This window comes from Limanda limanda, chromosome 4 (genome assembly GCF_963576545.1).
Source record: "Limanda limanda chromosome 4, fLimLim1.1, whole genome shotgun sequence".
NCBI classification, from domain to species: Eukaryota; Metazoa; Chordata; class Actinopteri; order Pleuronectiformes; family Pleuronectidae; genus Limanda; species Limanda limanda.
Genome location: NC_083639.1, coordinates 1470782 through 1583936, shown reverse-complemented (window position 1 = coordinate 1583936; position 113155 = coordinate 1470782). Strand labels below are relative to the sequence as shown.

At 40.3% G+C, this 113155-nt stretch overlaps 6 protein-coding genes across 6 annotated transcripts; 1 reads left to right on the top strand and 5 right to left on the bottom strand.

Annotated features, from left to right (window-relative positions):
- The first annotated feature begins 19405 nt into the window (after nucleotides 1–19405).
- Nucleotides 19406–26706, top strand: LOC133000430 (synaptotagmin-2-like). Its single transcript, XM_061070368.1, has 8 exons — nucleotides 19406–19610; nucleotides 19737–19897; nucleotides 21949–22080; nucleotides 22807–22974; nucleotides 23715–23882; nucleotides 24326–24443; nucleotides 26195–26328; nucleotides 26491–26706. The coding sequence occupies exons 1-8, from the start codon at nucleotides 19406–19408 to the stop codon at nucleotides 26704–26706; spliced, it is 1302 nt and encodes a 433-aa protein (XP_060926351.1).
- A 5241-nt stretch (nucleotides 26707–31947) lies between these two features.
- On the bottom strand, nucleotides 31948–38770 carry LOC133000363 (protein phosphatase 1 regulatory subunit 12B-like). The gene is made up of 7 exons (XM_061070282.1): nucleotides 38442–38770; nucleotides 35002–35018; nucleotides 34769–34907; nucleotides 34013–34114; nucleotides 33553–33603; nucleotides 33413–33463; nucleotides 31948–32238 (listed from the first exon to the last, which is right to left on the bottom strand). The coding sequence occupies exons 1-7, from the start codon at nucleotides 38541–38543 to the stop codon at nucleotides 32152–32154; spliced, it is 549 nt and encodes a 182-aa protein (XP_060926265.1). The 5' UTR covers nucleotides 38544–38770; the 3' UTR covers nucleotides 31948–32151.
- Nucleotides 38771–41376: 2606 nt separating this feature from the next.
- Nucleotides 41377–50022, bottom strand: LOC132999450 (immunoglobulin-like and fibronectin type III domain-containing protein 1). Its single transcript, XM_061069133.1, has 22 exons — nucleotides 49860–50022; nucleotides 49652–49791; nucleotides 49356–49455; nucleotides 49220–49246; nucleotides 48844–48889; nucleotides 48555–48750; nucleotides 48047–48160; nucleotides 47791–47953; nucleotides 47436–47708; nucleotides 47042–47350; nucleotides 46633–46781; nucleotides 46327–46468; nucleotides 45930–46223; nucleotides 45545–45844; nucleotides 45063–45239; nucleotides 44590–44718; nucleotides 44136–44444; nucleotides 43438–43523; nucleotides 43119–43311; nucleotides 42329–42625; nucleotides 41496–41815; nucleotides 41377–41409 (listed from the first exon to the last, which is right to left on the bottom strand). Exons 1-22 carry the CDS (start codon nucleotides 50020–50022, stop codon nucleotides 41377–41379), a joined length of 3960 nt encoding a protein of 1319 aa, XP_060925116.1.
- A 9319-nt stretch (nucleotides 50023–59341) lies between these two features.
- igfn1.4 (immunoglobulin like and fibronectin type III domain containing 1, tandem duplicate 4) lies at nucleotides 59342–69592 on the bottom strand. Its single transcript, XM_061069131.1, has 22 exons — nucleotides 69547–69592; nucleotides 67901–68023; nucleotides 67384–67523; nucleotides 66948–67047; nucleotides 66674–66755; nucleotides 66398–66590; nucleotides 66151–66264; nucleotides 65828–65996; nucleotides 65433–65705; nucleotides 65061–65294; nucleotides 64622–64669; nucleotides 62963–63078; nucleotides 62565–62706; nucleotides 62182–62475; nucleotides 61785–62087; nucleotides 61322–61501; nucleotides 61098–61226; nucleotides 60907–60986; nucleotides 60513–60705; nucleotides 59860–60156; nucleotides 59436–59762; nucleotides 59342–59346 (listed from the first exon to the last, which is right to left on the bottom strand). Exons 1-22 carry the CDS (start codon nucleotides 69590–69592, stop codon nucleotides 59342–59344), a joined length of 3588 nt encoding a protein of 1195 aa, XP_060925114.1.
- Nucleotides 69593–74941: 5349 nt separating this feature from the next.
- On the bottom strand, nucleotides 74942–82297 carry igfn1.3 (immunoglobulin like and fibronectin type III domain containing 1, tandem duplicate 3). The gene is made up of 24 exons (XM_061069130.1): nucleotides 82246–82297; nucleotides 81962–82084; nucleotides 81729–81862; nucleotides 81535–81634; nucleotides 81391–81432; nucleotides 81262–81307; nucleotides 80978–81161; nucleotides 80770–80871; nucleotides 80495–80651; nucleotides 80128–80400; nucleotides 79555–80012; nucleotides 79458–79506; nucleotides 79252–79376; nucleotides 79016–79157; nucleotides 78627–78920; nucleotides 78241–78537; nucleotides 77989–78168; nucleotides 77716–77844; nucleotides 77329–77637; nucleotides 77130–77215; nucleotides 76809–77001; nucleotides 75895–76191; nucleotides 75037–75363; nucleotides 74942–74946 (listed from the first exon to the last, which is right to left on the bottom strand). The coding sequence occupies exons 1-24, from the start codon at nucleotides 82295–82297 to the stop codon at nucleotides 74942–74944; spliced, it is 4104 nt and encodes a 1367-aa protein (XP_060925113.1).
- Nucleotides 82298–85915: 3618 nt separating this feature from the next.
- LOC132999446 (immunoglobulin-like and fibronectin type III domain-containing protein 1) lies at nucleotides 85916–102828 on the bottom strand. Its single transcript, XM_061069129.1, has 22 exons — nucleotides 102780–102828; nucleotides 98692–98811; nucleotides 97639–97781; nucleotides 97434–97533; nucleotides 96407–96440; nucleotides 95713–95896; nucleotides 95489–95602; nucleotides 95236–95404; nucleotides 94820–95092; nucleotides 94224–94661; nucleotides 90317–90441; nucleotides 90027–90168; nucleotides 89573–89866; nucleotides 89139–89435; nucleotides 88627–88806; nucleotides 88416–88544; nucleotides 88007–88315; nucleotides 87502–87587; nucleotides 87202–87394; nucleotides 86804–87100; nucleotides 86017–86343; nucleotides 85916–85920 (listed from the first exon to the last, which is right to left on the bottom strand). The coding sequence occupies exons 1-22, from the start codon at nucleotides 102826–102828 to the stop codon at nucleotides 85916–85918; spliced, it is 4008 nt and encodes a 1335-aa protein (XP_060925112.1).
- Between the last annotated feature and the right edge of the window lie 10327 nt (nucleotides 102829–113155).

Genomic DNA, 113155 nt, shown 5'->3' with positions numbered 1-113155 from the left:
GACTTTGGATGTTGCACAGTTTAATGGTGTTTGACTGAATTTAAGTGGGATGGGCACATGTATATGCTATTTCAAGTTTTCCTACCAACACCCTGAACTCAGATGGTGACCACACCTGCTCAGAGTCCTGGTTCTTCTTCACGTTCAGCCTCACAGAGCTGCTGCGGCCTTCAGCTGTGTTCCCGTGGTTTGTCTCCTCCGTCTTCATTTTGTGTTCGAGGCTCATTAGACTCCGAGTTTCCCCTTTATGGAACCATACAGCTGCTTCAGGCTCATACTCCGCCTCTCATCCCCATGAATGAATCACCTCGGCGTCTCTGTCCCGTCTATTATGATTTATTGCTGCGAAGTCCACAACAGGGTGATCATCACAAAATATCCTCCGGCTGAATAATTAGATCCTATCAAAAGTTGTTCTCTCTGTTGCACCCTCCTCCTGCAGATGGAACAGAACCGGATGGAAAGTTCATTTATAGAAAAACCTCAACGTGCTGTGGTGATGCAGCATCTCTGCCTCGTGGTGCTGGTGTTGCTTTAATCGTTGGTAATGCACTGAGTGTAATGTGGTGGCTGCTCCGTCAAGGGTAACGCCAAAGGTAATGAAATGGTGCGTCCTTCTCGAAGGGAGCTGTGCACTGCAGAGTCTTTGGCAACGTTCCCTGAAGGTTTAATAAGTGTAATGGTGGAACTGGCACTGTTGTGGCTTTTCATTAATGCAAATGTTGCACTGCTGAATCAGCTGGGTGGAAGCTCTGAAGGCACTTTTTCATTCACTGAAAGTTACGATGGAGATTGGGGCGTTTTTCTCGTGTTTTGTAACCATTCAGATGCTTTAGATATTTGTTTAATCCCACATATTTCATGCACTCACCTTCAAACTATGGCTCTGTGTGTTCCATGCTGCCTCACAGTGGCTGTATGTGATTCTCACAGACCAGCACAACCTGTGTGTGGATTTCCCCGGAGGAGCCTGCAGCAGCAGCAGTGTGATGCAGCTCTGCTCAGCTGTCCACTGGACTGGAGGAAGTCAGCTCCTCCATTGATTCCACAATGAGATGCTGTGAAGTCTATTTAATTAAAATTGAGGTACAGGATTGATGTGATGGTGGAAAAAAAACATGTGTGTTTTAAACTCTGCTGAGATTACATCCTTATTCTTCTTATGCATCATCGCACATGAAGAATCCTTGAAAGAAACATGAAGTATATCAACTCGCTGAACTGAATCCTTTCTCCGCTACATTAAACACATTGCACATCTTACTACCGCACACGGTGACTCTTTGACTTTTACACCTCACGGTTAATTAGGTGACTTTATAATCTGCGCGTCCCCTGATGATGCAGGAGCAGTGATCCGTGTCGCTCCTGCAGCTCCTCTTTTAAATCATTCACCACTCACACGTTCATGCACATTAACAGGAAAAAGAGGAACGGGTGGTAGTTTCTTTTTTGTGTGTAACTTGACATTTTACTGCTGCTGGAGAAAAGCACTGACAACTTCCCATCTGCTTTCTGCCTGCTCCTGTACTGCAGCAAAACCAGCCCGAGCAGTAACAACCCTGCTCTGCTCTCTTCTCCTCTCCTCCTCTGCTCTCTTCTCCTCTCCTCCTCTCCTCTCCTCCTCTCCTCTTATCCTCCTATCTTCTCTGGTCCTTACACCTCATTGCACTCAGGTCCCTGCAGCAGACGAGAGGCACAGGGACCTCAAATCTAAAAAAATCTGTGAGAGCTGCTGCAGCCTGCTTGTTGCCATCTGTACCTCTCCTCTCACCACTCATCGATTCCCCCTCCCTCCCCTCCCCTTGCACTTCTCTCCATCCCCTCACTCCCTCTCTCTTTTTCCTCCCTTTCCTTTCCTCCTGCGTCTCTTTCTCAAAGCTCAGCACTCCCTGCATGTGTGCCGGTGCTGGGGGTGAAAAACTGATAGAGCAAAGAAGAGGAGAGGAGGAGCAGCGTTGTTAGTGCGCCACAGAAAACCTAGCCCCCCCTCCTCCTTTGCCCAATTGATGACAAGGAGGGTTTTTATTGAGCTGCTCCTCAGCCAATAAGGGAACAGTGCCGGGAAATACAGCAGTGGAAGTGCACTGGCTCTGATGCTTGTGCTGATTTCAGAGTCAGAACAATGTTAATCTGTGTGAGTGTGTCTTGATTTCTGGTCCGTGCCCGGTGTGAATGCACCTCAGCCGCAGCCTGAGCCCAGAGAAGTCCTGTGTGTGAGTGTCAGAGGAGGGGAGGGGGGCTCGCGGACAGGAACAGACCCCACAGGAGGGAGTTCTGCTATGTCTTTTGAGAGTGGGATCAACCAAAGTGCAGCTTGTTGAGATTCTCCTCTGCTCGTTCCTCCTGTCAAGAATCTCTCCAGCTCCTTTTCTCTGTTTCCAGGGGAGGCAGCACATCTCTGTTCAAGGTAAGATGCATCCTTTTTGTTTCTCCTCCTCTCTCCTCCTCCTCTTCTTTTCCAGAACAGCTCCATCAGTAACTCAGGCGTTGCTGTGTGCCAGGTTGTCACAGAGGCACCTAGCCTCATTACACACATGCTGCTCTGCAGAAAGCTCTGCAGAGAGAGAGAGAGGGAAAGAGAGAGAGAGAGAATAAATGGCTCAGGGGTTAATTAGAGCAGACGGTGTGTGAGCGTTCTGCCAGTCGCCTTCTCATTTTTGTGCAGAGAGTGGAACTTTTACAGCATGCCGGTAAGTCCACATGCTGCGTAGCATCATGTAGTGCTGCAGTATCATGTTACATAATAAAACAAATGTGTGTGTGTGTGTGTGCGTGTGTGCGGGTAGAACTTAGGATGGCAATTTATTAGTATAACTATTTTCATTGGTTTATTATAGGTGATTACACATTCCGATCGTTTTTTTTTTTATTCATACATAGAACTAAATGTGTTAATGAACAAAAAAGAGATATATATGGAAGATAAGCTCCCTCATGTTGGCATGTTATCATTTTTCTTCCAGTCTTTCTTTACTGTTCTCTCTCCAGTGTGTCAGTGTGCAGATGGATGATGAGAGTGGGCTCACTGCTCCACAGTAACAGCTCTGAGGGAGTGTGTTGCAAAGTATAAATGTGCTGAGCCAGCAGGAGTGAAGGGCCCACGTTAAAGAGCCTGCAGAGCTCGCTGTGCTCTCATTGGTCTGTGTTGTCTCATCAGCAGTAAACCGCTCGATTAATGTAGGTTCCTTATCTCTAAATGCTTTGTGAGCAAATATTCCTATAGTTCACCGCCATGGAAGATGTTTGCAGAAGGCTTTTAATAATGTGCATGGAAATATGGCGCATTACGGCCTGTGATGGACACTGATTACCTACTTTGTCTTGTCGTGTTTGAAAAGCACGTCGTCCTCGTCTCTTTCTGTTTTTCCTGTTGATGAAGAAATGTTACCACAGAAACAGATGTGCATGTTGGTACTGGAGGTTACCCGGCTGATTATGATGCAGTGGTGAGACGAGATCAGGTGATGCAGTGGTTTCCTGTCCCTGGGGACGTAATGAGTACATGGCTGGGATACTCCTAAGTGTGTGCGTGCTTGTGTGCGTGCGTGAGAGTGTGTGTGTGTGCGTGTGCATGCACCAAATGAGGACTTCCTTTTAGCTTCAGCAGAGGTGAAACAAGGCATGTGTGTGTGTGTTGCTGCATTATGTCTCACACACTCCTCTGTACTGTAATGTGTGCACTTGCCTTGGTGCATTTTTTATGCTGCAGTATGTTTTTTTTTTCAGGTTAAAAGTGAGACACCTTCAAATAGCAGATAGTACAGTGAATATGAAGTGCACGTGTGACCTAGTAATGTAATACGAGTGCAGGGTAAGGTGCATTAATCAATATGCTCTATAAATGTCAATTATTTAATCACTTACCTCTTTTATTAAGTGGTAAGTAAGTCTGCTACTGATATGGCCAATCAAAAAAGACATAAGGCAAGATATTAATTGCAAAGGTTCGAAGCAAAATCCCAAAGTGCAAAGGATAAAGTATTTTAAAATTGTCTTGGTTACAATATACATCAACAAAGAGGGTAAATGTCATTTTAAATAAGTCTTTGTTTTTTTCTGCTGAATTTGTTCAATGAGACAGGATCTCAGTTTTACCGCCTGCGCCTCTGGAGTCATAAAAATATGCGAGCACACGTCTTTTAATCCTCGCTGACTCTTTGTCTGTGGAGATGTTGGTTTATTACCAGAGGCTGATATTCCCATTGGCCTCGGTCTCACTTACTGATCAGCAAAATGGTGGCCAGCTCATCAGCAGAAATCAAGGTTCCAGGAAACATTACAGGAAAGTCACGAGTCTCACCGCTCTCCCTTTCTTTCAAACCCTTTTCTTTTATTGTTGAACTGGGTGAATGTTAGCCTAATTGCTAACATCAGCATGTACGTATTTCCATTGTAGGCTAAGGATGTTGACGTCAGCATTTAGCTTAATGCACCACTGTAGTTTACCGTAGACTGTAAATAAAGATGGATGACGTCACTGGCGTCTTGCTCCAGTGACGTCATTCAGAGTTCGTTCCTGCCAATACACCCACTCGACCAATCGTGAGTCAGTCTCAGCGGTCATCATGACGTTTCACCCATGTCATAAATACCAACTAAAACCGAATTTACCAGAAAAACTTGAACATGCATCATTGTGATAGGAACTACCTGAAAATACAAGATCATCCCAGAGAGGATTTTATTTGACGTCTTCTGCTTTGACATTTTAATTTGGCCTGTGTCTCATTCGTTACATAGAGGAGCCTGGGTTTATAACCTGAACCGTAGCCAGCCACCAGGGGGCAATTGAGATGCTTTCGCTTCCCAGTTAGGGAGATGTCATGTTGTGCATCTTTACATACAATCTATAGAACTTTATTATGATATTGATTATGTTTTTGATTCAATTTTAGATTGATAAAATCTTTCTATTTCGTACTTTTTGCCCACTAATCCACTCTCAATAACCAGTAGTGACAAAGTGAAAACATGTTTATAGATTCTTTATTTTTGTTCCTTATTTATTGAAACGAATATGTTCAGACCCTCTTTATACCGCAAAACGAGATCAGGTGCATTTTTATCCTTTTACAAATAAATCTATAACATGATAAAATGGAAAAGCAAAGGTCTGAACACTTTCTGAAGCCAGTTTGGTCTCTCGTGTGAAATTATTATATTTGTCATTCATTGAAATGTATTAGTTTCTGTATATCACCACACAACATCTCCATGTTGAATAAAATATATGTTCGCTTGGTAACATCCTGCTAAACCCTCCAGGGGTCCACATCTGTCCATATACTGTACATTCTGTATCCCTAATCATCCCAGTCCGTTCACCGAGTCTGCAGCAGCAATAATGTTTTCCTTGCTGTTGTCGGTTGTTGCAGTCGTCAGGACGCCTCGCTTCAGCCCCTTTGAGTTTCCACATTACAGCAGAAGAGAGGTGTGCCCCCCCCCCCCAACTCTTCTGATGCTCGATGGCTCATGAAATGGGATTCTGCTACTGCAGCCTATAATCCTGTCCTGACTAAACTGAGATCCTCATTCACGGGCTGTCAGGTGCATCATCATACACGAAGCACGCTGAAGATGTTTTTCATTCAGACTGTACACACGACGTCCGCATCATCACTAGTAGTACTACAGTGGGATGGATGGGATTTAATGAGGTTTTTGTGATGGGAGACATTGTTGATAGCTGTGATGTTATAGGAGAGTACCTGTGGACTTTGATGGGCCCTGCAAATTGCTGAACCAATATATTGTGCTAGTGCTGCAGTGCATTTTCTATCCGTGGAACGCCATTAGCACAGCACCTCTCCGCCCGAGGGTACGGTGGAGTAGAGGCGATTTGATGCCCGACCCTCCGTGAAAAGAGAAGCGTATCCACTTCTGTCCCTCTCGGTCTAAAGTGCATTCAGACGAAGAAGAACAAGGGGAACAAATCTTCAACCGTTGGCAGGACTGAGATTTTTGTGGTGAGCCAGTGTCTCAATAAAATTATGAATGAGTGGAGAAGATGCAGCAGGACACATCCAACAACAGAGAGAGAGAGGGTCGTAACAACTGGGACAAAATATGTTTGACTTTATAAACTGTCGAGGTAAAATATATGAGCGGTCCAGGATGAAGAGAGAAAGACTGGAGACATGCAGGGACATGGAGAAAAGCTTATTGAATTGAAGCTGCACTTTAACAATATTTTGGATCATGTGACTGTTTCATAAAGGGCTGGTCCTCTCGTTTAAGCATCGTTCAGCTCATTGTTTTGTTCTTACAGCTCACATATTTAAGTTTTTACACACTGTATTTAAAGATGGGCGAGCTGATGGCTCCCCTACAGTGAAGCCAAAGCATCTCAACGCCACCTGGTGGCTGCTCACTTCATTAACCCTGCCTCTGCAAAATTAGTGGATTGGACGTGGACTAAAAAGTCAAAATAAATGTAGGATAGATTCTTAGTAATTGTATATATGTTCAAGTTTTCAGGTTAGTTTGGTATTAATTAATAGAATTGTGTTGAAACGTCAAGATTGACAGCTGAGACTGCCTTGTGATTGGTGGAGCATGTGTATTGCTACCTCGGCTCCACCCCCGGACCACGACTGTACAGGCTCAAGATGGCAGTTTCTGTAGCTAGAATATTTAAGCTTAATTTATGGATTGTTGGAGGAGGTGGAGACACATCGCTCATCTTTAGATAAACGTATTGTTAACAATCTAAAAGTTTGCAACTAGCTGGTGAAGAATTTAACTTTCTTTCATATTGAGAGAAAGATAAATGATTAATAAAATTTCCATAATTACAAAATCCAATATTATATGACATAGTACCTTTTTACATTGATTTGTCTTGTGCTTTATTTACTTAATATGTTTCCAGTTGCCTCGGTGGAGACGATGCTCGTGTCTCTTGTGCCTGTTTCAGTCCGACCACTGCAGAGATTGATCATTACTCCTCGGCAGATCAATGCTGAGTGCTTCAGGAGTAAATTAATATTTTTAAGTACTATTTCCACCAGAGGGTGAGTCTGTAAGGTTTAAGCTTAGGAAACAGTGTTTTAAGAAAAATATCAATATTATAACAATGTCAGAGTACTTAATACTTATGGAGTGATACAAGTACATTGTTATTGCCAACAAATCTACTTAAATTATCAAAAGTAATATTACTACAAGTAATTTTGCACATCTCTATTTCTGTGTCTCTGTAAATTAAAGGCATTATGAACAGTGCTCCCTACTGATCAGTACTAGTCCTGCAACTGAGCTGGCTGAATTCAGAGGCTTGTTGACCAGGAATTATATTAACATTAAAGGAACATTATCTCCATGTACTTGTGAAATAAACAAAATTCAAAATGAAATTTCTTATCATTTACAACAACAGCAAAAAAAGCGACACAGCCAGCTCTTGTATTCACACAAAGTAATGAGAAAATGAAGATAACCAATTAATTAACAAAAGTCTGTAATAAACCTGATTGGAAATCTGTCCAATTTCCGAAAAAAGAAGAGGAAATGTAGAAAGTTGGGACAGAAGGATCAGATAATTACTGACTGAACTTATGGCCCCTCTGGCTTCTCTTCACCCAGACCTACTCTGTCATGTTGCCCTAGATCTGTGCCACTGGGCAACGCATCCTCCATTAGTGGGGAGATGTATCCGCTCCCTCTTCTTTACCTCCTTCTCCCTATCTGATTGTCTCTCTCTCTCCCTCTCTCTCTCTCTCACTCCCTTCTGCTCCTCCGCCTAAATGCACCAAATATCTAGCGCTAGTGAGTCTGGCTATTTTCAGCACCAGCAGGAGGAAAAATGTGTGTGTAGACAAACACATCTTGTGTACTTTGTTTATTTGTCTTTATACTATTACTCTCTCGTGTATTTAAAGATAGTTCAAGCGTCTCCTCCCACAATTAGGCCAAAATATCTTGTACTTTAAAAAAACGCCATCTTGTGCATGTGGGGCTAGGATCTGCGTAGTGTCATCCGGGGATGGAAAACCCTCCGATGCACGTCCTTGACCAATCGCAAGTCAGTTTCATCTGACAATTATGAGGTTTCACCCTGTTTTTATGCATCAAATACATAATTAAAACCAAACTTATAAAAACATAAATACCTGAACATACATTAGTGTGATAAGAACTCCTTAAAGTGACAGATACCATCGTTGGGGGGGGGAACATTTTTTATTAGTGTTCATTTTTCTTTTTTATCTTTGCCCATGTCCCAACCACTAACATTGTGGAGGTGGGGTTTGTACTGCAGCCAGCCACCAGGTGGAACTGTCATGTTGTCCATCTTTATATAAAGTCTATTGAATGGCGGCTTACAACTGTTTATTTATGTTGCGCAACAAGGAACGATCATTGTGGGTTTTTGTAACATGACGAGCACAAAGACACTTTGTCGGATTGTGTAGTGAACTGTCCAACTCTCTGTCCAAGGAAACTCTTTGATGTGATTGTCTCAGTGATAGTTTTCGCCTTGCACCAAAGGGAAAATAGCTGTGGGCGTCATATTTTGCTTTTTAGCAAACGGGTGTTGATGAACTCGCAGGGGAAATTAAGAGAAAAGACATTATGCAGTTAATTACAGTTGTTAGTTTTACTCCTGTGATCAGAACTGTTTTCCTCTTCCTTCATCATGCAAACTAGCGGTAATAAACCTAAATGGAAACGTCCTGCTGAGGGACCCAGGAGAGTGTTCGGATTGAACGTTCAACTTTTGAACACTTTTAGTTTTTGTTTCTGGTCATATTCTCACAGCCAGTTTGAAAAGCTGACATTAGGGTGACACATCTCCTGCTGTGCTACACCTCGTCACCATGGTGAAGTTCAGATCACATGTCTGACTCAGGCGACTCGTCCGCTGAGGCAGCACCTGGTCAGCCTCCACCCTGAGGATGGACCTTCAGCTCACACAGCATCTTCTCCCACACAGGTCTGGTTCTTCCGATGCTGAAGCTGCTTATTCACACATTGAGTTGTTGAGCTGTGTTTAAAGATAAATGTGTGTGTGTGCGTTTGACTCAGTCCCTCATTAGCGAGTCCTGATCCTGTCGGTGGCATTCAGACACAAACCAATTCGCTTTCACAAAAAGTGTCAATTATATTGATTAATTATTAAAAAATTCTACATTTGTTGGAGACTATTTTCAGTCATGTATTTTTTACATATTTTGTGATCCAGTGTGTGTGGTTGCACCAGGATGAGTCAGAGCCGGGGTGTGGATCATTCATGTTTTGTTAATCCTGGTTGGAGAAACAGTGGAGCTCCACATCACAAAGGGATAAACTCTGGATCACAAATCATAAGCTGATTCTGAGAGAGAAGAATTTGTTGTAGGTTTTGGCCTTTAATTAGATTTTTTTTTTATAATTTCATCAGCCTCATCCTTCAAGTTCAGTTTGAATAAATCAACACGGTGGCTTTGAAGGACCTTATCTACGGCAGACAGCAGGTGCAATCGATTCCATCAATGAAGGCTGCATTTCAATGGATTTGTGGGATTTTAGGGACCTGGGAGAGTGTATGATTTCATTAGATTTATCCTATATTTAACCAGGAAGTCCCCAGAGTTAAACCTGGCCACAATTCAAGTTTACAAAATTAAGGATTAGGAGTTTAGGTAAGGTTTAGGAGTAGCAACTGCAAAATCTTTATTTTGAGAGATGAAATCCCGGATAAACTTATCCAATGACCATTTTTTGAAGGTTTCTACATTACCAGGGCAAAAAAAAGTTCCAAGCAGTGGAGAGACATCGAGTGGAGCAAATATGATATGAACAAAGTTTGCTGCCTAATATGGTTTTATTAATAAAAGTACAGGATGCTGTCTCATTAGGTTTTAATGGAGGACAGGAAACCAGATCACGAAGTGGACAGTGATATAATGGGACAATGAGATGGACGATGGTTCAGTTGATAACTTCTTGATTCTATTTCCCCGTCCTTCACTGAGGAGACTGACACTGTGGTATCGTCATGGCCGTAACTCGGTTACAGGGAAAAGCTGCTGTCGAAGCACAACAGTTAGATCAGACAGCCATCTATCCACTCATACACGCACACACACACACGCACAAACACACACAAACACACGCTTACTTCCTTAACACCCAGTCACTGCTGCAACAGAGCCAATTCTGACCATATGCTGCTCTCTGTTTACCACTGTTTATGCTGCAGTAATATCTGGCCTGTGTGTGTGTCTCTCTCTGTGTGAGTGTGTGTATGTGTGTGTGTCTCTGTGTGTGTGTGTATTTTTGCAGATATCTTTGTGGAGCCTTTTGAGCCTACAACATACAAAGTGAGGACATTTGGGGAAAGTAGGGACATTTTAGCTCTGACCTGTTTTTAATGGCTGTTTCAGGGTTATGACTTGGTTTAAGCGTTAGAATTAGGTATGGTTAAGGGTTAGGCAGTTAGTTTTGATGGTTTAGGTTAGGGTAAGGGGATAAGACATGCATTATGCCAATGAATGACCTCATGTACGGGTGTGTGTGCGTGTGTTTGGATAGAGGAACGGCATCAGATTCCAGAGAGATATATATAGAATAATAAAGAATAATAGAAGAAACAGAAAAGATGAAAGCATGACAGCAGAGGAAGGAGTGAGGCATGGCAGGAGATGGAGGAAGAGTGCGAGCGGCTGACTGTTGGACAAACTGCCTTCCAGCTTTGCATTTCTCCGTGACACCCCTGCATTGCAGCACTCCCTGCAGGAGCTCGCAGGGTGCAGTCTTTTCCACATCCTCCGTGCTGCCTCACAGGAGACAAATCACTCTGACCAAGTCGTCCCGGCACAACTCGGCAGCGGCGCACGTCGGGACCAGCTGTCGTCTTTGTGCGTGTTGGTAATCAGGCTCTTTGATAGTTGTGCTGTTGCTCTGATCGACGTCCCAGTGCAGCACTGTCCTGACTCATCCTCTCCGTGAAGAGAATGACTATTTGAGCGGAGGGGAGAGGTTCAGTCATTCAAATGCACTGGAGTATCTCACAATGCACTGGGTGTCTAAGAGTTAGTGCTTTGGTTGATGCTGAAACTGCGTTGTGACCTTGCACTAAACTATTAAAGCTGCTGAGTCAGGAAGTCAGGTGGTGAATTATCAAACCAGGTCAGGGACATAAACTGATCCACTGAGCACATACAGGAGAATGAAATACCATTCCTCTAACAAACTTAGTATCTGCCTGCTATTAAATATTGTTTCCATTTATAATGATCCTTTCATCCTCATCTTGTTCATGACCAGTTTGTAACCTGTGTGGAGTTTGCATTTTCTCCCTGTGTGGGTTTTCCTCAGGTACTCCAGCTTGAGTGTAGGTGTGAATGGTTGTTTGTCTCTATATGTTGGGCCTGTGCTACACTGGCCATCGGTCCAGGGTGTATCCCAGCTCTCGCCCAACACTAGCTGGAGATTTGCTCCAGCCCTGTAATGACCCTCAGAGGAAAAGCAGTATGGATAATGTGAATGGATATTGACGTCATCACCAAACTAAATTGTGAACTCATCAACAAATGGGAGCTTATCCACTCATTCAATAGTTCCTAAGCAACATTGTCAGGTTCAGTTTACCACCAGGTCAATGAACCTCCACTTACAGTTTTTTAGCTCACTATTAACTCCTGAGGTGAATGTCTGGCTCTGGGTCTGTTGGCATCTGGTTTGGATCAGGTCCAGCACAGGGGCTTTTCTTATTGACAACAGTTCATTTCTTTGGATGATAACACCTCTGTGACAGCAATGAGTGAACTAAAACAAGTTAAGGTGCGGGCAGATGGTTGAATACTGTATTTGTCTTTCTTTCTTTTTCTTTTGCTGTCATTTGCCATGTTAAAGAAATATAAATTATAGCAGATTTAAAGGGATGAAAATAGTTGTTTTAAAGATACTAAGGTTTCACAGATTCAGCCGAGTTTTATGTATCTTTATATTTTTAGGTGTGAAACCATAAATTTCCCTCTAGTGTGAAAAATTGCATCATTGCACCAGCTAATAACACAGATCAGTAGAATATAAAATATAATACACTGATGTTAAGGTTCTGTGAAGAAAAACAACTGACTGTTATTTCATTGGAGCATTAAACACAGCAATATTTCAGGGTTTTTTACACATGTTTATATCCTGTAGTTTTTCTATTTGGTGAAGGTTTAGATTAATAAAGTAATTAGTTTAGATTAATTGAACTGAAATCTCAGAATTTAGATTATGTATATCTTATATTTAGATTTATTTTGGACCAAAAAACAAATATTCATTGTAAACCAGTAATTATGCAGCCTTGGTAAAATTTTATTTCACTTAGAATGACGTGGTTATTTGCCTCCTCTCTGATATGTATTGGATTTCTGTTGCCATTGAAGAATGGGCTGCTTGGTTTGGCCGTCCGCCATCTACATTTTATTCATTTTCCCTGTTTGCAATTTATTTCACAATCCACCTTTGAGGGAATTAAGTTATTGCTGTTGCCAAGTAGATTTCTCTGACAATGCAGATTTAAAGTGAGTGCTGCTGTATACATTAGAATTAAATACCACTTTATAATTACCGACTGTAAGTTTCCATGGAGGCAGCACAATGAATGGTGAGCACTGCACGAGTTCCAACCACTTCATCTCTTCTTGTGTTTTACTGTCTCTCTCTCTGTTAAATAATGTAGAACCAATTAAAAGAAAGTCAGACGGAAAGTAAAAGTAAAATTCTACAAATTCATTGGGGAAATGGAGTTTCTTTTTGAAGCTGCTGTCAGACATGCCCTGAACTCCGTGGATCCTGCAGGGTGGGTGAACATGTGTGAATGCAAAAAGTCAGAGTGAGAGGCTTCGGGTTCATCTGCAGTCTTTATCCACCTGGCTAACTCGTAATAGAAATCTTTGAGAGAACACAGGGGATCATAGATTCATAGATGGATTCATAGGGAGTGGGGGGGCATTGATGCACAAGATGTTCTAACATGCTTAGGATTTTTGCAGAGTTTGTTGTGATAAGAGCTTACTGACAGAGAGCTACAGAATGAATGTATCACTTTATGCCTCCACCTCTCGCCTGAATAACGTGGAGGATTTGTTGCTGTTGATAGATTTTGTAGTTGTTGGTCAAACCAGGCATTTGTTTACCCCTGTCTGAAGTCTGTATATTAAGCAATGGTGACTGCTTTAAGCCTCATTTTCTAAAATATATAGACTGGATATGAGGGTGGATGAAATGACAATTCCCAAGAGTGAAGGCAAATCATATTGATCAACCCCTGGTGGCTGGCTGCAGAATAGGTCATAAACCCCGCCCCCTGCATGTTAGCAGACGAACTTGGACCAAATTTAAAAAGTCAAAATACATTTTCCGTAGATGGTTTCTACCTTTTTAGGTGTTTGTGTTTCTGATAAATGTCGGCAACCATATCCAGGATATTTTTGCTTACTTTTTTCTTCAATGGGAGGAAGTGGTGATCTGTCATAAATCTTTGATACAAACAAATATAAGTGGGGCATACATTTTCACCTCTAACTCACTATTTCATAAAACGTCAAACTGTTTTAAATTAAGTTTTCAATTCACTTTAACTGATATAAAAAAATCCTAATTCCATCTCACGTTCATCTTTAACTTCAGGTATCTCTCTCCTGGGGCCATAAATTCTACTCACCTCGCTACTGCAGTTCTTTCACACGAAATACTTTTCATTTTTATATGTTGTCTCCTCACTCCTACCTCAGCCCACGAATCCACTTTAAACTTCTCACTTGTGCAATTTCGTTCTCACATAGATGGCAAGGTCATTTCATTTCGGTCTCAGAAAAGAGAATATGACAAATTGAAGAATCACATAAGACGAAAAATAAAGAGAAGGAGGTGAAAAGATCCAGTTCAATTAAAGCAAAAGACCTTGGTGATTCTTTCTGTCAAATGCATGAGTCACTTTTATTGTTGAAAAATCATTTTCAATATATGAAGCCAGGTTTGGTGAAATCATTAAATACAAATATCTCTGGGCAAACCTTTGCAGTACACTAGTGGAAAGAGAGCGAGAGAAAGAGGGAGAGAGGGGGTAAGGATGCTGCCCTGTGATGCAGCAGTTTTGTATGAGATTCCTGCCCCCCTCTGGCCGGAGCAGCTCATTGCAGGGTAGAGTGGAGGGAGAGGAGCTACCTCTCACAGCGGCTCCTGACAGCTGCTGGATGAAAATGAGCACACAGAAAGGTATTTCCCCAAGGAGAGTGCAGAGGAAAGGAGGGTTTCAGGAGAAAACCAGGGGAAAAGACTGAACGCTGGGATTGAAAACCGGTTTAAATATTACAGAAGTAACAACCTGAGGGGCATTTTAAGGCATTTGTAGATTTTAGAGCAGTGTGTCATGCAGAGGTAAAGCAAGGCCGGGCTGCAAGGTCTTCCATTCAAATACCCGGAGTTTCATTTCAAAGCTTTCACACACACTGTGTTTGCATTGAGTCTTTGTCCACACATCAGTTGTTTCCATGATGTAATGGTTTTAAACTCAATGTTGTGGGGTGGCATTTGTTGCTTTGCAATCTGCTCAATTCCAATCATGCCTGACGAGCCTCCTGGGAGATTGGTGAAAGGCAGACAAGTTGACCTAATCATCCTCGGGTTCACTTGTTCGTTTTCTGATAAGGCTTTAACCAGTGAGGATCCCTCCGGAGCGTTACACCGCACTTCTGAGATCAATTGTTGCAATCCAATTAATTGCACGAGCTCGGCGAGATGGCATCTGTGGAGCCAGCACCCCCCGAAGAGTTGCTCTGCTGTCCTACTATATCTCTCCTACATAATGCATCTCTGATCTGGGGTAACTACGATTTTATTCAAATGCAACCCCCACCCCCACCCCCCCACCCCCACACACAAACACACCCCGACCCCGAGGATTGTGCATATTGATCTTTCACAACTGCCCTCCGATGCACGACCAAAGAGTGCCATGCTGCAATCAGTTGTGTGAGCAGCATCATAAATGAGGTTTGGGGGGGGGGGGGGGGGGTGCTTAGGGAGAAATGGGTTGAGAGGCTGCACGCATTGCATTGAGGGAGAGACAGAGGGGGAGTAGGGAGGTGTGTGACAGGGGAGAGTGGGTGGGGGGGAGATGGTGTGCGTTGGAGGAGGAGGAGGCGGAGGAGGAGGAGGGGTGTAGTGCTGCAGTGGAGAGAAGTGAGAGGAGACTGCAGTCTCTGTTTATGGGAGAGATCAGACTATGTTGCCACAGCTCTGAGGAGCCGGAGCCCGAGCAGTGACTGAGATTGGAGGGGCCGCCTGGTGAAGGGGAACACCTCATCGGACCGGTGAGCTTCTGCTTTTGGGGGGATATTTTTAACATTAGATATTTGACATGCAGGGATTCAAAACCGCCCAGCAGGTGCAGAACATGGCTGTGAGAGATGATCGGCTCTGCACGTTCAAAACTAAGTCAGTGGTGATAAACTGTAGCATTGTGACCGCACAGCTCTGAATCTGAACATTGTGTCTGAGCCTCGTTTTGATGCTACAGGGATGAGCTGCAGAAATCAAAGACAGATAGGGACAGAGCGCTAATGGCACATAGCTAAACACTCAGGCTCAAACATATGACTGTGTTTCAGTGTCTTTGCATTCAGCGTCTGTTCTCGTCACAAGGAGAACATGCTGAGCCATGGAAGTTAGGGACTCTAGTTATTTCTCCCTGTGTTTCTCATGGCTCCTGACATGTTTCATCAGGGCTGATTGTAGTTGATGATTCTCCGAGTGATGATACAGACACTAAACCACGTCGCATATCTAGGAGGGACCCCTGCTGCAGCTCAAACTTTAATCATAATCATCACACATCACAGCAGGGCGGCGTTCACATCGTGAGCGTGTACCCACTGCTCAGGCAATGAATTGACACTGGCCTTGAGCCAATTGGTTATTTGATTGGCTGGTCACCTCGGCTATAGGCAGGTTTATGCGGGCAGTTCTGTGTGTAGCTGATAGACACTATCAAGATTGCTTAGCAACAAAGATGTGCTGGCCCGCAGCACACAGGCCTCTACTGTGCCGAGAGTGAACAGCAGGCTTCTGACCACAAAACCCAACCTGTTAGAATGAGAGAATCAGTAGAATCCACATGTTTGAATCAAATATTTATTGATCTGTGGCCTGTGAGTCGATGGAGACGATGTTAAATTAAGACTGTTAGGCCACAAAGTCAGAACGCTGCTGGCTCACTGACATGTTATGATACAGACATCCTCACACACACACTGTAAGCGTATAAGGACACATGTTTTCTCTATTGCTAAAGATTCACTGTATTATTTTAATTTGAAACGTAAACTTTTGTGTTTGGATCTGAGAATTATTTATTGTCCTTGTTTGTACATCTATCTTAGTGAGGACACTCATCGACAAAATACCTTCCCGAGCCCCCCACCCTAACCTTAACCATCACAACTAAATGCCTAACCCTTACGTATATCTTATTATAACCCTAAACCCAAGTCTTAATTCTCAAACAGCCCATTGAATGTGGTTCAAAACGTGAGGACAAAAATGTCCTCAATAGGTTGTGGGTTTAACATGGTCCCCACATAGATATCTGTACAAGAACACACACTCACACAGCCCTCTCTTAGTGAGGCCGCTCTTAATGCATTCCCTTATCCCTTATCTTAATCTTAACCATGACTACTTAATGCCTAACCCTAACCCTTACCCTAACCTTAACCTAATTGTAACACTAAAACCAAATCTTGACCCTCAAACAAGCCTTTGACGTTGTGGGGACCAACATAAATGTCCTCACAATGTCAAAATGTCCTCACAATGATGGTATTGAACCAAAAATTGGAAGTCATAACTATTGATAGACATGTGCGCACACACCCACAAAAAATGTTATCTACACTTTCAAGTTGTCTTTTACTTTCTCTTTTTGTGTCCATCTACCTCCACATTGTACTTGAACTAGTCATGGTGATGATTTATACAAGTGAGACTGAATCACTCACTTTTCTCTAGTTGCAATAAATAAAAAAGAAAGCCTAACCTTTTCCACTAAAACACTTTTCTCCTTTGGGCTTTTCACTCTGACGCAAACGTAAATTAACTCAGAAACGGGGGAGCATGACACCATCACAATGTTCAGTCAGACTAGAATTTCCCGGAAATGCATCACACTACAATAAAAAATACTCTTTCTCATAGACTTTAAACAGATGAACTGTGCTTTAAATATCCCCATTACTGTCTATTTTCAGTAATCAAATAACTGAGCACTCGAAGAAAATAATTCTCTCTCTTTGCACCAACACATAACGATTCCAATTTAATCCAAAGTAAATTGATTTAAAGTTGTCAAGTGCTTCTAGTTATCAGAAGCATATGATTTTCTTTATGTTTCGAGGGTTAAGAAAAAAGAGGCGCAGGCCTTATTTGGACCAGTGTAATGACACCTTGGCGCTCGGCAGTAAATGCTAATAGTGTGTTGGTGTCACTCGTCTTAATGCAAAAGAGCAGACAGAGAATAAATTGTAATGCTCACTCGAGGCTGAGGGGTAAATTGATTTTGTCGGCTGTTTGCGGTGGATTAAATTTCCGGAGGCTAAAAAATAAATAAATATACAAAGAGTTGTGAGGAAACACTTGTTGTATTAGTCTCTGATTTGTGGTGAGAAGAATTCACGCTGCAGCTTTAATTGCTGCATGGATTTGAGTTTATTCCACCTCTTCTACCTCAACTAATGAGTATTTCTATTATTGATTGACCTGCCATTTGTTTTCTCCACTAATGACTTCACCATCTGGGCTATAAAATGATAACATATTACAGAGGTCGATGAGCATCCAAGTTTCCTTTGTATTACACGGTAAAAACCTCAAAATGCTTACAACTGCTAAGACAGAAAAAAACGCATAAAAGACAAATTGATTTTTCAGTTTCAGGGAGTCAAATATTTTTTGGGTAAAATGATTTATTTATTTTCCAAATAACTCTAAAATATGTGTTGTATAACCAAGTTACCCACAAGGGAGAACATGTTATCTCCACAATGTCAGGAATCCAAGGAAAGGTTTGACAGTTGTTCCTTGTCGCTGAGAGTTTGAAAAAAAAAATCGTACCTCCGTCATGTCACTATGAGTTATGGCTAGGTGCCATTAACTTTACCTTGAAGTATCATCTGCCAACCAGAACCTCTAAAGCTCGATAATAAACAGGTGAAATATGTTTGTGCATTTTCTTATCCTTTGGTCAGGCTAACTAACTAGCTAGCTAAGCTAACAGTCTGCAAGAGAGGAGATTAGCATATATCCAAAGATGTCAAACTTTACCTTTAGAATTACAATCAGTTTCTTTCAAGATGAACATCCTTAACTCTCTCCGGGCCTCCACCAGTAAATCATCACGTCATCTGCATTGTGGATGTGTTTAGTCTCGTGGGCTTTTATTTCCTGTAATATTTTCTCATTTGAGTTGATGTGTGTTCATTCACATGACTCGTGACTTTGCTTGTGGCTGATGTGACGGCGGAATGATTTAAAATCCATTCCTGTGTTTCACAGTAGCCTTATTTGCTGCTGTTGATCTCAACATCGCTCAAGAAAATGGGATCATTGTTATCCATTAGTGTCTTAGTGGAGGAGCTATGATGTATTAAGACTGAACGTGAAGAGCTGAGACAACAATATCACCAAAAGAACCAGTTAGTATCTGTTCTGGAGCTTCACACGATCGTCATTGTCAGTTTGAGTTTGCAGAGTTGTGGGTATTCAAATTTTCCCTGTTTCTCTGCAAGGTTTTTTATTCATTCAGTGGTTAAAAATCTGCAGGTTCATATGTAAAGCATTTATGTTGGACTGAAACTGGAGTTTACATCGTTCCTCTCCTTATATCAGTTGATAAATTAGAGATTTAGTTTATATATCCTGAAAAACTGCTGAAAATATGAATGATCTTAAAGTATCAAATTGCATCTAATCTTATATTATCTTACATAATTGTTTTGTGTCTTCTCAAAATGTATCGTAACATATCGTAATGTATCGTTTTATATTGCATCATATCTACTCGAATTGTATCGTATTGTATCGTAATTGACTCAAAACCTACAGATATATTAAAGTTATAATGACACAAATCGGAAAACATCAAACAAATCAAGATTATGGTCCAGTTTTCTTTACGTCCACAAACATTGAGTCTTCCAAATGAATGATTGTTTCTGTGCTACACCATCCTTGAATTAATTTATTCTTCTAGATTCTAGCAAAATGTAACAATAATCTTTCTCTAAGACTTCATTCCAGTCTTCACTTCTGTTCTTATAAACTGAACCAAATCAAACTGTTTTTGAGATTGTGCGCTGACTTTCATTCTCCCTCTCTGTCTGATCTCTGTGTGTCTCAGGGACGCTGCACCTAGTCTTTGACAATGAAGTTTAACTTGTTCAGAACACAGGCCGTGGCGGCCGAGGAGCCCACCGGTTCCACCACCACCGTGACCATGGCCCCCAGCCCAGCCGTTATCTCCACCACCGCCCTGGACATGTCTGGCTCCAACAACACAGAGATCAGCAAGAATGACATGTTTGAGGAAATCAAGAGTAAATTCTTGAATGAAATTGATAAAATCCCATGTAAGCAATCTCACCTTGATTTCACAATTCCTTCTCAGGTGCAAAAGTTACAGTTTTTTTTGGAAGCGAAAACACCATAGCTACCATTCAATTTAAACTGTCCCTCTGCTGTTCTGACACCGGCAGTGCCTCCCTGGGCCCTGATTGCCATCGCTGTGGTGGCCGCGTTGCTCCTCCTCACCTGCTGCTTCTGCATAATCAAAAAATGCTGCTGCAAGAAGAAGAAGAACAAGAAAGGGAAGAAGGGCAAGGACGGCTTCAACATGAAGAACATGCAGGATGGCGAGGTATGTCCCCTCGTGCTGAAATGTCCGCGTAACAGGAAAATGATTGGATGATGCTTTACCTCTTCTCTTCCACTGTGCTACATTCAATTATTGACTCACATGTTTTTCATCATTTATGACAGTTATTGATGAGTTTTTATATTCATTAACCAAATTTGATCTTTCACCAGCAGCTGTTTTAGGCCAGGCTGTAGAGGACACAAGGAGAGCTCCCTTCCCCTACTTTCATTTGATGTTGTTGTTGTTGTTTAATTGTGTGATGTATTCCATTGTGGCCCGTGGTGAAAAATGACACGCTTTGTTACCAGGTGGCAAAGAATAATGAGAACCGTGAGGCTGGAAAGTTTCATTTGACCAGTCGCCAAGCACAAAATGCTGCATTTCACGGCGGATGAAAGCACGAGACCTGCAGGAAGACATTTTTTTTATTCAAACTGCCGAAAATGTTGGGAAATTAAGAAAAAATAGTAAATCCAATTATTAATTTAGGGTCAAAGCGGCTGACATCACCACAGATTGCCTCGTGCTCCGGTGACAGTTAATTAAGACAAACATCAACTTGTGTCCACCATGTTAAAACAAGAAAAAAAAAACTCGGGTGTCATTTCTCATCATAGCTGTGTTGGTGGTGTTGTTGACTGCCTCTCTTTTTGTAATGTGTTTGGTGTCTGGTGAGTTGAATCTCTTCCTTTCTCTGCCCTCCTCCTTTCTTTTTTCCGCTTTGTGTCCGTCTTGTGTGTGCCTCGTGTTTCTTGACTGTGGTGGACTCCCGCTCTACGGTAGGTGGATAGCTCACGTTGATGCTCTGTGGCCCCTCCCCCAGGGCGGAGGCGGGTTTCATGGAATGAAAGTCGTAGCTTCCTTTTGCATTTTTAATTTTGTTTTGAGTCTTATTTTCACTTTTTTGAATTGAGACAGCTTGAGAATGTAACAATGGAAAGCTATGATGTGCTCCATAAACCCCAAAGAGGAGAGTCTAACACATTGTTCCTGGGACAATGTAACTGTAACTCATGCCAATATGAAAGTATTGGACTAAGAGATGATATGCAAGACACTTTTAACACTATTAATCTGTGCATGCGGTAAAGGGCATGGTTGGTTGTTTGGGAGACATGGAAACGATGATAAAACTGCATGAAGAGCCCCAAAAAAAACTTTGATTGTAAAACTCAATGAGGGGGCCGAACGTGGAGACACTGGATGGCCTGAATAAAAATGAGGAAAAACACTGTAAAGTCAAGGTCACCTCAGCAGTGACGCTTTTACTTAACTGCAGGAATAAGGGACGAAACAACAATAAGACGCTACATTATTCAAATAGCTGTCTGTGCCCTCTGATCCTGATGGAACATTTATTGTAATGATGTTGAGCTGAGAAGACATTTCTTCCTCATACATTTAGAGGTGAAACAAGGAATGCAGATGAAAAAAGTGCAGGAACTATGAAAGTAGTGAGGTTTAATAAAACAGCAAATTTCAATCCAGCTAAAAGATAAGGTTACTCCAAAGTCATCTCCTTTCACGGAATAATATATTTACCATTTAATATGCATTGGCATTTGCTGTAGAGAGCTAGTTCCTTAGGGGTTTTCAGCCTAACATTCATCGCCTTGTTCATCGCCTAACCCTAAAATTAGCAGTTTGAAAAACAAGCAAGCGTTGCTAATATCTGATATCACGGAAAAAACCCTCCTAGTGGAACTAGCATGCAATGCCTCCACTGACTGGCTGTCACCGAACTGCACAAGCATGTCAAAAGAAATACCCAGTGATCCCAAAAGTTCTGAAGACAGAGGTGTGCACAGTTATCCCCAAGTATGAACATGTATATATGTGTTACCAGCAGGGATTTCTCCCCTTGTAAATGTTATTATCATCAGGTGCTGTGCAGGTAAGCAGTGACCAAAACATGTATCTCCCATGTAAATAATTAAAACTGCTGGACTTCCAGTGTCTGTGGCATGCTGGCTGCTATAGGAAGCCCTCTATCGAATCCTGAGTCCCTGACCTTTAACATTGGGTCTTGTTTTGCTACCTTCAAACCACAGATACACCAGGACGATGACGATGACGAGGGAGAGACCGGATTGACGGAGGAAGACAAAGAGGAAGAGGAGAAAGAACCAGAGAAACTGGGGAAGCTGCAGTACTCAATAGATTATGACTTTGAGAACACAAAGGTCTGTGGTTGTCACATGTAAACGCTTTAGAAAAACTTTAGACATTTAAAGAGGCGTAGTTGTTTGTTTTGTGAGTAAAAAATCTGGTATAACTACATATGTTATAGTATTGCATATATGTTATTGTATAGATTGTATTAATTTTGTTCCATCAGCCTGAGATTCTCCTACATTATCAGCAATAGTTTGACATTCAAGACTTACTATAACTTTACAAGGTGAACAGATTGTGTTTTCTTCGGACAGAGTTCAGGCTCGGTGTTTCCCCCTTTTTCCGGTCTGTATGCTAAGCTAAGCTAACCGGCTGCTGTCTCTAGCTTTATATTGACCAGACAGACATTAGAGAAGTATTGATCCTCCCGTCTAACTCACAGCAAAAAAAACGCAAATCGGTGTGTTTCCCAAAATGTCGCCCTATTCCTGTAAGAGCTGATCCTGGCAACAGTTTCTTTGTAAAACCTCAGCAGAGCAAGACAATGATCCTTTTTCACAGCGAGACTGAATTATACTAAGAGGATTAGATATGCAACAATTCCAGGTACGGAAAAAACAGAAAATACAGCTGTAATGGTCTCAGCAGTGTTTAGGCTATGAATACATTCCTAAATGCTTTGAAAACAGAGCAGAGACTAGAGGTGAAGTTAAAGGATTTTATTTTTGTCTGGTAAAATGTATGCCTTGAATGATTCCCTACTACTCCACGCCCACTCTCTTCTCCGCATGCAGGTCACGGTTGGCATCCTACAAGCTGCAGACCTCTTGTCCATGGACTCGGGAGGAACCTCAGATCCTTACGTTCGAGTCCTGCTCTTCCCCGACAAGACCAAGGTGCACAAGACCAAAGTGCACAAGAAGACGCTGAACCCCGTCTTCAATGAGACGTTTGTATTCAAGGCGAGTTTTCTTCCCGACACATTAAAACTACAAGACACAAGGAGAAACATTGATGAAACATTTATGTGATTGTGAGCAAACATCTTAACCCCCTGACTCCTTGTCCCTAATGCTGTGTCAGTGTAATAGCTGTGACACTGCGTCCTGTCAGCTTTATGTGGATGTGAGTGTGTTGTCAGTGGCCTGTGCAGCCGACACGCTGCTCTCTCCTGTCCTGGCTAATAAGGTCCGCAGAGACCTCACTTGAGGCTCTGAGCCGCGCTGGAAGCTCTGCCTGTCTGCAGAAAAACAAATCCTCTCCCTCCCCTCAGGCTCAGACACGTTCACAGTCACGGTTATTGTTTCACTGTGAGATTTATTTCCCTCAGCTTTATTTGGGAGAGTTTTAGTCAGCTGGAGCATAACTTAAATATCTTTTTCAAAATGATTGAATCAGAGTGATTTGATTTATATTGTAAGAAATACTACTTGACTCTAAAAAGGAGTTGGTTATAAACACCACAAACATATATTAACATTATGGTTAATTAATCTTCTGTTTTTAACCAATTTTTAAAAAAGAAAACTGGTTCAACGAGAACAAAATCATGTGGAAATGTGGTGAATATATAAAATGCATTTCAAATGGTCAGTTTTTTGACATTGTGACTTTTAGCTTTTAGTCAAACTGTATTATCGCTAATTGAGAAAATAAGGCATCAAGTTCTAAAACAGTCTGTAAATCTGTATTTGTGGATCAGGTGCCCTACGAGGAACTCGGCGGGAAGACACTGACACTGTCGGTTTTCGACTACGACCGATTCTCCAAACATGACGTTATTGGGGAGGTGAAGATTCCCATGAACACCATCGACCTTGGACGGCCGATCGAGGAGTGGAAGGATCTGGAGAGCGCCGACCAGGAGGAGGTGCAGCGAAGAGCCACACTGACTGAAAATGAGTGTTGAGTCTGTTGATGTCCTTCATGCTTTTCTCTGTCAACAAATCCTAAGAAAAGATTGATGTGAACAGAGCAAACACACTTACACATTGTTGGATTCAGTCTTTTCATGGGATTTGTTGCCAAGAAAAATATATGGAGCAACTCCATCTTTAATAGGGATAATTTGGTCAATTAATCAATTAACAGAGAATTTTGTTTTACAGTAGTAAAATAAGTGTTTTAATAACCGAAATGTTCTCTTATCATATCGATATAATATAAAGTATAGTTTAGTTTCTCCCAATATCTTTGTTAACTTCATCACACTCATCTAAGTGAATAATGGGATTTTCAGAACTATCCTACAAGTGCAATTTAAGATTTTACTTCAGCATGTACTTGTCATTTCTGTCTCTTCTCTCGGCTCAGCCTGAAAAACTCGGAGACATCTGCATCTCCCTTCGTTACGTCCCCACGGCTGGAAAACTCACCGTCTGCATCCTGGAGGCAAAGAACCTGAAGAAGATGGATGCCTGCGGATTATCTGGTAGAGAAATATAACATTCACTGCAGATGCTGTGAACAGAATTTATATTATGCTAGTGAGAAGAGTTTAGTCTTTAGTTTTTGTTTATTTAAAACAATTGTGTTGAACTAAATATTTATAATCACAAAACAAAGCTGAAAAATCCAGTTTTGCAAGCTTAGCTTCAAATCAAGCATCAAATAAAATATGGCTTTCCTTTGTCACAGTCACAATCGCATCTCCCCTGCCCAAACATACAGCAAACTAATTAATATAGAAAGCTTCAAATTATGTAAATACATGTGGCATGAAACTGTTTGGACACATGTGGTCAAAACATGTGTTACTGTGAATCTTAACATGAGTATAAGATATACCGATCTGCAGAAGATCTGAAATTACAGATGAAACATATCCCTCAGCATTTTAAGGAAAATTAGTGTACAGGGTCGGGTTTTAAGATTTCTTCCTCTACATGTCTCGGGGCTTATTTGGCTTCTTAGGGCTACAACTTGTTCACGATCAATATTACAAAAGGTCGAGAGATGCATATTTTAAACATTTATAAACTCCTTACAACTTAAAACAATGAGCAGCCATGAGCTCTCATGAGCAGCTGCCAAACACAGAAACTGTATTAAAATAATCTCAATAATCTCAATAATGACAGTTATTGATTCCCAGAAAGCAGGAGGATGTTTTCTGGAGATAGCAGAGTGTTTTCAGGTGTCTTACCAGGCATCATAATAAAGAAGGTCAAGTTGAAGAGAGAACTATTCATGACGGCTCAGATTCAGCGGAAGATTCCCTGTTCCACGGTGCAGTGACACCTCCACAAACAAAATGACCTTCACGGAGGAAAAAGCTTTCCCGCAACCTCTCCACAAAATTCATCGTCGGAGGTTTTAATCTCTAAGCCTGATCGATTTTAGAAATAAGTCCAACAGTCTGATTCAGTTAAAATTGAACTGCTCAGCTGCAATGAGCAAAGGCGTGTGGGTAAAAAAAAAAAAAAGGTGTAGAATTACAATTGCTGAGGAGGATCGATCAAGCTTTGGGTTTCTGTTCCAGCCAGTGGCCACAAGCAACACTGTTAGGGTTTGTCTGTAAAAAACAGGAAAACTGGAAGACTTGTTCAGCTGGATAATGATCTGAGACACAACTCAAGATCCACAACGGACGACCTACAGAGACAAGAGCTGAAGGTTTTGCTTTGGCCCTCACGGCCCATCGACCTTAGCATCATGGAGAATCTGTTGAGCCAAGACAGCCCAAGAATCTCACAGAATTTGAGACTTTTTACAAAAAGGAATGAAAAAAAATATCCCTCAAACCAGAATTAGGACTCTTTGTTGATAGATTTAACTTAAACTTTAAACTTAAATGAATGAATTAATACTTGAAATATTAAATGAATGGGTGATCTTTAACTTTATTTATTTTTGATAAAGTCAGGTAATCTTTTACTCTGTTGGACATTCCAGCACCAATCTTGCCCTGGGAAGCCCAAACAGTTTCTTGTTGCTTTGCATATCATTTATATCTCAGGAACCATCCATACTGGTGCAATTTGGAAATGAAGTATTGTAAATCTTGATAAAATTATGATATACAGGCGTTTAGCAATCTGTAGCGGAGGGGACTGGGACTCATCAACGTAAGTGACGTTGTTGATTTTAGAACTGACACTGCACTAGTAAATAATAAAGTCAAAGCAAATATGAAAATCTTCCCTTGATGGTCTCTGTTGATCATTTCGATGCCCTTTGCAGATCCTTATGTGAAGATCCAGCTGCTGCAGGGGGGTAAGCGTCTGAAGAAGAAGAAGACCACGGTGAAGAAGAACACCTTGAACCCATATTACAATGAATCCTTCAGCTTTGAAATCCCTCTAGAACAGATGCAGGTACAGTATAAGTCAAATCTCATCTTTTGGACTCCACTGATATGTAACAGAATACAGTCTGTCTCCTTCAGAAATATCTTTACAATCATCCATGCTCATATTTTAATAATGTGACGACTCAGTAACAGAGAAATCACAGAGTCTGTCTCATGTCCTACTCAGAAAATCTTGGTGGCGGTCACGGTGTTTGATTATGACAAGATCGGTAAGAACGACGCCATCGGGAAGGTCTTCATGGGCAGCAAGGCGACCAGCTTGGGCCTGAAGCACTGGTCCGACATGCTGACCAACCCCCGTCGTCCCATTGCCCAGTGGCATCCATTGCAACCCGAGGAGGATATCGACGGTCAGCTGGCATCTCTGGCGGCCAAGAAGTAACATGCTCCACCAACCAGCTCATGCACTAACTCAGTAATCCAACCGCCCCCCCCCCCACACCCAGATTTTGCATGAAACCCATGACTTTAACACACGGTCATGAAATCTGCTCAGCAAAAAAGAGACGTCGTAGAATACCCCCCCCCCCCCTCCAACCCTGCTCATTTATGGTTAAGTCGGAAAAATTAAACAGTTTTTAAAAATGAATCATCCCATCTCACACACGCTGAGAAGAGTTGCCGTTGAGTGACCGGCGCCTGAACGATCGAAGAAACATAGAAACTGATTCTTAGGGTGCTGTTCACTGATCGAGAGTCTCGGTGGAGACAATACTGGAAATAAAGCTTTAGTTTAGTTGAGCATGCTTTACCTACCCCCCTGCCCACTGCTCTGCATACACCACACCCAGTATTGTATCCTGCTAATAAGTGTGCTATAACTTGCAATAGAGAGTACTGTAGTATTGGGCTATTTTCCGCAGAGTGTGTTTGAGTAATGCAAAAAAAAAGAGTTAATTGAGAATGGAGGAGGTCATTTACTGTGAATTCGATCCAAACGGTGAATGAGTGCTCAGTGTGGCACCGGGGACGCCACAGCTATCTGATCCCTGTCGCTCGGTGTCGCTATGGAGGCCTCGTCTTTGCATTTAGGTTCGACACGCGTCTCTGCGTCTTCAGACAGATGTAATGTAGGACGGGAGTACACGGGTGCCTTTCCCTGACATGTGATACTTTGAGAAACGCGGCGTTTAGTGGAGAAGTGGGTGAGGGGGGGGGGACTTTTATTGTTCAAAAGTCGCCAGGGACACAGTGAATGTGCCATCGGAAATGTGTCTTGAGCTGCGTCGACCGCTTGGATGTAAAAACCCGCACTTACCCGCAGGGGAGGGTCAGGACACCGTGGGAGGATTACCAATGACGTTCAAAACAGTTGTGACTTTGCTTCTGCATTCTGCCGACGCTTCTGAAACACACCTCTCGCTTTTTATTTTCACATCCATTCAGCGCTCTGTGACGGACGTCGTAGTTTACACACAAACACAAATAACCGGTGATGAAACAAAGGGAGCATTTCTAGATGTTTTTATAGCAAACTGAGTGTGAAACGTAAGATGTGACTGCACTTTTTAAGAGAACGGGAATTCAACTACACAGCGAATGTCAACGCGGCTCAAAGTGCTGCATCGAACACATTAGACAATAAACATGTCCAGGAGCATTCGTTTGAACCAAATAGAGCCGAACTATCGTGCACGTGTCTCACACACCTCACAGTAGTTATTTAAATCCCATTGATCCGACACAAGCTTTTTAATCCTGAAGCCAAAGTGCTACACTCACTTCATCATAGATTTACTATGTTAGTGTGATGTGCATATGCAGGGAAGCAAAAAGGCTTTAGAGCAACTGAACACCGGGTTTGAATAGAAAAAGAGAAAATACAAATGTCACCAATTCATAACAAATTTAAATGATCTTATTTGGAGCCATGTGTCTAAACTTATGTGGAAAATTTCCAATTGACAATTTCCAATTCCACATTTCACACACACATTTAAAAAGTTGAATTTAAGTATTATCACTTCTGGATAAAACAATAATGCTAATTTCGTTTAGAAACCAAAAGAACTACAAATACCTCCCTGCAGTTGTATGCCCCCACTAACCAGTGCAGTCATATTATGTCACTGCAACCTTTGAACTTTGAACCACTAAAAGCCAAGGACTTTATCTTTGAATCCAAGTGACAACTGATCAAAATGTGAAGAAATCCCCTAAAGGCGGACTTGAGACAACACGTTCAAAGAATCTAAAACTTATTTGTGAGACCACAGTGACAACTGTAGGTGACAAAACCTACAGAAAAAATGTATCGAAAATATTTCATGCCATTTCAAATTTTATATATTGAAGAGTGTTTTAAATTATAAACAAGCCATTTGACAATGAGATCAAAACATTGAGATCCTCCGTCCAATACATGATGTGTTCTATCATCATATGATGCACGTGAGAGAAGATGTGAGATTAGAAGCTCAGCAAACAACACAAAGTCTGTAAATGAAAATAAGAAGAAGGTGTTCAGCTGCATTTTGCCTCCGTATTACCACCAGAAATGAAAGTCAGTGTAAAGGAAAGAAAACAGCAGCACACTGACCGGTCCACCCACAGTACTTATGCTATATTACTATCAGCCCCATGCATCGCTGCAGATTTGTGAATAGGCTTCAGCATGAATTTACAAGATGATGTAAATAGCAGCATGTTTTAAAGAGGAACCATTATTATATTGTGTACGTGTGTTTGTGTTCTATGTCATTTTTGATAATAAAACAGAGTAAAAAAAACCTGTATGCACTGACTGCAAAGTGTATGTATTTTTGCTAAATGGGACTGAATGTACATGTCTGGATAATTCATGTTATGTGTGGTTCACGGGCTCCTTTAAAGCCTGGAGTTATAGCAGGGTTGCTTTATGTGTCATATGTGAAGATCTGTTTCATTTTGCCATAAAACTGCACGAGTGTCTAACTTCCTGTCATTGCTTGTATGTGTCCTCTGTGCTAAACCCAGTGTATCCGTGTGCTCGGGCTACAGGTCGTGTGATTACTGTTCATTCCTGCTTGCACTTGTTGTTCAGTCTGTCTCGGTCGCTGACCAGCAAACTGTACAGATTTCAAAAAGAACAAAAAAAAAGAGGAGAATATTTGCTGGCTCTTTGATTTTCTATCTCAGTGTACCGTAAGTGTTTCCTTCGTTTACTCCTGCCAGATGAGTGTCAAGTCCCAGTTAATCCAATGTAGATACACAGTCGCATCTTAACTGACTTGTGGCCCGTTCTTTTTCCTTTTATCATTCGTTATTAAATTGTACCTTTTCATCATGTCGCCACTCGAATAAACCTGCTCCCAGATGTCGGGTCACACATTAGTAGTGAGTGAAATGAGTAATTTCCATCTAAAATTAACCAAATCTTACTTTTCTTTTTTTATTTGTGTGAAATATTATTACTGGATATTAATGATGTCCCTATCTGACATAGCTCCAGTCTGATAATTAAGCAATCAACAATCTTTTTCATTACAAATGCCACTGTATGAGTGAACACACAGTCTAAACGTGCATGCTCTGTGAGATATGGATGCTGTATCAATCATGACATCTCTGATGTTGGGATCTGAAGATGAATAATCACAGTGACAGTCCATCTCTTAGAGAAGAAGGTATTATGTGTCTTCGGGGTTTGGAGGAGGAATAAACCACGCAGACACATTTACATTTTTAGTATCGATAAGATTAATTTAAGTTCATGACATTACTTTTCTATAGTGTGTGTACTGTCTTAAATCCTTTTCTCGGGATCATCCAATATACTCACTTTCATCCTGTCTATCTACCCATGATCTATAATCTCCATTTTGTGTATTTTGTGTATTTGCAATAAGAACTCACTTGACCTTGTGTTTGTTGGTTGGGTGTAATTGTTTGGGATTTAGTGAATGGACTGTATGAGTTTATCCATTTTCTGCAGTGCAGGCAACAAAATCCCAGTCTTCCCGGTCTCACGCGTTCTCTCCTGAGCGCCGAGCCGACCCATTCAGTGCAGAACCACATTCGCAATGCAATACTGCCGACCTGCTGCTTCCTCTCTAGTCCCTCTCCTTAGTAGCCATGATGCAGAACATCCAAAGAGACGACTGTCATCACTCACTTACTGAGCAACACAGACTGCTTGAACTCGACTCCCCCTTTTTGTCTTGTTGTAGACGTGTGTCAGTAGTTGTACCCTTTTTGTGAACTGCATGATTTATTTCCTTATAAAATCCATGTTTTCCAGCAAAGGAGGGAAACAAAAAAAGACGACAAAAAAAAATATTACTGTACTCATATATCACTCTGTAGAGCTGAAGGGAACCAAAACATGGGAAGTGGTCAGGGCTTATCTGTGTTGTAAAAAATGTAATCATAGGAAATAAAGGCATTTTAAGTAGCCTTGTCCTGTGTGGTGTGTAAATGGATATCAGAGGCTGCTTTTCCACTTATGGCCAGTTGGTGGCATCATACACAGCAAATGTGATCACGAAAGGAGGAAGACAAAGTAAAACACAGGGCGTCTACAGGAGCTCAGATGTTTAACTGAAGGGTGTTTAATTGTGAGTTCAGATGAAGAATATTTATCTAAATAGATGTTCCCTATCTCTAAAAATGTCAGAATGTTTGAGGGAGTTGAGGAAAATTATTCTCGTTATATATACAATATTTTGCAATCTATAAATAATACAAATTAAATAGAAACAGAAAAGTATGTATCTGGCAAACATCCAATTATCAAGTTCACACATACATTTAATGAACAAAAATCCACCTGCAAGTTTCTCATTTAAATTACATCGGTCTATTTTTGACTATTATTCTTAGATCCCTCTCAGCTGGTGTTTGCCCAGTTGTCATGGAAATATGGATCTGCAGATTCACTCTAGTTACATTTGAATTGATGTTGGTTTAACCTTAGAAGTTGAGCTTCGAACTCTTAAACTTTGAAATCAGCAGAACAATCACACATCCTCCCTCTACAGCGGTTATATGTTTAAAAGCTCCAATTGCCCTTAAAGGGATAATTCACACCAAACATTTAATTCACTCATTATCTACTCACCACAATGTCTTAGATAATGAGAGAATTTTCATTTTTGGGTGAACTATCCCATTTGAGGTAAGTTCTTTTCATCAATTATTATCTTTTTGTTTCAAAAAGTACAAAAAAACAACGACCATGACTTCATAACAGATTGATATTTAACACCTGAGTCTGATTCTGTCTTAGTGCTCACAGTATATCAAACACAAGGCTTTTTTTCCTTTTCTACCTTTCTATAATTTGTTCAACTGATTGTTTTCACGTTGCAGGTTGGGGAGAGAGAAAGTCTGAATCAGAAACGACGCTCCCACGTTTCGGAGAACCACAGCTCATCCATCACTTGCTGCACCTGATAGCACTGAGACGGGGTTCAGGGTCTGCATATGGTAGCGGAGGGGAATATTGCAGTTTCCATGGCAATACCTACGTGGCCATACCTGCAGTACTTTGTCTTTTTAAACAGGAATATTCTTGATAGGACTGTGGAGATTTACCACTTTTCCTGTGGGTCATTTATTCCTCAACACACACAGAGAAATAAAAAACAAAAGACGTGGTCATGCTACATTTATCTTTATGTAGAAATATTTAAAGAATATACAGTATAAAATGCAATTTAATGTATTTTCCTTCAGGCAGTCTAACTTATTTAAATACAGTACATTTGGATGTAGGTGAAGAATGGGCTAACATTTACAAAATGACTCATAAATATAGACAATCATTCTTCCGGGGGATACTCCTTATTGATACACATTTAAATATAGCTTCTGGTGTCGTGTTCTCCTCTTCCATCTTCTCCGTGTCTCACTTGGACAGTTTAGTGATGACACGGATTAAAGCTCCATTTTCATCTTTCAGCCTCTGGTTCTCCATCTTAAGTTCTGCTTTAACCTGAAGAGAGATAAAATGATTACAACAATAAATGAAGCAAAAATATCTCCTATACTGGTACAGCCAACTTGTGCCGGTGACATCATTTGGAGTCGGCAGAGTAGCGATCGGCTACTAATTAAAACCAAACTTACTGGAAAAATAAACTGTTCAATATACATCAGTGTGATAAGAACTACTGCAAATGACACAAACCATATTTCAAAATCATGTTTTTGACGTGAACTTTGACTTTTTTAATTTGGCCAATGTCCCATCAGATTACTTAGAGGAGGCAATGTTAATGACCTGTTCTACAGATAGCCAGCAGGTGGCGATCAGGATGTTTTGGCTTCACTTTGGGGGAGCTGTCATGTCATTTTGAGTGAATTCTTATTTTAGGTTTGATCAAGTTATGAAGGGTTGATGGTAAAACATGTTGCAACCTATCTAACATCTCAATATCAGGTTCATGATGTGTTAAATTCCTGCTGTAATACGATGCTTTCTCTTGCATTCACTATGAAGTAGATACATTCAAATTTCTGCTTTGAATTGATAAAAGATTTTGTTCAGTTCAACTTTAATGTTACAGGGAAAGATTATTAAAGGAATTACATTTGGTTAACAGTACACTTTTTAAGGGTTTTGAGGCCTCGTCCAAATCATCTACAGCAGCTTCATGTGAGCGTTTTATTATAATAAAAGAAATAAACAACACACACACACACGCACATGCTCGCCTTCCCTGACGCACAGACCCAATTGGACCACGGTCGCTCATTTGAATACACATCACAGTGCTGCTCTGTTGTGAACGTCAATTTCCAGACCATGTTTGTTTAAAGCTCTCATTCACAGATAACAAGCGGGTTTTTGTTTGCGTCCTCTTGGGCATGACACAGCAGACATTTGTGAACGTTAGACTGCAGATGAATAGTGATGGCTCGACTGCAGCCGTGTCAAAGTGCTCAAAAATTCCACAGCCAACGGGGCATAATGTTGACGAAAGAAACCGCTGTAGACAGAGCCGCTAACACCCAGCTGGCACCGAGTCCCACAGACACTGATTTGATTGTTTGTTGTTTCTCTCATTACAAACGAGCTTCGATTTCTCCCCGGGTGAAAGAATCTGAGAAAATTCTTAATTGCTACCATTTCTAGATGAAAGTAATTTTTGAAAACATTGCTTTACCTTCAACTGATCTTCCATATCTGTTATTCTCTTTTTAAGACTCCAGCTTTCCTATGAAGAACAACATTAAGACGATTCAGATGAATAAATGTAGACACAGAAAGACACAATTTGCTTTGGGTGTAATTCTGAGTTCATACCTTCTTTTCTGCCTCCAGCACAGTGGAGCCACAATCTCCTGCTCTTCCATTCTGCAGCAATGAAAAATGATTACAAGAAAAGATTATAGCACAACTTGTTAAAGCTGATGTGTCATTTTAAATCTCACATGTGTCTGGTATGAAATATCAAATAAAATATCCAATATACTTACAGTCACACACAGAGGAACTATTATGATTGCGGTGACTATTCCCAAATTCAGTCCTGACAGAAATAACACTGCAGCTTCATTGTGAATCTGATTTCTTACATTGAGATTCCTTTCTCATTAGAACATGTGGAAGATATTTCTTTAATCACTGATGATTTAATTTATGACTCACAGAAAATTACTTTCTCAGTCGTCTACCTTTAGCAAACTTTCCCTTTAGCTCTTCCCAGACCCATGAATCTGAAAGGGGCAGATTAACTGTTGACAGCAGCAGATATGTGCAGTACCTGAACTTTCTGCAGCTGGTCCTGAATCAGGACCAGTTCCTCTTTACTGGTTTCCAACTTGGATTTGAGCCTTTGATTTGTGGACAGGGCTTTTTCATACATCTACAAAAGACACACTTGTTAGGAGTTTGATTGATTAAAGAGAAGAGACAAGAAGAGAAGAGAAGACAAGACAAGACAAGACAAGACAAGACAAGACAAGACAAGAGAAGACTACATGAGATACAATGAAATAAGATAAGATAAGAAAATATTACAGAAGAGGAGACAAGATAAGATAAGATGAGAGAAGATCAGGTGAAATCCACTTTATCGATCCCACAATATCAATACATTTCACAGAACATGAATAAAAAAATAAAGTATAGAATAGAAAAAAAATAGGATAAAGTATTCTATAAGATAAAATAAAATAAGAAAAGAAAGTAAAGAATATATGTGCATGAAATACTATATAATATTTTACTACAGTACACAGATAAACAAGCATGGACATCAACACTGTTTGTGTGGAGGTTCTCACTGGTTTAATGGTTCTTTTCATTTTTCATCATGAAGGTAACAGTTTTGGTTGCTAATACACAATCCTAACAACAATTTAATGGATTGCCATGATGTTTGCTACACAGCTAGATTAATAACAACAGTGCCCTCGTGAATCATACTGGCTCTAGTCGTCTTTTTGAATCTAGCACCAGTGTGAGGATCATGTTTGTGTTTCTGAGTGTCCATCAACATTCCAGCTGCAGCACCTGCCTTTTTATAGTCATTGTTTTCTGTCTCTTCTACGGCCTTTTTCCTCGCGGACAGTCGGTTCTCTCTGCGCTGAAAGTAGGACTCGGCCGGGTTCTTTGTCGAGTCGTTGGAAACATCCGAGGATCCAGATGAGCTCAATCTGAAAGCACAAGACAGGTTTAAAGCATTCAACACAAACGACCACATTCTCTTTACATGTTATGATTGTGTGAATTAGATTAGAGGAAACTTACCTTGACAGTCTTTCATGCTGAAATAGAGAAGACACACATTAGAACTAGGTTTTTCTGACCAAAAATGCAAATAAACAATGATAAAGTAGGTTTTGTAATGATATTCCTGATTTGTTTTAACCAAGGTATTATTAGACAACACTATCATGGCCCCAGACTGGATTCCATCAGATGCCCATAAGTGCATAAGTGTTTGTGTCTCACACAGTTTGACGTCATCATTTGTTTGACAGGCTGTTTGGTTGTGACTTGAGATTTCTTAAACGATGTGGAATCAAATCCACAACTAGTTTTCTTTTTGTGTCCTGCTGAACAAACACATACCACAAGCGTACACTTGCCCACAGGATATATTTTAATAAGTGAACAATGTCAGTATTAAACAAAAAACTGTGCAGTAGTGATACGAGGAATCAATGATTCCAAGTTTTCCTAGAAAAGGTTTATGGAGCACACAGAGTCCAGTTATAGGGGAGAGGAAATGATTCCTTAAATAAACCGACAAGCACAGATAACCAAACACATCCAAAAAAGGTAAAAGCTCTGGCAGTGGCATTCGCAATTTGCTCATTATTGCCTTTTAAAGTTAAAGGTATGTGTGCTGACAGATTTTCAAACATCATTTCAGGTCTGTGAACTCAGCCGGCTGATACTCTGCTCCAAAGACTTTTGAAGTACATTTAAATTAAATTAGAACGAGTGCTGTCCTCAGAAGAACAACACTGTCAGTTGTTTTGGCAGCTGCCCCCAAATGACATGTTCTTTTTAAAATACGATCATGTCTGTAATTTCCAAACATTAACCTACTTATTATAATCACCATGACAACTTAAAGTCTTATACCTCACCTTACCTGTTTGTCTAAGCAGGACAAAAAGTAACTGACAGTTACTATGATGTGTTTTTGTGTTTGTTTTTTAACTGAGAATCTTTTCTTGCTTCTGTTTTGGAGCTAATCAGATGTTTCTTAGTTCAATGTCCCAGTGAGAAAAAGGGTTGCAAACACAGATTAAAAACACAGTGAAATCTACAAGACAAGCTTTTCGGTTCTCAGCCTTTCTAACAGTCTATCAGTCGGTCGCTCCTCCACTTTTTCCCAGGTTAAAATTACTTAAATGAACTTAACACCAAGTTAAAGCTTGCGAGGCATAAACACATTCTTCAAGGCCATCATCACCCTGTCGTCTGTTTTCAGTAGATGCTCATTACTGCACAAATGTTGACTTCACACAGCCTGGCCTCGTCGTTTGTTTGACAGGCCGTCCAGGCGTGATGGGAATAATTCTCTGCTACAATGCAAGTGTTTAGGTTTTCAGCCAGGCAGGCAAAGTGGTGCTGGAAAGGATTTGTCCTTCTGTCAGTTCATGTGTCCACCACTTTGGGCCAGAAATGAATATATACAAATATTTGAACACAACATCTGCTGCCATCGTCATCTATCTATCTATCTATCTATCTATCTATCTATCTATCTATCTATCTATCTATCTATCTATCTATCTATCTATCTATCTATCTATCTATCTATCTATCTATCTATCTATCTATCTATCTATCTATCTATCTATCTATCTATCTATCTATCTATCTATCTATCTATCTATCTATCTATCTATCCATCCATCCATCCATCCATCCATCCATCCATCCATCCATCCATCCATCCATCCATCCATCCATCCATCCATCCATCCATCCATCCATCCATCCATTCATCTATCTATCTATCAATCTTTTCTTCCTTCCTTCCTGCCCTTACATCCTAAGTCAGTATAGAGAACATGCTAATTATTATCTGCTTTAACATCTGTGTGCTAGTATTGTCATGGTGATGTTAGCATTAAGCACTGAGCCTAAGCACATCCTCACAGCACCACTAGCATAGCTGTGTGCCCAGTATTCTTTTCAACGCTTTATATAAAAGACACAAAACTGACAATGAGACCAGATTTAAACACAATGCAAATTAGTGTGTGGGAATTTATTGTCTTGCTCAGCTTATTATAGTTTTCCTTGAATATAATGTATTTTCATTTTACTAATCAAACTAATATGACTCACTCTTCGCGTTTTATTGCAACCACCACTACAAACAATCAGCATCTAAACCTATAAGAAGTATTTATCTTTTCTGTAACATTAGTATCACCAGATTATTGCAAAGCAGACTGGTGACCACTACTTGAATATTTACACACTGGACAAACCTCAGAGACAAGTGGATTCCTGCAAAGAAGAAGCAGGGATTAAAGTTTCAGGCACACAGTGTAAACACGGTGATGTGCCTCTGCTGAGACATTTACAGATCTCTGGATCTTCCCCAGACTCTGATGTCAGCTCCTTTGAGTCCCTCTCACTTTGGACACTTGGTTGTGCTGGGTAAACGGTCACTAATGATATACAGCAAGCAGACTTTGAAGAAGCTCTGGTTTAGATTAAGGGACATCACATATAAACAGATGCTAATGGAAAAGCAAGGGGGTTTCTTTAAGCGTTGTCCAATGTATGTGCATGTGTCTCCGTCGCTAAGCTGTGCTCCAGCCTGTCTATATCCCATAGGGAGCTTCTGGTCCTCTGACCAGCCATTCCCGAGTGGAAAATGTGAGCTTCCCGTAGGACTAGCAGAGATAAACATCCATAAATACTGCGTCTGAGTTCCCAGCCAGTCCTGAGCACTCTATCCCTCCTTCCCTCTGTTCTATGTCATCCTGTCTTTCGCCCCTGCTTTCTTTCTCTCACTCTTTCTACTCCCTCTCTTCCTGTTCGCCCCCTCTCTCACACGCTGACGTCGATGCTTCCCCATTTATCTTTCCCCAGTGGATTCTATGGTTTACATAAAAAGATATGGCTAACTGCAACTTTGCCTAGATTACATTTTCAAAGTTTTGAACAACATCATGCAGTTTCATTTTAGTATGTGAGTATAAACAGGCCTTTAGTAGCACATAGAAACTTCTGGGATTTGTCTCTGTGAATAAGTTTGTAAAGTTTAAAGTTGTTGAAAACTCCTGTTTCATCTGATCAGCTTGAACAGTGAATGATTTGATAAATAATCCACTGATTAATTTGATCAACAAAAACATCTGCAATTATTTCCATGTGATTGTCAAGTACCAAAGATGCTCCTGCTGTTATACCTCTCGAACTGATAATATCATAAATACTGTAAAGTGGATTATAAGAAAACATTAGTCGTTTAGTCTCTAGAGGTCAAGACTTCACATTGATCCTATAGGTCAAATAATCCGCCTACATGAAGACAAATGAAAGTAGTATCTAGTAAGACATGTCCTGAGTCGCTCTGGCACAAAACTACCAGTGTGGCTTGTTACGTAGCCATTTGTTTGATAGTACTGAAACTTTAATGCTGCTGTTTGCATTATGTCAGCTTTGGCATTTCCGCTCAATAAACAACAAGATGAAAGACGATCAGGCCTTACCCTCAGGCTCCTGGTGGTGGCAGCGGAGGAAGTCGGGGAAGAGTCAGAGAGCGACTTTCGAATGTGCGGCCGATCTTTGTTGTGAGAAAGTAGAGATGACATCGCTCCCGAGCTGCTGAAGCCACATGCAGCTCTAATGTAACGTGGTCCAAACTACAAGAACTTAAAAAAAGTTCTTAAACTAAAAGAAGAAGAAGAAAAAAACTCAAAATAAGAAATTGATGAATTCATTTATCATCAACGGATATGGAAGTCAGATGTTTCCTGATAGTCAAAGTGAGCAGCTCGAGTGTGATCTTCATGTGATGGTGAGACATTGCATATCTGATGAGAGTGAAAGAGCAGCACAAGTGTGAGAGCTCTGGAGGAAGTGGTGGGACTGAGCAGGAGGCGGGCTGTGGTGCATGTGTGTGTGTGTGTGTGTGTGTGTGTGTGCGCGTGAACACAAGGATTTGACAGCAGCATTGTTCACATGGGCACTCAAGGGATTTGGTAATTTGACCAAAAATAGAAAAAGAAAAGCATTGTAAGACACTTTAAACAAGATGTTAGGCTTCTATTCAAGTGAATATGAAGATCTTGATTATATTAGTGTATGAACATGTTTCTAGTTAATGCAACGGGAAGTAGATTATTTATTTCAATGCTAAGGAAGTGTTGGAACTTGTCATTAGGCAACAAAATGTTTCTACAAAAAGGAACTAAGACTGTTTAAAAAGTTCAAGCAAGTGGCTGAAACTGCACCCGAAAGTAGAAGGAAGATTAAGAATACTGGCAAATGTGGGTTCATGTTGTGGAAAGTGTACAAAACAATATGTCAATCCTAAACTTTCTTCTATTATTCTATTCAATTCTAAACTAAAGTTAGCTGCATCCTGGTAACTTGATATTAATTAAAACTTACCATCATGAAAAAATCATAAAACAGATCCCTCACCACCACTGTCACATTTGTTGCTTGTGTTTCATTATTGTGGCAGTAAACATGCACCACCTGCTGGCAGAAACTAGCACTTTTACCTTTTCACAAAAAAAGTTAATGACAAGGGAACAGTATGTACTCAAACTATAAGCTATAAATAACTATGCAGGTGATATACACGTACTTTTTACTTCACGCTTTAAGGATTTAATAGGACATTTGATATTTTAGCCTATTATTTATTGTCACTTAACATGATAAAATAAATCTTAAATCATGTAAACCTATAATTAATTTTTTACATGATCTAAATGCCATGGGCGATTCAGGACCATACAGTAAGTTTGTTGAAATGGCTTTACAAAAAATAAAAAGTGATTTGTAGCATTAAAAATGGTTCCAAAGATTCTGTTTTGGTTTTGGAAATCAAAGTCAAATGAACAAATCCTGGTGAATCTGAATCAATTTACAGGCACATTGGACTTTCCAAAATAAATCACTAGCCAAAATAAATGTACTTACAAAAGGACGTGAAAAAGGAGGTGAATTCGCCTTGTATGTTCTAATCTAATCTACGTTATAATTAATAACATTGATATAAGTGAAATATCTTATAATAATTAGTAGAAATAATTAGTAATAAAGACAATTAGTAACAATATTAGATATTATAATCACCTTTTTGGCTGATTGATAGTGTAACATGACAATAAGATTGTGGTTTGGGACATAATAAAAACAACAGGCTTCATCACTAATGTTAAATTACCTAGAGTAATATTTCGCTACAAATATGAATAGGCTACAAACTGCCAGTGACTTAAAGGATTTTAATCACTTCACTTTCTCATTTTTTTTTGCATTTTGAACCTTATTTTGAAAACAAATTACAACGGCCGTGGTCTTATTTTGAAAGGCAATGACGTAACTTCCGTGATATTACCCCCTTCTTTCTAAGAAAGACCCGCCCACTCTTAATTGTCTGCGCAGAAGTCTCCTTTATGGAAGCTGGTGTTTCATTTAAATTCGTGTTTTTATAAGAAAGGAATAAACAAAGTCCGTTATTTCCAGTTTCTTATAGTTAAGAATACAAGTCTGGTGTAAAACAGGTGATTGTAAAATGAGCTCATTTACCTGCTGAGTCACCTGCTGAGGTTTAATGGAGACTGTGGAACGGCACCGTCACTGAGGTGGAGAATCACCGGAGTTTCCATCCTTCTCCTGGACTGTGGTCCTGGAAACTCCCAACAACACACGGAGGTGTCATGGCAGCAGCAGAGGAGGAAGTGGACGCACCTGGAGATCTGAGTCTTCTTCACTGGATTAACTCAGGTGTCTACTTTTCTGAAACCTCTGACCTCCAGTCTTTTAGTGCAACTATATGTGCTGGGTTTTAAGGGGCTATCAGAGCAATTCAGGTTACGAGTGATACTAAGGTGCACAAACACATGTGGCAGCAGTTAACGATTATTAGCACTGTGTGTGTAAAATAGTTAAAAACACCAAAGGATTAGATCAGATCAGACCCCCCCTTGAAAGTTGACTTAAGTTTGTCATTGTCATGTTTTTATTCCAAGCAGGAACTGGCTCATAATTCATTCACACCACAGTTCTCGTCTTACTTAGTTTTTCAAACCAATTTATTGTTAAGTTACACCAATGGCACACATGTATCACAGTGTAATGTAAAAGCATGCATACAATACAAAGAGAGCAGGGGCCCTCTCATGAGAGCATTACTCAATAGTGCCACAAGAGGTCATTGACTCCAAATTATACCTTCAAGGATAAATAATTGTAACTTTAAATTTGTCTATGCTATAGAGTTGAGATGTTTTAGGTCGTTTTATATACTTTATATGCTTTTATGAAGATTAAGGTAAGCAGATAAGGACAAAAATAAACTGTATAACATGCGTGTTCTTGTTTTTGTTCTAAGCTATTTAAAATATAAGACAAGACTATAACAGATGTAATCTAATTAATTCAAAACACTGTCGGGGTCCTTCCGGTTCAGTCGTTATTCAGCAGGTTCAGGTCTTCACTCTGTAAAGAAACATATTTTTAGCTCGTTTCATCTACACCCTGTTAAAATTAATTGTAATATTAGTGATGTAAACATTACCTCTGACACTCAGGATCATTGAGCACTCGGCTGACCCCAGTTTGTTCTCAATAACCACTTTGTATTCCCCGTTGTCTTTGACTCCGACCCTCAGTATGAGCAGGGAGCAGACACCGCACACGTTGGTGATGTGGTAGTTGGTGTTTGTGTTCAGGCTGATGTTGTCGCGGTACCACGTCACACGAGGAGCCGGATCGCCCTTAACGGCACAACTCATGTGACACTCGTAGCCTTGAGGAGCCGTACGCATCTTCAGGGGCAAGATAAATGCAGGAGCTGCCTGGAAGTCCAAGCTTTTTTTCTTTGGTGTGTTCACAATGAACTTTTCTGAAAAACAGAGAAATACATAAAAGCTTCACAGAATTGTGTTAGTTGAATAACGATTATGGACATGTGTCCCTGAGACATTTCCCCGAACTAGATGGATAACTGTTTAGTTCTGGTGACATCCACTCGAGCCTCAGTTCTTCTAACTTCTATAATTCAATGAAATATCTGCTTAAATGTTTCTTACCTCCACCAAGGAGGTTATTCAACCCTGTGTGTTTTATTTTTAATTTTTATTTGTCTGCAGGATTAAGCAAAAATTGAAACTTGGTGGAAAAGGGGACACGGGCCAACAAAGAACCCATTCAGCCTTGGAAGAGATACATGCTCTATTGAGTTTCTCTTGTCTTTCTGGAAAAAAGGTTCTTATCAGCCATGTTCTATTGAAATTAAAATAATAGTTTGGCCTGTGTTGCTTTGATTTTCGGTTTTCGTACGTTTATATAACTGATTACAGAACTACTTTTCTAAGTAGAATAGAAAACATGTCTTTGATTGAAGTGGTTGACAAACCTTTTTCCTTTCTGGACTCAAACACAGGGGGTTCAGAAGGTGTTGAAAGGCCCATGTCGTTTTTAGCAAACACCCTGAAGTGGTACTCCCATCCGGGCAAAATGTTGACAACTGTGAACTTGTTGTTGAAGAGGTTGTCAGCCACGGTCCTCCACGTGAGCTTGAAGGAGTCCCGTTGGGAAACCATGTAGTGTAGCCTGTCGTCCCTCTTCTCATCTGGAGAGGGACACCAGGACAGAGTCACTGTCCCTGGGATGTTTTGATCCAGTTCCACTGGTCCCGGAGGCCTGGGATCATCTACAATCAGATGTAGAGACACAGTCATACAGAGTCCTGACATTACAGTCTCAGTTCGTTTCAATATGAATTCCACCAAACTACCAATAAGGTTATGGTGGTTACTTTTTATTATAATGGGGCAGTGGGATGTAACAAAAACATTGTTGGGTGAGATAAGTATTTTGCTATCTTTACTTTGTGTTGACCTTTGCTTAGTTGGTGTGTGGAGTGCTAAAAAAGAGATGGGAACTTCAAGCAGGGGATTTGAAACAGCCGGTTCAGATAAGAGTGTTGGGCATATTCAGAAATGTTAAAATATACACTATACTTTAGTATTTTCATATATTTGGTCTTCTTTGACAGATTAATCTAGCTCATCTGATTCTACAAACCATATTTGAACGCCAAACAATAAAGGCAAAATTCTAGAGGGGATAATCTGGTGGCATCATAGTCAAGTCACATTATTACTCTTGATTGGAGTCAGAATTGTAAAAATGGCTCCATGTACCTGTAACTCTGATTTCAACATTGAAGCTCTCCTGGCCGACCAGGTTCTTGACGGTGATGGTGTAGACGCCGCTGTCGGAGCGCTCGGATGTGGGGATCAACAGCTGAGAGCCTTTATCAGAGCTGGTAATTGTCACATGTTTAGCCACTGGAATACCATCTTTTAACCAAATGATCTCTGGCAGTGGGGAGGCCTGTAGACATTGAGATAATATCACATTAATAGATTGGTAAAGATTAACATGATTTTAATTTAACATTTTAACAATAAATTATTTTCTCCACTGAACCTGTTTGGAGGGAAAGCTGAAGCAAAGTACCTCGAAGTTGATGTTCAGACGGACTGTGTTTCCAGATCTAACCACCACAAAGGTCTTCATGTTCCTGTCTTTAAATTTGGGACGTACTGCAACGATAACATTTACATTTTAATATTTAGATCCTTCTTGTGTTTATACAATTCAGCAGAAAGTATAAATGTAGTTTTTCATTGTGCTTGAAATAATTTCTTAGGGGAGGGAAGAAGAGGAAGTTATTACACATGACATTTACCACCTTTATAAATTTAGACCAGTTTCCGATCATGTGTTTGTTGTGATGTATTTTGCTAATGCGTATAACAGCTGTCAGAAATGTCACATTACTCTCTGTTACTGGAACTTATGTGTTTTCCACAGTGATGCTAGTTTCCTTCCATTGTCGTGGTGTTTTGATGCTTTACAATGTGTTTAAATGACCACGCTTGTTGAAAACGTCCAAAGTCCTGTTCTTTCCTGTCTTTTCACAATCCCACTGTTTAACTCAATCATCCACAGATTTTGAAAAAGTAAATATTGTATCTTGCTAAGAAGAATGAAGAATAGCTTTTACACAAACAGTTGTCTTGGTGCAGAGCTCTACTGTATCTTTGACAATTTTAGTGTGTAGATGTATTTTGGAAGAAGAAACACATTTTCCAACTAAAAACTAAACTCTAAGAAAGTGTCACAGTCTTGATTTGAACTTCACATCCTCTTACCGGGAGGGGGCATGGCAATGACATAATTGTCAAAGCCCTGAGGTTCTCCATCACCACCGTAATTGTTGGCAATTACTCTCACCCAGTATGTGGCCATCGCCTTCAAGCCAAGCACAGTGTAGGAAGTTCGAGTAATTGGGACGGCGTTGCAGCGGCTCCATTCGAGGCATTCTATCAGTCTAATCTCCACATAGTATCCCTGGGCTTCATCCTCAACCCCTTTCACTTCTCTAGGTTTAGTCCAAGCCAGTGAAAACGTGGTGTAGTTTGAGGATGTTAATTTCAGGTCTGTGACTCTGCCTGGAGGTTCTGGAACGTTAGTAAAATCAGGTTTTATAGCACAAAAAGCTACAGACACTGTTGTATTGAGCAGCACACATAGGTTCTCTTTAGATTATTAGATTTTGTAGACAACCACAGTAAAATAGATAAGAACTCAATATGACTGACTTACTCATTGGATCTCTTGCAATTACTGTGTCACAGGGAACACTAGGATCTCCTGCACCAGACAGGTTGATAGCAGACACTCTGAATTCATACGCTGCCCCTTCGAAGACGTCTTTCACGGCAAACTTTGCATCTGGAGAAAAGGGAAGATGTGGTTATCCTGTCTCTAGAAATATCAATTTATTTGCATTGATACTCACACAGTGAAACCAGTGGAAATCTTTTTATATATAAGTTGAAAAACCATTCAAGAAATATTTTGAGCAGTATCCTCATGGATGCAGTATTGACTTTTAGTCTTAGTTTGAGTAGGTTGATCCCCCATCAGATAATCTCACAATTTCACTAACAGGGTAAGGGTTATATTGAGATTCTACATCTGACAGTTCATTCTGTAAAATAGAAGTTGCATTCGTGCATGTACATCCTCCTGCACACATACAGATTCAGGGCAGCCCCTCCCACTGATAAGCTCACCTGTTATTGGCCCTCCTTGGTTTACCAGGCTCCAGTAATTGGTGCCTTTCTTGTTCCTTTCCAAATTGTATCCAACGATTTTGGTTCCTCCAGTGTCACACGGAGGACTCCATGCCAGGTTGATGCAGTCTTTAAAGGCACTGATTACTTTAGGTGCTGATGGGGCTCCTGGATATCCTTTGGGGGGGAAGTTGAAATTCTGCCAACTTTAGTGAGGTTATCCATTGTTCTATACATCTGATACAATTCCTGTATAGAAATCAATATTTAATGGCTAAAGGCAGATGTCAAGATAAGAGTCAATCATGAATTTTAAACTTATTTATTATATTTAGTTTTACCTTTTCTCAAAAGACAAAAAAACAAATGTATTGTTTGCTCGTTTCCTACTCTCTTCTTAAGAAGATGCTATGTTTTCATTTGATAGTAGCTAAAGTTGCCTTTTTGGAATTGCTAGAATTAGGTTCTGATCTTATTCTTACGCAGAACTCCAGCAGCTATGTCCTCTGTTTGCAGGTAATCACTGATGCCTTCTGCAGTCTTGGCTCGAATCCGGTAACAGTATCTTCTTCCGGGGTCCACGCCTGAATCCCTGTAACTTGCATCGCTGCCACAGATCTCGCCGAGATTCGTCCATTTACTCCGGCCCACTTGTTGGCGTTCTATGATGTAGCTGGTGACTGGGCAACCACCACTGTCTTTAGGTGGTTTCCATTTGAACTCCACAGATGTCACAGCACTTTCCAAAATGTCCGAAGGTCCCTGTGGGGGTGTGGGTTTGTCTATTGACAAAATGATAAGGAATCATATTGTGCTACAAGAAAATACCAAAACTATATATTTACAAAGTCTCTTTAATCAACTCACCTAGTACAATAAGTCTGGACGTTGCTTCTGTTGTGCCAAATTCGTTTTTGATTTTGATTTTGACCTCTCCACTGTCTTTCCTTTGGCACTTCGTGAGGCGTAGTTGGCTTTGAGTAGCTGATGTCTCAGTCTTCACATTGAGGCCAGGCGACAGCTCGTCATCATTCTTGTACCACTGTATATTCATCGGGTCTCCGCCTGAGAACATCAGCTTCCATTCAGCGCTTTCACCTGCTTTTATAATAACTGGCTTTGTGAAATTAAGCAGAGCCTCGCTGTCTATTTGTGGCGGATCTGGTCGGAGAGTAAAAAATAAATTGTCAAAAACCCTGAACCCCTTTAATCTATTGCAAATCATTAAATTATATGAAATCAAGTGACTCATTCTGATTCTGACCTTGAATATTAAGTGACGCTTCTGATTTGCGTCCCTCAGCCTCAAAGCGGTAGACTGCTGTATCGTCCTTTTTACAGAAATCAATTATCAACCTGTGACAGGCCCCATCTTTGATGATTTGAACACCGTCGCCATTGGTTAACTTGTCAAAAAAAAAGATGTAATATTCACAAGACAAATTAATTCATGCAATAGATTATATGTATTTTTACTGAAGTGAATTGTGTGTATATACTGTTTGTAATTCACATGTATGCATTGATGTGGTTCTATACAATCATAATCCCTCTGGAGCGGTTGACTCACCAGCTTTCCATTTTTGTACCAGCGTCCCTCTGAGGCGTCAGTGCTTAGTTTGCAACTCAGCTCTGCCCGTTCACCAATATTAGCAACAGTATCTGACAGCCCACTCACAAACTGGACACCTCGATCTGCAACAGTACGGGCGAAGTCAAATTAAAGTGTTCTGTTGTTGAACTTCAGGTCATAGTGAACATTTAATTGGAGAGGAATTCGAAAATCATAAATAAAGATTGGATCAGAGAGTCTTTCTATTATATCTGTGTAGGAATAAAGCCAGTGCTGCAGAAATCGTTCCAGAATGGTTTGGTTCGAGGATAACAGGCCCTTAGAGCAAAGCTGACAATATATGTAGTAGTAAGACGCCTTAAGAGCCCTGGAATTAAAACTACCACAAAGCATTGGAGGCTCTTACCTGAAACAGTGTCGGGAACCAAAGGACCAGTTTGTGAGCGCTTTGTTTTCTTATCATCCCCATCTCCCATATTGTTTTCATCGTCTCCATCTCCAAGGAGGTTCTCGTCTCCTTTACCTCCATCAGTCTTAACTCCAGATGCATCTTTCGATCCATCACTAGACCCGTCACCAGAACCAGCTCCTGAATCAGCCGAATCGTTTTCATCCTGTGCTTGTTTGTCTGTTCCTTGTTCCAATGCTTGTTTAGTCAAATCACCCTGATCCCCAGATTTGATGCCCTTACGACCTTTACCGCCATCTGGATCAGCTGAAACACAGACAGAAGGGAATCTTTATTTCGTTAAAGCTGTTTTGAAGCCTTTAAGAATAATTTTCTAAGTGGTTATACTCACCTTCCACTGTGAGAGCGGCACTGCTGGAAGTTATCCCAGCGATGGCATAAAACGCTCCAGTATCTGCCATTGCACAGTCTTTGACTCTTAATGTGTGAGTGAGTTTGTCCTCTGAGACGATGATTTCATATTTGTCCCCATGTTCGAGTGACACGTCCTGTTTTGACCAAATGATTCTGTTGAGCGGTGTGGACAAGATGCACTGAAAGATGGCGTCCTCGCTTTCAACGGCCTTTGCATCCTTGAGCTTGGCTACGAACTTCACATCAGGCACTAAAAGAGGAGTAGAAAGTTTGTATCACCGCCTGCTAATACAGAGATCCTGTTTTATTTACAGTAGAACATTAAGCTTTACCTTGAAAGTCAGTTGTCAGGACATTTGCTTCCTCAACATCAACCTGGTATAATCCAGCATCTTCTGGTTGAGGGTCCTTAATGCTGAAAACATAGTTTGTCCCAATTTTCTTAAGGCGAGGGTTTGAATTTTCATCATCACCATATGCCACCGATTTCCCATCCTTTTGAGAGACAGGAAGTCACATTTGTTTAGTTTTAGAGCTGTTATTAATCTTGAAAAAAATACTTTGGAATCTGGTGGAATTTTAACCCACCTTGTATACATGAATTGCACTGTTGGGGTCCACAAGTTTCATGTTGAAGCCGAATTCCGCTCTCCCACCAGGTTTCACTTCTATCTGTTTCACATCCTCCAGCTTCTCTACAACCTGCGAAAAATTTAAAGCATGCATCCTCAGATCTGGCTCCATAAAATTAAAATGCAGGCAGCCTTGAACAGAGCCTTGGATATTTACTTGAAAAGATGCACTCGGAAGGAGCCTCAGGGCAAAGATTACCATGAAAATCAAAAACTTAAAACTTTCAAAGATTAACTTGTCACTTCGTGAAAATAAAGTTTTATTCTGAGTGCAGTAAAATACTTTTTTACAGACTGGTCTTAAAAGACTCCAGATTCTCTATTCCAGCTCTTTTAAAATCAAGGCAAAAGTTATAAACCCTCACTTCAAAAATTGTGCAAATTTTTACACATTGCTCGAAACCTCACTAAGAAGTATATGAATTCATATGCAGTTGTTATCGTTGTTCTTCTTCATGCAGTACCTTTGCCTGTTCGTCTTCTCTCTCTTTTTTCATCTGGTTGAGTCTCTTCAGCATACAGCGAAAGTCAGTCACTCCAAAGTCCAAACAGATTTTCTCGTAGTCTTTTCTTTTTGCACTGAGAAGCAGCTCCCAGAGCTTCGGATCAATTTCTCCCTCTTTCTTTGGTGGCAGTTGTTTTTTTCTGGTGACAACAACACTGGTGGAAAAAAGAAGAGTCTTTGAAGAGTCAAATGTATTAGTGTGTTTAGAGCATTAAACATTTAACAGCCAAATTTTGACTGGAACTCACGTTTTCTTAAGCATTGATCTGAAATCCAGTGGTGCTTGTCCATTACCTGAAAAATATGAAATGAAACCATCATATTTTTTTAATCAATTCTGTTCAGTGGAGTTTCTTTGAATATAGGAGAGGCAAACCACCAATTACTTTTTTTAAGACTTTTTTAATAATTCTTTGAAACCATAAAGGTCTTTTCAACTAAAGCAGAATCTTTAATTATTACCCACTGAACTGCTCATTTTTATTGTTACGCTCAAAACTAATTAAGTTCTTGCCTGCAGGAATCAAAATAAGTAATAAGTGTAAGAATATAATGATCATGGACTGGAAACCAAGCAGAGTTACAAACCCAACATTCTGAATAGTTCTGTTATAAACGTCTTACCTTCCTGACCCTTCTTCTTTAAGCCAACTAGAAAAAAACAAAGTAAAAGGGAATAGTCAGTGCCACAGTATATAATATTGTAGTTTAATTTAAATTACCATTCCTATTGATGGTAACTAGTAAATCTGTCTTGTACCTTCAGTAACTTTGAGTGTTGTGGCGCAGACAGCGTTTCCATACTCATTGGTGACGAAGCACCTGTAGGTGTCAGCTTGGTCTAGTTTGACATTGGGTATCTGACAAAACAGAAACAAATCGTTTGAAGAAACATCTGTCCCACTGTCGGGAAGAATTACATCTTCTGTCTGATTTTTCAATAATAGCAGTTAAATAAAGTCCTGAACTCAAACAGCAATATACATCTTATTTTGAAAGTGTGGAAGTATTTGTTTATATATAGTAAGTTCTGCATTTTTATTATTCTGTTCTTACCTCTAGATAGTGCTCTCGAGCTCTTTCATCATATCGGGTCTTGTACTTTTCTAGGTCATCAACTTCCCCGTTGTTTCGCCTCCAGGTGACCGTTGGTGCAGGCTCTCCGCTCACCATAGCTTTTAGAATTGCTTTCTTACCTAAAAAGAATAAAATACAGTGAGCCACATATTCCTAATCCAGCTGTTATTAGAATCTTTTTTGTTACCCTCTTGTACAGTTGTGGCCAGTGGCTTCCGTGTGAAGTCCGGCGTTGTCTTCCCCAGAGGCACTTGCTCGACACATTGAGTGATAACAACCCCAGGAATTCTGGACTGTTTCTTGATGGCCACTGTTAAGACCAGATATTGATGAAAATATAGATGCTTCATGTGTTAAACAGGTTATATACATCACTCACACTATAAACCTTCCCTGAGCCAAACCATTGGATTGAATATAGTTCAAAATGTCTTAAAAATCATCCAACCAATCAAGACTCCATTTTCCAAATAATTAAAATACATTTTTTTAATATTTGAAATAAATTATTTACAAGATTTACAAGAGGAAATTACTTAATATGATTTCTTGGTAACTTCAGATGGGAACAAGTAACATCTTCACTATTCAGCTGCAGTTACAGCTGTGTCTCACCAGAGGGCAATATTTCCATTCTCTTCATCTCAATCATCAGCCAAGACATGAGATCTTTACATTTTGTGAACTGCTCTGATTAAATTGTTTTTAGGATTAAATCATGTATTTATCTCCATTGACATGTGTTTTATATAATGACGCCAAAGTGACAAAAGTGAGAGAGAGCGAGGGAGAGAGCTGAAGTGTCACCAACCGGCTGTTGTGTAATTGTGCAGCTGCGACTAAACACAACAATACATCTCTGACTCACCTTCGGCCCGCGCTGCAAAATGTATATGCAATATGCAAAATTAAAGTCACGTGAGTGTTGCACACTCCAGTTCTGTAGGTGGCGGTAATGAGCCTAAAAGTTGTTTGCCAACTGCCGTAAAGAAGCTGAAAAATAAGAAGATATCGCAAGTTTCTGCGAGAAGTTTTTTCGGTATACAAGTGTATGCGAGTGGTGTGACGTTCTAGCCAAATGGTCCAATGTGTGCGTTCGGAAGATTATAAGATTAAAAATGGGTTAAATCTGTCATTACGTCTGTGGTCTCACATTTTTAAGATTGGTCAAAAGTTGTAAATCCTCTAGTGTGCAGCAGCACTCAGGCTCTAGCGTTTGTTGCCATTAACACTTCTTCTCTGTGGTTTGGCGGACGGCAATACAGAGGAAGGTGTCAAATTTTTGGGCCCTTTTCTCCTCTTACGTTTCAACTGCAGGATGAGTCCCAGCTCAACACTAAGCTCGTCCAACAGCTGCTAAAATCACAAAACTCCAACTGACCATCTGTGTCTTTTTTCTGCTCCAGCATCATACCTCATTATGACTCAGAGCCGCTGCTGGAGTCTCCTCGGGGCCTGATGACTTCAACACACCGCCGCGGCTCATAAATAGGTCAAACAACTAATTACCAGGCAGCTATTTGCAGAATCGAGTGCATCCTGTAATCATGATAGTTTACCGTTTTTTAAACCACATGCATTATTCATTTGTAGGATTAGGATGTTTGTATTGTAGCACTTGTTTTCACAATCTGGTGAATCAGGGCTGTGACACAACTCAACCACACGTTTGAATTTGAGTGATTCCCTGAAATCAGTAACGGGACTTAAAACTTTTAAAGGTTTCATAGCTCCTTAAAAACAAAATAGAAGTGAACGTTCACAGTCCTTTTAGGTTTTAAATTAGACGACAAAAAAGAAATGTGGATAAAAAACAAAACAAATGGAAATCAGATCCTATCTGAAGTGAAAGATTTACTCAGCCAAATATTAAACTCCAGCGCTGGCTTCGTATTTCACTTTCTGTGTGAGCAGAATTCAGATAAGTCTCTGTCACTTCTTTTTTCAGGAGGATTGAATATTCATCAAATTCCATGTGTATTTCTCAAGGGGCCGGTTTAACACTGGTGTATATCGTCTGAATGCAGGCAGGATTATCGTAACCTTGTTCCTCGAGCATTGATTCCTGTATAATCCAAGTGTGGCAGGACAGCAGTAGCTTATTTGCTTCTGCATACCAATCGCTCGTGGAAGAAGTGGAGGCTGGAGCACATCTTCCCTGAGATTGTGTGGGCTGTATAAAACTGACATCTTTTTCATGAAACCACTCTGAGCCAAGTGTGAATGGTTTTCAGAAACACTGTGGTAAAGTGCTTCTTAGAGGAAGCAAATGAGAGGTGTTCACTCCTTGTCCTTCATATGTCTCCTCAGGAAACTTCCCTCCAGTCAAGTGGGACTTTTGACTTTAAATGAAGTTCCAACGTTTTGGGTTATAGTTATTTGGAGGTAATAGTTTTTTTCAATTTTTCTTTGTTGCATTCATAATTCATCCACTCTCACAAAAGCCTTCTCATGTATTAAAGGGTGTTTTCACGCCTGATGGTCTGATCCAAGGCTCATGTCTTTGTTGCATCATTTGATCTGATTAGTTTTCAAATAGAAATTTAGAGAATGTTTGGAGAACATTACAACTTTCTGTCATGAGCAACTTGATGTCTACCTTTCTTGACATTGATTCGTTTTGAGGAGGCTGTGCGTCAGACATTGGCTCGTTGTCAATCAGGCTATTGTATTCACAATTTTTTTTGAATAACGTGCATATAAAATAATTAAGAATTAAGCTGTGCAACATGTCCTCATCTTTCAAACTTTGTATCATCAGAGGCGCAGACTGCAAGAAATCGTGTGAGCTGCTTCTTTTTCTAACTTCTACGTTTAATGCTTTCTCAACTTCCTGCAATCGGTCCGAAAGTCTGAACTCTCCAAATTGACTTACTTCCAATAATCCAAATGGTGTTTCCTTGATCTAGACCGATACAATTGATCCAGACCAATTAAATTGGTTTGTAGATTCGGATGCTGGAACCTTTCACAACTGTTTTTTTTTTACAATCGGACTAAACTGAAAAGATGGAAGGTTCAGACCAAACAAACAAGGTATCCACATGCATAACAGTTTAACCTGTGTGTAAATGTACGTACATATGAGGGAAGGACTTTGTCTGAACTGTTTATGTAATTAAATATAACAGCACTAAACAGTAACACATAAACAGCCACTTACCTACGGCCTTTGGGTCCCGCTTTTTATCCAACATTGCAGCGTTGTCAGTTATTTGTCATATAAAAGCCGTTATCGCTCCCCGGCTGGAACACAAAGAAAAGCTGTCAGCGCTCTGTGCGTTGTGGTTGATGGTTGTTTGCACTTCTCTGTGGCAGGCATTTGAACAATGAAAGCGTTCCCGTGAGATACACAAACTTTATCATCAATCCATAAAGGACAACAATCAAAATGGCTTTCAAAAAATGTTAAAGAAGGAAAGACTTATGTGCTTCACTGTCCTCATATCCCTCTGTGGGCCCTGTGGCGGTGTTTCTCCACCTTTGGGTCACAGCCCTCAAGGCTCTCTTAATAGTAGATTAGTTATTATTATTGCCACAGTTTATTTATATAGCAGAAGAGTGTGTTACTGTAAAACAACTAAGTGATACTGGAGGAACGTGTAAGATAAAAAATTGTCTCAGCAGATGATTTTCTTTATGATTAGTACCACTACTCTGCAAATTCAAATGTTACAGCCGCAGAGGGATAAAAATATAGACACGTCAGTAGAAAAGTAATTAAGTAATAAATAAGTGAGCAAATATATAGACATGGAAATAAAGGATTGCACATAAAACTGTTCAAATAGGCATAGTTCCAAAAAAGGCTTAAATGTTAAGTTATTATTTATGTATTTGTTCTCCTTGGCCTTACAAGCCTTTGGTATCCAAACATTTCAATAATAAACATTTACAAATTTCTATTCTAAACCATTGTAGTGTCAGCACTGTTCTTAAACTGTTTATTTGCTGGTTTCGAGATGAACTGGTTTTAAAATTAGGGCAACAGCTTCCATCCATCTGCATAATGGTTTTATCAGGACGCTAAGCTTGACATATTGATCTTCTAATGGTTTTGTATACTTTTATACAGCCTACCCATGCTTTCCATACAACTGATCCAGTTCCTGCAAAGTGCTTTCAGGTTTTAAATCCACTGCCTCGCGATCTGGCTCTTGAGAATGCCGCTCCTTGCCCAGAATAACAATTTGACTTCTGACACTTTCACTTAGTTCTGGTGCAGTTTTCTTTCTCCCTATCACAACACGACTAAAAGCACAGGTGAACATTGGCTGCAGTTACTTGAACAAGCCTCTGATGAGTTAATACGATCCAAATGAGTGTCTTCTGGGTGCACGCTTCAATGGAGCTTGACCTTGTTTATCGACCACTGACTATCCTGCTGAAAAACCTATAATTTGACTGCTACCCCGACACAAACAGCAGAAAGTGTCGAGACCCCTTTGAGCTTTTCACATTTTTGTTATCCTTGCAGCCTTACGCTAAAATATGTTTATATTCCTGCTCAACACACAAGAACCCCTAATGTCAAACGGAAATTAAATCATCAGAAATGTTAAAATATCAGATTTACTGTTTTTATTATTCAGACCCTTTACTCAGTAAGTAGTTGCAGCTCCCTTTGCAGTGATTATCCTCTCAAGTCTTCTTTGATATGACACCACAGGCTTTGCACACCTGGATTTTGGGGGATTATTTTCTGTAATTCAGATTCACTCACTTCAGATCAGCTTGAATGGGGGCCGTCTGTGTGCAGCCTTTTTCAGGTCCCTCCAGAGATGAGTGATTGGGTTCAAGTCAGGGCTGTGCGGTCACTCAAGGACATTCACAGGTTGTCCTGACCCCTAAACCACTTCTACATTAATTTGTAACGAGTGAAATATTTTCATAACCTTCCCCAGATCAGTGTCTCGAGACAATTCTGCCTCTTAGCTCTGCACACAGTTCCTAAATCATCAAGGCCTCTCCAAGTCATATTGAATGAGGTCAACTCCATTCACAGTATAGAAAACATCTCAAAGATGATCAATACGAGGCACCTGAGCTACATTTCAAGCAATGGATGTGAATACAGAGAGATATTTCATCTAATATATGTATATGTAGGTGGCATCAGGAAAAACCAGAATAGATTCAGAGGCCTCCACAAAGAACATGAATGGTTTGATGAGTATGGAAATGATGTGAATCGTATGCTCTGAGTTTCAGTCACTAGATGAGATAAAACTCTCTAAGCTTTTAGAAAGGCTGCTCCATTCTTTCTGTAGTGTTCCAGGGACTCAAGAAATCAAGGTCAAGGCAGACGAATTCTATTCTGATGGTAACCGTTCTTACATTTTTCTCACTGTCCCTCTGTTTATGTATATATATATGTATATTTATGTATTATGTAAGATAGATATGACTAAATTTGATGTACTTTTGCTTCAAGATGACTCTTGAATAATGGATCGTGCACAAGTATACATTATTAGTCTGTAGACACGCACTTGCAAGTATAGTCAAGGTTGCATGACTCAACCTCTGTAATGGAAACTCCACCATTCTTTTGCCGGTTGGGTCATGTGAACCTAAAGGACACCCAAAAAGGGGTCATGGGCCGGATAGGACACGCCCTGGATGTTCTCCTCATGTATCATCCATGTCTAGGTATGACGTCAGCCTGTCAAAGTGGGGGTGACTAGACGCCCTGCGTGACCCGCGCAGACAGTTGGGGACGCGTTGGGAAACTGTAAATTGGGAATGTGAAATCCCACCTAGTGGCTGACTGCCTGACTGCCTGTGGAGTCATGTGGCTGTGCCAGCAGTTTAACTGCTCATGATCCAAACATAGACGGGAGCAGAATGTCTTTGCATCAGTCTGTTAAGGCAATATATGTCAATTTTGTATATGCCACAAATTCTTAAAAATTGTTTTCCATGATGATTCTAATTGGATGCTACAAGCAAGCGACTGAAACAATACACTTGAAACTCAAACTAATCTCCTGATAGAACCTGTAGCTTCCTCTTGCTTTTGAAAGTGACAAAAACATAGATTGTTCACTCTATTTAAAAAAGTGACAAAAAACATTCCAGGGAGTTTTAGATACATAATTTAATTTAACCAAGCCCTCAGCTATAGGCAGTAAACAAGAGATGACTTTGACCTGCTTTTGTGTGTCAGGACTTGTAGGTCAAGTGCCAGTGGATGCTAATAACCAAAAAAGTGCTTGTGCAGAGTATTTTTAATCTCTGAGTTAGTTGGGTAATTATTTTTGTATCTGCAGAGCCGAGAGGTTAATTAGAGCAAAATGGTCTGAATATCAAGATTATGACCATAAGGCTTTTTATGCGGTTTAATTTTTAGAACCTCAAGAGGAAGAGAACATTTGGTAGAAAAATTATATTTGACCCTGAACATTTCCACAAAAAATGGTTTTGATGTATCACACTTTTGTGCAAACTGATCTTAGGCTCCTGCTAAATCCTGTGCTAGTCACAGTAACCCTGGTTGAAACATGGCACACAGTTGAGATCTTTGATGTCAGAATTACAGGATGATCTCAAAAGCTTCATTTATACTTTTCGTTTGTGTCTAATCAAATCCCAGTGGATTGAGATGATCTTGTAGGCGGCTTCTCTCTGCCTGTTAATCTACAGAATATTCTGACTCTTTTTTTTAATGATGGTTATAGCAATTATCATTTTGACCTAGCTATATAAAAAAGAGCAATATATGCTTGTCATTAAAGTATTACATATTATGGTATTTTGCTTTTGTCTGTAGTTGAGCAGAATTAAATACTGACAACACATTTTAACCCCACTATGCTAGAGAGTTCAGTAAATCAAAATTGATTAAACTGAAAAAATTAACTAAAACCTACCTGTACTGCTACATAGTTTGAATAATGCATTTGACTTGAACCATCCTGCATGAAGGTTCCAACCTCATCATTAAAATGTTCTCCTTGATGTATATTTGCCTCATTCGATGAAAAGTATCCACACCGGTTGTTGAATAACAAAATCGGACTTACTTTCCGTTCTTCTACCTTCCGTTGTCAGTCTTCAGCTTGCACTCGCTCTCTCTCTATCCCGTATTTCAAAGTGGGCACCCCCTTTTTGTCTGGTTCTTAGATGTGCATTGAAAACCCATACATGGCTGAAATGTAGTTGGTAAAACCCATATTATGGCAATGGTAAAAGGCGGAGGTTCATCTTTCTTATCCCAATGAAAGGGATCACTTTGCAGCTGGCACTGTAAATACACTGGGACTGTTCATTCAATCTGTCATTGGACACATCCAGTCGAGGTTTTCCACTGTGACTGTTGACAATATAAAAACGCCTGCATCATCATATATTAATAGTTGTATATATCAGTGTCCCCACCTGTCAGAAAGGGATGGAATCTAGCAAAGTATCACTGATATCAATCTTTTTACTGATGGATATATCTGCACTTGACCTTCACGGTCTAGACTTAGCGAATGGTGGATCCAAGACAACCGTGAAAATCTCCCTCATGCGTGAGTAAAGCATCCCACCGAACGCCTTTGACTGGCAGCTTAACAAGGTCCCAGTAATACGATCGATTCCCCGTGGTCTTCATTGGCCAGTTCACATCAACACGAGACATTTTATTTGGTAAAATAATCCAATAAGCCTCTGAACGCGGCACCCGATTGGTAACCAGTGAGTCACATTGTGGAGGCATTATAAAAAGATGGTTACTCATGATGATGGTGTTGTTGTGTTGTACTCAATGTTCTGAGCAGGATTTCGGGCTCACATTGTCAAAGGTTAAACAAGCACAACTTATGGACAGAGGTTGAACAGTCACGTCTACCTCATAAAAGGGAAGGAACTGCAAGAAAAGCCCGATGACACCAGAGGAGAATCAACACGGAAATCACCCCTGACCTGGCCGAGGAAATGAGGAAAGTACTCAGAGATAAAGCAACAACTGTGCTAAATATCCGCGATATTGTTTGCTTCAATCCACTCTTAGTTGTGAAAATAATGTCATAAGTAGGCATTGGATATATGTTAAGTAGTGCTGTCAAACGATTAAAATATTTAATCGTGATTAATCGCATTTATGTCATGGTTAACTCGCGATTAATCGCACATTTTTATCTACTCTAAATGTCTCTTTTTTTCCATCATTTCTTTTTCGTTTTAATGCTCTTATCAACATGGAAAAGTGGATTGGCTTGCTTTGTGCAAATGTTTTATTTTATTGAAAAACAACATTGCCAAACAGGGCGGTACAAAATAAAATTATAAAGTGCACATTCCACAAACAAGGACTCAGCCTATAGTGCAGTTAAACCATGGCTTAATATTAAAAAAAATTCAAGTTTGCTGTGAACATAGCAGTCAGGCCTCTTATTTCAGAAACAATGAACCATAACAGTTAGGTTACCAAAAAAAGGTTAGCGTATTACTTCTTTGCTTTCAGCCAGCTACTCAAACAGACAAGCAACAAAATAACAAACAAACAAAATACACTGGCAAGTGTCGGCCTACTTTGAAATAAATTAAACACAGAACTTTGTAGGGCTATTTGAGTCCTCCCCATATTTGTGGAAAATGTATGAAGTACCCTATTTTTAAATAAATAAAACCATATAGCTGCAGCCTAATAGTGTAACGGACTGGGTTTATGTTTATGTTTGGTTTTGACGTATGTTCAGTAAAACACTGTGTTGAAGGAGCGTTCTGATGTCTGAGGGTCAGTGAAGGGGTCGGGGTGGAACATGTGACTGTTTGGACCAATAGGATGGGGTTGTTTCGGGATCGGGGCTCAATGAGGAAGTGAAGTGTTGCTGATGTGTGCGAGTGAGAAGTGCACATGTTCGTGTAGAGGATAATACAAGCTACTAAGCCACAAAGAAGTTCCGTGTCCTGTGTAAGCGGGGACGCTAAAAAGCTTAAAAATATATATTTGAGTTGGTTAAAATGGGTTTGCGTTAACGCCGTTAATAACGCGTTAAACTGACAGCTCTAATGTTAAGGTTTAAAGGTTATTTCTGACCAGACATTTTGACCCACCTCCCAACGGTATATACTGTTTATATGAGTATTTTATAAAAGCAGTTAGACGCTGGTTAGATCTTTTTTTTGTTTTTTTGACTGTTGATATGAAAATAACTACTTTAATATTTGCAGTCAAGGATCCTCTTATCGATAAGTTTACTTTGCAGCTCAGATGGATATAAATGGAAAAGAGTGAACCTGGTTCCTTAGGTCTCAATGCACTTACTGCCATGTGCATGGTGTCATGGGATCAGACACGAGCTGGAAACGTGATGCTTTAACTACTGAGATTTTGTCTGCCTGTGAATTTAGTGAAAGATGTTTGCACAGTCAAGCCTCTTTTGAAAAAAAGCACAGGAAACCGATCAGTCAGTTTGTTTGATTTATTGTTGTTAGAAGCTCATATATTTGACAGATGTCTCAATTATTTACTAAACAATTAGTAAACTACAGTAACAATTATGATTCATTTGCATTTCAAAAAAATAAATAAATTTAGCTTTTAAATAATTTAATCAGATTTTACCTTCTCTATATGTATCACAGGCTTTCAATGCAATCGTTGCAATAAAACATTCAATTTTCGTTCTTTCCGGAATCTCGGTCAGAGGAAAAGTTGCATAAAACTTTTTTGCCATTTTATTCTGTGGAGAAAAAGCAGGAATAAGGATTAGAAAAATAATCATATCATGAACTTCTGAATATCGAAATTAACTCTTAATTTAAACCTTACCTCTAACAACAAGTTTAGTGGAACACTCTGCTTTTCCAAGAGAGTTGACCGCAACCACCTTATATTCACCGCTGTCCATCGTCCGAACTCGGAGAATATACATGGAGCAAACTCCAAATGAGTTGGTGAGGTAGTAGTTGTTGTCTGAGTTGATGCACACGTCGTTCAGGAACCAGGATACCGAGGGTGTCGGAGTTCCCCGGACAGCGCACGTCATGTACAGCTGATAACCTTTAGGTGGAGCGTGGACTTTGAGAGGGACCAGGATGGATGGGGGCCTCTCAAGGGAAAAGTCTGTAGAATTAACTCCTTTCGAACTTGCATGAACTTTAAGGGGGACAAAAAAAACAGAAATTTTAAATTAGAAATTGACTATTACTTAAAAGGCAAGATGTTACTGTTGTTACGTGATGACACATCCCACCTCTGTTGCTGTTGGCGCCCCATGTTGGCGAATGAGACGGATCTGAGAGGCCCACGTCGTTCTTGGCATAGATCTGAAAGTGATACTCTATCCCGGGAAGGATGTTGTTGGCTGTGTATGTGTGAGCGCTGAGGCGGTCTGCCACAGTCCTCCACACTCTGCTGTTGGAGTCATGTCGAGATACCGAATAGTACAGGCGGTTGTCGAGCTCCTCGTCAGGAGAGGGCGCCCACGAGATCACCACTTTACCGTCCACCGTCTGCTCCAACTCCACCGGCCCTGGAGTCTTGGGTTCATCTAGCAACAAGTGCAATAAGAAGCAGGTTGTACTACTGAGAGAGGAAAGAATTGTTTTCTAAACCTTTGTATTATTTGAGCTCTTTTTCCCTGTGTTTTGTGGAAACGTCTACTTTCCACTTGACACCCAGTTGCTGTTTTTGGCATTTAATTGATAAAATATTTCCCACCTACTACGAAACATTAACTATTGTTCCTAAACAGAGGAACACAATTGAAAAAAAAGTATTATTTCTAACACATACAATCCTCCTTTTTATAGACCTGAGGGTTGTGATAGTTACATGTCGTTAATTTCAGCACAAAACAACTTCCACCAGCAGCACATGAATGCCACTTGTGTTACTTGTGCTTACCTGCGACTCTAACCTCAACGTCAAACGAAGCCTCGCCCACAGAGTTTTTGGCTGTAATAGTGTAGATGGCCGAATCCGACCGCTTCGATGAGGGAATAACAAGCTGAGACATTCCCTCGGTATTAATGATATTGATCCACTGGGATAATGGCTCATCCTCCTTCAGCCAAGTGATCTCAGGCGGAGGCTCGGCCTGGAGATATTAACGTCAGATAAATGAGATAAAGTGTGAGACATAAGCAGTCACATCACAATGTGGTAAACTCATCACTCAAGACATGACATGGCTGGATTGGGGCATAAAATCCAACAACCGGAACCGACTGATGGATTTAAGATTTACACCGAGCAGCAAGGACACTGTATGCAAACCAGATTTTGGATTTATTCATACCTCATAGCAGATTTTGATCCGGGCAGAATTTCCGGCTCTGACGACAATGAAGTCCTCTGGATCTTTGAAGCAAGGTCTCACTGAAAGGAAAACGCAAGCTCACCAATTATGAAACGCAGACAAGGCAGCAGACAATATGTGGTGGGACAACAAGGTTAAACCATGCACCGTGAATGTGCCTTTGTACGTACTGTTGGGATTCTTTGCACACACCATGGCAGAAGGAGGGCTTAGATCTCCAGATCCTGACTCGTTGATTGCCGCAACCCTGAACTCGTACTCCGCACCCTCCGTAACATCTTTAACAGCAAACTTAGCATCTTGATATAAGATGAAAAGCACGGCGAGGACAAAAGTCAGGAAAAAATAAGCATTTTTCGCTGTCATATCTGATATGTATGCCTTTGTTTCTCACCTTCAATAGGTTCGTTGAGTGCATTCAGGGCCATCCACTCATTCGTGTCTTTCTTTCGCTTCTCTACTTGATAACCGATGATCGGTACTCCTCTGTCGTCCTCTGGGGGGGTCCACGTCAAGTTTATACACGTCTTAGAGGCACTTACCACGTTGGGAGCACCTGGTGGACCAGCGAGTACTAGGAAATGACGAGAAGTCTTATTAATCATGTAAGCGCATTAAAAACATGTAATAAATCAAGTTCATCTGCATGTTTTTACTCCGGGTTTGCACAAGTAATTCCTCTTTGAGATAAACCTCTTTTTATTGTGGGATTTCTACAACAGCTGAATCGTGTGACAGACATTCTGAAGCCATCACAAAACCTATCTGAAGACATTTTCTTTTATTACAACCTGAGGCAGATTATCATGGGATTTGCTGAGGGAAGCTAAATGAGACTTCTTCTTTCCTGCACTCACTCATTATGCCAGCCATAATGCTGTCAGCTGTCTCCAGGGCATCACTGAGGCCCTCGGGGTTCTCTGCGTAGATGCGGTAGTTGTATTTCTTTCCATGAGTCACGTTCCTGTCTCTGAAGGACGTCCTGTCAGCTGAAACATCGCCAAGTTTCATCCACAGACTCTGTCCTGTCTGCTGTCGTTCTATGATATAGTTGGTGACAGCCGAGCCGCCGTCATCCTTTGGCGGGTTCCATCCGATCTCGATCACAGACGAGGTGGTTTCCATGGTCTCAACTGGACCCTCAGGTGGGCCTGGGCGATCTGTTAGAGCAACACAGTGTAACACTTTATATGCAGCTCACACAGTGGTTCCCAGTAAGGTGCACGGTTTGTATTAGATTCTTTAATTTTGTACCAATCACGATAAGCTGAGATTTGGCCTCCACAACACCAAATGGGTTTTTGAGCTGTATTTTTATTTCGCCTGCATCTGTCCGCAGGCAGTCTCTGAGCAGCAGGCGGCTGTGATTGGGCTCCTTCACGATCTTAACTCCTCCTCCATCTTTGATCTCGGTGCCATCCTTGAACCAACTGACCGTCAGAGATTCCTGAGGAGTGTAGGGCATCTTGAAAGCAGCATTCTGCCCCACTCTTACTATCACAGGTTTGGCGAACTTGTGAAGGTCGTCCGGGTCAAACTCCGGTACATCTATAAAGCAGAGAGTAATTAAGTTTAATGCATTTTGCAGCAGCCATTTCCTGCATGTTCTGCAATTAAAGGAGGAAAGTAAATCATACCTCCTACAGTAACCTTTCCCTGTGTACTCTGCTCCCCTGACACAAAGCGATAAAGTCCGGAGTCGACATCTGTGCAGCATTTAATCGTCAGCATGTGAGAGGTTCCCTCTTTGGTTATGGTGACCCCAGCACCTGAGTTTAACTAGCAAATTAAAAGGAAAAGGGAGACCTTGAAACTTTTTTGTAATGCATAACTTAAATTTAATGAAATACTCGTGAACACCATTCCAGACACCATTTGTTAATTTATTGTTTATACTGTGGGATGTTGGTGATGAATTATATCACAGTTTAAAGATTGTCTTCGTGATACAATTAATCTTAATGAAAGTGTGGGATTGCAAATTGTAAGATAAGAATGACCAAATATGATAACAACAGATATGCATGGACTTGACCTGCTCTCCATCTTTGAACCAGGAACCATCACGCTCCAGGTTCATCTTCACTGGTAATTTCGCTGTCTTTCCACGAAGAGCGTAGTTATCCGAGAGGCCACTGGTGATAACGGGCTCTGGACAATGTGAAACAAAGTTACCCTTTTCTTTCCGGGACCATCATGCAGGAGCTACACAATTGGGTTATAGTAATCAACCTCTTATAGTGATCAATTTGTCCCGGGACAAAAGTAATCACTATAAGTGGTTTCCGCTGTATTGGCACAAGAGTCAATATCAGTCAGGGTCTAAATGTCATTGTTGTTTTGCACAAAGAAAATGGTTAATGATATTGTATGCAGTGCTAATATAGTGCATGGTTTACATATTAGATCAGGCGGTTCTGTTCATAAGTTTAGGTTAAATACAAATGACCGTAAGAGGCGAGTTAATAATTTTAAAATCAAGAATAATTATTACGAGCAACAAATATCAAGTTTTGCAAACCTTTACAGAAACCCAGTGGCCTAAATCTTTTAGTCTTTCGTTAGTCTTTTAATATCGGCGTTCTTGTTTGTTGTTCAGTGGTACATATCGGGCATACCACCTCCTGCAACTGCCTGTGGTGGATCACCACCAATGGCTTCCTCAGCTGAGTGGATAACAGCAACAACAAGAGTAAGTCACGTGACCGAGCTTTATTAAGCCACTTCCTCAGTTTTGTTTTCACCACTGTCTCTCTTACCTTCAACCAAATCTCCCGCTGCTGTCGGTGGTTCAGCTGAAAGACAGTTTGTAAACATGTCTATTTATCTGGGTTTTAAGTATTAATAAATAATACCTTCTACAAATCCCTAGCACTTCAAGGACCATTTTCCAAAGTATGCCATTATGTCATACATTTTTGAGTGTGTTTTTCAAGCTTTTGGAAAGTCCTTGAATAGCTGAGTTGGTGAAATCAAGGTACAAACCATAGTGTTACATCAGCTCTACTTAATATTTTGGATAATGAAAGTCATCTCAGTCGAGGTTTTGGCAAAGTGCTAATGTTAGTCTGGCATTGGGCTGTAACATTGCTTCCAGAATCACGTTTCATTGCCATGTCCAATAAATATCTTTTGAATGTACAGAGTTATTTTAAGACATCTTAACCTGTCTGTGGGGGTGTTTAGAAGTCAGCTGGCAATGAACTCACACTCTTGAGATACAGGATCCATTTTGAGGTCATGTATGTTTTACAACTGTCCCAACCAGCCTGCACTTACACCGGCACTTGTGTGATAATGGCATCAACAAGACCAGACATGATGTTAAATGAGATGGATCAAATCACTCGGGTATGATCTCAGGATAGTCTCATGTGCTTTGCATAAAATATTTAAACACATTTAAAACCACTTGTAATCATATGTTATCAGTCTTTTCGCAATTATTCATTCATACATCTCATCTAGTAACTGTGATATAAGCTTGAATTAATATTAAAAGAGTGAATGGAGATAATGAGTCTGCATTTATCAATTCCCTTCTTCCAATATTGTAATAAGCTAGAGCCTTCCTCTGTTTGAGGGAAATTCAAATCATAACAATTAAATCTAAACTAGAAAAAACTGAATTTCTTGTTTAAATCCTGTCACTCATCTTTAAATGCACGGAAAGCTTATCTCCACAATGTCTTACCTGGGATCACTTCCTCCACAGCTGGTGTAGCCGCTGCCGGCTCGCTCACTGTTTCAATCACACATTACAACTAGTTAGTGATCACCATAATCAACAAATCCTCATATTAAGCATTGCATCTAAATTGATCCAACAAAGATTAAATCTCAATCAATTCTTTATTTAATTAATATATTGTTTTGTGTATAAAGTGACTGTATATACATAATACATGTCTGATATATTTTCTTATAGTTTAGGCTTACTACTTTAAATAAGCTTATTTAGACACATTGAAATACAGCAATCTTGATGTTTCCTATGGTTTGTAAAGTTAAGAAAATATATAAAATAGTTACAGAAATCTGCTTAAAGAGAAAGTTAGGAACTAAAATACATTAAATAGGGTTAAACACAATAACCATCCTGTTTAAAAACACCTTACAGCCATCTTTCTTACCTGGTCCGGGATCTTTTTGTGCCTGAGGTACAGCTGCAGGAGCTGGAGGGGCTTCAGGGGGGGGCGCAGCAGCGGCAGCTTCTTTAGCAACTTGAATCTGTTCCTTTCTCTCTTCTCTTTCTTTCACGAGTTTAACTTGTTGTTCTTGGGCCACTTTCTGCAGGTCGACTCCAGCTCCTCCCGCCCTCGTTGTTTTCCTTGCTGCTTTTTTCCCCTTTGGAGCTTCTTTGTCAGCTGATTTAGGAAAAACAAATGCTTTGCCATGTGTGTACATTTTAGAATGCCATAATATGACAGGAATCAGCCACATTTTTCTCAGTATTACAAACGGTTGATTATAATCACTCAGTCTTTTAATGGAGTGAATCTTACCTTCAACAACAAGCCATGCGTTACAGGATTTTATTCCTGCGCAGGCTGAGTAAATTCCTTTGTCCACCACCATGCAGTCTTTGACCACCAGTCTGTGAATGAGTTTGTCCTCTGAAACCTCGATATCGTGCTTCTCCCCTTGTTCCAGTGGCAGATTCTTGCCGAACCACAGAATCTTGGAGAAGGGATTTGACAGGACACACTCGAACACGGCATCTTCTCTCTCCTTTGCCTTCACCTCCTGCAGTTTCACCAGGAACTCCACCGTGGGGACTTAAAAATAACAAGTTATTAGTTTTATATCAATAATATTATCACCATCTACATAAAAACACATTGTTTTCCTTTGCTTTAATTAAGTTTAATAATGAACTGTATGCAAGTATGAAACTTACCCTTAAATTCAGTAGTGAACATATTCACATCCTCTACATCCAACTGGTACAGTCCAGCATCATCTGGCATAAGGTCCCTCATACTGAAAGTATACTTTCTCCCCACTATCTTGAGGCTGTGCTTTATCTTGTCTCCCAACTCCTTTGTATAAGGAACCATGACACCATCCTACAGGGGAAATATACAACAAATATTCACTTCTGGGTTCATGGTTGAAATTGAGGTCGACTGCTCCTGATTTCTTTGGGGTGACTCTCCCCAACCTGTTAGGCGGTTATATGTAGAAGGGCGTCTGGACGTATAATTGTGTTTCCACACTAACCTTGTAAAGGAAGATGTGGCTGCTTGGGTCAATAAGATCCATGTCGACCTCAAAGGTGGCGGAACCATCTGCATTGACTTGAATAGGCCTCAGGTTACTCAGTTCCTTGATGAACTGGGACAGAAACGGAATAAGAAGTAAGTATCAGGGGGGAAAGAGAACTGACTTTCCCTACTGTTGTTGCAGAATGTGTAGTCCATATAACGTCTCATAGAAAAATGCAAATCGTCATGCAAATGTCACAAACCTGAGCTTGTTCCTCCTCCCGCTCCTTCTTCATTTCATTCAGTTTCGTGAGCATACGTCGGAAATCAGTGATTCCATGCTCTGCACAGATTCTCTCGTACTCTTTCTTATCAGCGCTGAGTAAGAGTTCCCAAACCTCCGGATCAATCTCCCCGTCTTTTTTCACGGGTCGCTCAGACTTAGGACGGACCTTACTGGAAATTGAAAATAGGATGATTTGCTCACACAGTCTTGTAAATCTGTAGAAGACACCGTTAATATAGTAGCTCAAACCCACCTTTTCCTTTTTAGCACATTCTTAAAGTTTTCTTCAGTAACTTCTGCTGTCTGTTGCGGGTTCTTGTTCTTTTTGAAACCAACTAAAGGCAGAAAGGAGGAGAATTAAGTTTATCATACAGTGTCTTTAAGCAGCCTGCTGAGTGTTGAGCACTGGAAGGAGTGCTCAACACCAAAGGGTTTTCAGTAGAGCAGTATCACATTGAGGTAAAAGTGTTAATCACCTTCTATCATATTTCTTACATTGCTTTGCATTGCCAGCAAGCAGCCCTTACCTTCAATAACATTCAGAACGACCGTGACTATGGCTTGTCCATATTCATTTTTTGCAAAGCATTTGTAGGTGTCCGCTTGATCCGGCATGACATTTGGCATCTGAAAGAACCAAGACATGCTAAATGTAATGGATATAATGATACCTATGTTAGTTGGTTTAATATAAATATAAATATAGAATTCAACACCGCTTCCATATTGTATGAAGTAGGTTAAGTTGTCATTGTTCTGTGAGTTGTTAAATGTGTCCAGTGTGTGTTGATGGGACTGACTTCCTTCAGAATGTTACAAAAAAGTCAGTGTGATGGTCTGAAGACAGGATGACCTTGATGTTATCAAATCTCCTTTTTTCCTCCCTCTATTTTCTATTTATCTATAATTTTCTCCATGCTGCTGCACAGTATCAATGTGATTTGATAACCCCATATCACTTGCCTCAAATGTATGCTCATTGGAAACGGTATCGTGTTTGGTTTGGTATCTTGAAGTATCAGACACATCTCCGTTATTGCGGCCCCATGTTACAGTTGGATCCGGGTCTCCGGTGACGATGGCTTTGAAAAAGGCAAATTTTCCTGCAAAGAAAGAGGAAAGGTCACCTCATGTTCTAAATCACCTGGAAAAACAGATGCATGTTAATTTAGTGTGATTCTTATTTATATACACACATACGTAATATAGCCTTCACTTTAATAACATAGAACTCATGGCATGATAACACAACAAAATACATCTTTGTTGTTGCTTGTTTTATTCCAAATGGTTTTCAAACAGGGTGAGTGTGGGTGAAACTTTATCTGACTCTTATGAGTTTAGGTTTTGGATGTTGCAATTCTGTGCTGCTAATGTCCTTTCACACAAATTTATGGATTTAAACCATTATTCAGAAGCATGTAATTTCCACCTTGGAGTATTTTGTGTTAATAACGATTCTGTAGCAGTCAGTCCCTACCCTCTTGGATGGTCAGAGCAATTGGCTTGCGGGTGAAGTCTGGATGGTTCTTTCCTTCTGGCAGTGTCTCAATGAACTGTGTAATCATCACGCCAGGGACTCGAGATTTCTTCTTGAACCCCACTGTCAGAGGAAAATGAGGCGTCAGTGACACAATTCATTTGGCAGTTAAAACATCGAAAGTAATGACCATGGTTATATCTAGCCTTCAATCTGTTGTTGTTTTTGTAAATCGGATCATCACTCGCATAAACAATGTGGAGACCCATTCTAACACATGACGTATTAGAATGTTCCATGTTACTCAGTTAATCTTCACTTGGATCCTAACGGTACACACGTGGCTCTGGTGCAGTAGATGAGTCTTGTGTCAGGCGACATTTACATTTACATTTCTATAACGTTTATCTGTTTAACCTTTTTCTTGGGAATCCATGCCTGATATTCAACCTGAGAGCAGATATGTGGTGATGCATCCACATATCTATGCACAGAATATATGTGCAGCATACTGCAGATCAGCTTTTCATGCCTTCACTAGCAAAAAAAAACTACTGTTGATTACCATCGGAATTCTCTGCATCTGGACCTGATAAGGCACATGGGAAAGAGCATGTACAGCACACGTTAACATGGTGTTAGCATTAGATCATGGATTGAAGTGAAGTTATTCAACTGAGAGACAAGAAAACGCTAAAGAAGAATGGATGTATACACTGATGTTTACTGTCACTTGCCATTTGCCAATACACAAAAACGCATGTGCTTTTGGGTTCTGATGCTCATTTTGCTAATATGCACAAGGCTGTAAAGTATTCCAACCCCTCTGCTGTTCAGTGAACACTCTTTTGATCGTTATCCAATTAGCCTTCACCCACTTTATAACCTCCCTTTGGCCTTGAATATACAATGCGAAGTCAAATGATTACTGATGGAAAAATTATGGACTTTCTGAAGAGAGTCTAACTTGAATATTACTACAAATTCCGAAAGTATATGCTTTTTACAGAGTCGGAGCCTTGATACCAGAATTAACCGTTTGATGCATTAAACAGATTAATAATTCCACAAATTATGACAAGTCAATCTTTCAAAATGTTCTTTAGATTTGTCCATTAAAGGTTCAGCGGGTAGAATTTAGTGACATCTAGTGGTGAGGTTTCAGGTTGCAGCTGAATACCTCTCACCTCCCTCTCTCCTTCCAAACATGGAAGAGGACATGTGGTAACTTCAGTTTCAGCCTTCTATCAAATCTGTTAGACTTTGACCAGAAAATGTGTCTTCTAATTTTAAGACATGTTAATTGAAGATGTGAAATATGATTCATAATATTTTGCATTCACATAGTATGGCTTTTCTAACTGCAACTGCATCCTAAGATCCTCAATAATAAACATGTTGGAAGTTAGTATAAACTGTTGTTGTTATACTCATTATTAAAAATGTTTCCTTTTAGATTTAAGGTTTTTGGATCCACTATTTATTTTAAAAGATTCTCTTGTTTTTACCTTCATGTTCAGATTAAAGGCTTTATTTGGGTACTTGTCACTTTCGTGTTTGCTAATGGATAAAAGACCGAAAAATATACTTTTCACAAGCTTGTTCAAAGACTCCTGCAGAAATTAAGATTTGCACTCAATGCTTACCTTGGCCAGCTGCGGTCCCATCCATCAGCTTGGATTTTCTAAACATCCTGGCTCCTTTGATATCAAGATTGATTTAGAGATTTCTTCTGAGAGATTTCTCCAACTACAAAAATAGGATGGAGATAATAAAAGTACATTAGCTGCAGCTCAATTGATCAAATCAGATAGCAGGAAAGATGTTTTCTCTTGAAAGAAAGAAAATGTATAGTAGACTTCAAAGAGACATTCAGCAGGAGATTCTAACAGAACTCCACCTCACAACCATCTAAAACCAGTGATGACAATTTGAAAAATTAGAATAAAATAAACTTTGGCTTCATCTATCTTCAGTAAATGACTTTAATCCACATCATCTAATCATATTTTAAGTTATTCTTTACGGCAAGACTCAATAATTTACTTCTCAATCACAGTGTGGGTTCAGATGTTGTTCTGTGGTGAAGGTGAGTGTGAGAACATAGGCAGGGAATCGCCTGGAGCTAGAATATATTGTCTGGCAGTTCCTTCGCTGTACTGTTTATTCTCCTCACAACTAAATGCTGCTGACGTTGTCTGATCTCTTTGCTCTGAATGAATTCCTCCTCCTACAAGACCAGTTACAACTATAACTGAAAACCCGTGACAGGTGTTTGGGTTTGTGGCGGCAGTGAACTCTGGTTTGTGCATTTTACATGAGCGGCAGAGTTATGCGTCTCTGATCTAATACGAGAGCAGGTTGTAAAAGCAGTACAGCAACCAGACTGTAATATATACAGTAAAGCCTCAAGGTAAATAAGCAAACAAACAGACACATGCTCTTACAGGCTAACTGACTGACTGACAGACCAACTGGCTGTATTGTCACTACTGGAGTGTCTGTTGCTTCCCGCTGTAAGTCTCCAACATGATTTCAAGCTAGAGAACTCGACTGTACGTAGATTCCCTGGCACATTAACTAAACCAGATTGTTGGACCAATTTATAGTTTTCAACAAACCACTTGTTACAGTGTCGACACCATTCACACGTCAATATTTCGATTTGTCAGCCGTTAAACACCTCGAACCCCTCGAGTGTTTTCACAAACCCAGCGGCTCCCAGTTCACCCGCGTGATACTAGAGTGTCGATGGCAAACGGCTGTTGAAAGATGAGAAAAGTGGATTGACATCTGATAGGTCACATGCCAGATAAAACTGTTGAGCATCTCGTCCTGAACATCTTAATAGGTTTGTAAATCACTGTTGACACGAGTGGATCGTGCAGAGCTGACTCGTGCTCATTACATCATCATGTGATTGATATTAATTACACTCAAACTCTTGATAAGTCAGCTTCAATAAGCATCTCACTCGGTTTGTCAATACAGCTAAAATTGTTTTATAATTTTCAGCGCTACAATGTGATGAAAAAAGTTTTGTCCCAATTAGGCTGCAGCTACACTTGGGTTAAATATGAGGAGCACTTTCAATGACTACAAATTGCATGCGTTTAAAAATGTTTTAACAGAGGTCACAGACAGTTCGAATTCTAGTGCTCATTAAACATTTGAGTTGCACTTTCAAGGTTTAAAACTTGCTCCGTGTGCTTGGCTTCTGACACGGTCCCACAGTAGTAGCCTCCTTGCCGTGAGGGCGGATTTTTATGGGTTTCATGTGACCGGTGCTGAAATACAGCACGGGACGGTATGCACTGTGACTGAGAGCATCGTAAAAATGATTAAAAGGAAGACACAGCTAAGGGCATGTTCCGAAAGCACGAGGCTATCTAGGGAGATGGCCCTGATGAAGTGCAGACGCTGACAGTGGCATACTTTCTTAATTTGGGTTATGTTAAGGGCCCCTCTTGCCTTTTTTGGTTTGTAATCAATATTTTTCAGTAGTAATATAGAATAATATGACACAGAATAGTACAAAAACAATTGTGTTAAGGTAAGAGTTTGAGAAAGGATGCTCCTAGATGCTTTTATATGATTAAAAAGACATAAATTTGCGAAACGACTGTAATACTTTAACACCTTAAATGTTCGTAAGATATATAATATAATAAATATTATTGAAATAATTTGAGTTGTCGATCAGGTGACAACACAAACTGCTTTTGAAAATGACTTTTGTGTATTGTTACATTTTCTTAATTATAGGAAATCACCAAGACAACGGTTTAAATTCTAATTTACATCAACTCAAAACTGTGAATTAAAAGAAATTACATTTGTACACAGCCACAACATTTTAATATATATACAATAGAAATACTGCACTTTACACATCAGATCAATTGACAGTCCAGGCAGTTTAATTGCGTTTATAGGCAGACACTTTAAACACTTTGCCAAAATAACTTTTTATAATGCTTGGACGAGATGTTAAGAGTGCATAAGTCCCAGGATTAGTTCTTTGTGAAAGACTGAAGCCAACTTTCAAGAGTAAAACACCCCCATCTAAGACTGGTGCTGAGTGTGAGATGAATGATGAACTTACCTCTGTTCTCCTGGGATCCTCCTGAGTGGACGGCCGCCCGGTCTGATATTGGAGTGTTGCCTCCTTGCTCTACAAGCCTATTAAACCCTTACAGGAATGCCAATGACTCCGCGACCAGCACCCACGTCGTCAGACTGGGTGCCTGCCAAGAAAGGGGATGCTCTTTTGTTTTTGGTTTAAAGCACAACCTCTAGAAAAGAAAATTGAATTAATCAATTTTAGATATGTTTTGTAATATTCTCTCCTCATGGTTGGAATCCTGATCCTTTAAACTAATCATGTACAACTTTTGATTATTACTTTCACTTCTTAAATCTTGGCAAATGTTTATGCAGCTTTAAATTTGACTTTTTTACACAAACACATTTGGGTTTTTCATCTTTGTTCTGATTTGTCAGTGTCCGTTATGTAAGTCAGTGTCGTCATAAGACGACACATAGAAATTACGAGAACAACACAACTTCATATGAATGTTCAGACGCGCTAACGCATCATATTGTCTAAAAATACTTTGTGTTTATTGCGGCCTTGAATAGCAACAGTGACAGAATGAGCAATAAGTGTGATCTCATGTCGTGATTTGGCTGCAGACGTGTCTTTGGAGCGGAGTTCTTTTAACATTACGACATTTAACCTGACACACACCAGATGGTTTGTCACATAGAACCATCTGGGCAAGCTAAATAGGAAACTGATTGGAGAAAATACAGACGTCGTTGAATCTAATCGGGATAAAGGTTTCATCTTAATCTTAGTATATTTACTTGTTACAGATTGATATAATCATTAAAGCCCAAAATAATAGTGAATTAGATATTCCTTTCAACATATACTTGATAGATTTTGTTTTTTCACCATTTTTGTTCACCAAATCCTCCTCCACTGGAGGAATACACGACCCTGGTTGAGAAGTTCATAGATTGGTATGATAGCAGCCACCTTCACCTCAACATCTTAAAAACCATGACCTATATATACAAGATGGTTGACGTATTTCTGCGTCCTCCCACTATCAAAATATCAAGCCAAGTTATTCTGGATATGCAGCGATGGGTCAACTTCTGTCAGCTTTTCCTTGTAAATGTCATTGATTAATTGTTAAAACAACATTGTTAAAAGGTAAGTTTGATTGGGTGGAAGTTTCTCCAAGGAGTCACAATTATCTCCTTCCAACATATTGTTGCTTATTGCTCTTAAACTAATTTTGCTTTCTTAGTTCAAAGGTTGGATTCACCGGTAACACAATGTACCACATTAACACACTAACAGTAACACAGCTATTTTAACACTAGGCTTATGAGAGAATAAATAGCAGCTGGAAACAAATACATTTGAAGTAAGGGGGTAAATAAAGAAATGATTGTCTTATCTGTAAAAGTTTTTTTTTTTCATGTCACAGAAAAACAACTTTTACTTAGTTACTTCACACTTTGAGGGCATTTATTTGTTTGTTATTGGTCTTAGTAATAACAGAGCTATGGTCAGTTTAGTCAAGATTGTGTGTGTGTGTGTGTGTTTGTGTGTGTCAGCGTGTGTGTGTGTCTGCGTGTGGATATTTCAAGCAGTGTAATAGAAGTGAACGCGAGACACAGGAAATATGACTGTTCTCAGGCATGGGAAGCTGATATGAGAAGCTTGATGTTCTTGGAGGCTTTTATTGCGAAGGGTCACTAAAGTCAGGAGTTCTGAATTCCACCATACAAACAATGACAAAACAAGGAACGTTATATAACCCAACGCTGGGTGGACGACAGTAACCTCATCTGTGTCTGTGTCGGCGGACTTACATTTTTCTATTTATTCATTGCAGAAAATTGAAATACTGCTTTTACTTTATATGCTATTGGCCTGTGGTTAGTTGTTTCTAAAAGCCAAAGCTTAGTACAGTCAACTCCCAGTGAAGGGCTGTGTCAATAACAAGATGCCGAGTGGCTACTGTATAATGGATAATTTTAGTCTGTCGCCGGACCCTTGCTCAGGAAGGTGTGCGGTTGTTTGCAAGGTTGCACTTGCAAGTCATGCAAAGGAAATTTTTATCATTTATGACTTTCTATAAGAGACTCACATTATCCTCTGAAAGCGTGCGAACACATGTTCGCAGTAAAGGAGAAATTCGAAGCCATGTGACAGTTGGCAGAGCGGAGGCGGCTCACGTGAGGTTTTAAAATGAAAAGACACGATATATTTACCTCACAGTTGGGCGACAGTTACGTGACAAACTGAATGTGACTGCAGCAAACTAACATGTCATGTAGTCAAGTACTTGTAAAGTCTTGGGAAGGAAATAATATATTCTTAATTACTTGATGAATGTAAATATACAAATACATAAGAAAAGTTTATCTTAGGCCAATTAAAAAAAATTCAGCTTTATATTTGTGATATTTTCTTTAGCATGCTGACAAAAGTATGTATCTCAGAGTATCTTGCTCTACATTGATTGACAGACTCTTGACTGAAGTCAGGTTAAAGTAAGACACGGCAGTTCACTTTGAACAGGTTTATTTACATTTTTGAAAAATCCTCAATGATGAAAATATTACGAATGAACACACAAAACCACTAAATTTGTATGATCAAATTGTCAATTTACCAATAGGTAGTTGCTTCAGAAGAAACAGCAGATGGAACCTTGTCACAGCTCAAGAATAAAATAGGACCATAAATAAACATGCCGGATTAACATGTCACTAATGTTGAATCCCAGATGTCACGTCACTATCTCCTCAATGCGTGTGGAGAATAAATTTAGCATTTAGCGTTTTTTTAAAGCTTCCAAACACAAAAAACGGTCTTTTAACCTTTATCTTTGTCATCACAGTTTATTTAAATGCATTAATACAATAGTTCACGAAAAACACTGATGACTGGAGGTTTCAAATTGGGAAATCCTTTTTTATTCGAGCACTCGTCTTCAGGGTTTCTGGACCGCAGCTTCAATCTGATGTGGAACGGGAGAGAAGGGCGTTGTTACAACATATTCCGCAAGAGGATCCGAATAATACTCCAATGTGATGTGTATTTTCTTTACCTTCAACAACTAGTTTCGTTGTGCACTCCACTCTGCCCAGACTATTTTCTGCCACGACCATGTAATCTCCACTGTCCTTCGGCCCGACTTTGAGGATCACCATGGAGCAGACCCCACAGGTGTTGGTGATGAGGTAGTTGGTGTTGGTGTTGAGGCTGATGTTGTTCCTGTACCAGGTGATATAGGGTCGGGGATTCCCCGTCACTGCACAACTCATGTAGCACTCGTACTTCTCCGGACTGTTGTGCGTCTTCAGTGGAACGGAGAACAACGGCGGCGTCTCGAAGCTGCAGTCCTTAGAGGCAGGGACGTTCACTGTAAATTTTTCTGGGATTGTAAAAGAGAGAGAGAAAGAGAAAGAGAGAGAAAAGTGCAGTTGATAAGGATCAATGCAGTTTTCATTGCTATTGTCTTATTCACTCATCTCGACTCAGTGTGTATATTTGAGGAGGCAACATTTATACCAAATGTTGTTAGTTTTAACGGTGCTTTGAAATTTGTTGTACAGTAAAAATGTGAAAAATGTAATGGCAACAAATTGGTGAAAGGCAGTTTTCTGATTATTCTTTGAAATGATTACTCTTACGTTGTTACTCTTGGTATTGATTCATCTCCCAATTGTTTTTTTTTCTATTTAAATTGTTAATCCTATGAAGTGTACGTCACAACCTCTCGAAATAATGAGGTCAGACGCAGCAAATCGTCACTTTTTAGAGGCTGGAATGATTAATAAGGGCTGCAAATGGGAAAATTGGTCTTGTCCAAAACAAATTTTGTTTTATATTGTGTTGATCAATCAGTTAACTAATAGTAAACATTTTTTACGACACAATTTTGCAACACTGACGTTAAACCTACCTTTCGCTCTCTTCACTTCCCAGATTGCTGACTCGGAGGCTTCGGAAAGCCCCATGTCGTTCTTGGCGTAGACCCGGAACTGATACTCTCTCCCCGGCATGATGTTGATGGCAGTGAACTTGTTATTGAAGAGATGGTCGGCCATGATTTGCCAGGTACGCTTCACGGAATCCCGCTTGGTGATCATATAGTGCAGCCTGTCGTCTTTCTTCTCATCTGGAGACGGGGTCCAGGAGACTGTCACAGTTCCCGACACGTTCTCATCCAGCTCCACGGGGCCTGGAGGCTTCGGGTCATCTAGAAACGTGAAGGAATCCAATGTTTAGTATCTGTATACATCAGTTTCTAATGGCCACAGAGGGGAAGCCTACACACACACACAGTCGTTCTCTTTCTGAATGTTCCCCACATGTTGCTTAAATCCAAAGCAAATTCAGACTATAGTGAAAAAGTTAAAACCTTTATTTCTTTATACACTGTTTATAGTTTTGCATATAAATCTATAAATAAATTAAACATACATTTAAGACTACAAATCTCAATCACTTACAGCTTAAAGGTTCAGTGTGTAAGATTTAGGTGAAAGGGACTTATTGGAAGAAATTTAATATAAAAAATCCTAGCAATGTTTTTACCAGTGTGTTTCATCTAGATTGTATAAATGTTGTTCTATTTACCCTAAAATGGGCCTTTTATATTTGCATACTTTATATTTACATCAGAAGTTGGTCCTCTCTAGGGAGGCAGCCATGTTTTTTACAGTAGCCCAGACTGGAAAAACTAAACACCGGACGTGTGAACAATCATTTCGCCTTGTTCAGAAACCTGAATGATTTTACATACTCCCAAAAAATTCAGCTCCACACAACCTTAGCTACAGATTTCACTTTTATCTGAGGGATTTAGGTCTGTACCTGTAATTCTTATCTCCACACTGGAGGTTTCTTGACCAACAACGTTCTTCACAATTATGGTGTAGATTCCGGTGTCCTGGCGTTCTGATGAGAAGATCATCAGCTGTGATGATGTGTCCGTGTTGCTCACCGTCACATGTTTGGGCACAGGCAAGCCGTCCTTGAGCCAATTAATTATTGGTACTGGAGAGGCCTGTCCACAAGAGGAGATACACAGCTTAACTTGGGTTTATACTTTTTTACTTATTCATGAAATGTCTAATCTGCATCTTCCGACTGGACATTGACTTAAACTACTTTTGTATGATTATTATACTGAACCTGAAAGTTAAAGTTGACTCGAGCAGCATTCCCAGCTCTCATTACCATGAAGTTTTTAAGTTTTTTGTCAGTGAATTGAGGTCTCACTGTAACAATGTAGGAGGAGAGAATATTAGAGAAAAAGCAATTTAACGAAGTTAAAATGTGTCAACGCTTGACTGTAGATAGTTAATTGTTGCCTCAGTGTCCACCGATTCACCTGGAGGTGGCATCGCAATGATGTAGTTGTCCAACTCTTGAGGCTCACCATTTCCACCCTCATTGGTGGCTACAACTCTAACCCAGTACATAGCCATAGACTTCAGACCCATAATTGTGTAAGAGTTGACAATGATTGGACTGGAGTTACAGCTACTCCACTCTGGGTTTTCTGCTGGTCTAAGCTCCACAAGGTATCCTTTAGCCTCATCCTGGACCCCTTCCTCCTCGGTGGGTTTGGTCCAGCCCAGAGATAAGGTGGTGTATGTGGAGTCTGTCACCCTCAAGTCAATGACTTTACCAGGGGGCTCTGGAAGATTCAGTTGACGTGTAAGAACATTTGGGAATGTAGATTCAACAAAAATGTGGATTTCGGCCTGTTACTCACTTTTTGGATCTCTTGCAAACACGAATTCGGAGGGTGCGCTTGGTTCTCCTGCTCCAGAAATGTTGATTGCTGAAACACGGAACTCATACGAGAAGCCCTCAACAACATCCTTTACTGCGTACGTTTTCTCTGTTGACATGTAAAACAGTTTGATTACAATATTTTAAGATGAAAAAATAAAGTCCAACTTTACAAGTTCAGATCTAAAATCAAGCCTTTAACAACCATATCACTGGAGATAGTCAATGAATGTGAAATGTGACTCAAATTAACCTTTAATGGGCTCCTCAGGCGGGTTGACGAGGCCCCACAGATTACTGCCGTTTTTGCGTTTCTCCACGTTGTATCCGGAAATGTTGGTTCCTCCGGTGTTAGTAGGCTCAGACCAAGCAAGATTGATGCAGTCTTTAAAAGCACTAACAATCTTTGGCATAGAAGGAGCACCAGGGTAGGCTGAAACGAGGAAATGGAAAAAACTTTTCAATTAGGTTATTCCAAAAAACACATTATTTATTTGAGACTTACCCTTGGTCCCGGCCTGAATATCGTCTGTTTCCAGCATTTCACTGATGCCATGATCGGTTTCAGCTCTGACATGGTAGCAGTACTTTCTGCCATGATCAACATCAGAGTCCCTGTATTTGGGCTCCGGGCCAATCTTGCCTAGTTTTTTCCAGCTGTTTCGGCCGATCTGCTGTCGTTCCATGACGTAGTCAGTGATGGGGCAGCCGCCGCTGTCTTTTGGAGGCCGCCATGTGAACTCAATGCAAGATGATGAGCTTTCAATTATATCCACAGGGCCCATGGGTGGGGTCGGTTTGTCTATAGTAACACAAAAGAATAACTGTACCGATGTGCATGACTTTTATTCAAATTAAGAACATGCAGTGTCTAAGGTGAAGCTTACAAACCTAAGACATTAAGCTGTGTAATGGCCTCAGCTTTTCCAAATTCATTTCTGATCTTAATCTTAATTTCTCCTGTGGTCCTGCGTTTGCACTTGGTGAGAACCAGACGACTGTTGGAGGAAGATTTTTCAATCTTGATGTTGTCATCCTCCAACAGCTCCTCGCCTTCGTTGTACCACTGGATCTTCATCGGCTCTCGGCCAACAAATGACACATTAAACACTGCCTCTTTCCCAGATTTGATCGTGACAGGTTTTATGAAAACAGCGAGGTCATCTGTGTTTATTCTTGGAGGATCTAGTAGAAAAACATACATCTTTGAAAAATGAGAAGAGCATTGTACACATTTTCCCAGTGGTTTGGCCTTTATCTTTTGCATCTGATCACAATACCTTCAATAATTAGCACAGCTTCTGTTTTACGCCCATCGGCTTCACATCGGTACTTCCCAGCATCCTCTTCTTGGCAGTTTTTGATAATTAGTTTGCGATAAGTCCCGTCTTTAACGATACAGACGTCATCTGTAGCTGTTATCTGTAATGCACGGAAATGCACAAATGTTAACACACCTAAATCTAACGAGCTGGAAGGTAAAAGCTGCAGCTCCATCATCTCTTAAATCCCTCACCTCTATCCCTTCTTTGAACCAGACTCCATCACATTCCTCACTGCTCAGTCTGCACACCAATTCTGCATCAGTGCCGATGACGGCATTTACATCAGAAAGTCCACCGGTGAAGAAAACTCCAGGGTCTGAAAGGAAGGCAAACTTTTCATTTGGAACAGAAAAAGTACTTAAGATTATATAATGTACTATGTCCTGATGCCTCTCACCGATGACCGTTTCAGGAATAAGTGGGCCTGCCCTCACTCTCTTTCTTTTCTCTTGACTAGGCTGCTCTTCTTCTTCTTCTTTTTCTTCAGCTTCTACCTTTTTCTCAGGTTTTGATGGAGTAGATTCAGCTGCTTCGGACACTTCCTCTTCTTCCTCTTCATCCTCCTCCTCTACAACTGCTTCTGCACCTTCTCCCTCTTCTGACTTTGGTTTTGGTTTTGCCTTTGCCTTTGCCTTAACCTTTGCCTCTGCTTTTGGCTGCCCATTGGCTTCGGCTTTGGCTTCTGCTTTAGCTTTGGCTTCTGCTTTAGCTTCTGCTTTAGCTTTGGCTTTGGCTTCAGCTTCAGCTTTAGCTCTAGCTGCAGCCTCTGCCCTCTCAGCTGCAGCCTTAGCAGCGGCGGCTTCTGCCTCCACTTTTAACTTTGCAATCATCTCATCCCTCTCTTTCTGTACCTTAGCATTTTGTTCTTGAGCTATCAACGACAGATCAGGACCACCACCACCTGCCCGGGTTGTTTTGCGAACTTTCTTCTTTCCTTTTAGATCTTTGTCCACTGAAGAAAAAAAGTAACAGAACCTTTTAAACGTGTATTGGGCTTTTTTTTTCATTTTTGATTGACTAGTGTTGAACAATATGAAAAGATACAATTTGAAAAATGTAAACAGTACCTTCCACTATAAGCCAGGAACTGGAGGATGCAAGTCCAACCACTGCTGCATAGATTCCTTTATCCAGTGGCTGGCAGTCCTTCACCACCAACGTGTGGATCAGCATGTCGTCGGACACAAGGATGTCATATTTTTCCCCTTGCTCCAGTGGGGTATTTTTAAACTTCCAAGTTATCTTTTTCATTGGTTGCGAGATGAGGCACTCGAACATGGCGTCCTCTCTCTCCTCTGCTTTCACGTCTTGCATTTTCACCAAGAATTCTATAGGGGGAACTGTACGAAACACAAAATTACGGGTTAATGTGAGATCTGCTAACATTTCATACATGTAATTCTGTAAATGATAACTTAGGATGCATTATCTCACGCTTCAAATCAGCTGAGAAGATCTTAATTCCATCAATCTCCACTTGGTACAATCCCGCATCATCCATGTCGACACCATTCATGCTAAACTTCTTTCCCACTGTTTTCAATCCGTGTTTTACCTCTGTTTCAGCATCAAAAGGAATCATAACTCCATCCTGTTCAAACATATGAGGTCATACAAATTATATATATATATATATATATATATGTATGTCACATTGTATGCTTTCATCTATTAACTAGTAAGAACATATTTAAGATGAAATATCTCACCTTAAATAGGAAGATTTTGCAGACAGGCGCTTCATCTTCAATCTCTGAATCATCAACAGGTTTCAATTCAACGGACTTCAGTAGGCTTAGTCTTTCAACAACCTGTTGTCCAATAGAAAGTTAGCTGAATGTTAGTATGCTTGTATTTTCTGCCGCTTCATTATGAGGCTGTCAGTTTACATGAAGATGCTGTTGAAATACACTTTACCTTCACCTCTTCTTGCTCCCTCTCTTCCTTCATCTCACTTAGTTTTTTCAGCATCCAACGGAAATTAGTGATACCGTACCGTGCACAGATTTCCTCATACTCTTTCTTGTCTGAACTCAGCAACTCTTCCCAAAACTTGTCATCCATGACTGGTTTTTCCTCCTCTTTCGGCTCAGTGTCAACCCTACAAAAGGATAAAAGCATAAATTACTTTAAGGTAATGATTATACATAGCAAGAAAAAAAACGAAGTAAAGTTTGCTCTTGCCCTGAATCAGTTCTTACACTGTTTTCAAGGACTTTTTGAAATCCTCTGGTATTTCCCGGACAGCTGCAACACAACAAGCAACACGGTTACAGTTTTAATTCAGTCCACGATTGACTGTGTTATTACAAAGTAATTTAAGTGTGTACCTGTTCTGGATTGTTGCAAAGCTTTGCTCTTTTTGAAGCCAACTGAAATGGAAAGAAATACATTCAAGTGAAACAGATGTAATATATCATCATAGTAAATTGGTTTGGATTGAATATATCCTGAAATAGAAGCGAGTGACGCACCTTCAATAACATTAAGGGTTGCCGTGACAATTGCTTTTCCAAATTCATTTTTCGCTAAGCACTTGTATGTGTCGGCTTGATCCACCGATACATCCGGCAGCTGTCATGAAATGCATGGATAGAAAATTTGATTGCAGTTTTGTTTTGTGGTTATTATTTGAAAGAAGCACAGTGACACATTGTCATGACCTCACCTTTAGCTGGTATTCACCAGAACCTGCATCGAAGGAGATATTGTACCCTTCATCAATTTCTCCATTATTTCTCAACCAGGTCACTGTTGGTGTTGGTTTTCCAGTAATCACTGCTCTGAAGATTGACGGTTTTCCTACAGAATCGGCAACAATATTATCATGAGAAATTGTCACAGTTGAGTGAGGTGAAGTTGAACGCACGTAATCGGAGGTGGTATTTTACTTGACTTTACCTTCTTGAACTGTCATAGCGATTGGTTTCCTTGTGAAATCTGGCGTGCTCATCCCTTCTGGTAGTTCCTCCACATATTGGGTGATCATAACTCCTGGCACGTTGGACTTCTTTTTAATTCTCACTGTTATTAAATTAGATGAATGGCATTACTTACAATTGATGAAGAACTTAAAGAATCATTTGATTGAACCACATTGCTTTAAGAACTTTGACAACAAATGTAATGATCTTGCAACTTGTTATTTGGAAATTAATTGACATGTGAATTCTTCGGTTACTCACCCTGCCCAGGAGCGGTTGGCTCCACATCCTTGGATTTGCGTATCTTAAACATCTTGACAACAGCTTATCTGTTAATGCACAGGTATTACAAAACACTGTTTAGTTTGCGTATGCATTATTAATCAGTCTTTGTTTAGAAAATTCTACAATTACAGATTAATTCGTTCCCATGTCAATATGATGGGATTTCAGGGTAATCTTCATCTGATGGAATGTCTTGGCCACTGTGAAACTCCATATGAATTCCCATCTGTCTGAATCTCCCACAGATGGTCTGAATCTGCTCTGGCTATCGCTCACCGCTGTTTAACTATTGGATTACGGCAGCGTGCTTACTTTAACAACCTGATGTTAGTGCACTTTTAAGTAAAGCCTGTTCTTGGAGGAGACAGCACAAATGTAATGGGACACGATTTATTCATTATTCCAAAAACAGAAAGTGGGTTAAAAAATATTTCAGTGTGAGTTTTATGACGAGACATCGCTGCTTAAGAGAGTGGAACTTATTTTGGGCAAATCTTGTGCGGATGCATGAGTTAGTAATTCGATCTGTACTATAAATGTAAGAATTCCTGAGATCACTGAATAGCTGACATTCCTGAGTGACTGGCCTAGTTTTGCAGGCAGTAGGTCGAGGTGGTGTAAACAGCTGACGTTTGTCAAAAACATCTCTGTATTCGGACCTGTTCTCTTCCTCTTTCACCTTTCTGAAGGAATTAGTTAATTAATCAGCAGATTTCCTGTCGGCGGTTGAAAGTCATAGTTTATAGTTGTCTCATTAAGTCAAAGTTGTAGAGATTATATAACATTTTAATGACCATCTAAATCACGTTAAATTGTGTATCGTCATTATTGTTTATGCAGTGTACATGACAAATTATACTATCATAAATCAGCAAGCAGTAATGTAATTATTGGATCTACAGAATATCTTAAAAAACATGAAAATGCTAATATTATACTGAAATGTGACGTGTGATGTAGAAAGAAGCTGTGTTTGTTTATGCTTATAGTATTTTTTAAGAATATTTATAACCAAGATATAAGAGAGAGAGGTAGAATTTGACCTAGAAAAAAAACGCCATGTTTAAATATTACTACTTCAGACAGAAGGTTTGATGCAAACATCTTATTGTATCCTGAATATAAAGTAGTGAGACCACTCGGTCTTGTCTGTGTAAATCTTACTTACTTTTGATGATCTCATTAGTCCACTGACAGGAGCCTTTTGTTTTGGGATTATATTTGATGGCCCCTCAAACTATTCACATTAAATTTAATAACAATTCAAATAAGATCCAAGGTTCAGTGGTTTATCGCCTTATCAGCGTGAATATTTAGAATTTGTCTTTGTCAGCTAACTTAAACAAACGCATGAAAACCAAACTAGCAGAACCACCCACTCAAAAGCATATTATACATCCAACAAGGCTAAAAAACAGATAAAATAACAAAGGGTGAGATACAGCTGTTAACATTACAGTGCATTTATTAAACAATGAATCAAGTTATAATAAAATTAGTATAATATTCTGAGTTCTGTCAAGTACCCACATAGTTAACTGATTTGTACATGGTGCACTGCTCTGGACCTATATTTTTAGCTTTCCCGAGGGTTTTATGAGTGAACTGATTTATGAATACCCTGTCAGGCCCATGTATTCAATTTCTGAGCTCCATTTATTAACGGCACAGACTTTTTACTTGCGGTAAAAAGCTTAAATATAATACTAAGGAGTGATTTTCAGTCAGAACACATTAAAGACTGTGAGTTTAAAGGCTCTGCTCTGTTCTTCAATCATCAGCTTCCCAGGTCGTCTTACATCTGCACTGACTTTTGCTTTTTGTTCCCTTTAACGCATTCCATTAATAAACTCTGACAGTTTGTGAAAAGCAGGTCAACTAATTCACACCATCACAGTTCAACTTCAGAAAATGAAAATGTATAAATTGGTGTCAATGTCGATCTAAGATCTTATGTAATTTAAAACAAAGTTGATTTTACATGTCAACTGTGTGTCCGTCAAATAAGATTATAAAATACACACCTATCTTCACACATTAGACGATAAAATGTTGAGGATTTGCTCATATCTTCATATCTTTAATCACAGTGTTGATAATGATGATGTGTACTTACTAGTTTGCCAAGTAAACTGCTGAGTCTGAGTGGTGTGTTGCCAGCTTCCAGCTGATTCCAGAGTGTGGGCTCTCGGTTTTAAGAGGCAATAAAACCTTTCGGAGACACGCAGAGCCCCAGCTTTTTTTCACTGTGGCTCGTGCGTATAGGTTTACTGATGTGCACTTTGGCCCTATGGTGCCATAGGTTCTTGAAAACGAGGCACCAGAGGAAATGCAGCAGCGAAGCTCCCTAATCCCTCCCTCAAAACTTGAATGAAGCTTTGCTCCTGCAGCAGGGTGCTTTCGGCTGCCCATGGGAACTGACACATAGAAGTGGCTCACCATTAGCTTAATTGCACCTGTGGGCTGCCTGATCTTCATCCCAGCATTTAACAAGAGTAAGTTGGGTTAACTGTCATTTACATTAAGATTTATTAGCTCATTGCGTTAATGATTTGTGTTTGGTTTTGTGTGTTATACAAATGTCAGAGTTAATGAACCATTATTTTCAAATGTTGGACGCCTGTTCTCTGAAGTAAACATTTTGCATGCATTTTCTCACTTGTTCCCTGACTCTGTTTTTGGACAAAACCAAAAAGCATCAATATGATACTAATTAGCTACACTTATTTTTGAGTGCCTGGTTAAATCCTAAACAGAACATAAACAAGTTAGCAATTATTTTAGCATTGTAATAATCACTTCTCCTTGACACTGAGTGGGTTCATCCTAAACTGGTCAGTCATGGTTAAGGCCAGAGTGCAACTGTTGAACCCTCTCTTCTTCAGTGACACTAAACTGGGACCAATGCCTGACCCCACAGATCTGCTCTGAGCGGTAACACAAGAAGACGGAACATAAATTACTCTCATAAAACTTAACAGAGGTGAACAAGTGGGATGAATTCTCTTATGCAACACTTTATGTTTAACCTCGAACCATATAGCCATAATATATGCTAAAGCCACACATGTATACTATCATAGCATTTCTATTCCTCTTTAGTTTTAACTGGTTAGTTGTGTCTATAAGTAAAATGTCGATTTAATATTCCACATCACGATTGCAGTACAAAATATTTATTCAGACCAAACCCACACATTAACACCCACACCTTACTGACATCACCCTACGTGCAATAACAAACAATAAGCATCGTACAAGTTTTTCACGTCAGCGGAAGATCCACGCGTGTGGAAAAAATATCACAATTGCAGCCAGTAAGGGAACCTGATAGTTCTATTAATTTAAGCAAACAATTTAAATTGCACATTTAAAAATCAATAAATATCTGCTACGCACTTTATTAAAATGTGCAAGATTACACGTTAGTATTTCTTTCATTCCATTTTATTTAGGTTGCACATTTGAAATCAAAACAAACAACACATCAGTGGCTTTTTCCTCAGCAACAATTGTTTGGTTCAGACTTTATTCTGACTTCTTATCAATCCACATTGACGGATCAGGCTTAACTCATGTAAATCTCCCAAAAACCTGGCTCCTGTTTGGGGTTTTACAGAAATCCTATCATCTTCAGTGTGTTGTTTTAATCTGAAAGAAAAATACAAGAGTTATTGGATTCAGATTCCAAAGACACAAAAACGCGAAAAAAATGTTGTAGCACAAGTTCACTTTGCGAAGATTTACCTCTGACTGTCAGTTTAGTGGCGGACTCTGCCCTCCCCAAGGAGCTCTCTGCAACAACCTTGTACTCGCCGGTGTCTTGGGATCCGACCCTCAGTATGAGCAGAGAACACACGCCACAGGTGTTGGAGATGAAGTAGTTAGTGTTGGTATTCAGACTGATGTTGTCGCGGAGCCATGTCACATGAGGCGTGGGGTCTCCTTTCACCGCGCAGCTCATGTAGCACTCATACCCTTGAGGAGCGGTGTGCAGTTTCAGTGGGACCATGACCTTCGGGGCGCACTGCAGATTACAGGTCTTCCTCTCCGGCATGGTCAAGGTGAACTTTTCTGTGAAGGGAAATAAAATGCATTGCATCAGAATTAGTTTCCTGTTTAGGGCAAGAAGGTGCTACAAAGAAAGTTGCTGTTGCAGTAGATATAGAGTTCACTCCTTTTTCCAATTCTACAGGTAGCCCTCATCTCACTGATTTAGTTCAATTTTATTTATAACACTTAATTTGGTGTCAAATTCAAATCCAAATTATTGACCAGATTAATTGAATTAAAATCAATAAACACTTTCAATTAAGACATTGACACCAGTGGAAATCTGTTCTTGCAGTGGTACACTTATGGCTCAGTTAACATACATGGCTTTTATCTTTTTAACATTAAAATAGTAATGTGGCTTCTTTATCAAACATCGTTATGATAGATGCATAAGGAAAGAAGACACACAGACAACTCAACTTTATTTGTAGCCTTGGTGATTAGTCGAGGGGGGGGGGGGGTCAAAATTAGTCTTTACCTTTCTTGGCATGAATCACCCACTTTGTGGATTCAGACGGTTTGGACGAGCCCATGTCGTTCTTGGCATAGACCCTGTACTGGTATTCCCGGCCTGGCAGGATGTTGCAGGCCGTGAACTTGTTGTTGAAGATGTGATCTGCGATGGTGTGCCAGGCTCTTTTGTTCGAATCCCGCTTCATCACCATGTAGTGCAGCCTGTCGTCACGTTTCTCATCTGGAGACGCGTCCCATGAAAGCGTCACGGTGCCGGGCACGTTTTCATCCAGCTCCAGGGGACCTGGCGGCTTCGGTTCATCTGGAGTAGAAACACAAAAGGTTTCCCCGTCTTTTTAGTTGCTGTGTGTGGAATAAGAATTATTTATTTAAAAAGAAGGGACAGTATTTTGCCAGTTTCACCTGTGACTCTCATTTCTATGCTGAATGTCTCTTGCCCGACAATGTTCTTGACGACAATTGTGTAGATTCCGGTGTCTGCGCGCTCGGAGGACGGAATCAGGAGCTGGGACATGGCCTCTGCGTTGCTGACGGTCACTTTCTTAGACACGGGCATGCCGTCTTTCAACCAGATGACATCAGGCCGAGGGGAGGCCTACAAAACAAATCACATTGTCAGATTCATCAGAAGAGGACATTAGTTCACTATATACTGTATGCACACGCGTGGATATTAGTTGTTTTAATCACTGCCTGGATTACCTCAAAGTTGATGTTGATTCGGGCGGAGTTTCCGGCTCTCACCACCATGAAGCTCTTGATTTTTGCATCTGTGAATCGTGGCCTCACTGGGTGAACGGCAGGATGGAAGTAAGGTCATTAGCTGGAATTGTTTTCGATATTGACAATTGCTTTTTGAATGATAAGCAGCAAATCAGAAAAAAAAATCAATCTCACTACAAAGCCATGAAAAATAAACATACAGTAGTTGTGTTATTTGAGCCTTAATGGATATTTTTGTTTTGGTGTTTTGTTTTATCTCGTTGCAAACGTACACATATCGAGGTTTAACCATATAAGCATTTTAATCCATTGGCACCTATGTTTAATGATATATACTTATAACTAAAATACTCAAAGAAAGTCAACGTTTTGCCAGGGTGTTTAACAATTGTTATCCACAATCCTAGTTTGTCATTGAAGAAAAATTTTAAACTTAATTACTCTCTTTGCATCAATTTAAGTTGTGTACTAAGTGCTCTCTTACCAGGAGGAGGCATAGCGAGGATGTAGTTGTCGAGTTCCTTATACGGTCCGTCTCCTCCATCATTGGTAGCATGTACTCTCACCCAGTACATGGCCATTGACTTCATGCCTTTCACCGTGTAGGAAGTCATGGTGATTTGGTTTGAATTGCAGCGATCCCACTCAGTGTTTTCTGCAGGTCTGATCTCCACAAAATATCCCTTGGCTTCATCCTCAACCCCCTCTATCTCCTTGGGTTTGGTCCAAGACAGGCACAGGGTTGTGTAGGTGGAGTCTGTCACTTTAAAGTCAATGACGTTACCAGGAGGCTCTGCAACACACGATTCACAGTGAGTGCTGAGATGTGTGGGTTGTATGAAGCATGAGGACAAAATCACGACTGTCATAATATTGTATCGATGTCCACCTACTTTTAGGGTCTCTGGCAAACACAAACTCAGATGGTGAACTGTATTCACCCGCTCCAGAGTCATTAATTGCTGCCACACGGAATTCGTACTCCATGCCCTCATTTACGTCTTTAGCACCATAGACCTTGGCTGTATAGAAAAAAGAAAAATACTACATCACACCCCAGAGGCATACAATTCAGGAATGACATCTGCAAATCATCAGAGTCACCTCTGATCATTTCATCGGCTGGGTTGACTTGGCCCCACAGGTTGCTGCCCTTCTTGCGTTTCTCAACGTTGTATCCCAGGATATTAGTTCCTCCGGTGTCGGAGGGAGGAGTCCAGGTGAGGTTGATGCAGTTCTTAAAGGCGCTGACAACCTTCGGTGCAGATGGAGGAGCAGGGTACGCTGTGCACACAAGGAATTGGGATCTGTGACCAGGCCTATGTCTAAAATTGGTCGCTTAGTCGGATTGTTTTCAAGCAATGTGGGGAAATGCATTGTGAAGTTGGATGAGTAAAGTGATGGATTAATACTGTCTATCAAATAGATCTTGAGACATTTGTTTGTAACTTCAATGGAATTTATAACGTTCTATAAACTAGTTGGTGAACAATTTGTTGTTTCAATTGCTGCCAAAGCATCTTTTGTGTTTCTTAATGTAGGTTTAACTTGTCCTTTGTATTAAAATGATCATTTTACAGATGACACAACTTAAATTTACAAATTTGAAGTTTTACCTTTTGTACCAGCTTGAATGTCTTCTGTTTCCATCAGCTCACTGGTTCCCATTTCAGTCTCCACTCTCAGGCGATAGCAGTACCTTCTGCCATGGTCTACATCAGTGTCCTTGTAAGTGGCCTCCGCCCCAATCGGCCCCACCTTCTTCCAGGTGTTGCGTCCGACTTGCTGCCGTTCAAGGATGTAGTTTCCAATCTTGCAGCCGCCACTGTCCTTTGGGGGTCTCCACTTGAATTCAATAGAGGAGGAGCACGCCTCAACGATCTCCAGAGGTCCCATTGGGGGAGTGGGTTTATCTTTAAAAAAACAACATGCATAGCATACACAACATTACTCTTTGCCTGATGCTTTACCTAACTACACAACTTTCTGTGTTGCTGCATGCAAAACAACGACAGAGCAAAGCCTGTAGGTATTTTCTCTCGTATCTTACCCAGTACAAGAAGCTGGCTTAAGGCCTCAACAGTGCCAAACTCGTTTTTGAGTTTGATCTTGATTTCACCACTGTCTTTGCGCTGCAGCTTGGTGAGAAGCAGGCGGCTGCACCCCTCTGTGTGCTCAATCTTGATGTTTGACTCATCCGCTAGCTCTTCACCCTCGAGGTACCATTGGACTTTGATAGGATCCCGTCCAATATAAGGTAATTTGAAGGTTGCCTTTTGTCCCTTTTTCACTGAGACAGGAGTTCTAAACACTTCCAGTTCCTCAGCATCAAACCTCGGTGGATCTAAAAAATCAGAAAGACTCATATTTCAAGCAGTGTCATGTGTGCATATACGTAAATGCATTATATAAACATTACATTGATATGCAGCACACTTAAATTTTGATTTCCATCTTGACATTGACATGCATGGACACACTAATGAATGATTCAAGTCTTTTACCTTCAACAACAATGAGGGCCTCTGTTTTACGTCCATCTGCTTCAAATTTATATGTTCCAGCGAATTCCTCAGTTACTTTGTGAATTTTCAGCCTGTGGAAGGTTCCATCTTTTGAAATGGTTATACCCTCCGATGTTTGAATCTTCAAAAACAAAACAAATATGACACAACAGACATAAAATCTTGACGAAGGCTCTGACTCCTACAAATATATGATAATCATCAATACCTCTTTTGCCATATTTATGTAATAACATGTAGATTGTGACTTCTTTTGACTTTGGGCTAACCTCATCTCCATCTTTGAACCAGATTCCCTGACACTCCTCACGGCTCACTTTGCACTCCAGCTCTGCTGCTTCTCCGATAATGGCTTTGCAGTCCGAGAGCCCAGCATGAAAGTGAACTCCTGGATCTGAGGATTGATCAACCAGGCAAGTTAGCCAATGCACATATCCCACAGCTGCAGCTTGCATCTGAACAAGCTGTTGCTCCTCAGCTGTTTCAGGTTTTTGTAATCGTGCCTTTAGTTACAAGGACTATATTCGTTCTTATATTGGGTTAATGAAGAATATACACATTTGGATTTAATCCAAGTGTGTACACACTTACCTCATTTTTTAAACAATCATCAGTTTGTCACGTTGTAGCATGTATTTTATAATGTAACTATAAAATACATGTTTTAAATGTAGGTTTGATGTAAAAAAAAAAACACATTTGAAGAGATTATATCATCAAAGTTTCTCAGGGATCTAAAAAGAAGAGGGCATTTCGCAAGTATTTTATACTTGAGGAAGATTTCTTGTTTGGTCTGTAGCTTGATTGTCGTGTTTGTCCTTCTTCAACTTGAAAGTCTGCAGAGTTGTTATCCTTGCACAGCTCATAAGAATGTCCTAGCGAGGCGTTCAGATGAGTGTTACTATTTAAAGAAACATGCACCGTGAGATAATACCTCATTTAGGACTGACCGAGCCGTGGTCAGTGGAAATGAACAATCATTTTGTCTATTTAACGTGAATTCAGCCTTCAATGTGAAGAAACTGCGTTAGAGCATGGTCATCCTCCGAGGTCAGTCCGACTGTTTCCATCCTCAAAATATGCAATTGTGGTATCAAGAACCCGTTTGGTTCTGCAGTTGTTAACTCAAGAACCTCAAAGCACCGACTCATCCTGAATTGAATAAGGCAAGCGACAATGCATTAAGAGGTTACTCACACACACACAAAACGCAGTACGTGACAGACAAAAGTGGAGAAACAATAAACTGCTGATATCCAACCTGTAAGTCATAGAAATAAATTAATTTACCCAGTGCTGTACTAATCTCTGCAGAACAGAAGACTAAAGCATTTCTTATTTTACCATTATGACCATTAAATTGTTGTACGATGCGCTATAGACAGAACTTATTCGTGCATAAAATGTAATTAGCATTTGTACAAGCAATCTCACTGTTAAATCCACTCTTGCTGAGCTGTGGGATCATTGTAAGAGGCCATTTAAACAATTAGCATTAGCAATTCTGCTCAGTGTTCACACACTTTCATCTCAGCCCCCGAAAGCACCGAAAAAGTCATCTGCTCGTCGATCGACTTTGTTCAGTGGTAGTGCTTCCCATGCAGCAGTAACACAGCGCCCGCCATCTTACCACTAACTTTCTCCTCAACCAACGCTTGCCAGCCGCAGATGGCTCACCACCGTCTGCACCCCTCACCATTTCCAGCAGATGCTTCACTGCCTGCCGCTGGCCCAGTGCCATTATCACCACTGGCACTTCTCAGTTTTTTGTATTGCTTTTCCCTTTAAAGGTATATCATCGTAATTGTCTCATTTGCTGTTGGATAGGCCGTACAGATAACATGAATGAGAACAATAGCAGTAAGAATTTAAGTGTCAACATTGAGCATGAAAACAACATCAACAACAACAACAGAACTGACATCAACAGAACGTTAATTTCAATGCAGAGAAAGGAGGCTGATTGTGGAAAAGGTGACATCCGTCTGGCTTTTCAAAATCAGCTCTGTGATGGCAGAACTTTAATGTTAATTGATCAACTGAGGGGGTTTGTTGATTGCGATTTTTGGGTTAGTTACTTTGACTAGTCTCATTGATACATTATATCATTTTTTTTAGAGATATTTTTTGTTCATTTCACCTTTATTGACAGAACAGTACTGGTGTGAACTGGGAAGTGGGTGCCCCATGGATACCTTTAATAAGTAATCATTTTAAATTTTGGAAATATTCAACAATCATCAAGAGTTTATGATAAAGTTAATCGGAAAAAAACCAAACCTCAAAATCTATTACCAACCGTCATATTAAATATTCTCATCTTGAGTACATATGTAGGTAAATCACCTTTTCCACTTTTATACCCTTTATACAAACTACATCTATTTAAGGTTATACATACAAGATGTTATACATTAATATAGCAATCAATTACACTTTTCTGTTTAAAGATGGTTTCGTCTTTGTTTGTTGTTATCTGAACTTCAGTGTTCTTGGTTTTAGTAGCTGGTCATGTTCATGTTAGTGCATGTCAGTGCACATGGGTCTCTCTCTTACCCAGTTAAGATTAGCATTGCTCAACACCTTTCTGAGAACACAATGGGGGGGAGGGAGTGCAACATTTAGCATCTTGTATATATTACCTTATGGTACATGAACTCAACGTTTTGGCAAATTGCAGACGTTTGACACACAAATCACAAATATAGACAAATATCTATATTTATCTACTTTAAGGATTTACAAAGGACACTTAAGCTTTGCATGTGTATTTTGCATATACTACTGTGTGTTTCCTATATATAGATAAAGACTGGTTAAATTATGTTTTATTAATCAATGTTGACTAATTAGGCTTAATTTATGCTAATAGTTAGCATATAGTTAATGAGGTAAAGATTTAAGCCCAGGGAGAGAAAACCATTTGAGTAATTAACACAATGGTTAAATGAGAACCAGACTGCATTGCATGTAGGCTTTAGAATTACAAGTGTTTTCATTAATTATGATACATAACTTAAACCCATGCTACAGACTTACATAACCTAGATGAAGCAACTTCATTCACTGAGGCTCGATAAGACCTGTCTGGGAGAAGTTCATAAATTCATATGGAGCTTTAGGTGAATTGTACGATCGGCAAAGCAGAGAAGTGTAGAGCTTTGTAAAGTGTCAGTTGTTTAATAACTACAGTGTAAATGGGAAAGTCAGCTACTTCTAAGTTCGGAAGAGCTTAGAATTTACCACAGCTGCGACTTTCCCCCATGACGTTAATGGTCAGTAAATGGTCTTCAACATGCGACCTCTGACATCTCTTACCAACGACAGGTTCTTCAACTTCCACAATTCTCCTTTTTGAACGTTTTCCTTTCTTCCCGGAATTTCCACCTTCTTGAGTTGTGGTTTCGTCGTCATTATTTTCTCCTAATAATTAGTCATAATAAATAGCAACTTTATACAGTCTGTTATACAACGATCGCAAATGTAGTAATTTGCTGTCATGATATATTCTTCTTCTCCTGATGAGGCATATGTAAGATACAGATATGAGATTGATAGATGAGGAGGAATCTGACACGTTACAGAAAAGACAAACAACAATAAGCGACACATTCGATTATAAACATCAAGACAATATCAACATTTTAAGACATCAACAACAGAATGCATAAATACCTTCTACTCTTCCTATTGTATTACTATTAATCTTAATACCTTTTCAATTATACTTATCTATAAAAACATTATATTGCATTTCTTCCAGGGGAGCATTTCTCTCATTCTACATCACAGTGTGTATTTATTTCTTACCTATGACTGTTTCTGGAACAAGTGGACCCGCTCTCACGCGTTTCCTGCGTTTTCCTTTTCCACCTCCTTCTCCTCCCTCTCCTCCTTCTCCTCCCTCTCCTCCTTCTCCTCCTTCTCCTCCTGCTCCTCCTTCTCCTCCTTCTCCTCCTGCTCCTCCTGCTCCTCGTACTCCTCGTACTCCTCCTTCTCCTCCTTCTCCCTCGTCATCAAATTCGTCATCAGAGTCTTCAAATGAATCGTATTCATCGTCAAAATCTTCTTCCCCACCTCCAGCTCCTCCACCAGCTCTTCCGCCAGCTGCACCACAGGCTCCTGCTTCAGCCCCACCACCAGCTCCTCCTGCAGCCCCACCTCCAGCTCCTCCACCAGCTCCAGCTCCGACTCCAACTCCTACACCACCTTCAGCGCTTACAGCACCACCGGCCCCAAGGGCACCACCAGCACCAACGGCACCTCCAGCACCATCTGTCCCAGAGGCTCCACCACCAGGACCACTGGCCCCTCCGGCACCATGTGCAGCTGAGCCTGCACCACCCGTACCGGCTGCTGCCTTCCTCGCCCTCGCAGCGGCCTTGGCTGCAGCTCTCTCCTTTTTAGCTACTTTTGCCTCTGCTTGAGAGATGACTTCTGCAGCTGCTTTCTCTTCCTGAGCCTTTTTGGCCTGTTCCAGTTTTTCTGCCATTTCTTTCTCGTATTTTCCCTGCTGCTCTTTAGCTATTTTGATCAGTTCTTCGTCGTTGCAGGCTCCAGCCATAGTCGATTTACGAGTTCCCTTCTTCCCCTTGTTGGCAGGATCTTTGTCAGCTATAAAAGATGATACATCAAATGTATTTAGATCATTAGCTAAATGTTGAAATCAGGGTTTTATCCACAAAATATTTACAAATTTTGCGTCTGCCGTTCATACTCTATAATGAGCATTTCCAAAGGTAGAAAAAGTTGCAGAAAAAGAATTGTCTCACCTTCAACTACAAGCCAGCAATTGCATGACTTGATCCCTGCCACAGCAGCGTAGATCCCAGCATCCAGAGGCAGACAGTCCCGCACAATCAGCTTGTGGATAAGCTTATCTTCAGATACACTGATTTCATGTTTCTCACTGTTTGACAGAGGGGCGCTTTTACCATACCATACGATCTCGTTCAGGGGGGCGGTCAGGACACATTGGAAAAGGGCGTCCTCTCGTTCCTCTGCCTTGACCTCTTGTATTTTGACTGCAAAGTCCACTTCAGGGACTGCAGGTTTTCAAAAATGCAGAAAAACAAGGACAGAGAGAAAATTTGATTCCTTTCATCTGTCCTATTCTTCTTCCAGACAACATTTAATCAGTAAATGCTTGAAGGTAAGTGAATGTATATCCAATCTGACCTTGACTCACCTTTAAAGTCTGTGGAGAATACATTGACGCCCCCGACATCCACCGAGTAGAGTCCAGCATCGCCGGAACCTAACCCATGAATTTTGAATGTGTATTTCTTGCCCACCATTTTCAAGCTATGCTTCGCTTTATCGCTTTCTTCGAGGGAGAAAGGAATCATGACGCCATCCTGCAGGATTCAGAGACGTCTCATTCTCATCATACATAATTAAGAAAATAAAAACAAAATGGCAGCAGGTAGCTAATGTCCCACCTTATACAGGAAAAGTTTGCTGGCGGGATCTTTGAGGTCCATGTCCAGCTCAATTGTTGCACAGTCGTCGTCGCTGACCGCGATGTGTTTGAGCGTACTGATTTGTGTCACAAACTACAATAAATGTAACACAACAAAAAGTTAAACGAAGGAGAAACGGGGTCCGACTGACCGGTTCAAGATTGACATCAAACCCTAAGAAAACCTGTTGATGTGCTACGTACCTCCGCTATCTCCTGCTCCCTCTCTCTCTTCATCTGGTTGAGTTTCGTCAACATTCCTCGGAAGTCGGTGACGCCGTAGTCAACGCAGATCTGCTCATAGTCTTTCTTGTCTGCGCTCATCAGAATCTCCCAGACCTTCTCCTCCGGTTCCATTTGCTTCTCCTCACGGGTTCCGTCGGGTTTACTGCAGAGGGGGGGATTGGATTTATTTAATTTTATTCCAATGGAACAATATTGCTTCATAGGAAAGTCACTGGTGGAATGGAGTGGCAAAATATATACGGAGCTGGGTATTGTTACAGCTGAGTTAAAGGTTCAGTGTGTAACATTTAGATGAAAGGGATCTTTTGGCAGAAAATTAACATGAAATATTCCTTGTGATGTTTTCACTAGTGTGTTTCATCTGTATTGTGCGACTTCTACTTTTCTACCCTAGAATGGGCTTGTTATATTTAAATACTTTAATCTGGAGCGGATCCTCTCTACGGAGGCCGCCATGTTTTTTTTTTAACAGTAGCCCAAACCAGACAAACTAAACACTTTTGAGTTTGTACGACAACTGAAGGTTACAACAGGTTCTCTCTCATGCTTGGAAGGGGGGGGGGGGTGAGGAGCATTCAGCTGCAATATGCAACTGCAACGCTAGATGTCACTGAATTCAACACATTGAACCACACTGAGTTATTTGACTCACCGTTTCTTAAGGCCTTTTCTCAAGTCAGTCACATCTGAGGAACCAGAAAATCATAAAAACAGTCCATCACTGAATGACATCATGAGGCATTAACAACAATTTAAATTTGTGGTTTGCAGGACTTTGTCTTTATCTTTTCAATGAACTTTACCTTTTGAGCTTGAAGCATAAGTTACTCATAATCTACATTCACAGTATGTTAGGTGAGCAAATCCCAGGGAAGGATCCACAGGCTGTCTATGAAACCTAACTCAAAGGCCATTCATTTATCTTTTATAGATACAGTATGAAGCTCTAAAATGGATCACAAACTTATATTCTATTTCTCAAAGGCTCAGTATTTTCATTAATGTTACACCAATGCTGTTATCTAGCAGCAACAGGTGATGGTGCATTTAAGTTACTGCTACTTTTCTTATTTTAAAAACTGTTTTAACAACAACCGTGCTTTGAATACATAGATCGTACTTATTAGAAGGTCCATTGTTGTGTTCGTGATTTGTAAACAAAAACACAGAATTTCTACAGACTCATCCTTTAACAGAGGCGTAATTGAGAAAGGTCTCCAGAACCCAGACACCTTAAGTGATCAAACTTTCCTTGACTTTGCTCACATCCAAGAACGCTTGTCTAAGTGACACCCTGAGATTTTGACAGAAACCAAGGTGATTGATTACACACACTCTGGTAAAGTTTTGAGTGATAGTACAAACTTTTCATTCATTTTCTAAGAGTGTCATTCATTAGTGTCAGTGACAGTGACAGTACTCTGATGTGACAGGTGAAAGAGTACAGGCAGATTTTTTCCTATAAATCCAATTAATGAATGAAAAACTCAAAATGTATTTGAAACCTCACCTTTTCCTTGTGCCATTTTAAGTTCCTTGGTCTTGGAGAATCCAACTGTAAACAAACAATAGTCTTGATCTGTTTGTCACAGTTTAATTATGCCATATCCTGAGGAGAATAGTTAATGCAAATGTTACCGAACCCACTAGACTGATCCTCAGAATAATAAGGAATGTACCTGAAATTACATTCAAGACGACAGTACAAACAGCTCTTCCATGTTCATTATTTGCAAAACACTTGTAGGTGTCGGCATCGTCCGCGGCAACTTTTGGAAACTGTTAGAAGGCAAAGACAGAATTAATGGCATCATCAGAAGCAGGATGTAGAACAAAATGTCTTCCTTTGTATCTCGTACGAACAGTGCTGCCAGCAGATCTTACCTCCAGCGTGTGTTCAAGAGATATATCATCGTACTTCTGCAGACACACATCAGGGTGAAAAGTGATTTCTCCGTTCGCCCTGCTCCACGTCACGTCAGGAGTGGGAGTTCCCACTACAATGGCTTTAAAGATGGCAAGTTTACCTGGAATAGGACAGAGTGAGGATTTTCTCAATAGTGGCAAAGTCTTCATGGCTGTATTTTAAGAAAGAAAATGTTTTCTTTCACTAAAATTTGGATTGGTTTAGGATTTATGTGGAAATATACTTATTGGATTTCATTTTTTGAATTGTAAATTTGTACAATATCAATATTGATAGTATTGAGGGAAGAGAGAAGTAGGAAATCACATGCAATGTGACCCTATCTGGGCATTCAATTATTGTCTGTGCTTTGACCCACCATGGGGCCGCTTTGTTTTATACTTTAAACGGTATCTGCAAAAACATCTGCAGAAATTAAGGAAGTTAACCCAATTTCTCTTCTCTTTCTATCCGAAGAGACTGTGTATGCCCCCTTCTACAGGCATTGGGAGCAATTCAGTGTCTTGCTCAAGAAAACTTGGGAGTGAAGCACTAAACTTAACATTGAATGGCATTCCTATGCAGTATATGCTAAACCATCCAAGATTCCCCACCTGTATGTCTGTAGGAATTTGTTGATAACATTTTTTCAGTCATTGAATTGAGGAGTTTTTCACTACTAAGATGAGTCACATGAATAGTTCTCTACTCTTCCTCTCTTAAGTCTAAATGTTGCTTGTTGACGTGTGTGACTGAGGTCAAAGTGTTTGGCTGAGGCTGAGCAGTAGAGCAGTCGTCCTTCAACCAGAAGGTCGGCAGTTTGATCCCAGTCTTCCCATCCACATGCCGAAGTGTCCTTGGGCAAGATGCTGAACCCTGAACGGCCTATTGTACTGTACTGTAAAGCGCTTTGAGTGGTCATCAAGACTAGGAAAGCGCTATATAAATACAGACCATTCACCATCCATGTGCTGTGATAGAAGAGGGAAAAATAAGCGGTTTCAATTCCTCTCAGTGGCATAAATATTTACCCTCTTGAAGAGTCAGAGCGATGGGTTTGCGGGTAAAGTCTGGAGTTGACATTCCCTCTGGAATTTCCTCCTTAAACTGCGTTATCATGACGCCGGGAACTTTGGACTTCTTCTTGATGCCTAATCGAATGAAAACACATTGAAAATGAGAAAAAGAGAATAATATGTGTGAGATAAATGGTCACAGAACATGATGCAGAGTGAGCAATGCAAGAGATCAACACACACAGATGGTTTTATTCAGAATATTCATTAAAACGTGAAAAGTAGTAATGACTTAATTTCAGAATCCATTTTGATGAAGAAAAGAGGCTTAACAATACTACATTCAGGTTTAGTGATAAGTACACAATCTACAACTCAGACAAGTGACGTGGGAAACATTTGTCAGTATAAACGTCACACATAGTCACATTCATTTGTCGAGAGTTCGGTTGGAAGACGGCGACATGTTTGTGAATAAATGCAGACAATAGTGGAACTTGTAGAAATGTCTAGGGATAAGAAAAGACAAGATAACTGTCAAGGTCCAGTGGTTAATTTAATCATATATTTGATCATTATCTCCATAAAATGACTGAAATGTAAAGAGGAAATTCAGAAGCAAGTGCAAATGTTCTGAATTCCACTGACATGACCTGCTGTTGCCTGAAATCTGACCTGACCCGAGGGGGGTTGTGTGGTTGCTCTTGTATTCTGCAAAAACACTAAAGCTATCCTTGCAAAAAAAACACAATACATGAGATTACATCCCCGCCCACACTGCTTCCTCTGTGTTTTGGCTTTTACTCTTGACACTTAATCGTTACAACAAAGTTAGCATGGAGCTCTCCCACCGGATAAAGAGTTCTCGTAATGAGCAGCTCACACTGTCAGAGCATCCGTGGGGTCAGAAGTCTATCAGCTTACCGTTGGGACTTCAACTCTCTTATTTATGCTTCGATATGATTTTCCAAATGTGCAAAACTATTTTTAAGCAAGTTTGAAAAAGGCACATTTTGCTAACTGTTATTTAATGATGTACTTTAGAGTCTAACACCTCGTGGGCCTTTTTTTTTATTAGTCGTGAGTTTGATCTTGATATAAACATGCACGCAATAGTTCCTTTATTCATGTAAGTAGCAGGCCTGAACAGTCAGTGTGATCATTAATTCATAACATTAATGTTTATGTTTTGTTGAACGGCGACTGAGTTATTCATGTGAATATTTGTTCTCTGTCTTGTGAGTCTTTGCAAAAAATTGTTGGTTTATTTCCAGGAATCAGATAAAATGTCAAGGTAATAAGTGAATTTTATCCATAATTGTTACAATAGATTAAAAATAATAGTTAAATTTGAAAACTTTCTCATCCTTCAGTTTTCTTTGTCCCCACATGACTCCTAAAGTGCTTTGAAAAAAATGAGCAGCAGCATCAGTTGGTGCAGGGACATTAAACATATACACAGTGGTGAGTTATTTTTATTTTTTGCAAACTAGTTCAGTAAATATAGTTCAACCCACTCTAGATAATGGGCGTGTCTTATTCTTGCTTCTTCACATAGTTCAGTCAATTTTTTGGAGCACTCCAAACCTGAAACACCTTTTTAGTTTAGTGTATACTTTTATTTGTGAGAAGATTGAAGTATTTAAAATATGTGTATGTGGAATTGGTCATTGTTGCAGAAAGTCCCCGAACCCCCGAAAGAACCAATATAAACCAACCCACACAAATCTCGAGGAGGGCATCACCAAGTGCTGATCACAGGGGTTCAGCTGGTCCAGGGATCCCTGGTCGTTAATTATTTTCACTTGGCCAGAAAGACCTGTAATAGGCAGAATATTAACTAGGGAATATGTACTTAATGGAATGAGGCGGGCGCCCCAGCGTTTTGCAGTCCGAAGCGGATTGGGGGTAAATTGCTTGCAGCAGTTGCTGAACAGGATGTTCTGATAACATCACATGGATTCTGCCACTGTTAACAAGCTGAAAGTGAACACTCTGGGACTGCGAGGGGGACACAAACATCATTAAAACAATGTGTTTACGTGGAAGTATTGATCAGCCTATTAATGTAGAACAGCAATTAAGACTGCAGACGTAAGCCAGGCATTGATTTCATGGGTCAGTCAGCAGAAAGTTATTTATGGAGTGTTATCAGCATAAATTTGGGATGAAAAGACTCAAAGGTATCCTGTCATTCCTGAGCAGAGTTAACAGGATTTATACCAGATACATTTTGTGTATAGCGGCCGTCAGATCGATAATACTATGAAAACAAGGTTTTATTTTACAAAACCTTGCAGCTAACTCATAAAACAACTATTTCCAATGTCCTTGCTTTATTTTCTTGTTTTTTTGCATCATGTTCATTCAACTAATTATTTGTAGCTGGTTTTCACAACTTAACTGATACCAGAATAAGAAATCCTAACAAGGATGCAGTTTGACAGGAATTAAGGCAGATTATAGAAAATCCTATTTTTTCCCCTTCAAAATCATGTATTTAATTTTGTATTTCCTATATGACTTGTTCTGCAGTAAGTTAAGCTAAACAAATACTAACTTGTACTTGAATTCCTGAAATAACCTAACACGGTTTCTATCTGTGTCAGTCGTGTTTGGGTCAAGTGAAGCCATGGAGAGTTTAACTTTAGTTTTAAATCACAGGATGGAGAAGACACACGACACTCAACTGCAGCGCCCTCTAGCAACAGCCTGCAGCTGGTGTTCATATGGAGGTTTGTTGTGAAGTGTCACAATGAAGTGCGTCTGTTGTGACACTGAAAGCTGAACCATCCGTTTTCGGATGACACCTTTCAAAGAGTGAGGAAGAGCACATCATACATGCAACTCCACCAACATGGAGTCATGCACTTTCAGAAGGGAAATCTTTGGTGTGATTTCATTTCTTTAAATTTTTTTTTTGTTGCTCGCATACCTTTGTCGTCTGGTTGAACTCCCTCAGAACCGTCGACTTAACACGCAAAGTGAGAGCAGCAGAGGGAACAGGACAGGTAAATATGAATCCTGACAGAAGCCCCATGGTAGGTTGGGACTTCGACAGGATTACGGACACATAATTAACACAAAACAACACAATATACAGTGTATAGCCCAGGGATGTGAAGCGCACACACACACAGACACAACTTAAGCAGAACAAACACATTTCATCACACGATCAAATGTTAGTCAGGGACACAATATATAATGTAGCAATACGGTTACCACAGCATCTGAATTATCAGCCTTAACTTCAAGCTCGCTCAGGCATTTCTTCTCCTCAGGATGATTCCTGCGCAGTGCTTGAGATAAATTGTGTAAATACAATTTATAGGAAGTTAATTTTAAATGAGCCTTCATTTTGTCTTCTGCTCGGTAACGACAGCGTTTCATTTTCAGATTCCTCTTCAGTCGCGGCGACTGCTGGATTGATCCTCCATGATGATTTTTGTCGTGCGTCTGGTCTCATGTGTCAGCGCTGTTCTTCACATCCACTCACAGGATTCTTCGTCTTGACATCAAGAGTTTACTTTTCTCCCAGCGTGGTCTCGCTCAGTAATTACAGCGTCTCATTCTTTGACATCACTGACGCCTGTGATCATTTATCTGACCGACTTCTTCACAGTCACGTCCCCGGGAAGCAGAAGTTGATCAATGATATGATCAGTGCTCCTGGATTTCCTTTTCTCAGGCAATGCGTATGTGCCCTTGTTGAAAAAACATCTTTGCTGTTGAATTTTCTTTGCAGCAATTAGATTTTTCTGTTATTTGGACGGCTTCCACTTGACAAAAAGGAATCGTTGCAGCAGAAATGGTCTTCAATCAAATTTCTTGGGGATTCCACATCTTCAAAAAAGATTTCCTGCGTAATACACTGACCTCATGTAATCTTTGATGTCTTTGTTCTCTGATGTCTCCATCTTCTTCTGACTTGCAGTTGGGTTTTTTTTGTGGGTTTTCTTCGCTAGTGGTTTTTCTCACAGAAATATCAGTCATCAAATGAATTCTGTTCATCATCAAACCTCAGACAAGAGGGAATGCAGGTGCAGTACCAGCCCTCGACTGACCTGACAAGAGGGCGACGTCCCTCGTTCTAAACTTACCTGCCTGCCCAGCGGCAGTCTGCTCGGTCACCTTCGACTTCTTCCACATCTTTGCGTCCTCTGGATCTCTGTTGATTCACACGGCTCTGCAACAACAACAAAAAAAACACAGAAGATAAAAGAGTCAATCTTTAAGCAGAGCACATAAATAGTCGGATCAAAAGCAAAACAGGAAAAGTGACTGACATTCTTTAGATTGTGAGGTGACACTCTTTTTAAGTCGGATGTGCTTTTATTTGCTTGTTATCTTTTTGAAAATTTGAGTGGATGCCAATCAAAGGGTCGAGGATTTAAAACCGTTGGAGGAAATTCAACATGTCTTTAACACCCAGATGAAACTGCTCCTCTCCACCAGTGCAGCTGCTCTGACCAGTCAGTGAGCGGCAGCAGCCAGCGGCCTTTACACTCACTCTTGGGCTTGATATCCACCTCAGGAATCCTTTTCAAGAATGTATTAACTAACAAGCAACTTGTCTGAAGCCTTCAATAAACTGGGCGGAGGCTTAAATACTGCCACTGCTCTGTCCTGATTAACATTAGCCAATTTATATCTTTACAAGTACGAAGATGGAGTGAATAGAAGGTGCCACTACACAGGATTCAGAAAACCAAAAGTTAAAAGATGCAAATCCAGTTCTCCATTCACTAGATTTTAATATTTATGAATCACATTAATCTTAAAATACACTTTCTCTCTCCGAATGGAGGCAGATTTCAGCCCTTGACTGTGACAAGGAAGCATTTGCTCAGCACCATCATTATGTAATCTGCAAGAAGTTACTACAAGAGTTTTACATAAAACCATCGAGTGTAATGTGACACTGACGTGGATCTGAACTGACTCATGTTGCACTTGTCTGTATGTGAGTCATCTCTCTGTGAAGAAAGGTCACATGCATCACTGTATACCTTTTCTATATTTTGTTCTTGTAAAATTTGACCTAATGACTCAAGTTCAGAGGACTTGACTTCATTCTAATTGGACGAGGACCTAAAGTGGGAGTGGTTATGAATGTTAAATTCATATTCTTGACATAATTACTTTGCAAGTTGAGCAGCTTTTCAGAAAATACTGTTGACATCCACAAGGTGAGTCCTGCTTGGGTTCTGTGTCCATGGGTTTGTATGAATAACAAAATTAAATTCTGAAAACTATATATATAACAAAATAGACAGTTTCCGTAATTCCTTTTTTCCGCAGCTACTTGAAAATACTTGATAGGATTTAGTATATGATTCATGTTATTTAAATTCATATCTTAATATTATTTGCTTTTATACATTTAAAAACGTACTCATACAGAAAACAACTGAGCCAAAATATTACATTTTGTGTGTTTTACATGGTACTTCCCCAAATACTATTTTTAATGTTTCTATGAGTTGATAGATGTCTGTTGTGCATTCTGCTCACTCTTCAGCGTGTGCACTCTGTCCACTCCTCTGAACTTTTAAAGACCTTGAAATCTTCAGTAAATCGTATTTGTAGTAAATCTTTCGTGGTATCAGGGGTGAGTTAAACGTTAAAATGTTAAAAATCTATTCTTAATCTTCGTCTTGTCAGCTAATTAATATGAGATCATTTTGCGGTGGAGCATCCTTTATTGTAATTAAAAGGAAAAGCCTTTAAATGTGTAATAAATAGTAAAAAAATAACAATATCCAAACTTGTATCGTTGACGACTTCTCTTTTTAACTCGAGTCAAGAGTTCTCCTCAACACCCTCTGTTCAATATTTCACCTCGACTGTTTATTCTCGCCTGATGACCCACTGAAAATAAAACCAGTCAACTTGTAAAGTAAGGGTTTTATTTTTAGTTGGTACACATGCTCCGGCATATGTTCAGAAAGGATTCTGTGCTTGGGCGGCAGTGATCTTGGCTCTCGGCTCTGAACCTCACAACACATATGGTAAAAGCAAAACAGCCTGCAACAGGAGACAGTTTGGCAGGAGGCCCTTTGCATTAGAGGAAGCCCGCCCACTGGATGGTTTGCCATTTTAGCCGATTACATTTATAGTTTGTTGTTTGGCCGAGGCTCTGAAGCTAAACTTGTGTGGGAGAGGAGACATATTGGACAAAATATCGTGGATGATGAACATCTCTCCAAGTCGTTGTCCTTGAGATCTGAGAGATTTGTGCTGCAGGCGGAGTTACAGTTCACACTTCTTCTTGAAGGAAAGGCCGGCTGTCATTGCAGAATGTGCATCAAATCACTAAGCTAAACATAGCAAGACTGTCTGGAAACCACAGTAAAGTTAGATCTGTAAATACGATAAATGAGGATGTTTTCCTCCGAGGACGTCGGTATCTTAATGACGATTAACTGTTATTGCTTGTCAACTGTTTTGAGTTTGTCTTATAACTGCTTCCCCATCAATCCTCACTGAGTGACTTGGTGTTTGATTGCTTCTGTCTCAGTGCCCGGTCAAACCCTGCGATGTTTCTGATTTCACTGTTTAATGCGCCGGTGGAGTTCTCTGAAGTTTGTTAAAGAAAGAGACGCCGGCGACGCTGTGCAGCAGACAAACAAGTTGCACCTGATGTGTCAGTGGTACTTGACATGTCTCTGTGACCCCCCTCCACCCCCTCCTCTCCGATCCACCCACAGATGACCGCATACTCTTGAAACAGCCTCTCCGTCTCCTCACAGACTGCAGTTGAGTGTTGGAGACAGAAAATGGCTCCGACAGCGTAACGCACGAGAACCAGGCGTTACCACGAGGCCCCTTTGGTGTCGAATGAGCGCTAATGCTGTTATTTGAACTTTCCACCGGTGGAATGGCACATTTGTTGAATTGCTGCATGAGAGCTGACAGCTTGATGCATTGACTCCTGTATTTCCAGCACATAAGAAATGCTTCAGCCTCAGCGTGTTGGGTTGTGTTATGCTGGTCGTTGTGTTTTCATCAGGTAGTTTTTCAGATCGATTGTGTAATTTCTGCACAATTGCATCGCAGATAATTGCTTTCTACGACAATATATGTTTGCACGTTTTGCAATGTGAAGATGTTTGAACTGCTACAGTACCAACCACAACGCTGTGTGTTTCTCAAATGTTGAAAGAAAACCTTCTTTCTGCCAAAGCACCACCCCCCCGCCCCTCCTCCCACCCTTTTGAAACACTCCGAATCTCAGGCTCCATATTGATTTGAAGGCTCCGTCTAAAGTTAGTCATCAGCCGGCAACCTCGGCGCTCTGACCTCACCGACGCCATCCAGCTTCCAAGATTTAATACAATGAAATTCAAACTGAGAAGCCTGCATGCATTGCTTAAGTGATTTCATGCAGAAAACCAAAATCTTTGTCCTCCATGTAACCAAACCCTAATGTTTATCTCCATCATTAATACGCTAGCACGCTGTAATTTGAGCAACTGAAACGAGATAGCACATACAATTCCATTTACTGTAAGTCACTTTATTGCTCCTTTAAATACAGCCCATTCAGCCAGAGAGGAAAATAGAAGCAGGTCTTCATTACACTTGAGAAAGTACAATTTTGTTTAGTTTTTTTTCCCTGCAGCGACTTGTGCACCTGCTCACAAAGTGCTGTCGTGTTCACGATGCAAATGCGACGTATTCACCCTGACGTGCATTTACAGGTGCTGACCTACAAGCAACAGGATTTCTGTAAATCCATTTCCTCTCTGATCAGTGCATCTCTCACCAGCCTATAGCCTCCAGGGCCACCTACCTGCTCCCAGTCCTCAGTGCTCTCAGCTCTGGTCCCTGTCAGGCTGCAGTCTGGTCGCCCTGGGCCGCCTGCAGATTATTTTTTTATTTTTTTTATTTGCAATGTAATAGATCCTTCCAGCAGGGTGCTGGCGCAGTGCTTGATGCTCCTCTACTGCCTCGACCCAGCGACTGCCAAATGCTGTTTAGGCTTTTTTTGTATATGTGGCTACTCCAAAGACATTGGAGGGTGAGTGGGCGGCGAACAGGAGGGTGGGGGGGCAGAGGGAAGGCAAGGTCAAAGAGCAGGTTAAATACCCTTTAAAGATTGATATGTTTCCATCAAGCAGATGTGAGTTACTTTCTTTACAAGCTTTGAATCTAGGTACGAGCTCTCAAGCCTGAAAACATTTAAAATGTTTGATGTTAGAGTTAAATGTCCTGATTTGTCCTTGAAGGATTCTTTGTCAAAATAAAGAAGTTGAAGCTTTAAGTGCAACCGATGTTGTTCTTGTTTTTCTTGGTTTTTTTGCAAGACACATTTTATAAAGAACAATATACAAGACAGGAGACAAATGATCGATTGGCCACATCCCAGTTAATCAACATCAATCCAGTACAAGCTCTCTGGTTCACATATACTCTCTGGTTCACATGTATACAATGATAAACAGTTGTCAAAGTGATTTTTGACATAAAGTACAGACGCCTTTGAAATAGGAATAACTTTGATGTTAATCAACAAAATAAAGATTTCATAAGGTGGTTGATTTTAATTTGACAATCTCATGTGAAGATATGAAGCAGTGATAATGTTTATTGATTGAAGATTGATATCCAGGTTTTTCTTTTCGAGGAGAGACGATTAAAGTAGTCCATGGCAGTTTCACGGTAAAAAAACAACAACATACAAATAACATAGAGACTGATGTAAAAAGAGAAAAATAGAAAATAAAATGAACAAGCATATACATACGTAGACATTCTATGATATGTGAACATTGACAGGCACCCATAGCACATGTAACACGCATTTACCAATGATTAGTTAAACAATGAAGACATCGGCGTTTCAAAACACAAATGATATACATTTTATTGTAATATGATTACTAGAAGTTAATTACATATCTATAGCAGATTATTTAACGATAGATATGCTCGAGAGTTTTGTTCTGTAGCTTTGAATAAGCTCTGAAGATTGACAGTTACAAATCCGAGGTCAAGGCTACAGCCCCTGGAACTCCTTTGTCTCCGGTCTTTCACTCAGCGCTCTGGTGTCCCAGTTGCATATTATTAGAGGACACTTTAGGGGCCGTCAATACACGCTAAAATAAAGAGGTGAGGTGTAGGTGCTTCACCTTGTGCCCCCCCCTTCCCTCCCATGGAGGATTCGCATCCAACACGAACCAGCTGCTCCATGTTTATGTTCCTGTGAACACGTGAAACCTGATCAAGGGTTTAAACAAGAAAAACTTCCCCACCAGAAATACATAAACCGTAAAACATGATATTCACAAACAGACTGAACTACATATATATTATAAGTGTGACAGTATATTTACAGCATTGGTTCACATTTTTCTCAGTATTTAAACCTCCGTTTCCAGAGTTATAGACTTGAATTACTGGATTGACATTTACCATTAAAATAACATGTGTTTTCCCTTAAACCTTAACACGGTTGTTTGGGTTTCTGCAAAAAAAAACAACCCGGATACAATATGAGGATCAAATTAGTTTCCTAAAGACTCAAGTATGACGGACCCCCCTCAAATGTACTTTCCCCCCCACATACCACTCTCCCTCCACTGATCAAACGTTCTACGCCCCGGCAGTAAAACCAGTGAACTTTGCCTCCAGCAAACAACAACAACCATAAATCTGTCGGACTTGAATAAATGTCTTCAGGTATTATTTTCTAGCAGATGGTTGTAAGTCACACTTACACACAGAATGCACTTCATGTGCGGCTGTGGCTCATTGGACGTATACGTTCTTTTTGTGATTAATCTTTTACATTCGGCTTCATTCAGTAGTTACTAATAAACATGACGTGTTATTGCAGAATCCAATACAGATATAGTGGCTACAGAGGCTTACATGTGTTTGGAAGTGTTTAAAGCTTAATACATACATGTTCACAAGCCCCTGGTTCACTTACATGGGAAAATGAGCCCTCAGGCATGTACTGGTTTATTAGTGAGAGGTTTAACAGATGTCAGGCTGCCAGGTTGGGTGGTCTCAGGGGTTAAACTCTGCGCTATATTTGGACGACTGTAATGACGAAGGACACGAATGATAACATACACAAATGTTAATAACTCATAAGATTGACATATTTTCTCTCAGGAAAAAAAAGAATGTTGTTATATTTTTACATGGCTACATTGTGAATTTGATTACATTTTATTTGTATCGTGCCAAATCAAAACATATCATACCTCAAGGCATTGTATACAGTAAAGTCAATACCTCACAATATAATGAAGAAACCCAAGAGCAAACACTTTGTTGAGAGAAAATAACTCTGTAAACTCACAGGAAAGAATCAGGACGTAGAAACCGCTCAGACAGAACCAGACTCGATCCTGTACCTGCCTTGATTGTTATTGTTGGGAGAAGAGGATGATTAATCATAACTGACCATAACATTAATCCTTTCTTTTTAATATACAAATATGTCACTTGATATTAATAATACTTCAGTTGAATGTCATGTTATTATCTACATTCAATGTAAAGACTTGGATTTTGCTCCTGAGTGAAGCTTGTGGTTTTAAAATGATGTGTTTTAACCTCCTCACTGTGCTCACACAACGCTTTAAGAATATACTTACTTATATTCAGGCTTTTGTTAAATAGCATTCAACGAAAAGAAGATATTGTGATTATTACTGATACTGTTTTATCGCCCAGCCTTTATATTGTGTATGTGTTTTATATGGATTTGTGGTTTTCCCAGATAAAACTGGACATAGACATACATGATAAAAAATAATAAACAGCAAACTCCTTAGTTCAGAATGCAGAATAAACATTTTTGTATTTACATGTTTATATTTTGTTGATTTTGATAATTCCTTTATTTTCAATTGAATATAATTTTACATCAATACAATAATTCATAATAATATTATTTCTACATTTTATTCAAAAAATGATAAAATCATTTAATCAACTTTATATTTAGGTTTTATATAAAAAAAACACACAACTTGTTAACTCTTCATCTTTAAATCCCTGCATAAACTGATGTGAGTGAAATAACTGGAGCTCAGACTCACCTTGTGATCTCTCTCAGTTCTCCTCACCTCCTTCTGGAGTCAGCAAATCATATCATCACCCATGATGGATGCTCTCGTCCCACTCGCACATCGATTCTGCATCGCAGGGAAACACAGACAGTCGCTGCTGCTACTTGCTCCTGACAACTGTTTTGCAGACTGAGGCCTCCAGGTATATTTGTACTGTGAAGTTTCCACATGCCAATTGGCATCTCTTTCTAATGGTCTGGCTCATAATTCACACTCCACCTCCTCTGGCTCCCCCGCTGCCCGTCTTTCACTTCATTACATATCCAGCCATTCTTTGATATTTGAGTCATTCCCCCGAAATCGTCTTCTTCAAACAATGTCTCATCTCACTCTGTCATTTTGATCCGTTCTCGAGCTTTGGAGTATTTTACTGCTTCATTAGTGCCAGATAGCTGCATTGGATATTTGCCAGTAAAGCATTCACTGGTTTGTAACTTTTCTTTTTCATATGTTGTCAAAGTAATTTGCTGTGTTTTTTACTTTTTGTAATGATGGTAAAATAGGTTTTATTTTGAGGTGGGAGAACCTGGAACACCTAAATATCCCCAGGTTAAACATAAAGGACACCGACTCTTCTCCTCGGGTGTCTGTGCCTGTACAATATTTTCTTATGAATTTCAATCATGTCAAAATCAGAGACACTTTTTTATCATCTGGGGATAATATGGTGGAGCTCAGGAGGGGGGGGCACAATGCTATCGGGGAAAGGTAATGCCCCCAATCCTTGTGGGAGGCGAGGGGCTGATGAGGTCACACCATGTGTCTGATTTATTGCTCTGCTGGCTTTGTGTTGCTGAGCCTCTCTTGTCAGAACCCGGCACACGGCTGATTATTTCAATCAGGAGATATTTCATATATATTTCTGATTTCTTTGGTTGCAAAAGTGTGAATCTGTTCGGTTTCAATATCCTTCAATGTTTGCTTTGTGTATAGTTTTGCTATTTAAATATTGCTGTCGAGCTTAAAGTTGCCTTATTTTTTTTGCATTGCATATTTACTAACTTTTGTAACCGATGCTCCTTCATCATCTCAAACCTAAAATGAAAAGTTTTCCGCTCTCTTTTCCACCGAGCACTTGCCTCAGTTCAAACTGTCTGGAAGTTTGCTGTTTTCTAAACATCACTTTCTCTATTTCTGGCACACATTTGTATTCATATTGTGTTTCTAAGATCAACAGTCACGACAGAAGGGGAAATGGCTCGATCTCTGACTGCAGGAGTCTCGTGTTCCTGTTGAAATCTGGACTCTGTGTGACCTCTGAACCTGGATGTTCCAGTAAATAAAACCTTTTCACACTTTCCATCTCTTTAAAGTTACTCCCACAGAAGCGACCAGTGAGCTGGAGGACTCAGCTAAACTTCCTACTTTACCCTGTGATAATTGAATGCTTGCTTTTCACACTTCTCTGACTCTAAAGTGCCACTCATCATCTCCCCGTCATGGACTCAACAGTGTGGAAAACTCAATTTGGGCTGAATTACACTTTGAAAAGGAATACTTTACTGGAAGTGTGGTAGGAGACATTTACCAGGGTCGTCCTCGAGAGCTCCTCACGCTCTGCAGACCTGTGGACTGATGGGAATCAGGCGACACCCCCCCCCCCCACCTGCCTGTCAACCAGACGCACGCGCTCAGCAAGTTAGTTCGACATGTGTCGGTTTTCATTTTAATATCATGACTCCGAGAGCAGTCAGCCTTACATTGTCTTATCAGTCTGAGCAGCGGTGCAGTGAGGAACATGCTGTTAAGTGTTAAATACATGAAGAATGACTTACTGGACCCAGTTTGGTGAAATATGAAGTGACATCCAAACCAAACTGGAGATACTGTTGTTCTAGTGATGGAGAAACTCTTAAACTGTTGTTTAAGGTAAAGTAGGATTGTCTCAATATAAAAATACTCTTCTTTTGTCAAAGTATACACAAACGTTTTCCCCGAGAACAAACGTGTAGCCCAGATCACAGCCATTTTGGAAAAATATTATTTGACATGTATTGTTAACCTTTTAGTTTGGCCCATGTCCCATCCACTTACATGGAAAAGACAGGACGTGTGACTCATACTGAAGTCGGCCAACAAGAGGGGGGGTTGGTTAAGAACAAATTTCTCTGTAGCACGGTACCTTAGTAAACAACTTAATTACCACTGAAAACTGATGTACTTTCACATCTTTAATCAACTTGACCATATTTTCAGTACATTTATAATCTAAAGGAAATTGCGTTCCACTCTTTTAATGCTGTGAATCCTTGAATCCTCGACTGAGCGATATGACTCTTCTCTTCTAATGAGAAGACGGGTGTGAGCCTTAAGAACTGAATCATCCTCGGCTGTGCGGCCCACACGCGGCTCCGGTGCGGTGTCGTTAACAGAAGCTTGAACAGACGCGGGCCGTACCTTTGAGAGGTGATACTGCCGTCATACATGTTAATTGACAGTTTAGCAGGAATGCAACATGGTCACGTCCTGGCCGGCCGCCATCACAAGGCCGGGGAGCGAGTGACAACCTGTCAACGTGGCACATCTAGCTCAAACGGTTTTCACATGACTCTGGAGCTCAAGGATGAGGTTTAGCATCGTCAGAACGAGGCATTCATTACGTGGGCGGGAGCAAGGTTAGGGTAATTATGTAAAAAAGAGCAGTGGCCGTGTTGAGCAAACAGACAGAACGCACACATACACACACAGACACACAGACAGACAGACAGACACACACACACACACACACACACACACACACACACAAACCCACAAACACAACCTCTGAGATTAATTCAGAGCCAAACAAAGTGCTCTCTCTGCTTTTATGTGATGCCAGTGGGTGTTAATGGTTTGTACACGACAGCATTGATTAACCTGACGACTGCTTTGAACCTGAGTGACTCGCTGACAGTGGGAATGGAGACGAGCCGGGACACGGGTAAGCTCGGCCTGTCGGAGCTTTGACCTCTTGCCTCCTCGATTTTGGTGAAATATTGGAGTCGGTGTCCGACACACAAATAGAAGCTGATGAACTGTTGATGCGATAATTCGTATTATTCATCTTCTTTGAATGACGTTCATAGATGCAAAATGTTGGGTACTGTAGGATTTTACAAATTGGTCGGGACTCTCTTGGGTCTGATTTTGTGACACGATTAGATGCTGCTTTAGCTTGTAGAGAGTCGGGGGGGCGGTGGGAGGTCGAGGTTCTCGTGGCCTCACTGGAATTCTATCTCCATCATGTGGTTCGGCAGCAGAGGGGGGGTGTGTGTGTGCGATAACGGAGATGTCTCTATTTCCAGCCGGGGAGGAACGATCTGCCTCCTCTTCCTCACTCAACTATCAAAAAAGAGAGAAATACCGTGTGGACCCCGGGGATGTTTCCCCCCTGATGTGACATTTCC

Coding starts and splice junctions, on each gene's coding strand:
- LOC133000430 (XM_061070368.1), top strand. CDS start 19,406: ATGAAGTTTAACTTGTTCAGAACACAGGCCGTGGCGGCCGAGGAGCCC. Junction 19,611..19,736: donor TGAAATTGATAAAATCCCAT/GTAAGCAATCTC, acceptor TGACACCGGCAG/TGCCTCCCTGGGCCCTGATT. Junction 23,883..24,325: donor AGAGCGCCGACCAGGAGGAG/GTGCAGCGAAGA, acceptor CTCTCGGCTCAG/CCTGAAAAACTCGGAGACAT.
- LOC132999450 (XM_061069133.1), bottom strand. CDS start 50,022: ATGAAGCATCTATATTTTCATCAATATCTGGTCTTAACAGTGGCCATC. Junction 49,247..49,355: donor AACACTCAAAGTTACTGAAG/GTACAAGACAGA, acceptor GTTTTTTTCTAG/TTGGCTTAAAGAAGAAGGGT. Junction 41,410..41,495: donor AGTGCTCAATGATCCTGAGT/GTCAGAGGTAAT, acceptor GTTTCTTTACAG/AGTGAAGACCTGAACCTGCT.
- LOC133000363 (XM_061070282.1), bottom strand. CDS start 38,543: ATGTCATCTCTACTTTCTCACAACAAAGATCGGCCGCACATTCGAAAG. Junction 33,464..33,552: donor TGCTGGAGGCAGAAAAGAAG/GTATGAACTCAG, acceptor TGTTCTTCATAG/GAAAGCTGGAGTCTTAAAAA. Junction 32,239..33,412: donor ATATGGAAGATCAGTTGAAG/GTAAAGCAATGT, acceptor ATCTCTCTTCAG/GTTAAAGCAGAACTTAAGAT.
- LOC132999446 (XM_061069129.1), bottom strand. CDS start 102,828: ATGTGGAAGAAGTCGAAGGTGACCGAGCAGACTGCCGCTGGGCAGGCA. Junction 90,169..90,316: donor GGTTCAAAGATGGAGATGAG/GTTAGCCCAAAG, acceptor TTGTTTTTGAAG/ATTCAAACATCGGAGGGTAT. Junction 88,545..88,626: donor AGCCGATGAAATGATCAGAG/GTGACTCTGATG, acceptor TTTTCTATACAG/CCAAGGTCTATGGTGCTAAA.
- igfn1.4 (XM_061069131.1), bottom strand. CDS start 69,592: ATGTTTAGAAAATCCAAGCTGATGGATGGGACCGCAGCTGGCCAAG. Junction 66,591..66,673: donor AATGTGCTAAAAAGGAAAAG/GTGGGTTTGAGC, acceptor TTCAATTTCCAG/TAAGGTCCGTCCTAAGTCTG. Junction 65,706..65,827: donor GTTCACTACTGAATTTAAGG/GTAAGTTTCATA, acceptor GTTATTTTTAAG/TCCCCACGGTGGAGTTCCTG.
- igfn1.3 (XM_061069130.1), bottom strand. CDS start 82,297: ATGTTTAAGATACGCAAATCCAAGGATGTGGAGCCAACCGCTCCTGGG. Junction 81,162..81,261: donor AAAAAGTCCTTGAAAACAGT/GTAAGAACTGAT, acceptor ATCCTTTTGTAG/GGTTGACACTGAGCCGAAAG. Junction 78,538..78,626: donor TACACAGCTTAATGTCTTAG/GTTTGTAAGCTT, acceptor GTGTTACTATAG/ACAAACCGACCCCACCCATG.